Source organism: Stylophora pistillata, chromosome 4, assembly GCF_964205215.1.
Source record: "Stylophora pistillata chromosome 4, jaStyPist1.2, whole genome shotgun sequence".
NCBI lineage: Eukaryota > Metazoa > Cnidaria > Anthozoa > Scleractinia > Pocilloporidae > Stylophora > Stylophora pistillata.
In genome coordinates, this window is record NC_142522.1 from 28,706,670 (window position 1) to 28,847,315 (window position 140,646).

General features: G+C 39.1%; 10 protein-coding genes, 2 long non-coding RNA genes, 1 other non-coding gene and 3 pseudogenes across 18 annotated transcripts; 9 read left to right on the top strand and 7 right to left on the bottom strand.

Moving 5' to 3' along the window:
- The first annotated feature begins 2,113 nt into the window (after positions 1–2,113).
- On the top strand, positions 2,114–11,261 carry LOC148733217 (short transient receptor potential channel 6-like). The gene is made up of 8 exons (XM_088759156.1): positions 2,114–3,218; positions 4,580–4,877; positions 5,113–5,617; positions 6,703–6,898; positions 7,162–7,320; positions 7,476–7,541; positions 8,135–8,344; positions 8,862–11,261. The coding sequence occupies exons 1-8, from the start codon at positions 2,217–2,219 to the stop codon at positions 8,910–8,912; spliced, it is 2,487 nt and encodes an 828-aa protein (XP_088615282.1). The 5' UTR covers positions 2,114–2,216; the 3' UTR covers positions 8,913–11,261.
- A 6-nt stretch (positions 11,262–11,267) lies between these two features.
- Positions 11,268–15,064, bottom strand: LOC148733218 (uncharacterized; annotated as a pseudogene).
- On the bottom strand, positions 11,268–16,722 carry LOC148733219 (uncharacterized). The gene is made up of 2 exons (XR_016000834.1): positions 16,606–16,722; positions 11,268–11,591 (listed from the first exon to the last, which is right to left on the bottom strand). It is a non-coding gene; the product is annotated as an uncharacterized LOC148733219 (long non-coding RNA).
- Positions 16,670–26,928, top strand: LOC148733220 (short transient receptor potential channel 6-like; annotated as a pseudogene). Its single transcript, XR_016000832.1, has 8 exons — positions 16,670–17,629; positions 19,694–19,991; positions 20,561–21,065; positions 22,371–22,566; positions 22,817–22,975; positions 23,132–23,203; positions 23,782–23,991; positions 24,513–26,928. The product of XR_016000832.1 is annotated as a short transient receptor potential channel 6-like (transcript).
- Positions 26,929–27,056: 128 nt separating this feature from the next.
- LOC111328867 (short transient receptor potential channel 6) lies at positions 27,057–35,980 on the top strand. The gene is made up of 8 exons (XM_022933402.2): positions 27,057–28,284; positions 30,455–30,752; positions 31,038–31,542; positions 32,106–32,301; positions 32,549–32,707; positions 33,209–33,274; positions 33,813–34,022; positions 34,513–35,980. Exons 1-8 carry the CDS (start codon positions 27,325–27,327, stop codon positions 34,591–34,593), a joined length of 2,475 nt encoding a protein of 824 aa, XP_022789137.2. The 5' UTR covers positions 27,057–27,324; the 3' UTR covers positions 34,594–35,980.
- A 1,405-nt stretch (positions 35,981–37,385) lies between these two features.
- LOC148733221 (short transient receptor potential channel 6-like) lies at positions 37,386–38,516 on the top strand. Its single transcript, XM_088758864.1, has one exon. The coding sequence runs from the start codon at positions 37,436–37,438 to the stop codon at positions 38,360–38,362; it is 927 nt and encodes a 308-aa protein (XP_088614990.1). The 5' UTR covers positions 37,386–37,435; the 3' UTR covers positions 38,363–38,516.
- Positions 38,517–51,052: 12,536 nt separating this feature from the next.
- Positions 51,053–66,048, top strand: LOC111328870 (short transient receptor potential channel 6). Of its 2 annotated transcripts, none has more exons than XM_088758060.1 (9): positions 51,053–52,000; positions 58,638–58,941; positions 59,434–59,692; positions 60,863–61,111; positions 62,257–62,455; positions 63,385–63,543; positions 64,342–64,407; positions 64,830–64,940; positions 65,898–66,036. In XM_088758060.1, exons 1-9 carry the CDS (start codon positions 51,260–51,262, stop codon positions 66,006–66,008), a joined length of 2,199 nt encoding a protein of 732 aa, XP_088614186.1. In that variant the 5' UTR covers positions 51,053–51,259; the 3' UTR covers positions 66,009–66,036. The 2 variants fall into 2 exon arrangements, with proteins under 2 accessions (XP_088614186.1, XP_022789141.2); XM_022933406.2 differs by having other exon boundaries at positions 51,054–52,000; positions 65,913–66,048.
- LOC111328890 (adhesion G protein-coupled receptor G2-like) lies at positions 52,754–54,814 on the bottom strand (annotated as a pseudogene).
- On the bottom strand, positions 65,152–67,336 carry LOC148733222 (uncharacterized). Of its 2 annotated transcripts, none has more exons than XR_016000400.1 (2): positions 67,197–67,336; positions 65,152–65,467 (listed from the first exon to the last, which is right to left on the bottom strand). It is a non-coding gene; the product is annotated as an uncharacterized LOC148733222 (long non-coding RNA). The 2 variants fall into 2 exon arrangements; XR_016000401.1 differs by having other exon boundaries at positions 65,152–65,464; positions 67,197–67,332.
- Positions 66,543–74,980, top strand: LOC111328868 (short transient receptor potential channel 6). The gene is made up of 8 exons (XM_022933405.2): positions 66,543–67,553; positions 68,773–69,070; positions 69,965–70,478; positions 71,753–71,948; positions 72,722–72,880; positions 73,248–73,307; positions 73,965–74,147; positions 74,390–74,980. Exons 1-8 carry the CDS (start codon positions 66,543–66,545, stop codon positions 74,426–74,428), a joined length of 2,460 nt encoding a protein of 819 aa, XP_022789140.2. The 3' UTR covers positions 74,429–74,980.
- Positions 74,981–84,843: 9,863 nt separating this feature from the next.
- LOC111328888 (nucleolar GTP-binding protein 2) lies at positions 84,844–101,466 on the top strand. 2 transcript variants are annotated; one of them, XM_088758223.1, is made up of 21 exons: positions 84,844–85,055; positions 85,626–85,716; positions 86,298–86,392; positions 86,835–86,914; positions 88,240–88,392; positions 89,519–89,549; positions 89,823–89,877; positions 90,905–90,971; positions 91,271–91,300; positions 91,675–91,803; positions 92,942–93,055; positions 93,521–93,546; positions 93,763–93,865; positions 94,085–94,189; positions 95,743–95,901; positions 97,594–97,686; positions 98,126–98,718; positions 99,119–99,411; positions 99,760–99,993; positions 100,615–100,694; positions 101,156–101,466. In XM_088758223.1, exons 1-21 carry the CDS (start codon positions 84,986–84,988, stop codon positions 101,291–101,293), a joined length of 2,739 nt encoding a protein of 912 aa, XP_088614349.1. In that variant the 5' UTR covers positions 84,844–84,985; the 3' UTR covers positions 101,294–101,466. The 2 variants fall into 2 exon arrangements, with proteins under 2 accessions (XP_088614349.1, XP_088614350.1); XM_088758224.1 differs by lacking the exons at positions 84,844–85,055; positions 85,626–85,716; positions 86,298–86,392; positions 86,835–86,914 and having other exon boundaries at positions 88,256–88,392; positions 89,414–89,549.
- Positions 101,467–103,150: 1,684 nt separating this feature from the next.
- On the top strand, positions 103,151–107,453 carry LOC111328896 (solute carrier family 49 member 4 homolog). Its single transcript, XM_022933429.2, has 3 exons — positions 103,151–103,762; positions 105,098–105,800; positions 106,248–107,453. The coding sequence occupies exons 1-3, from the start codon at positions 103,456–103,458 to the stop codon at positions 106,681–106,683; spliced, it is 1,446 nt and encodes a 481-aa protein (XP_022789164.2). The 5' UTR covers positions 103,151–103,455; the 3' UTR covers positions 106,684–107,453.
- Positions 107,090–109,666, bottom strand: LOC111328897 (thioredoxin-like protein 4B). Of its 2 annotated transcripts, none has more exons than XM_022933430.2 (3): positions 109,503–109,666; positions 108,555–108,706; positions 107,090–107,422 (listed from the first exon to the last, which is right to left on the bottom strand). In XM_022933430.2, exons 1-3 carry the CDS (start codon positions 109,632–109,634, stop codon positions 107,257–107,259), a joined length of 450 nt encoding a protein of 149 aa, XP_022789165.1. In that variant the 5' UTR covers positions 109,635–109,666; the 3' UTR covers positions 107,090–107,256. The 2 variants fall into 2 exon arrangements, with proteins under 2 accessions (XP_022789165.1, XP_088614483.1); XM_088758357.1 differs by having other exon boundaries at positions 107,090–107,449.
- Positions 109,667–109,732: 66 nt separating this feature from the next.
- Positions 109,733–124,887, top strand: LOC111328860 (exonuclease mut-7 homolog). Its single transcript, XM_022933395.2, has 20 exons — positions 109,733–109,977; positions 110,733–111,556; positions 111,862–111,915; positions 112,476–112,522; positions 112,889–112,984; positions 113,512–113,609; positions 114,003–114,076; positions 114,258–114,296; positions 114,993–115,144; positions 116,938–117,133; positions 117,707–117,774; positions 118,783–118,919; positions 119,371–119,480; positions 120,174–120,372; positions 121,180–121,309; positions 122,152–122,194; positions 122,624–122,782; positions 123,282–123,335; positions 123,883–124,011; positions 124,350–124,887. Exons 1-20 carry the CDS (start codon positions 109,839–109,841, stop codon positions 124,650–124,652), a joined length of 3,051 nt encoding a protein of 1,016 aa, XP_022789130.2. The 5' UTR covers positions 109,733–109,838; the 3' UTR covers positions 124,653–124,887.
- Positions 124,888–126,077: 1,190 nt separating this feature from the next.
- On the bottom strand, positions 126,078–133,875 carry LOC111328858 (alkylglycerol monooxygenase). The gene is made up of 16 exons (XM_022933394.2): positions 133,734–133,875; positions 133,301–133,414; positions 132,579–132,706; positions 132,137–132,288; positions 130,293–130,396; positions 130,008–130,103; positions 129,594–129,660; positions 129,403–129,435; positions 128,948–128,980; positions 128,637–128,719; positions 128,460–128,519; positions 127,677–127,751; positions 127,421–127,537; positions 127,148–127,230; positions 126,750–126,838; positions 126,078–126,392 (listed from the first exon to the last, which is right to left on the bottom strand). Exons 1-16 carry the CDS (start codon positions 133,740–133,742, stop codon positions 126,286–126,288), a joined length of 1,350 nt encoding a protein of 449 aa, XP_022789129.2. The 5' UTR covers positions 133,743–133,875; the 3' UTR covers positions 126,078–126,285.
- Positions 133,876–137,522: 3,647 nt separating this feature from the next.
- On the bottom strand, positions 137,523–137,639 carry LOC148733223 (U5 spliceosomal RNA). The gene has a single exon (XR_016000885.1). It is a non-coding gene; the product is annotated as a U5 spliceosomal RNA (small nuclear RNA).
- Positions 137,640–140,646: the final 3,007 nt, after the last annotated feature.

Genomic DNA, 140,646 nt, shown 5'->3' on the forward strand with positions numbered 1-140,646 from the left:
AGTTGTCGTAACAAACTTTAACTTAAAATTTCACGGCTCGCTTTGGGTACTGAAAAAGTGCTTCGCAGGCAGGATTTAACTTCTGGATAGGTCAAGCTCTTTGTTGTTCATTTCGTGGAGGTTCTTGGCAACTTTTCTTTCACTACACCAAGCTATTAAAAAATGGCAACGAAAAAAAAAAGATTTTTACTTGTACTTTGGTGTTCATTTTCTAGAGAAAGTTATAGTTGTTGATTGGAAACATGTGTGTGCTACCTAGTTTTAAAATCGTCCACTTTCCTTTATTGTTTTTTTTTTTTGGCAAGAAAGTTTAGCAAATGTGCGTCCACTCTATTCGAGGTTTTCATATGGTATTTATTATATTTTTGCAACGAAAAAACTCACTTTCAAAAACTCGGATAGCCCATTTGGTGGATTGTTTGGTTTTCAATTCTTTGTTTCTGCTCTCACAGTTATCTCGTCTATTGCGGCACTTGACATGTTTTCAAATCTTTGCCTGTTTAAATTGCCGCCGCGCTCATTGTTTTCGTAATTAACTTGATAGCGTGCACTATCGAGTTATGGAAACCTCACTTTTCAGTTAAAAGGTAGGTCGCACTGTCATTGATAGTATCCTCTAAATCGATCGACGCTAACAGCTCGTTTTCTCTTTCGTCTTTAGGTCGTAGAAGACTTCTGGGTCGAATAAAAACCCAAGGGAAAAATTCGGCATTTGGTCCGCCATGTTACAAATTGGCAGATGACGTCACAGCTTCAACTCCATGTTCTACACTCTGATAGAGCACGCCCTTTCAACCAATGACAGCACGCGTTATATCTGAACTTTATTCTAATTAACAATTCGTTCATGCTTTAGCGTGCACTATCGAGTTATGGAGCACGCGGGAAGTTTGGAGAGCACGAAAGAAGCGTAAGAGTTGCCCGAGGCGATAGCAGAGGGCAATTCTAGCTTCTTTCTATTTGTATCCATTATTGTCGCGAAATGTATTTTTCCCCCCGCTAACAGTGGCCGCTCGCGCGAAAAAAACATTCTGGCGAAGCGATTTGCTGACGCTGTCAGCGTGCACTATCGGGATTTTGAGCATGCTTACGAATATTGAATTTGATTGCGCGGTTCTGCTAGCTATGTTCTAATTCATTGTAATTGACGTTCCAGTTTTAAAAAAATTAATGTAAGTTAAGAAGCTGGCTTCAATTTTAGAGCTATGGGACTTACGTCATTTAGCGTATAGCTTCAACGGCTGTTCCAGAAAATGGTGATATACTGTGCTAAAATAGCACCGATCTTTTGACTCAGTTCAGTGGAGTTGTCTAAAATGGTGCTTCTTTGAATAAAGTAACCGACGTCAGAATGATCGTTTGCAGTAGAATAAAAATATTTTAAGAATGTCTTTCGAGAAAGAACCAGGGTTTGACCAATAACCTAAGCTTTTTTACTCTTCTGCTGACGATGCATATATTTTTTATGGCTCATTTCATTTATCCTTTTGATTGAACAGTACTTCGTATCTTGCCATTAAAGTGCGATAAATGAAAATAATCGTCTTCACCGCTTCAAAACTCCTCCCTAATACAATTTAAATACACTTAATAATATGCTGCGAGCGTCGACTTATTTTAAAACCAACAACATCTTAATTAACCACGGACTTGGCCAACTGCGACTGTCTCAATAGCCCATTGCAGAAACGTGAGAGGACTGGGAAAGAGTGTGGTTGTTTTCCGTTTGTTTGAAAAACTAAGATATTCAAATGAAAGATCAACTAGATTTGAGAGTCTTAAGCAAGAATAGAAGTATTTAGAGGAGGGAAATGGCTAACTGAGAGCTCTTCAAATATCACCTAAATTAGAGAGTTTGTATGGATTGGGTAGACAGGCCAAAAAGATTTTAAGGGTTTGTATAGAATTTTTGCAACTTTTGCAAGGCTCCGATTTGGACACTTTTCCACTGAAAACTCTCCAACTTGACTGGATAGCTTTTCATTCAGTAACATTTCAGTTGAAATGTTTAGATTTTCAATGAAATCAATATAAGAAACTCGTCCCAGTCCTCTCACGTTTCTGCAATGGGCCGTTGGCTGGTTCGTCACGCACGACACGCACGAGTGAAAAGTGCATAAATCATTAGTAACCAAAGCCGCCGACCAGATTGGAATTTGGTCACCCTGTCGGTCAGGTCGGTCACACAGCGAACGGTTTAGGTACATGACTGATAGATGCTCGCACAAGTTGAAGCAATTATCCAAAGTCAACTTATAATGAAGGCAATTTCTGAACCGTATCTCACAGCAGTTAACCTCGAAGACCTGACTGATGGACATCTTGAAGACATAACACTCAGCGACGAGCAGAGTAAATTTCTTGATGCAGTTCGTGACGGCGACGCACATGGCGTTCGCTTACACGTGTTGGAGAAACATGTCGATGTGAATTGTGCGAATTTGTCCGGAGAAACCGCCCTGCAGCTAGCTGTAACAAACGACCGTCACGATATCGCCAAGTTTCTTCTTGAGAATGGAGCTGAAGTGGGTAATGCACTGCTACAAGCTGTTGCCAAAGATTCTATCGAGTGGGTGAGAGCGTTGCTCGATTTCTTAGAGGACTCGGAGAATAGACCGGCTAGTCCTAGCGATGCGTCTTCGGAACAGCAGACGAACCGAATTAAGCGTAATAAATTCGTTTCCTCTTTAATGTTGTCTGCCCACAATGACAACCAAGAGATGGTGAAGCTTTTCTTGGCGAAAGGTTTCGCGATTGAAGAACCGCCATTCCACGACAGATCCTGTGAGTGCTACGAATGCATGCGCTTGGGAAAGCGAATGGGGACTTCTATTTACCGTTTGCAGAGTTATCGAGCGCTGGCCAGCCCTGTATACTTGTGTATGTCGTATTTACTCGACAAGTCCAGCGATTACTCGTTCGAAGAACAAGACATAGCCTCGTCCAAAGATCCGATCGTTCGAGCTTTCCTTTTAAACCGGAAGTTGGAGAGTCTCGTCGATACAGAGTACGAATTCAAAGCAGATTACAAACAGTTGTCTAACAACTGCGAAGAATTTGCAGTAGCACTTCTCTCAGAGTGTCGTACGATGGAAGAAATAAGTTGTGTAATGGAGGTACCTGGTATTGATCAAGTACAACATGTAGAAGTCAGAGGGGGACCAGAAGCCCAAAAGCTCAGCGTGCTGAATTTTGCCATTGCTAATGGTAATGAAAAGGTACGATTATCATTATGTTAGCATGCGTAAGAAGCAGTTGTTCTGGTGACTAGGAGGGAGAATTTGAAAGTTTTTCCCACCAGGTGTAAAGCAGTTTGCAATTTCCATGTCATGCCTCCTTTAATTGAGAGAATTTGGAAGAAAATAGAATGTTCAATGCCAAGTGAAGACATGTCTAACGTAACTAATGGTTACTTTCAGAATGGGCGAGACGCATCCGCACTTCCGCGGAGGATTACATATAGACTGAACATCGAAACCTTATTGTTTAACTCGGTATGCTAGGCGGTCATGTCATATATGTAGGCGCGCGCAAGTCACATGGAAAAGTATCGGATGATCGAATGGCCACACTGAATTATATTTGTGTTTGATTGTCGAGATTCTGTGCCTTGTCTGTTCGTTTATCTTCGTTTCACCGATCCCCTTAATTATAAGACTGTTCTCTAAAGACCCACACGACAGTTGCGCATATCTTGGACAACGTCTTCATTCAATATTAGGGGCCTTAAGTAGTAAGGACGGCAGTGCTAAGGAAGACGTGGATTTTGAAATGAATTTCTACTTTTAATTAGAATTTCAAAAATGGCTGCTTGTGTTTACCTTCTCATAAGGCGCCACAACTCAACCTCAAACGTGAGTATAAAAATAGCGTTGAGTTCCAAATGGAAATGAAGATAATTTTCCATCCCGGTTTTTGTTCGCAAACGACGCACATTTCGGTGATACCGCGTTGTTGTTTTGAAAAGAACAGCGAAGAAATGTACTAAGTTTGAAAATGCACGTGCTAAGCATTTTATTCTGCCGATTAGATCTTTTGTTTTTCCACGTCCTCGTTGCCGTCGCCGTCGTGGTTTGCTTAATGAGGTCTTTACTAACGTCAGTGGACTGTATTTTGAGGAGGGAGGAGGAGGAAGAATGCTCTCCGTCCACAGTTTTTACAGTGCTTCTTGTGAGAATTAGTTTTGGTATGGTTGCATCTACGGGCAAGTTTGTTTATTTTTCTATAACACCAGTAGAATACTCATGAATTGTGTTTATTTTATATTTATTTATTTATTCATTTAACAATTTGACAACGGCAAGTGAATTTACAATAAGACAAGGTTGTCCCTTACTAGGTAAATTACCTTACCCTATCCCCTAAAGGTAGACAAAATTGAAACTCAATTTTGAATTAAATTTTAAATTTTCCTTAAAAGGAAACATCCTCGTAGCATAGGAACTCGGGTTTCAAAATTGTTTTCATTGGGACACCGTGACATGATGGATTTGAACCTGTTGGGTGCAAGCTCAAGTATTCTTTCTATGGGCGTTATTTTTTTTTTTTTTGAGAAATCATAACATCTTGTTTTCTCCAGTTTGTCGCTCACCCTTACAGCCAACTCATGCTCAACTCCGTGCTGTACAACAGATTAGGAGGATGGGAAGATTTTGGCTCCCTAAAGAAAATGGTGTACGGTGTATTATATACATTACTGCTGCCAATACTGGCTCTGCTTTACTTCTTGGCACCTAACTCTCACGTCGGCAAAATACTGAGGAAACCGTTCTTCAAGTTTGTGAGTCACGTGGGTTCGTTTTGCGGCTTTCTTATCCTGCTCGTATTTTCATCGATTCAAGACAACTTGTTTGATGTGCTTCAGTTTTCATTCTTTGGTAGGTACTTTTCTAAACTTTTTTTTAACGTTTGTCAATTATTTGCTCTTATAAATTTTTACCAAACCAATTGATGGGTATTTAAATAGTAATTGAATAGTAATGTGTATATATTAGTAATCTCTTGTTGAGTGTCGGAAGTTATGTTTCGGTTTTGAATCACGGCTTCACAACGTGTGCTTGTCAGCGCCAAAGACAGTTTACTTAATAGTTCTTACTTTGACACCTTGAACAGATAGTTTTATAGCACTGTGGATCGCCGGCAAGTTGCTCCAAGAGGCAAAGAAAGCATTTCGTCAGGGAAAAGAGCGTTATATCTCACAATACTGGAACCTTGTCACGCTGTTCATGTTGGGGCTCTTCGTGATCTCGGGATTACTTTGGCTCGCCGGGTTTTTCATGACAAAGCATGAATTTGGAGGCTCGACAATACCTATTGAAGAGGTATTTGGTGACAAAGCCAAAAAGTACGCATGTGACCTTCTTCTTTTGGCTAATGCCACATTTTCTATCGGTCTGGTGTTAAGCTTCGTTCATGCCTCCAATTTTTTTCAAGTCAACTCCTTTCTCGGGCCTCTGCAGCTGTCCTTGGTGAAAATGATGCGAGACATCGTCAAGTTTCTGTTCCTGTTTTTGTTATTGTACCTTGCATTTGGTTGGGCTGAGCGGAAGGTTTACTCCCAGTACGTACAAGCCAGGAAAAGGTTTGATGGGGTTAAAACTGAACACAAATTCTCCAAGTAAGTACCAGATATTCGTGGGTATAAAATATAATGTTTGCCTAGGTGATAAGAGATACCCGTGCCTTGAGTTTTACCCCAATTGGTAGAGGATAGCAACATGTACACGTCATGCTTCATTCACCCTACCCAAGGCAACTGATTTTAAGAATTGCTGCAGTCAAATAAAAACCAGACCCTCCAAACTCAATTCCCAAAATTCGACTCTCGATTCTCGAAAATCGAACCTGAAACTCGAGCCTCGAAACTCGAGCCTCGATCCATAAGATACATTTGATTATTGGAAATGTACATTCGAGTTGAGACTGTTAACATACAATTGATCGATTCTGATCGATATGACGGCTGAGAAATGGAGCTCGTCTATCGCACTTTATTTTCATAACGGACCGTTGTTACTGCAACTCTTTGGGCTGAAACGTGTAACCCTAATTCTAAGCCTTAGGTACACTGCCAGGTTTTCCTCGCAAATGCTGAGCTAAAATGATAACTAACAGCTTTGCTTCAACAATTTTTTTTTTTTTTGCACGAGTCGTTGGCATGTTGCCTCAAAGGATGTATATGTGGGCTTCCAAGGGGGCCGGTCATTATTTATCCCCCGGGTAAGAGGGGAGGGAGGCGTCGTAGGATTTTGTCTGTGTCACGATAAAAATTCTACCTGATCCCCACCCAAGGGTCTGTGATATTCTGATGATGCCCTACTCTTTTTGCGATAGATTGCAGTCAATTTTTTGAGTGCCCCCCTTCATACTCTGTTGGCGACGATTGATCCAACTCTGTCCCTCCTAAAAACTATGTGATCCCTCCTAAAATCTTCGGCCGGTCATTATTTACGATATTCAACAGTTATTAAAGAGGCAACCAGAAATGGCTCAGTATTAGTTTCCTATGTATTTCTTGCCTTATTTCGTGTAGAAATGTGACGAAAACAGCGTGGCACAAAAAGGATGAGGTGGGGGGGGGGATATGTCATGCTGACGTCCGATCTCAACTTTAAAATACATTGTAAACCTTAGCAATTCTGCCCATGCTGCTATTAAGGTATTGAATACACCATAAACCATATGACGGTTCAATTTTGGCAGGATCGGAGGAACTTTAAGTTTCTTATTCTGGGAGTTGTTTGGAAAGGGAAGTCTCTCGGACCTGAGCACAAACAAGAGATTCATCATCACTAAGTACACAGGAGAGGTACTTCTGGGATTATATAGTATCATCTCCAGTTTAGTCGCCTTAAACATGCTGATTGCCATGATGTCGAACTCCTTTCAGAGGGTCGCGGTAAGTTAAATCAATGAAAGCCTGTTTACTTAAGCGAGTTTCCTCAAGTTGCATATGGTAATTATTGTTGCGCTGAAGGTGTATCTCCCAAAAGGTAACGATCAAAGTAGGGTGATTTTTCGCTGCTACAAGCCGCGACTCACCGCCCTTTGATGCATATCTGGCGGAATATGATAACTTTCAACTGCGGTTTTGCAATACCTTTTCGCAGACCTCTTGAAAACAAATAACAACTGGTTCTTTTTTTTTTTTTTTTTTTAAAGGATGATGAGGATGTTCAGTGGAAGTTCTCGAGAACTCGAATGTGGATGTCTTATCTAGACGAAGGCAACGTTATGCCGCCGCCGTTCAACCTCATTCCTCCTCCTCATTCGGTAATCCGTCTCTGTAGGAGGTTTTGTGCCGATCCGTCCTCCTTCATGGTAGGTGGAGAGGCTTGAAGATTTTATATCGTCGTTTTCCAGTGAATCGTAACAATGAATTCGTGTCCAGCACGTTTGATCATTGTTGCATACACTTAGCAGGTTGGTAGAGATTTTTAGTTCGTCTTCTGCTTACCTTTTTCTTCTTTGTTTAGCGTGGATGCTGCACAAGGCGAGAAACATCAGCGTCGCAATTGAGAAATATGGTGGATATACAGAGGGTAGGTGTACATGATGCAACCGTTGATACACCCTAAACGTGTTAACGTTCGCAGAACCAAATTAAACGCTAAGGCTCGATGTGACGGCAATAAAATTTTAATGAAAAGGCATTCCCCAAAGCCCTGTGGAAAAAAAAACACGAAGAAAACATAAGAAAGTATTAGAGATTACTCTCGTACCCAGACCTTCCACGGCTAAGCAGTCCCACATTCCAGTCACAGTAACACGTTAGGATCCGGTAGGATCTGCTTGAGTACGTTGTTTTGTTAACCACGCTTGGGATGAATTTTTATCTTATGGGATGATCTCGCTTATCGTTGGTGAAACGACCCGAGAGGTTCTTAAACTGGTCGTTAATGGGACGACTCTGGCGTAGGTCGGTGAAACGACTGGTAATCCTTTTCCATGGTGTACGGTCTTAGAGAAAAAGGCGTCCTGATCCAAGACTTTCCACACCTCGATAATTTGTTCAAATGAATCGTACATCATATAAATCAGCTATAAAGGCTTTCATGAACAAACATAGACCAACAACTTTTTTTCTGGTTTTTTATTTATTTATTTATTTATTTATTTATTTTTTTTAATCAAGCGTCGCGTGATAATGAGGCGTTTGATCCAGCGGTATCTTCTCGCTTTTGAGAATTCGAAGAAACCCTGCCAATCCGATGCTCCTCAGCTTACAGCGGAGAGATTGGGGGACAGCAGCGAACTGAAGGACGTGATCACACAGTTGCAATGCATATTGAGAAGGAGTGAAGAAAGCAAACGTCCAACTGATGCAGCTCAACCACAGCCTGAGGTAACTGTTAATCGGAAGACAAACATTTTCTTATGTACAATAAGGACGACTTTACACTCTACAACAGGACAACAACGGGAACAAGCGTGGTGAAACATGAGACATATTGAATAGAAAACTGAGGTGCTCAGGACGATGCAGACGATTACACAAAATACAGAGGCCCAAGGGGCGTGTATTGAAACAGTTTAGAGAGCTGCCCATTTTATCGAGGGTGTCAATGTGAATCGATAATTATCTTCTGTTTGGAGGTGGTAGCCTTGGCTGGGGAACTGTCAGCTTCAAATTTATCAGATAACGATAGGGCAACAAACGCCTCTACCATTCGTTTCGCGTAATTGCAATTACACATGTTGCGAGGTCGGAAGTTAAATAGAAAGGTTTTCTGTTAATTACTTCGCTGATACCTCTTATATAGACGACCATTTTGTTATTTTGAGATGTTACGTATGTAATAGGTGAGTATATTTACAGGAGGGCTTTTCAACGCGTCTTTTCTTTTTTTGATTTTCTTTAGGGAAAAACTAAGGTGGAAATTCATCACAGAGGCAATGGGACTCCTAATTAACCATAAAGGACATGGACACTATACTGTCAGCTATATATTGACAGTCTAAGAATATTCTTTTTTTTAATAGGCTTTTAGCCAGTCAGAGATGCGTATAGCCTGAAAAATAGGTTATTGCTAGGTCTTTATAGGCAAACATGGCGCTCCCTCACTCCAGTATGAACGACGACTTCGCATCAAACTTCGCACTTTAAAGTCAGGGCCGTCGGTAGTCTTGCACTGAAGGTGACATACTTTGCACATTTTCTTCCGACTCCGAGAAGTCGATTAACTTCCAAAAGATATTCAGGATTATAAACGAGCAGATCGACTGGGGAGTCTAAGAGAAAATGAGTTTCGTCTTTAAAATTGAAGAATAGGCCTCAGCCTTTATGGACACTCGTACCCAGTTTTGGTAGGAGATCTTAATTTTCTTAAGCTTTGTGTCCAACGATTTGCTCATCGTGAGGTTTTGATAGTTTTTGCATCTTTCTATTAGTTCCGATGTTAACTGTGTCGCCAACTGAGAAATCCTGTGGATTTCTTACAAGAAATTAAATGAGATCTTTTAACAGAGAGATACGAAAGCTTCAGGTTTCTGTCCTGAATCACAGACCGCATCGTCTGAAGACGCAAATGGAATGAAAAGCGTTTAGGTCCGCCTACGGGCCTGTAACTCTTTTCAGTAAACATAGTAAACAGACAGAACGAAATGCTTTTTGATATCCATGTTTGTTTTAATTACCCAAATTAAAGATCTCATACACAGCTAGTAATAGCCCTTATTCTAGTTCCGCGCGCGCAGTTTAGTTGGACAGCAGTATCCTATGGTTGCGTACGCGAAAGCGAGGCCATCAGGTCAAGCTTCCCTGAAGATTTCTAGCAGGAGTGTAGAAAATATTAAATCGCTGTTAAATTTTAGGTGAAACATAATGGTTAGACACTATAGCCTTTGGCTGTACGAGCCGCAGTTCAAAAGAAGATTGTCGCGGCCTCGCATGGAATTCCTTGCCGCTATCAAACAAAGATCTTCTTCAGAAATGGCTGGTAAAAATCCGAAGGGAGAACACTTCTTTAAACACAAATTCCTATCTATGTAGCAAGCATTTCGAGCCTGAGTGCTTTGTAAAGTCCCTAGGAGGACAGCAAATGCGACTCAAACCGGACGCTATACCAACGAAGTTTATTTTCTCCGCTGAAAAGCCACGGAGGAAAATACCTTATGATCGACAAGCAACAACAACAACAACAAAGAAGAGTAGTGGGACTGCGAGATGTCTCAATGTGAGTATGGATACGACTGTCGACATTAATGTCATTGATAAGCAACTGAAGAGCATTGAAAACACAGATCCAATTGTGTCCAAAGATTCACTCGAATCCACAGAATCGGGAAGACCACTGCTTGTAACAGCTGCGGTGGTACTAGTAGTTTTGCTCACTTCGCTCACTTGTTTACATGCCAAGTGCTGCCACTTTTTAAGAAAATCGTCATCCCATCCGTTCTTGATGTAGCATATAACCCTATTTTAAAGAAAAGGTACACAGACATTACGATTCTGTAACGATTTAAAATCAGGGTAAAAATACCAAGATTTAAATAAATATTATGAACTCAACTTTGAACTAGCACGGGTCTCGAAGCTGTCGATCCAGCACTTCCATCTTCGGCAGTTCCTTCACGATACGAAAGCTATTCCTTCAGCCTTTCCTATGTAACATCACGAGGACACTTGCTGCTTAATATTTTCACTTTCTCTACGGCAGATAAAAATGCTGATTTTGAAGATAATTCGACGCTCGTGCTAAATTCGACTTCACAACTTCTGTAATCTTCGAGAAAGCTTGACCCAAGAGCCTCGCTTTTGTGTGCACTAATACAGGAAGCCGCTGTCCAAATACACCGCACACGCGGAACTGGATCATGGGCTATTAAAACTGATGACTTTGCTAATTTGGCGCGATTTCGAGACACTGTTTTTCATCGGTCCTTAATTCGTATGGGATGTCTTTGTACACGCTTTAGTTTTGGATAGTAATCAGTGTTTTCCGTACATTATTCCTGTACTAGTGAGTGTGCTGAAACCATAACAAAGCCTGTTGTATTTTCTGAAGTAGAAACCAGTCAAACTAGACATCCTGAGCGGATATTATTTCGTTGTAATTCGCGTTACAGTTTTAAAAAAAAAATTAATGTAAAGTAAGCTGTTTCAATTTTAGAGCTATAGGGCGTATTTCATTTGGAGTATAGCTTCCACGGCTGTTCTAGACTGAAATAGTGAGATACTGTGGTAAAATGGCACCGATCTTTTGACTCAGTTGGAGTTGTCTAAAATGGTGCTTTTTGGAATAAAGTGACCTACGTCAGAATGATCGTTTGCAGTATAATAAAAATATTTTAAGAATTCCTTTCGAGAAAGAACCAGGGTTTGACCAAGAGCCTAATCTTTTTTACTTTTCTGCTGATGATACATATATTTTTTACGGTTCATTTTACTTATCGTTTTGCTTGGACAGTACTCCTTATCTTTCCATTACATGTAAAGTGAGGTAAATGAAAATATTGTTCTAATACAAAATTCCCAAATACGATTTAACTACTCCTGGTTCGTCGCGCACGAGTAACCAAAGCCGCTGACCAGGTTCGAATTTGGTCACCCTGTCAGTCAAGCCGGTCACGCAACGAAAGGTCGAAGATCGCTTAAGGTGGCTCACAATAGTTTTTAGGTTTTCTAGCACTTTTACATTTGAGGGATTCAATAAAACAAAATAATAATTTTTCTTACACTTTCTTGGTTATAGTTACTAGCTCAATCATCAGTGAACCAAAACATAATCACGTGGTGTCATCAGCTGTTACCATAGCAACAGCATATGGTTGTAAATAAGAGCCATCATGGAGCTTCTAACGCTAATAGCACAAAAATTAACTCGGTGACCCCTATTTTTCTTAATTTTATCCAATTTTACATGGAAGTGGAAGCAATTATAGAGAGTTTAAAAAAATCTCTGGCGCAGATTTTATGTAATTGCTAAAAACCGTAATTATTGAGTGGCTATAAATCCGGTCCAGAGAATTTTTTTAAATTTTACCAGTACTTTTCTCTTAGTCCACACTACCCAATTTTAAAATAAAATAGTGGGGTCACCGGACTTGTTTTTTAAATAATTCACTTCGCGTCTAAAGAAATTCCACGCGCGTCTCGCGCGTTTCCAAAATCTGGCCTTTACAAGATCCCGCTTTTCGCATGCGCATACGTTGTCCGCTGGTCAAAACCTTGTTTTGTTTCGAAGAGTCACTCGCTCGATTTTCGGTCGATTTCATCAGCTTAATTAGTCGTTCAAGTGGACCTGTAAATTATTTTTCAAGTGCCGTTAACAACCTTGCTTCGTTGCTACGTTTTGGAGAATTTCGGTCATTTAAATCTGGCTAATGTTACGCGAGGTACGTACATTGTCATCAAGCACCTCCAGAGGCACAACACGTGCTGGCCAGTTTCTGCAGTTTAAATGTGGTTAAATGGAAACACATGAAGTTACGATTTACCAACAATGGAACCAAAGGAACTATTTTTCTTTCGGAAATGTTTCCTGAAAGTGGTTTGCAATGGCATCGAGAATACGCTTTGTTCGAGTGACACGAGGTTTCCTCGCTGTGTTTTGGGAAGGAGGCATGCTGAGGATCGCAAGCAGCCCCTTTGTTCCGAACTTTAAATATAACTCTTTGAGATGTGAATAGGAAAGCCCACTTCCTGCAATCTTCTGAGCCATTGATTGTTTTATTGCACCACTGTCGTTCCTGGGGTCGAAAAGTCTTCCGCTGAATGTCTGAAGAATTTCATGGCGTCGATCCAAATACGTCATGCTGGCAATTCCTTGTTCAACTTCAATAACTCCAGAACAATTCACGAGTTTTTCCTTGTTCAGTTGAAGTGTAGAATGAAACAGAATTTTTTCAAGTGCCTTAACGTCCTCCAAGGCATCGTGGGCTTCAAATTCTTCATAAAGAGATGTGAGTAAAGTGCTGATTGGTTTGATTTGCAAGATGCCGATTCACTGAGTTGGAATGCCGGGTGTTTATCTTTCAAAAGATGTTTGACAAGGATTTGACTGTCGCCAAAATAAACATTCAGGTTGCTTAGTTTGCTGCGAAAATTTTCGTCGCTTCTCCGGAGAAGTATTGGAATGTCAAATGTTGATGAATTCTGACCTATTAGAACTATACAAGTTTCCTTCTGGGATGAACATTTTACTTGACTAAGAAAGGTGTGAAACTCCTGAAGCGCTTTATCAAGAGAGACCGTTTCCACTGGTTGGTTTTCTTTCAATAGTTTTCTGATTCCATTGATATTTTGAACAGATAGTTTGTTCACTCGTGAAGCTCCAGTACTCACATTTCCTATTGGTAGAATGTACTTTGAAAACACTTGATTTTCATGAATGGCGGACAGCTGACAGAGTTCTGCATTTTTCCCGGTGCAGGTAGTCTCAGTGTCAAAAACAACAAAAGTGTAAGTTTGTTTTGGATCATAAGTCAGTTTTGGCATATCAGGTTGAGCATAGTAGGATGGTACTAGTTTTTCATACTCGTGAAGCTCATTATTAGAAATGTTTTCCAAAAGATGTTCAATGTGAGTGTGAGTTCTTGGTGAAGGCTGATTGACACTTGTATCCAGATTCAAAGCAACTGCAGTTTCATAAGTTTTCCCCTTCTTAGCTTCTTTTTGACTATTTTGACTAGATTTCTGACCCCGTAATTGATTTCTCCTATACTTGAAATTTTTTGTAGCCTTCCGGTTTTTGTCACTTAACACTTTTTTGTCCATCAGATCTTCATGTGATGTACAAAAATAGCTGGGTTCGATATTCAGTATCTCTAATGCTACACTTACATAGCCATAGCCAAGATTTCTTTGGGCCACACACAGGCTACTCTAAAGTCATTGCTGGCACTTCCTCCATAATACCGGGTTTTGGGGTTTTTTGTTGCTATGGTATTATTTAGACTTTCATTCCATTGAGAGTTGGCACATGGGGAAAGCTTCTTGACAACAGTATCGGTGGCATATTCTGAAAAGATGTTGGTTAGGGCATTTTTCAGGGGCTCACCATGTAAATTCTTGCCATTAGGTAGTTCTGTGTGCTTGTATCCCTCAGGACATTTTTTGAAACCACACCAGGATATATTGCATGAACTCTGTTCCCCAAATGAATGTGGTACTATGGAGTTGATACTTGATTTTAAAAATTCTGGATTTCCTGCATTCTGAGTTACAGCATAACTGAAGCATTTTGCATAGTAACTTATTACTTTGTTACTTAGTGTTGAACAGTGCGGATTTTTGAAGCAATCTTTCAGATTGTAAAGACGAGTAGTGAGAGAACGTTTGGTATGTATTGTCTGACCACTTTTCAACCTTGTATGGCACTTTGTTTAAAATATCAGCAATAGTGGTACTGTCATCATCCCCAACATATGTACTGAATTGGGTTCCACTGTTAAGGGCATTAGTCCAGAGCTCAACTGCTACATCACTCTCCATGGACTTCGAGGACCCTACATGGTTTTTTCTACAGTCGTGTGTTTTGGCCACTTTTCCTGATTTTTTGCTGGATTCACATACGCTGCAGGCTTTACATCTCGTTGCATAAGACAGAACCTTTCCCGTTTTTAAACCCATTGATGCTCCGTGACCAGTGTGTGAGTTGTGCCCTTTGCCTCTTTTCGTCCAACCCATGTCGTACGAGACTGCAATTGCCGGCATACTATCTACTTCCCCCTGATTGTTAGATTTTTCTGCATTTTCCTTTTCCTGTTGTAAATACACATCACAACTTCCTTTTGCTACCTTTCCAATGCTGTTACCTATTTCCCTTTCTCGCATTTTGAACAGTTGGCTATTCATTGTTGGAATGTTTAAAGTAGCCAGAAAATTGTTCAGTTGTGTTTGTCCAACTCCAATATGAAGAGAGCCAAGAACTGCTCTAGAATTAATGTCACTGGCTTTTGGCCCTCTGCTACCTGTTCTGTGATGATTAGATGTATGAACATTGTTTATTTTTCCACACTTGGAACATTGAATGTTGAAGACACTACTTAGCCCACTTCTTGTTTCACCAACCATGTTGTCCAAAGACAGTGGACCTGGAAACCAAATTTGTTTGTTTGTCATTTCACTTTCATTTGGTTTAATTAGTTTTACTGGAGGCAGAATAAAACAGTAGACTGGTTCAGATTGGTTAATAAGTCTGATTTGAATAACAAATCTTAACTAAATTAGGAGGAGAGAGATCATGAGAAATGTCTAATCCCACACCTAAAAAAGACCATTCAATATAGAGTGTAAAAAGGTTCATATACTTAACGAGTTTTGCCACACATTTGTCAAAAATTTGAAATGAGTAGCAAACAAATTTCGAAGTATTTCTTTTGCACCTTGACAATAAGGCATATGATTACATTTTTAAAATGACTATGCTGTACAATATTTTCTTACAATAATTTGATAAGTTAATTTTTAGTTTTCTATTGTTTGAAATCATTCTTTTGAATCTAAGAAAAGGTAAATACAACTTTAAAGCCAAAGAAAAATAGTATTTCTCTGACTTCAGTGGTCATTTGTTTACATATAGTTATTCTTGTTCTTGATGAAATACAAAAGAGGGGACTTGTTTATTGTGCTCTGATGAAAGAAATATTGAATGTGTACTCTGGTAAGGAAGCTGACTGTATAACAGTTTTTCTCCAAGCAGTAAATATTTAATACAGTAATTGTTCATAAAGCCTCATAATGGTTGCAGAAGGAAAACTTTTACAACAACTTCTGTACATGCAGAACTCAATATTTATGCTAACAGTTTATTCCTTGGCCTATTTTTACAATTGAAAAAGTCCACAAAGTCTTCCTCACCTGCTTGACAATGTAAACAAGACTTGAGGTCATTTTTTAGCACTTCCATGCTGACGATTCGTGTGCCTGGTAACATTTGAGCGTCCTCTTCCTCTATGTTTTGCTATGAATAGAGAATGATTACTTTTGAAGTCCTCGAAAGAAACGGCGATATCTTCAATTTTATTTGTTACAATTTACTGGTCCAAAAAAGAACTTACCTGTTTTGACCTAGTCACTGTTTTCCTGGGGGGCTCAATGTCCTCTTCCTCCATATCATTTTATTTTTCCTGAGATTTTTTTTCTTACTTACCCTTGCAAGGTTTTTCAACACGCTCAAGCGTCTTTTCGTCGCAAAACGACCTTTATGGCGACCAGAATTGGCACAGACAGAGTTTTCGTCATTTTCTACAGCATAGACCACCGATGGATTAAGTAAATTAAAGCCACATACAAAGCCGCCCCAGGAAAGATAAAGGAGTAAAAGTGTGCTTGGTTTGGTCTCGGGAATTTCGGAGTCCACTCCAGAGTCTTCACGATCGATCGCAGCGCGTACATAAAAACTATAAAATTTTCTTCTCGGCACAACATATGCCGATCGGCCAGCAATATTTTCTTTAGCTAATACTAAAAATAAAGACTTTTGGCGGCTAAAATTTTCGTAAAAATGCGATTTACCCTGAATACTAGACGTGAATAGAGTTCGGCAAAAAAAATTACGCGCCGCCATGTTTGTTTACCTCCTCCATGGCTTTTAAAAATCCCGCGAGTGACGCGCGTGATTCGCACAGCTAGAACGCAGTCCTAAAACTATTGTGAGCCACCTTAATTGAGCTTGATCGATAGACGCTCGCACAAGTTGAAGTAATTATCGAAAGTCAACTTAGAATGAAGGCAATTTCTGAACCGTATCTCACAGCAGTTAACCTCGAAGACCTGACTGATGGACATCTTGAAGACATAACACTCAGCGACGAGCAGAGTAAATTTCTTGATGCAGTTCGTGACGGCGACGCACATGGCGTTCGTTTGTACGTGTGGGAGAAACATGTCGATGTGAATTGTGCGAATTTGTCCGGAGAAACCGCCCTGCAGCTAGCTGTAAACAACGACCGTCACGTTATCGCCAAGTTTCTTCTTGAGAATGGAGCTGAAGTGGGTAATGCACTGCTACAAGCTGTTGCCAAAGATTCTATCGAGTGGGTGAGAGCGTTACTCGATTTCGTGAAGGACTCGGAGAATAGACCGGCTAGTCCTAGCAGTGTGTCTTCAGAACAGCAGACGAGCCGAGTTAAGTATAACAGATTCGTTTCCCCTTTGATGTTGGCTGCCCACAATGACAACCAAGAGATGGTGAAGGTGTTCTTGGCGAAAGGTTTCACGATTGAAGAACCGCCATTCCATAACAGATCCTGTGAGTGTGACGAATGCATGCGCTTGGGAAAGCGATTGGGGACTTCTATTTACCGTTTGCAGAGTTATCGAGCGATGGCTAGCCCTGTGTACTTGTGCATGTCGTATTTACTCGACAAATCCAGCGACCATTTGGACGAAGAGCAAGACATAGCCTCGTCCAAAGATCCGATCGTTCGAGCTTTCCTTTTAAACCGGAAGCTAGAGAGTCTCGTTGATACAGAGTACGAATTCAAAGCAGATTACAAACAGTTGTCTGACAACTGCGAAGAATTTGCAGTAGCACTTCTCACAGAGTGTCGTACGATGGAAGAAATAAGTTGTGTAATGGAGGTACCTGGTATTGATCAAGTACAACATGTAGAAGTCAGAGGGGGGCCAGAAGCCCAAAAGCTGAGCGTGCTGAATTTTGCCATTGCGAATGGTAATGAAAAGGTACGATAATGGGTTCCTGTGGCATTTACATAGCCGTTACGAATTTTGCCATTGCTAATGGTAATGAAAAGGTACCGTAATGGGTTCCTGTGGCATTTACATAACCGTTACGAATGCAGTTCAAATATATTGCCTCTAGAATCTGTCCCTAGTGGTCAGTCTTCGAAAAAAATCAGCTCCGAATAAAGATTAATAGTTCATTACTTGTTTGGAAGTGTTTTTTCTGCCAGGAAGCCTCAAAATCGCTCCTTTGGGGCTTTCAAAGTTCGGCGGTTAATTTGCCTCGCTCTCTATCATGAAGAAATGCGACAAGGCAGGCTGCTTACACCACCAGATCCCACACCACCTCAGTATTCGAGACAAACATATTTTACCTTCTAGGTCTTATTTTCCCACCAAAATTCAACAGGCCACAGAAGGATTAACCAGCTGTTGCGGTGACTCGGTTTTGAATCGTACCATTCAACGGTTTACGAGAAAATGGAACGCAAAGTTGTAGATTTGGAGCTGGAGCTCCTCTAGGGATCCGGACATGAGGGGTTATCAAAGGAATTCCAAACATGCGTTTCGGTTATCGTATCTAACACTCAAGTAAGCTGCCTGCCTTGTCGCATTTCTTCATCATAGAGAGCGAGCCAAATTAACCGCCGAACTTTAAGAGCCCCAAACGAGCGATTTTGAGACTTCCTGGCAGAAAAAACACTTCCAAACAAGTAATGAACTATTAATCTTTATTCGGAGCTGATTTTTTTTTTGAACACTGACCACTTGAGACAGATTCTAGAGGCAATATATCATTCTTGTGCTTTGAGCAAATGAGTCTTTTAATGTACGATGTCCGCAATAATCTCGTTCCTGATAACATTAAGAACATGTTCACGAAGCTGGCTTCTGTCCACAGTTACCAGACTAGATCTGTTACCAATGTAAATTATTATGTTGAACAAGTTAGAACTAAAAATATGAAGAGCTGAGAGCCATCTCTATTTCTGGCACCTTGATCTGGAACAGTATTCCACTTCTTATCAAAACACTTTAAAAAAATCAATTTAAAAGCACAATAAAGGAAAAACTCTTTCAAATTCTGAAAAAAGAGGATGATTATATAAGAATTGCTGATATTAGAGTACAATTCTCAAAATTATACCTGTGTGTACTTCCAGTATATACTACGGTCTGCCCTCCTGTTTCATTCTGTCTATAAGCCACACGGCAAACTAGATTGTTCGTCTATATATTATAATTCTACATATAAATATTCATTTTCTATAGAATTCTTTTTTTTTTTTTTTTTTTTTTTCCTCTCTTGTGCCCGCCTCGAATAGCCCTAGCTACTTGCGGGTGTAATTTTCCGTATTAAGCTTAAATAAAATTAGTTGTTGTTGTCGTAGTTGTTGTTTAATATATTTGAACTACATTCATAACGGCTATGTAAATGCCACAGAAACCCATTACCATAGAAACCCGAAACCACAGATATTTAAGATGGTAAGCCTGTGGTACGATTAATAGTATGTTAGCATGCGTAAGAAGCAGTTATTCTGGTGACTTAGGAGGGAAAATTTGAAAGTCTTTCCCACCAGGTGTAAAGCAGTTTTCAATTTCCATGTCATGCCTCCTTTAATTGAGAGAATTTGGAAGAATATAGAATATTCAATGCAAAGTCAATACATGTCTAACGTAACTAATGGTTGCGCATATCCTGGACAACGTCGTCATTTAATATTAACCTCAGTGGTCTGTATTTCGAGAAGGGAGTAGAAGGAATATTCTCTCCGTCCAGTGCTTCTTGAGAGAATTAGTTTTGGTATGATTACATCTATGAGCAAGTTTGTTGATTTTTCGGTAACGCCCGCAGAATACTCATGAATAGTAAATCAAAATTTAAAATTTCCCTTAAAAGGAAACACCCTCGTAGCATAGGAACTCGGGTTTCAAAATTGTTTTCATTGGAACACAGTTACATGATGGATTAAAACCTGCTGGGTGCAAGCTCAAGTCTTTTTTAATTGGGCGTTATTATTTTATTTTTTTTGAGAAATCATAACATCTTGTTCTCTCCAGTTTGTCGCTCACCCTTACAGCCAGCTTATGCTCAACTCGGTGCTGTACAACCGATTAGGAGGATGGGAAGACTTTGGCTTCCTAAAGAAAATGGTGTGGAGTGTGTTATATACATTACTGCTGCCAGTACTGGCTCTGTTTTACTTCTTGGCGCCTAACTCTGAAGTCAGCAAAATGCTGAGGAAACCGTTCTTCAAGTTTGTGAGTCACGCGGGTTCGTTTTGCAGCTTTCTTATCCTGCTCATATTTTCATCGATTCAAGACTACTTGTTTGATGTGCTTCAGTTTTCAGTCTTTGGTAGGTACTTTTCTGATTTTTTTTTTTTTGACGTTTGTTAGTCATTTGCTCTCATAAATTTTTACCTAACCAATTGATGAGTATTTAAGTAGTAGTTGAGTAATGGGATATATTGGTAATCTCTAGTTGAGTGTCAGAAGTTATTTGGAAATGTTTCGGTTTTGAATCACGGCTTCAGTTCACAACGTGTGCTTTGCCGCGCCAAAGACGGTTTACTTAATAGTTCTTACTATATATATCTCATTAACCAAGCGCGAGGGCCGTACTGGGAGAATATCGGCCCGAGGTCTTGACAGTACGGACCGAGCGCAGCGAGGTCCGTACAATAAAGACCGAGGGTCGATATTCTTCCAGTACGGTCTCGAGCAAGCTTTATTATACGACTGAAGTTCAAAGGGACACAAATTTGGTATCATTCGGGACCATTCGGGACAGTGCCCGGTCCAATACTTAGAGAATATTGGACAGGCAATAGAGCATTTTGATTGGTTGATTTTAGTTATTGGCCCTCTGACTGCCCGAGTCGTGTAATAAATATGGATAAGAGTATTTATTGACCCCTTGAACAGATAGTTTTATAGTACTGTGGATCACCGGCAAGCTGTTACAAGAGGCAAAGAAAGCATTTCGTCAGGGAAAAGAGCGTTATATCTCACAATACTGGAACCTTGTCACGCTGTTCATGTTGGGGCTCTTCGTTATCTCGGGATTCCTTTGGCTCGCCGGGTTTTTCATGACAAAGCATGGATTTGGAGGCTCGGCGGTATCCATTCAAGAGCTATTTGGTGACAAAGCCCAAGTGTACGCCTACGACCTTCTTCTTTTGGCTAATGCCACATTTTCTATAGGTCTGGTATTGAGCTTCGTTCATGCCTCCAATTTTTTTCAAGTTAACTCCATTCTCGGGCCTCTGCAGTTGTCCTTGGTGAAAATGATACGAGACATCGTCAAGTTTCTGTTCCTGTTTTTGTTATTGTACCTTGCATTTGGTTGGGCTGAGCGGAAGGTTTACTCCCGGTACATACAAGCCAGGGAAAAGTTTGTTGGGAATGAAACCGAACACGAATTCTCCAAGTAAGTACTAGATATTCATGTGTATAAAATATGTTTGCCTAGATGATAATGGAGATACTCGTGCCTTGAGCTTTACCCGGATTGGTAGAGGATAGCACATGTACAAGTCATGCTACATTCACCCCACCCAAGGCAACTGATTTTAAGAATTGCCGCAGTAAAATAAAAACTAGACCCTAGAAACTCGATTCTCAATATTCGACTTTCGAATCTCAAAAATCGAACCTTGAAACTCGAGCCTCGAAACTCGAGCCTCAATCCACAAGATACATTTGATTATTGGAAATCTACATTCGAGTTGAGACGGTTAACGTACAATTGATCGATTCTGATCGATATGACGGCTGAGAGATGGAGCTCGTCTATCGCACTTTATTTTCATAACGGACCGTTCAGTTACCGCAACTCTTTGGGCTAAAACGTCTAACCCTAACTCTAAGCCTTATGTAAATTTCCATGGTTTTCCTGGCCAATGCGTAGCTAAAATGATAACTAAAAGCTTTACTTCAACAACATTTTTTTTTTTTGCACAAGTCGTTGGCATGTTTCCTCAAAGGATGTATATCTGAGCTTCCAAGGGGGTAGTCATTATTTATCCCCCGGGTAAGAGGGGAGGGGGTCGTCGTAGGATTTTGTCTATGCCACGATAAAAAAATCTACCTGATCCCCACTGAAGGGTCTGTGATATTCTGATGATGCCTTCCCCCCTTAGGCAATAGATTGGAAGTCAATATTTGAGTCCCTCCTTCATGCTCTGTTGGCAACGATTGATCCAACTCTGTCCCTCCTGAGAACCATGTGATCCCCCCCTAAAATCTTCCGCCCTCTCCCACCTTCTTCCTCTTAGACGATATATAATGACTGGTTCCTGAGAAGACTTGTTTGTGGAGAGCCAGCTTTGAGCCTTGGTTTCGCGTTATGCCGAATGTCTCGTTACTATACTACGCCAGAAAAAAATATCTAGGGCTTTCATTTTGTTATAAAACTTTTTAGACTCGTTGGCGCGACGGCGCGCGAATGTCTTTCCAAACTTCCTTCGGTTACAAAACAGCCCTGAGTCGCATTAGGTATTAGCTCATTAGAGACAATAAAAATTGTCAATGAAATGAAGATTCTTTTTATGATATACAACAGTTATTAAAGAGGCAACCAGAAATGGCTCAGTGGTAGTGTCTATATATTTCTTGGCATATTTCGTGTAGAAATCTGACTAAAACAGCGTGGCACAAAAAGGATGGGTGTGTGTCTGTGTGGGGGGGGGGGGGGATGTGTCATGCCTGTTGCCTTACGGTTCAATTTTGACAGGATCGGAGGAACTTTAAGATTCCTATTCTGGGACTTGTTTGGAAAGGGAAATCTCTCGGACCTGAGAACAGACAAGAGCTTCATCATCAGTCAATACACAGGAGAGGTACTTCTGGGATTATATAGTATCATCTCCATTTTGGTCGCCCTAAACATGCTGATTGCCATGATGTCGAACTCCTTTCAGAGGGTCGCGGTAAGTTAAATCAATGAAAGCCTGTTTACTTGAGCGCGTTTCCTCATGTTGCATATGGTAATAATTATAGTTGTGCTGAAGGTGTATCTCCCAAAAGGTATTGATCAAAATAGAGTGATTTTTTGCTGCAACAAGCCGCGACTCCCCACCCTTTCATGCATATCTCACGGAATATGATAACTTTCAACTGCGGTTTTCCAATAACTTTTCGCAGACCACTTGATAACAAATTACGACTGTTTTTTTTAAGGATGATGAAGATATTCAGTGGAAGTTCTCGAGAACTCGAATGTGGATGTCTTATGTAGACGAAGGCAACGTTATGCCGCCGCCGTTCAACCTCGTTCCTCCTCCTCATTCGGTAATCCGTCTCTGCAGAAGGTTTTGTGCCGATCCGTCCTCCTTTATGGTAGGTGGAGAGGCTTGAAGATTTTATATCGTCGTTTTCCAGTGAGTCGTAACAATGAATTCGTGTGCAGTGCGTTTGATCATTGTTGCATACACTTAGCAGAGTGGTAAAGATTTTTATTTTGTCTTCTGCTTACCCTTTTTATTCTTTGTTTAGCGTGGATGCTGCACTAGGCGAGAAGCATCGGCGTCGCCATTGGAAACTATGGTGGATATAGATATACAGAGGGTGGGTGTACATGATGCAACCGTTGATACACCCTAAACGTGTTAACGTTCGCAGAACCAGTTTAAATGCTAAACCTCGATGTGACGGCAATAAAATTTTAATGAAAAGGCATTCTCCAAAGCCATGTAGAAAAAAACACGAAAAAATCATAAGAAAGTATTGGAGGTTACTCTCGTACCCAGACCTTCCACGGCTAAGCAGTCCTACATTCCAGTCACAGTTACACGGTAGAATCTGGTAGGATCAGCTTGAGTACGTTGTTTTGTTAACCACGCCTGGGATGAATCTTTATCTTATGGAATGATCTCGTTTATCGTTGGCGAAACGATCCGAAAGGTTCGTGAACTTGTCGTTAATGAAACGACTCCGGCGTAGGTCAGTGAAACGACTGGTAATCCTTTTCCATCTGGTCTTAGAGGAAAAGGCGTCCTGATCCAAGACTTTCCACACATTGATAATTTGTTCAAATGAATCGTACATCATTTACATATCAGCTATAAAGGCTTTCATGAACAAACATAGACCAACAACTTTTTTTCTGTTTTTTTTTTTTTTTTTTTTTTTTTTTTATAATCAAGCGTCGCGTGGTAATGGGGCGTTTGATCCAGCGGTATCTACTCGCTTTTGAGAATTCGAAGAAACCTTGCAAATCCGATGCTCTTCAGCTTACAGTGGAGAGATTAGGGGACAGCAGCGAACTGAAGGACGTGATCACACAGTTGCAAGGTATATTGAGAAGGAGTGAAGAAAGCAAATGTCCAGCTGATGCAGCTAAACCACAGCCTGAGGTAAATGTTAATCGGGAGACAAAAATTTTCTTATGTACAATAAGGAGGACTTTACACTCTACAACAGGACAACAACGGGAACAAGCGTAGTGAAACATGAGACATATTGAATAGAAAACTGAGGTGCTCAGGACGATGTAGACGATTGCACAAAATACAGAGGCCCGAGGGGTGTGTCTTGAAACAGTTAAGAGAGCTGCCCGTTTTATTGAGGAAGGCTGTCAATGTGAATCGATAATTATCTACTGTGTGGAGGTGGTAGCTTTGGCTGGGGAACTGTCAGCTTCAAATTGATCAGATAACGATAGGGCAACAAAAGCCTCTACCATTCGTTTCACGTAATTGCAATTACACATGTTGCGAGGTCGGAAGTTAAATAGAAAGGTTTTCTGTTAATTACTTCACCGATACCTCTTATATAGACGACCATTTTGTTATTTTGAGATGTTACGTATGTAATAGGTGAGTATATTTACAGGAGGGCTTTTTAACGCGTCTTTTCTTTGTTTGATTTCCTTTAGGGAAAAACTAAGGTGGAAATTTATCACAGAGGCAATGGGACTCCTACTAAACCATGAAGGACATGGACACTATACTGTGAGCTATATATTGACAGTCTAAGAACATTCTTTTTTTTAATAGGCTTTTAGCCAGTTAGAGATGCGTATAGCCTGAAAAATAGGTTATTGCTAGGTCTTTATAGGCAAACATGTCGCTCCCTCACTCCAGTATGAACGACGACTTCGCATCAAACTTCGCACTTTAAAGTCAGGGCCGTCGGTAGTCTTGCACTGAAGGTGACATACTTTGTACATTTTCTTCCGACTCCGAGAAGTCGATTAACTTCCAAAAGATATTCAGGATTATAAACGAGCAGATCGACAGGGGAGTCTAAGAGAAAATGAGTTTCGTCATTAAAATTAAAGAATAGGCCTCAGCTTTTATGGACACTCGTACCCAGTTTTGGTGGGAGATCTTAATTTTCTTAAGCTTTGTGTCCAACGATTTGCTTATCGTGAGGTTTTGATAGTTTTTGCATCTTTCTATTAGTTCCGATGTTAACTGTGTCGCCAACTGAGAAATCCTGTGGATTTCTTACAAGAAATTAAATGAGATCTTTTAACAGAGAGATACGAAAGCTTCAGGTTTCTGTCCTGAATCACAGACCGCATCGTCTGAAGACGCAAATGGAATGAAAAGCGTTTAGGTCCGTCTACGGGCCTCTAACTCTTTTCAGTAAACATAGTAAACAGACAGAACGAAATGCTTTTTGATATCCATGTTTGTTTTAATTACCCAAATTAAAGATCTCATACACAGCTAGTAATAGCCCTTATTCTAGTTCCGCGCGCGCAGTTTAGTTGGACAGCAGTATCCTATGGTTGCGTACGCGAAAGCGAGGCCATCGGGTCAAGCTTCCCTGAAGATTTCTAGCAGGAGTGTAGAAAATATTAAATCGCTGTTAAATTTTAGGTGAAACATAATGGTTAGACAGCCTTTGGCTGTACGAGCCGCAGTTCAAAAGAAGATTGTCGCGGCCTCGCATGGAATTCCTTGCCGCTATCAAACAAAGATCTTCTCCAGAAATGGCTGGTAAAAATCCGAAGGGAGAACACTTCTTTAAACAAAAATTCCTATCTATGTAGCAAGCATTTCGAGCCTGAGTGCTTTGTAAAGTCCCTAGGAGGACAGCAAATGCGACTCAAACCGGACGCTATACCTACGAAGTTTATTTTCTCCGCTGAAAAGCCACGGAGGAAAATACCTTATGATCGACAAGCAACAACAACAACAACAACAACAACAACAAAGAAGAGTAGTCTCAAAAGAGATGTCTCAATGTGAGTATGGATACGACTGTCGACATTAATGTCATTGATAAGCAACTGAAGAGCATTGAAAACACAGATCCAATTGTGTCCAAAGATTCACTCGAATCCACAGAATCGGGAAGACCACTGCTTGTAACAGCTGCGGTGGTACTAGTAGTTTTGCTCACTTCGCTCACTTGTTTACATGCCAAGTGCTGCCACTTTTTAAGAAAATCGTCATCCCATCCGTTCTTGATGTAGCATATAACCCTATTTTAAAGAAAAGGTACACAGACATTACGATTCTGTAACGATTTAAAATCAGGGTAAAAATACCAAGATTTAAATAAATATTATGAACTCAACTTTGAACTAGCACGGGTCTCGAAGCTGTCGATCCAGCACTTCCATCTTCGGCAGTTCCTTCACGATACGAAAGCTATTCCTTCAGCCTTTCCTATGTAACATCACGAAGACACTTGCTGCTCAATATTTTCACTTTCTCTACGGCAGATAAAAATGCTGATTTTGAAGATAATTCAACATTTTCGACGCTCATGCTAAATTCGACTTCACAACTTCTGTAATCTTCGAGAAAGCTTGACCCAAGAGCCTCGCTTTTGTGTGCACTAATACAGGAAGCCGCTGTCCAACTACACCGCACACGCGGAACTGGATCATGGACTATTAAAACTGATGACTTTGCTAATTTGGCGCGATTTCGAGACACTGTTTTTCATCGGTCCTTAATTTGTATGGGATGTCTTTGTACACGCTTTAGTTTTGGATAGTAATCAGTGTTTTCCGTACATTATTCCTGTACTAGTGAGTGTGCTGAAACCATAACAAAGCCTGTTGTATTTTCTGAAGTAGAAACCAGTCAAACTAGACATCCTGAGCGGATATTATTTCGTTGTAACTCGCGTTACAGTTTTAAAAAAAAAATTAATGTAAAGTAAGCTAGTTTCAATTTGAGAGCTATAGGGCTTATTTCATTTGGAGTATAGCTTCCACGGCTGTTCTAGACTGAAATAGTGAGATACTGTGGTAAAATGGCACCGATCTTTTGACTCAGTTGGAGTTGTCTAAAATGGTGCTTTTTGGAATAAAGTGACCTACGTCAGAATGATCGTTTGCAGTATAATAAAAATATTTTAAGAATTCCTTTCGAGAAAGAACCAGGGTTTGACCAAGAGCCTAATCTTTTTTACTTTTCTGCTGATGATACATATATTTTTTATGGTTCATTTTACTTATCGTTTTGCTTGGACAGTACTCCTTATCTTGCCATTACATGTAAAGTGAGGTAATGAAAATATTGTTCTTCTAATACAAAATTACCAAATACGATTTAACTACTCCTGGTTCGTCGCGCACGAGTAACCAAAGCCGCTGACCAGGTTCGAATTTGGTCACCCTGTCAGTCAAGCCGGTCACGCAATGAAAGGTTGAAGATCGCTTAATTGAGCTTGATCGATAGACGCTCGCACAAGTTGAAGTAATTATCTAAAGTCAACTTAGAATGAAGGCAATTTCTGAACCGTATCTCACAGCAGTTAACCTCGAAGACCTGACTGATGGACATCTTGAAGACATAACACTCAGCGACGAGCAGAGTAAATTTCTTGATGCAGTTCGTGACGGCGACGCACATGGCGTTCGTTTGTACGTGTTGGAGAAACATGTCGATGTGAATTGTGCGAATTTGTCCGGAGAAACCGCCCTGCAGCTAGCTGTAAACAACGACCGTCACGTTATCGCCAAGTTTCTTCTTGAGAATGGAGCTGAAGTGGGTAATGCACTGCTACAAGCTGTTGCCAAAGATTCTATCGAGTGGGTGAGAGCGTTACTCGATTTCGTGAAGGACTCGGAGAATAGACCGGCTAGTCCTAGCATTGTGTCTTCAGAACAGCAGACGAGCCGAGTTAAGTATAACAGATTCGTTTCCCCTTTGATGTTGGCTGCCCACAATGACAACCAAGAGATGGTGAAGGTGTTCTTGGCGAAAGGTTTCACGATTGAAGAACCGCCATTCCATAACAGATCCTGTGAGTGCGACGAATGCATGCGCTTGGGAAAGCGATTGGGGACTTCTATTTACCGTTTGCAGAGTTATCGAGCGATGGCTAGCCCTGTATACTTGAGCATGTCGTATTTACTCGACAAATCCAGCGACCATTTGGTCGAAGAACAAGACATAGCCTCGTCGAAAGATCCGATCGTTCGAGCTTTCCTTTTAAACCGGAAGCTAGAGAGTTTCGTGAATACAGAGTACGAATTCAAAGCAGATTACAAACAGTTGTCAGACAATTGCGAAGAATTTGCAGTGGCACTTCTCGCAAAGTGTCGTACGATGGAAGAAATAAGTTGTGTCATGAGGGTACCTGGTATTGATCAAGTACAACATGTAGAAGTCAGGGGGGGACCAGAAGCCCAAAAGCTCAGCGTGCTGAATTTTGCCATTGCTAATGGTAACGAGAAGGTATGTGTAACAACATGTTAGCTTACGCATGTACGCAAGAAGTGGTTGCTGTGGTGATTAAGAAGGACGTAAATCACGATGTTTGGATTTTTAACAAAAAAGTCAACGCTAAAATACCCAACTTTGGTCATTTTCAAGTGGATAGTAAAAATGACACAATGAATATATAGGAATATTTAAGAAGTATAAATTTTTTTTTTGTAGATGTAAACGCACAATAAGAACAAAGAGGAAAAATAGTTAATTAAAAACCTTTGCACGAATTGAGTCCGATTGTACATCGAGAGAATGTCTCAGTTCTTGAATAACAAACACTTCGTAGAGTAGCGGTGGTCAAATTTGTTCTTAAACTTCTTTAACTTAAAGAGCGTGTGACACGCTAAAATTCTTCTTTTTTGGCCCCAAAGGATCCTACGAAGAATTTTAGCGTTTTTAAGAATGCGCGAATAAGTTTGACTGCTTACTCCAAAAAATGTTTGTTATTCAAGAAATGAAACCCGCTTTGTATGTGTTGTTATTGTCCGTTTACACCTGCAATTTTTCTTTACTTCTTACACGCATATATGTATTCATTTTTTTAGCGTTCTTACCATGCACTTGCAAAAGACCAAAACGTCGTATTTTTTTATCGTTATACTTTTTTTTGCGACTAGTGGAAAAGAGAATTTCTCGACGATATAGTTTGTTGAAACACAGGCGGCCCAAGCGTACTATTCATGATTTCTGGGTTTCAAAAATCGTAAACAGGGAGACAATCGAACTTGTATTAAGCGACACCTTGTTAAGCGGTCACACTGTATTAAGCGGTCAGTTGTCCAAGTTCAGGATTTGTTTTCCCAAAATTACTGTAATTTTTACCACCATATGCGGTCACCTCTATTTTAATGATATTTTAAAAGCAGTCGTGGTCACCCCGTAAATCACGAAAAGTACGCTTGACCGCCCCTGTTGAAACTGAAAGTCACAAGCTGAGATTAAAGTAAACGGACAGGAATTGGAAAGGGAAAACTTTACAAGAGTTCTCCCTTCAGAGAACGAAAAGCTGTCAAGGAAAACTTATCATGGACGAAAATGCTAATGTTGATTACTTAATGAGGGCAATGAAGTTTATCGATAAAATGCCAAAGATTCAAATTAGAATTCTCAACAAGTTTTTCTTGCCATGTGCGCAGCACTCGTCAGTTAATTTGTCGACTGTAAGTAACGCATATTATTAAAATGTCGGCAATTTTTTTTCGAGGCATAATTGGAGACATTGCTCCTATAATAAAGTGAATTAGGAACGATGTAAGTATTGGATAACGTCAATGTAAGTGGTTACGCATATTTGTGGGAATAGAGTCACTCCATAGTAACGTCAGTGGACAGTAATTTAAGTGAGGGAGGGGAGGGAAAGGAGCTACGCATGCCCCTTCTTGGCGTTTGCCTCCGAAGAAAAAAAGAACTGCTGTCGTAGATAGTTGCTGACAACATTCGACAGAACGCCAGAAAAGGAAGTGAGACGAAATGTCTGTCTGTCAAAGTGATGGGTTTTTGCGTGACGTTTGAGTTACATTAATCGCGTACATGTAGAGTTCGTTACGGGTGATTTGTCAGTTTAAATCTGTCGCAAAAGTGGGGCGAGCCTTTCTTCCCAATTATCTTCATGTCGTTTAAATGGGTCTCGGGTAAGGTACTGGTGACTAACGGAGTGTTCTCAGTTTTTACAGAGGCAAAAATATTTTTGGCAAGGGGGATGCTTTAGTATTGTAATCATGTGCATATAAGAGCTGTATAGAGACAGTGAAGTACGTGATAGGGAGCATTTTGCGTGACGAGACCAAACCTGGCTGCGGAAGGGAGCTCTGATGTTATTACGGCGCTCGAGATAAAGCGTTTAGGAGCAGCTTAGTGTGGAAAAAGACATGAATGCTCAGTATTTTCGGACTACTTAAAGTATTCTTTGGTGTGGCTTTGTCAACAACAAACAAGGTTATTTAATATTCTGTAGCACTAGCAGAACACTGCCAAATCTTGCATTGAATTTTAAACAACACCATCGTACATCGGACTTCAGGTTTCGTGACGGGTTTGAATCTAACACGTGCGAGCTTAAGAGTTCACTGGGCAATAAGCCTTCTTTATGTGGATCTTAAAGTTTGGGAACTCAAGTGATCTTTTTTTTCTCTAGTTTGTCGCTCACCCTTACAGCCAGCTTATGCTCAACTCGGTGCTGTACAACCGATTAGGAGGATGGGAAGATTTTGGTTTTCTAAAGAAAGTGATATGCAGTATGTTTTTAACATTATTGTTGCCAGTATTGGCCTTATTTTATTTCCTGGCCCCTAACTCTCAAGTCAGCAAAATGCTGAGGAAACCGTTCTTCAAGTTTGTGAGTCACGCGGGTTCGTTTTGCTGCTTTCTTATCCTGCTTATATTATCGTCGATTCAGGACAAGTTGTTTGATGTGCTTCAGTTTACAGTCTTTGGTAAGTACTTTTCAAGGTCTTTTTAATCGTTTGACATTTAATCACTCCGATCAACTGTCATTTAATTATTTGATGAGTATTTAATCAGTAGTCGAGTCCTAAATGATTAGATTTGCGACTCACGATGGCATGGTGTACCAATTATTCATTTCACTCCTTACATTTGAAATAAGCGAACGATGTTTACAAGAAGTCGTTGTGGAAGAGTTTGTTTGAGTGACATGTCGTTAAAGCGAAAAAAGAACTTCCACGTTGACTAGTAATTTTTTTTTTCCTCTTGAGCAGATGTTTTCTTATCGCTGTGGATCGCCGGTCAGTTGCTCCAAGAGGCAAAGGAAGCGTTACGTCAAGGCAAAGAGCGTTACATTTCACAATACTGGAACCTTGTCTCGCTGTTCATGTTAGGGCTCTTCGTGATCTCGGGAGCCCTGTGGCTTACCGGGTTTATCATGACCGCGCAAGGATTTGGAGACTGGACAATACCCATTGGCCAAGTATTTGGTGACAAAGCCCAGGTGTACGCGTACCGCCTTCTTCTTTTGTCCAACGCCACATTTTCTATCGGTCTGGTCTTGAGTTTCATTAATGCTTCCAATTTTTTTCAAGTTAACTCCATTCTCGGGCCTCTTCAGCTGTCCTTGGTGAAAATGATGAGAGACATCGCCAAGTTTCTGTTCCTGTTTTTGTTGTTGTTCCTTGCGTTCGGTTGGGCTGAGCGGAAGGTTTACTCCACGTACGTACAAGCCAGGGAAGAATTTCAGGGAAATGAAACTGAACATAAATTTGCCAGGTGAATACTAGTAGAGTCTTTGACATGTTACCCTACTGGGCCTAGTTGTATAAAAGGCAGATAACGCCATACAACGGATAAATCCCTGTCTAGCGGATAAATGATAAGAAAACCTCATGCAATATCCGCCGGATAGGGTTGTCCAACCTTCTAACAACCGGGGCCAGAGGTATACAAAAGAACAATTTTGCCCCAATAAGGAAAATTTAGGTGCGGCTTTTGAATCATGATATGAATGGAAGATCATGTAGTCGCTTAATCAACCCCATTGAAAAGTCAAAGATGACAGATTTCGTAGAGTATTAGCTAATTCCAGACGCCGAAAATTAATAAACAAACAGATGTATTGCAGCTTAATAACAAAGAATGATTGATAAAATGTTAACAATAGACAAATATTTATAAAAGGAACAGCCCAGTTTTGTTCCTATAATTTTACCAACCATTGTATAGCGATCGTGTAGAAACTTGGCTTACTGTTCAGCGGAGAAACAAAAGCAAAGCGAAGAAAGGAAAGGAAATGCGTCGAGTTGAATTGTTGTCTAACGGTTGAATTTTTGCAGGATCGGTGGAACTCTGAGGTTCTTGTTCTGGGACTTGTTTGGAATGTCGGATCTTTCGGACCTGAGAACAGATAAGAACTTCATTATCACTCAATATACAGGGGAAGTACTCCTGGGATTATACACTATTTTCTCCATTGTGGTCGCCATAAACATGCTGATTGCCATGATGTCGAACTCCTATCAGAGGGTAGCGGTAAGTTAAATCAATGAAAGCGCGTTTACTCCGCTATTTTTGTCACTTGATATCATGTAATTTTTATTGCACCGAAGGTGTATCTCCGGAAAAGCAGCAATCAAAATCGCGCGAATTATCGCTACGATCAAGCTGCGATTCCCTGCGCTTTGATGTGCAGTACCCGGAATGTGTAAAGTTTAACTGTAATTCCGCAGGTACCACAGGCACTGACCCTTTATTGAAAATGTGTTGCTGTTTTTTTAAGGACGATGCTGATATCCAGTGGAAGTTCTCGAGAACTCGAATGTGGATGCCATATCTGGATGAAGGCAACGTTATGCCGCCGCCGTTCAACCTCATTCCTCCTCCTCATTCGGTAATCCGTCTCTGTAGGAGGTTTTGTGCCGATCCGGCCTCCTTCATGGTAGGTGGAGAGGCTTAAAGATTTATACTCATATAGTGCGCTCTCGATGGTTACTTTGGGGGTCACCTGACGTCAAACTATGAAACTGTTTCCGGTCAAAAGTCTCTATGCAAGCAACATCGTAAAATGTATGACGTCAGAGGTTAACAGTGCTCTGCTACCCGCGAATGTTGACCGACATTGCGTCAATGAAGTTAGTGTGACGTTTTAGCCCTGTAGTATTTTGTGCTCAAGTGCGCTCGCATATCTTCATAAATTTAGTTGGTTTTCACATTGTCATCTAATGTCCTCGTTGTGCTACAGAACAAATCGCTCAATGAACGTTTCCATTGTAAAGTGGCCATTTTATTTCCCTTGGGAGCAGTCGTAAAGATTTGTCCTTTCCAGATTGTCTTGAAAATGAATCCGTATAAACTCCGTCAGTTCATGTTTGCATTTAGTTAGCGTAGTGATGAAGATGCTTTCATTGCCTTCCACGTACTTTTTTTCTTCTTTGTTTAGCGCGGCTGCTGTACCAGGCAAGATAGACCAGCGTCATTATTGAAAGATAAGGTGGACATAAAGAGGGTATGTGTACATTATGCAACTTGATACACCCAAAAGCGTTTATGATAGAGAAGTAAGTTAAACCGTTCAATTTAAAGCAGTGCTCTGTGAAGTAAAAAAGGTGGTAAGCAAGGCTAGGGGTGAATTTTCATCCAATGATGTAATCTTGCTCAAAAGTCTCTTGAAGCTCGGAAACGATTGGATTCTTGAATTTCTTGTGGCCACAATATCCCACCAGCCACTCGTTCCGTCGCCATTAAAATGTTCATGTGCATTGCCCTCCTCTAGCTCATCTTGAATTTGCCTTTGTCTTGTTTGGACTTTGCGATTTCTAAGGTTTGGTTCACGAAACTCTATCGACAACTAAATTTCTGTTTCTGTTAATTGGTCATTTCTTGAAGCGTATACCTTCGTTTCACGATAAAGCCATTTGGATCCAAGACTTTCCACATCTCGATAGTGTGTTAAAGCGAATCGCACATCATTTACAACGAGGGAATAGAAGCTTTAGACGAATACGAACCGGTTAATTAACTTTTCTTTGGGTTTGTTAATTTAGCGGCGCGTGGTAATGAGGCGTTTGATCCAGCGGTATCTTCTCACTTTTGAGAATTCGAAGAAACCCTGCCAGTCTGATGCTCCTCAGCTTACAGCGGAGAGACCGGGGGACAGCATCGAACTGAAGGATCTGATTACACAGTTGCAAGGCATATTGAGAAGGAGAGAAGAAAACAAATGTCCTGTTAATGCAGCTAAATCACAGCCTGAGGTAAATGGTAATCTGAAGACAGAACTATTCTTTGGGTGCGATAGTAGGTACCTCACACAAACAAGGACGGCAACAGGGACAAGCGCATGTGGAAACAAAACATGGAATGAGTAGAAAAACAGCTGAGCCCGTTAATTTTTAAACTGCATATTGTGTAACCGCCCTCTGGAAAACAAAAACGTAAATTACACACTCCAAGTATGGTAACCCTAACAGCAATGAATTTACGTTTCTTCGTGAAACTCTGGGACGAATATAGACAGACCCCATTAAGATGGTAAACACATCGAAAATGTTTAAAGTGACTTTACAAGTAGTATGTTACATCCCTCGTAAAGTACTCTTACGTCATTGAATAGCTTACTTGCCATATCAACTGCTCTTGAATGGGCGACCTCTTTGTGATTTTCGGATAGTTACGCATGTAATAAGTTTCTTTGTTGACAAGAAGGTTTTGACGCTTTTATTTTTCATTTGTGACTTCCTTTAGGAAAAAACCAAAGTAGAAATTCATCACAGAGGCTACGGAACTCATCGAAAAGCGGAGAAAGACACAGACGCTACGCTGTGAGCTAGATTTGCCACGGGAATGGCAGGAGAAAGGAAAAGGACTTTCGCCCCAATTTACACCTAACCCCTTTGTAAACCCACCCATCTTATTTTAAGACCTTGAGTGTTGGTCCGGCCGGGACTCGAGCACTCGTGCTCCCGCACAACAGTCCAGCGCTCTATCCATTGGGCTAACTGGGCGGCGGTTTAGATATTAACAGTCTTAGAACTTTAACATTTCTTTTTATTGTCTTGTTTGTTGCTCAGCCAAGGAAAAAAGTTATCATTGTGTCTCTACGTGCGAACATGTCACGCAATCACTCCAGTGTGAACGATGACGATTATTTTAACTGTCTTATTCCGACGTTTATCGAGTTCCCTGCCAAAATAACTTTCTGCTTTTTATAGAAGAAATAGAGATTAGTCAGCAGAGAGGTACGAGAGTATCCGTTTTTCCGTCAATCGCAAAACTCATTGCCCCGAAGACGCAGATAGAAAAACAAGTGTTTGCAGTCCTGCGACAATCAAACATAATTTTTTCAGTAAAAAGAGAGAACGACTGGCTTTCTAATATCCATCCTACGTTTTCCCAAAGATCTCTTGTGTAGCTGCGGAGTCACTCATAATGAATTTGCTTTCTTTCAAAGATTTCGAGGCACTCGTTCAATTGACGACCGGTCATTTTAAATTGTAAGGTTTTCATAAGCTCGTATGGGATAAACGTTCCACAGCCTTTTTTTTTTTCGGAAAACGACCGATGTTTTCAGGATGATTTTCTCTGTAGTAGTAGGCGCGATGAAACCAGAGTGTAAGCCGTTGTAGCTCCAGAAGAAGAAAGTAACCCCCCCCCAGAAGGTATTTTGTCGTCGAGTTGGACTACAATAAAAAGAAAAAAGTTAAAGTAAGGAAGCTCGTTTCAATTTTAGGGCCAAAGCGATAATTTTAATTGGCCAATAGCTAGAAAATAGTGAAAAAGTGTGCTAAAATGCAACGGTATCTTAACGTTTGAGCTTCCAAAAATGTTTCTTCTTTAAATAAAAGGTGAAGTGCACTGTTTACAAAACGCTAACGTTCTTCAATTCACACTTCACTTTTTACGAGGTGAGGGAGGAAGAGGGGGGCTAGTGGGACTTTTGAACCGCTATTACAAGTAACGATGACCCCCCCCCAACCCTCCAAATCCTGCCAGTCCTCCTACCCCGTAAAAATGAACAGTTCCTAAACAACAAAGGTCCACGCGCGCTAAGTTGACAATTTATTCTACTTGTGTGACCTATGGTTAGGGTTAGTGACGAATGATCGTGCATTATCAAATCCCCCTATCACCTATGTGATAGAATAATTATAACTGTATACATATGTTGATGATGTTGGCATTAAATGAGTTCTTTGGTTTCTGCTTGATCAAATGTAGTTGTCCGCTGTTATAGCGCTCGTTACACGCCCCTTTTTTTAAAACACCTCCCAAATGCAATTTGGATACTCTTGGTGATGCTGAAAAGCTTTTAATGCTGCTGTCAACAAAATCTAGTTACTGCTTTAAAATTTTCGTTTGTTTGCTATTCAGTTAGAGAAAGCATTTAACATTAATTTGTCGAAGTCAAGTTGTTCTTTTTGCCTAGCTTTCTTTTCACACTACTGTTTTCCCCGCTGAATTTTTGGCTTACGTTTGATCCATTGTAACTTCGTTTCCTCGTTTCGCAAAATTACTTTTTCCGCGAAATTTCAGAGGAGTTCTTTGTCACGAGACGTGCAAGAGGTTTGACGTTGCGTTTCATTGGTCGGTGGCGTGAAAGCATTGACACGAAGGTGCGAAGACTTTGAATCTGTTCGGAGGCCGAAAACTCGAAGTTTGTTCTCGCGCAAGGTAGCTCTACTTAAAGGAATTAATAGGGTATGTAGATTTATTGGACTTTCGTGAAAATTGGCCAAAATGTTTGAGGCTTTTACGAAATTCATCATATTCCTCTTGTGATATTCCGCAGCGTACAACAATCGAAATATTTCCCTTCAAAAAAGATTTTCTCAAGAACCAAAAGGAGTATCGAAAGAGCCTCACAGACTTTGTTAGCCTAGTATCTGCTGAGTGATTTTGGAGGTCCGCAGAAACACGGAAGCTGAAAATTCAGTGAAGCAATCAGGTTTGTGTCAAAAGGCTCGCAGGCGCCTACCAAAACCAAAACTGTGGGAACTTCTGTTATTTTCCTAATCTATTCTTTATAAGCGTTACAGTGATATAAAGTATTTTTTCATTGTTCCTTCAAAAGTAGCGCGCGTTGGACGATTTTTCCGGAAGGCGCCCTATTTTGATGATAAGTCTTGACAGTAATCTCAAAGAGAGTGGAAACTCTTTTTAAAAGCAATATCATCACAAACAACCACAGATGTCTCCTTACTGCATTACGGCTAAATAGCACTTAGCACAAAACAAGACATACCGGTATTCGCAATAAGTTAAATGTCAACACAGAAGGAGTTCAGGAGAGCGCAATTGTGGAAGGCATTGAAGTAAAGCTAGTAAAATAATGAAGTTAAGCATGTTACCTGTAGGTGGATGACAACAGACCTAGAGAGGCATTTTTATTGAGTGAGCTTTATGTGAACTAGACACCGATTGGTAACAGGCCCTGTGGTCTTAACGACTAAAATCAAAATTGTGGGAACCATGAGCTATGACCTTCTAAGAGGTAAGTCATCCTTGAGGGGTTCGTCACGCACCGTGCGGGGGACAAAAACTGACGCACACGGACATAGCAACCATAACCGCAAATTTGAATGATATTACAAGCTTTGGTGAGGTTAAAAAAAGTTCTCTTCCGTATATCGACATATTTGTTTCGGTATACATTGTTGGAAAGCTGAGTATGTCGACACTGCCTAGATCCTCGACAACTGTCCAACAGTTATCTAATTCGGGAGATAAAGTCAAAGAAAAAGAACAGAGAAAATTTCTCAATGCAGTTCGTAATGGAGATATAGAAGGCGTTTCGACGCCAGATTCCAGCATAAACTGTGTAAATGTGTCCGGAGAAACAGCTTTGCAGTTAGCAGTAAAGAACGATCTCCACGATATCGGCGAGAATCGAGCTGAAGTGGCGAGTGCCTTGCAACAAGCTGTTGACAAAGATTCGGTCGAATTGGTGAGAAAGTTACTCGATTTCGTAAAGGACACAGAGAATAGATCAGCTGGTCCGAGCAATGTGCCTTCAGAACAGCAGACGAGCCAGGTTCGGTTTGATAGCATTGATGTCCCTTTGATGATGGCTACCCACAATGACAACCAAGAGATCATGAAGCTTTTCTTGGAGAAAGGTTTCACGATTGAAGAACCACCATTCCACGATAGATCCTGTGAGTGCGAAGAATGGAAGTGCCTGGGTAAACGAGTGAAGGCCTCTCTTTACCGTTTGCAGATATATCGAGCGCTGGCGAGCCCTGTATACTTGTTCATGTCGTATCTATTGGACAAATCTAGCAACCAGTTGGTCGAAAAACAAGGCATGGCTTCGTCCAAAGATCCGATCGTTCGAGCTCTCAGTTTAAACCGGAGGTTGAATAGTCTGGTAGATACAGAGTACGAATTCAAGGCGGATTACAAGCAGTTGTCTAACAACTGCGAAGAATTTGCAGTGGCGCTTCTCGCAAAGTGTCGTACGGAGGAAGAAATAAGTTCTGTAATGAAGGCACCTGTTGATGATCAAGGACAACACGAGGAAGTCAGGAGGAGACCAGAAGCTCAAAAGCTAAGCGTGCTGGATTTTGCTATTGATAATGGTAATGAAAAGGTATGAATAACAACTTGCTCGCTTGTTTAACTGGCACAAGGAGTAATTACGTTGGTGATTAGGCGGAGTAAAATTACGATTTTTTCATATTGTTTTTTTTTTTTCTGATTTGCATCTATGTTATTACAGATTCACTCCACCAGATTACAAATAAACAATTAATTGAATTAAATTTATCACTTCAAGGAAGAAACGTTTTGGATAGGGCCTCTTATCTACCTCCTATTGGATATTGGCAACAATTTTAACCGAGTTTCTCTTCGATCTGAGCGGCAATTATGCGCCTCCATTGATCTCGAATGACAGCGAAACCTCTGTACGCTTCACTTGTCACCACTGTAGTGCATTGATTAAGGTTTCGATAACTGGCCTCCACTGACCTTGAATAGCCGCTAAACCCCGGTATACTCCACTTGTCACTACTGTATCGGATCGATTAGGGTTCTGATAACTGGGATGTGAAAATGTATCAGTTTTGTCGATTTTACATACATTTTTCGGTTTTGATCGACTTTTTTGTGGTTTTGCGATTTTGGTTGATTATTTTTCTACGGCTTTGCGGTTCCTAAAAGCCCTCATCCTTGAGCCAATCATGAGGTACCAAGAATAATATATAGATTTAGACAAGCCTAAAGCGGAGCTCCAGTTACCGGCACTTTATTTTCTTCTCTTTATTCCATTAAAAATCTTTGGCACTGCTAGTCGAAGAAGTTACCCAAGGGGATTTACGGATTTAGTCCGGTTGGTAATGGGGATGGGGGGAAATTGACGGCGTCGGGAACCGAAAAACGATGTGGACGATGTTGCCACAACTTGCAACAGGTATGCTATTCGGCGGCTATCAAGCAGCTTGAGAGCTTCGTCGATGCTCCTGATTGTTTTAAACGGATTTTTTCGAGGATAGGGAGTGCTTTCTTCACCAGTTATACGGTATGGTTTCAGTATGAATTCAAGTGATTTCCTATTGGGCATGAGAAAATGAGCCAAATTTGAAAGGAGCGACGGTTAAACGACTTCGAGTTAAGATATCACCGGTCGATCGAGGGGTACACGTGAGAACAGTGAGTCAGTGAAATAATACACCGGAATCGGATGGGTTTCTTTTGATTCTCCTGATGTCCCACTTTGGCATGACTGCTTGCTCCACCAATTTTTTTCTTAAGTGTCAACTTCCTCCAGTAAGCGTAGAAAATTAAAAAGAAAGTCACTTTCAACTCGACGTTAAACCTTCTAATTTTGTAATTCCTCTTTCGACTATTCGCGTTTTATGGTCCTCTTGCTGGAAATACACGGCGTCTTTTTGAGATTTTCTGTTATTTAATTCGGTAACCTCTACTCATAGAATGTCTACATAGAATTTCAGTGTCTTTCAAAGAGCCGTCCAAGATCTTGGTCACTCTAGCTACTGAAATACTTAAGTTATCCAGCATCTGTTTCTTTCGCTGCGAAAGTTTGATTTAACGAATACAAAATTGACCGGTTGTTAACTGATACCAGGAGACCTATAAACTTTTGAAAGAATGTGAAATTAGGTTAAAAAATTAGAATTCAGTAAAGGCCTGATAAGCAAGATCCTTTGAAAAAGATATTTTGTACTATCAAAAGGCCAAGCCAATTTTTTTCTCCAACCCTTGCATAGACCTGTATGGCATGTGGTAAAGTCATTTAAAAAAGTCACAATCCTGGTTTTCATGTTGAAACACATATATGCTTGCACATTTGTTATAAAGCTGTATCTTTCCATTAGCTCAGGGGACAGTGAGAGTGAATGAGAGTGATAATGACTGTTGTTTGTGCAAATATCCAGAGAGAGATAAAAAGTTGTATATGGTCTGCACAACTCTCTCATTCTAACTTTTTTTTAAATTTTGACTTTTAAAGCTGAGGCACGTATATTTTCGCATTGTGCATCTCAATTAATTTAAACTTTATGCACCAAAATACAGAAAAGCTACTCGTTATCTATGTAACCCTGGACTTTAAAGAAAGGAGGCAGGTCAAAGAAAAAACAGAGATTAAAAGAGCCCCACGGTTGCCCATTAACTTCAGACCCATTTGTTGGAGGTTCCCTTCTTTTCCAGGTTCCCACCCTTCAAAAGTCAAATATCTTGTGACAAAATCCTCATATCAAGGCTTAGTTTGAGTATCGGCACCATGCACTATGATTTAAATATTGAGACTGAGTATTTGATACGCCCAATTATTACACGCCTCGGGCAGTCAGAGGGCTAATAACTAAAAATCAAAATGCAGTCGTCAATATTATCTAAGTATTGGACCGGGCACTGTCCCGAATGGTCCTAAATGACACCGTACTTGTGTCCCTTTGAACTTCAGTCGTATAATAAATCTCTTATTAACCAAGCCGCTTGCTCGGGACCGTACTGGAAGAATATCGGCCCTCGGTCTTTTTTGTACGGACCTCGCTGCGCTTGGTCCGTACTGTCAAGACCTCGGGTCGATATTCTCCCAGTACGGCCCTCGCGCTTGGTTAATAAGATATATTTATTATATGGCTGTATCTTATTTGTCAATTTTTTATATTCTTTGTACCTTCTTTTTCTAGACCGGTCTAGATGGGAAAATCTAGACCGCTTTCAGTATTGATTTCAGCCAATCAAATTCGAGAATTCGGTAGTTTCCAGTCCTTGTGAGACACAGCCATATGATAAATATTTGTAAGATGGGCAATCTTGCCCGTTCAGGATTGCGCGCTTTGAGCCCGCGTAAAAAAAAATGCGTAGCGCGGACTTACAAAGTTTTTAAAGTAACTTTTAGACAGAGACGGCGATGAAATCGCAAAAAACCGGCAGAAGACAGTCGAAACAAAGAAAACATAAACGACCCTCGTGGATTTATTTTGCTACAAACATAGTTGGATTCCTTTCCCAGCTCGCAAAATGAACAAGTTATTCTTAATTCGTGAAACTGCACTCGTCATGCACACCGCTGTGGGTACTTCAAGATTTTTACCATAGTAGCCCCATAAGAATTAGCGGACCTGCGCCCGAAAGATGTTATAAATAGCATTGTGCGCTTTCTCTCCTAGCATTTCTCAGCGATTAAGAATATACTTTAATAGTTCAGTCGCCTCAGTAAACCTGACTTTTGCCTTAAAGATGTAGAGTTTCCTTGGGACAGACTTATGATAGTAACCAGATAAAAATTTAATATTGACACTAACAGAAAAATGATCAAAGTTAAACTGAAACGGTCAGAACGTCAATATTACTATCCAGATCACGATTGTTAGTCAGAATTAAATCAGTCAAGTTTATTGCCATCAGTTTCTTTTAGCATTTTTGTTGAATTAAAATTACATTGAACCAGAAAATGGTCATTGAGTATGTCCCAATAATCAGCAGTGCATGCATCACTTGGGGTCGGAGTTAAGCTATACGGTAATACCAGTCTATGCTTGAAAATTAAAATCGCTCAAGGGATTACAAAATATTGTCTTTTGATTTAGGACAAATTTATACGCCAGTAATGCACCCAATTCCATGAAATTAGAGTCAAACCATGTTTCTGTGATAACTACGACCGGAAAATAATCTTCTAACAGAAGTGCATGCAAGTTAAGAACCTTGTTTCTTACAAATTCTAGCTTTGAGTCATGAGAAAGCATGGTAAGACAAAAGGCTAGAAATATCAAGAAAAAAATTTCATGGAAGAAATTGGGTGAGGGGGATGGCGTAACGAGCGCACTGAAGTTTGAAAAGGGAATATTTAAGATTCAAACTGGAACTGAGCTCCGTTATCTGATGTGCATTGCACTTGACAGTTCTGCTTAGTAGGGTACTTCTCTTTGGATGCAAGCGACTCTCTGCTCGTTCAGCTTAATGTTACGCTCATGGCATCGCCGCAGTAGCTTTTTAATTTTGTAGTCACGTTATTATCTCCTTGTGCACCCTTTCCAAAATTGCATCAAAAACAAATCTAATGGAGCATCTGTGTTCCAGGAAAATCTTTTTTTGCTACATCGCTGGAATCGTTAACTCGAACTTGTCATTTTTACTGTAATTAGATGAGACAAAATTGCGCGTCAAGGGTTTAATTTCCGACCATTTTTCGGTATATTGAAAGAAATAAACTAATGTTTTATATATCTGTGTGGTAAATGTTAAGACAATTATTCACCTCTGTCATTGAAATTAGTGGATATTTTCTTAGCCGCTTCGCGGCTCGGCAAATAACCACTACCTGTCACCTTATTGATAACTGTTATTCATAGCCGGTTTTGTAACAGGGAACACTCTCAACTCTCGAATTATTTTTAGACATGCACCATCGCCACACTGGACTTGGATTTTAAAATTGTTTTCACCGATGCACATACACTCAATTGCATCACGAGTTGAAAGCTATCGCAAGCAATCTTGCGCTAGTATTCGACGGGCATAAGCCTTCCTTCTACATGTGTATGCTTCGATCTTTCTTAGGAAATCACATCATCTTTTTCCTCCAGTTTGTCGCTCACCCTTAAATCCAGCTCATGCTCAACTCGGTGCTGTACGACGGAGTATGGGGACTGGAAGACCTTGGCCTTCCAAAGAAGGTGGTTTGCAGTATGATTTTCACATTACTGCTGCCAGTATTAGCCCTGATTTATTCCCTGGTGCCTAACTGTCAAGTCAGCACAATGCTAAAAAAACCGTTCGTCAAGTTTGTGAGCCACGTGGGCTCGTTTTGCTGCTTCCTTTTACTACTCGTACTTTCGTCTGTTCAGGACAAGTTTTACAATGTGCTTCAGTATTCAGTCATTGGCAAGTGCTTTTCTGGATCTTTTCCAGCGTGCTTTGCCGGCATCTGTTTGTTAACCCTAATGAAACGTTAGTGATCAGTAGTTCAGTAGTGATGAGGTATAGTCAATTTTTCATTTCATGGGCAATTTTTTCCTCAAGTGAAATAAGGTGATTGTGCAATAAGATATAAAACCATAAAGTTAATCGCGGCTTGATGACCCCTCTTTTTCCACTTTGTTGACTCTTTCATAGAACACTGACTTTGTTAGGCTTTTCGACTCTTAACGGTATGTGCCTCTTATTTATTTAGCTCAGTACAGTCGAACTAACAGTAGCTGAGAAAAAGAGTCGCTTAGGAGTGAGGTGCCGGGGGTAGGGGGGGGGGGGGACGCGAAAAAGATAAGTTAACTTCCAGGTTGACCGGTGACTTGTTGTTCGTCTTGACCAGCTATATTCATATCGCTGTGGATCGCCGGTCAGTTGCTCCAACAGGCAAAAAAAGTGCATCGTCAGAGAAAAGAGCGTTATATCTCACAATACTGGAACCTTGTTACGCTGTTGAGGTTAGGGCTATTTTTAGTCTCGGGAATACTGTGGCTTACCGGGTTTATCATGACCGCGCAAAGATTTGGAGGCACGCCAATACCCGTTGGCAAAGTATTTGGTGACAGAGCCCAAGTGTACGCATATCGCCTTATTCTCTCGTTTAATGCCACATTTTCCATTGGTCTGTTGTTGAGCTTCGTTGATGCTTCAAATGCTTTTCAAGTCAACTCAATTCTCGGGCCTCTGCAGCTATCCTTAGTGAAAATGATGCGAAACATTGTCAAGTTTCTGTTCCTGTTTTTGTTGTTGTTCCTTGCATTCGGTTGGGCTGAGCGGAAAGTTTACTCCCAGTACGAACAAGCAAGAAAAACTTTCGAGGGGAACGAAACCGCACATGAATTTGTCAAGTAGGCATTAGATATCCAAAGAAATAAAGCATGTTTGGCCAGGTGATTATGGTGTGATCGGTAGGGGGTGGCAAAACAGCTTGTTACTTAATTACATCCGACGCGAGGTGACCCACGGAGAAGGAAAAGAAAAGAAAAAATTTGACCAAAAAATGTTGGCAGAGGCGATGTGCGCTATGAGAGACACTGAATATTTATCCATAGATTAATAATTTTTGGTTAATAACAAACATTACATCGCTCGCAGTGCCTGTGAGCAAGATGAAGCGAATTCTGTGTTCTGATTGGCTAGCCGAGCGGGCAAGATAGGCCCATCTTGCCCGCTCGGGGTTGCCCGCATTGATCCAGCGCATGAAAAAAAATTAAATAAGAGCTACGGTGGTAATTCTTGGACAATTTCGGCGCTAGAAACGCAAAAAGCGGCAGAAGATAGTAAAAAAAAAAAGAAAACAGAGACAAAACTCGTGAGTTTGTTGTGCTACAGACATGTTGGCTTTCTTTCCTGGCTCTCGAAGTAAACAAGTCATATTAATTCTTGAAATAGCGAAGTATTTTTGCAATATAGATATCAGCTTCGTTCTTCGCGTTTTTATGGACCTCCACTCACACTTGGTTAATAACGCATATATAATTGATAAAAAGTTTATGGCCTAAACAAAACAAGTTAAAAAGAAAAAAAATAGTTTTAGATTCTATTATATTTCTAAACGTTGCAGCGATCGAAAAAAGGAGAAAATGAAAGAAAACTGTTACTAAATTTTTGCAGGATCGGAGGAAGTCTGAGGTTCTTGTTCTGGGACTTGCTTGGAATGTCGGATCTTTCGGTCCTGAGAACAGATAAGAACTTCATTATCACTCAATATACAGGGGAAGTACTCTTGGGGATCTACAGCTTTCTTTTCATTGTGGTTGCCATAAACATGCTGATTGCCATGATGTCGAACTCCTATATCAGAGGGTCGCGGTAAGTGAAACAAAGGAAGGTCTGTTTAATGAGAGCGTATTTATCATATACTTTGGTGTAATTTTTTTTTGCACTGAAGGTGTATCTCCAAAAAACAACCGTCAAACTAACTGCGATTTGTCGCTACGATTAAGATGCAATTCACCGCACTTTGACGTGCAACGCACGAAATGTTAACTTTCAATAGCAGTTTCGCCGTTAGCATAGGCGCTGACCATATGTTGAAAATTTGTTGCTCTTTCTCAAGGACGATGCTGACATCCAGTGGAAGTTCTCGAGAACTCGAATGTGGATGTCGTACATGGATGAAGGCAGCGTTATGCCACCGCCTGTCAACCTTATATCCCGTCGTCATTTGGTATTCCTTTACTGTAAGAAGTTTATGGTAGGTGGAAAAAGTTTCTAGAGAGGTTTTGTACAGCAGCCATGTTGGATGGCAGGAACAATAAAAATATTTTGCATAAGAAAGAATTTATTTTCCCATGGGTAAATAATCTATTGTTCATGCCATCCAACATGGCTGTTGTGCAATGACTATTATCCTCATTCCGGGTTGTCATGGTGGTTAATTCGTACACTGCCCTTTCGTTAACGTTGCATTAGTTACCAGAGTGATGACGATACTTACTGTGTCTGCTGTCTACTTCTTTTTCGTTGGTTTAGACTCGTAATAAAACAGCGCCAGAATTTACTGATAAAACGGACATACAGAAGGTAGGTGAACAATATGCAACTTGATAGACCTTAGGGGACTGCTAGTTAAACCGTTAAACCTTTAGAAATATCAGAAATCATACTAGTTAATTCGCAAACTGTCCTTTCGTTAACGTTGCATTAGTTACCAGAGTGATGACGATACTTACTGTGTCTGCTGTCGACTTCTTTTTCGTTGGTTTAGACTCGTAATAAAACAGCGTCAGAATTTACTAACAAAACGGACATACAGAAGGTAGGTGAACAATATGCAACTTGATAGACCTTAGGAGATAGCTAATTAAACCGTTAAGCCTTGATTTCAATATGGAGAAATGTCAGAAATCAGATAATAGTTAGCAGAAATCATGATAGTTAATTCGTACACTGCCCTTTCGTTAACGTTGCATTAGCTACCAGAGTGATGGAAAGATTTCCGTCTAACCCTATACCAATCAAAAACAAAGCCGTAATCCCAAAGGTAATCTGTTGTTTTGCCTCTACTTTCTTTTGTCTAAGAATTGTATGCAGGCATAATGAAGCATGAGGTTATACGGAAATCTTTCCGAGTGGAGAAGATACTTACTGTGTCTGCTGTTTACCTCTTTTTCGTTGGTTTAGACTCTTAATAGAACAGCGTCAGAATTGACGAATGAAACGGACATAGAGAAGGTAGGTGAACAATGTGCAACTTGACAGACCTTAGGGGACTGCTAGTTAAACCGTTAAACCTTTAGAAATATCAGAAATCATACTAGTTAATTCGCAAACTGTCCTTTCGTTAACGTTGCATTAGTTACCAGAGTGATGAAGATATTTTCTTTGTCTGCTGTTTACTTCTTTCTCTTTGGTTTAAGTTCGTAATAAAACAGCGTCAGAATTGACGAATGAAACGGACATACAAAAGAAGGTGAACAACATGTAACTTGATAAACCTGAGGGAATAGCTAATTAAACCGTTAAGCCTTGATTTTAATATGCAGAAATAACTTTAATGAAAAAATTCACACACGTTCAAAAAAAAGAACTTTAATAACAAAAATTCACACACGTTCAAAAATAATTAGAGGCTTGAGAACCAGGTAAAACTACTGAATACAGGGCCACTTATTTACATCTCAAATAATCACAATGCATCGTTTTGTTTAAATGCCTCGTTCTTCAAAGCATGCCTACAAGGTGGACCCCGATGGCCCTGTATTCTGTAGTTGGAGAACCATTTTGTGTAATCAAGTCTTGGGTGAATTTTCAGCCAATAAGGTAATCTTTGACGCTTGGAAAAGACTGGGCTTTTTAATCTTTAGCTTGTAGGAGGGGCCCATTCTCTATTGGTCATAGAGACTGCCCCTTTTTATCACTTGATCAGATGCAACACTAAAACCAGTCACAACATGGTGATTCGTTTCCTTGCCTTTCTTTGGGTTATCTTGATATTTGCCTTGTATGTCCTTCGCGATTTTCTAGGTTTTGGTTTACGATAGTCAATAATTGATTTGTGTCTTTAGATGCTCTTCATTGGTATATTTCCGTAAACTTTCTTATTCGTGTACTCGTGTTTTAAAAAAAAAAAACACACACTTTCTCATTGTTTACAGTCGTTTTTATTTATTTATAACAACTTTATTTGCATACAGACTTTTCACACACCTCGAATCGCACATCATCTATACTGCAGCTATAAAGGCTTTAAACAAACACGAACCGAATAACATTCATTTTGGATTTGTTTATTCAGCGTCGAGAGGTGATGGGACGTTTGATTGAGCGGTATCTTAGCACTTTTGAAAAGAAACCCTGCCAGTCGGATGATTCTCAGCTTACAGCAGAGCAAGGCACAGGTGCAGCACAGTCTCTGTCACAGCCTGAGGTTGGTCGTAACCAGGAGACAAACTTTGGGTTTTGGTTTAAGATAGTCAATAATTGTTTTGTGTCTTTAGATGCTCTTTATTGATATCTTTCCGTAAGCTTTCTTATTCGTGTACTCGTGCTTTAAGAAAAAACAGTTACTCGTGGTTTACGTACAATCGTTTTACTACAAAGCTGTTTCGATCCAAGACTTTTCACACCTCGAATCGCACATCATCTATACTGCAGGTATAATGACTTTAAACGAACACGAACCAAATAACATTCCTTTTGGATTTGTTAATTTAGCGTCGCAAAGTGATGAGAAGTTTGATTGAGCGGTATCTCGGCACTTTTGAAAAGAAACCCTGCCCGCCTGATGATTCTCAGCTTACAGCGGGGCAAGGCACGGCTCCTGCCACACTTCCTACACAGTCCATGTCACAGCCTGAGGTAAGTGGTAACCAGGGGACAAACCTTTTCCGCAAGTAATCAGCCTATCGAGAAACGTGGGGATATTAAGCTTTAACACTGTCGTAGAGAGGGTTCAGAAGCACTTTAAATTTTAAAAGAAACTTGTTGCTCTGGCGACGTCCCATAAAGATTTTAGACTTTTAACGGATGTTAGCTGAAGGGAATTGTTTTCTCAGACTTGCTTTTCACAAGATGTTTCGGACTACCCTGATCGTCCTTAATAATACTTTGGTGATAGGAGCGACTTTATGGAAACTAGTCTAAACGATCTCTTACCGACCGAGAAGACGTCGTTTGTCCGTAGAGAACTGAAAACTTAGGCGATCAGGATGGTAGTAAAGATTATATGGAATGCAGGGAGTCAAGAGGCATGCACTAAATCAGCGCAACCACTTTTTTTAGGAAGGGCGTCATTGTATAATATAAACTGTTTACCTCTTGGAGGTGTTCGCTCTGGGAAAGCTTCAGCTATAACGATATGGAAAAACTTGACTACGTAGATTCGTTTCACGTAATTGCATTTACACTTAGTGTGCTAGAGGGATACTTTTACTATCGGTGATCTCTGTGAGATTTATGAGATGATTGCGTATTTAGTAAGTTAGCCTTCACAACTAGAAGATTTTCAGAACGCAACTGTTCATTTCCGATTTTTCTTCAGGGAGAAACTAGGGTTGAAATTCATCACCAAGGCAATGACATTCCCCAAAGACCCGAGAAAGACGTGGATGCTGCGGTGTGAGCTATATAGTGATACCCTACGAACTTAAACACTACTTTTTTTATTCTTTTAACTCTTTGTTGTGGTGTCTCGGTATGTGAATGTCACTCGCAAACTCCCGTGACATCACAGCGAACTTCGTACACTTGTGTAAGGATTCGTTGGTTCAATATCATGATTGAAGGTGACATACTTCAAAAATTATTCGTCCAACATCGAAAAGGTTTATTTATTTCCAAATAAATTGGAGATAAAGTGACAACATTGACTGGAAAGTCGTAGGGGAAAAGAGTTACATCATCAATTAAGGCCAAGCCTCGGCCTGCCCACGTATTCACACCCTGTTGCTAGGAATGGTTTTTGGCAGGAGGTCGATAATTTCAGCGGCATGTATATGTTCCGTCTCAAGTATACCCAACTTTCCTAAGTTTTGTGTCCAACGAGTTACACACGAGGAGGCTTTGATGTTTTAATATTTTTTTTATAGTTTTAACTGTCTTATTCCGAAGTTTTCTGAAATTACCGGTAAGTCTGTAACAGTAGGTGTGGTGAAACCAGAACAAAAGCCGTTGTAACGTCACGTGCAGAGACTGAACACACCAAAAAAATATTTTTTGTTTGAGTTGGATTTCATTGTAAAGAAAGGAGTTAAGGTAAGGAAGCTCGTTTCAATTTTAGGGTCTAAGGATTATTTGATTTACTTTATCTTTCGTTGCAACAGCTATGGAAAAAATAGTGATTGAATGTGCCAAGACAAAATGATATAACAACAAACATATGAAACATATGTATGAACTGCGGTTATGAAACGTATATGTGCACGATCCTTCGCAGTAAAGCACTATTTGAGCAATAGTGAAAATCAGACCTGAAAAAAATTTTAGGCCTGTACGGGATTCGAACCACTGACCTCTGCGATACTAGTGCAGCGCTCTACCAATTGAGCTAACAAGCCAACTGGGAGCAGGCCATCAAATTAATTCGACAAAAACCCGTAGAAGATAAATCAAACAACAACAAACATATGAAACATATGTATGAACTGCGGTTATGAAACGTATATGTGCACGATCCTCCGCAGTAAAGCACATATACGTTTCATAACCGCAGTTCATACATATGTTTCATATGTTTGTTGTTGTTTGATGTAATTTGATGGCCTGCTCCCAGTTGGCTTGTTAGCTCAATTGGTAGAGCGCTGCACTAGTATCGCAGAGGTCAGTGGTTCGAATCCCGTACAGGCCTGAAATTTTTTTCAGGTCTGATTTTCACTATTGCTCAAATAGTGCTTTACTGCGAAGGATCGTGCACATATACAAAATGATATCTTGACTTTGTTGTCTATAGAGTTTCCTCTAGTGTTGCTCATTTGAATAAAGTGTCAAGCGTATTGTTTATCTTGGTACGGAACAATTACTCCTATCTGACACGGAAAAGGATCTAGGTATAATGCTACATCACACACTAGCATGGCATGACCACATCTTTACAAAAGTAAATTCTGCTAATAAGATCCTGCGGCTAATTAAACGGACATGTGGAAATCAGACACAGTTTGCAGTGATCCGCAAGCGTTACCCCTTGTACGGCCTCACCTTGAATACGCCTGCGAAATCTGGTCCCCTCACCAAGCCTTTTTGCAGGACATGATTGAAAGCGTTCAGAGACGAGCCACGCGACTCATGATCAAAGGAAAATCTTACATGGAGCGGTTGAAATCTCTCCATCTTCTAACCCTTAAGTCTAGAAGGACTCTACTTGACTTGATCTTCTTTTACAAATTTTTAAAGGGAATCTTAAATATTAACTTATCTAGTTTTATTATTTCCAGAAAAAAATGCAGCATATGAACTAAGAAATGCTGATCTGTCATTTAAAACTCAATATGCGAGAACAAACATGCTAAAATATTCCTATTTCCAAAGAACAGTTAAAGCCTGGAATTGTTTACCTATGCATGTCAGAAAGTTCGAGTCTCTTTCTGATTTTAAAAGTCTTTGTAAGGCTTATTTATACCAGTTAGACGCTGAATTAACCTAATTTATTATTATCATATTATTATTGTATATATATTCAGGTATGTGTAGTGTTTTTCTTTTTTGGGTGGCCTTTTGTAAAGAAACCTGTTCCTGTTTCTTGGCCTTCCCCTCAGCTTTGTATATGTGTTAAGTTTGTTGAGAAAATGATTAAAGTTATAAAACAATATCACTCTTATATTCGCCGCTTAACTTTGAACAACGCATTCCAAGCACTTGTCCATCACTTCCCAGCAACGGTAACGGAATTTTTTTGCACAATTTACATCTCTTAACTTATCAATCGTGTCACTGTGATCGATTTAAGGATAAAATCTTGAAGAGCTTGAGCAGTTACAGTTTCCCAATACCATTTATAATACTGAAAGATGATAGTGGTAAAGAACATCTTTATGCACTGGCTTTCAGGAGGAGTTCATGCATCCTACTATGTAGAGGAAGTTCACAACATTAGAAATAATTTCTTGTAAACATGGCGGCTCATGCACTAAGACGCGGAAGGCTGGCTTCGACGTCTTTGTTAGACGTTTTAGAGGCTACTATGCCGGAGATGAATCTTTCCGAAGAGGAGCAATTCTTTTTTGAAGCCGTCCGCAGAGGGGACTTACTTCAAGTGAGAGAATTTTTCACAAAAAAATCTACCTCGCTCGAGTCTGAGGAAGCAACGAGAGAGGCTGAAGTGGGAAATTTCGCTCTCACCCTCGCTGCACAACAGGATAACTACGATTTGGTAAAGTTTTTTCTCTCCATGGGATATAGAATCGAGGAACCGCATCCCCGCTCCTGTGCGTGCGAAGGTTGTAATGGAATGGGAAGCTTGGAGAAAGCTCTATATCGACTTAATGGGTATCGAGCCTTAGCCAGCCCGGTTTATCTCTCGTTGTCGTATCTCGCCGACTGCGAGAAGCTGGAAGTATCGGCTGAATACGCGAGTACCAAAGACCCTGTTTATCAAGCATTTGTTCTAAACGGAAAGCTTGAGCTTCTCGCCCGGGAGGAATACGAGTTCAAGAAAGATTATTCAAATCTGTCGACTCGCTGTGAAGAATACGCTGTGGCACTGCTGAATCTCTGCAGGAACATGACAGAGATTGCTTGCGTGATGACCATGCCATCTATCGAGGGGTTGGCTCATGTTCGAGTCAGGACAGCGAATGAGGCTGCGAAGAAGCTGAGTGTTCTCAATTTCGCCATTAAGAACAAAAATGAGAGGGTAAGTAGATTGTTTTCATTAGTAAATTGACTATCAAGGACGAAAATTTCTGTGAGGAATTTTTTCCTTTCGACACAAAGTTGTCCCAACAGGTCTCACAGACTCAAGCTGATTCGAGTTTGAGTGATAATCGGCAATAAAATTAGTCACAGCGACTTGTTTTTTACTGACCAATACACTCAGAACGACTTGTCCCGTCATGTGTGTCCCATCCTTATGACACGTTTTAATCACCGTACCATTCCCCTGTCATTACCAGTGTATGACAGTACTGGGTCTACTTATGTACGCAAACCGGTCAAGTCTTGTGTTTGAATCGATTTTTTGAAGGTTTTAGTACCAATAATAGCCTTAAAAGAAATTGCGACCACTGCATGTGTTACTATAGTGTGTTTTCATTAGACCTGAGCATAGACGTTCATGACTGCATTAAATTTTTTTGGGGAAAATTAATGTTTGTTAGATATTAGTATCTAAATAGTCAGAATTAATATAAAATCAATTTTAAAATACATGCCAAATAACATTTTCAGTTTGGAGAGTTAATGCTCGCAGCGCTAAATCGTAATTTAGAAATTAGACATCAACTTCTTCAATGAGAGGGCTGCCACGTTTTGTTTTTCTCATTGAATTGCCAATATCCCCTCACACAATTATTCCTCAGTTGTAGTTTAACGTTTGTAAATTTTGTAATTACCTACTGTTTCAGCTACGAAAAAAACAAAATTCCCGTCAGTCTCTCAAAACGTTTACTTGTTTCATTTTATTTTTCCCTTTTTACAGTGTGATTTAAGGCGGTCTTACGCGTAATGTGCGAAAATATTGAATAATGATGTACATTCATACAAGAAATTTGAATAGAGTATTGACAAAATCGTCTATGGAATATTCTCCCCTAATAAGTAATATGTCTTTTTGAGTAACATTATTTGTTGAAATGCTGCGTTTTAACATCAAAATCAGCCAAGTAGCTTCTTCTTCTACATTTGAATCGAGTTTGTTTTCTACTGATGTTGATAATGATGATTATCATTACAAAGTAAACATCGATTATTTGTATTACACATCTGTCACAGTACCCACACATAAAAAAGTACTATTTTCAGAGGCACCCTAGGTCACTGCAGTAAGGACAACATGAACGTTACTCGCAAGGCATATGTCACTATTCCCAACCTTTTTAGGCGGACTTAACATCCCTTTAAATTACCAAAAAGTGATTTCAGTTGCTTTCCTTAAAAATTGATTTAAGAATACCACTTTACGTTGTGCTACATGCATTAACATACGTAATTATCGTAACAAAAGTATACTTTTCAAAGCGTGAATGAATGTGAATCTTGTATAAAACACTATTACCCGACTTGCAGCTCTTATTCTTATGATGTAAGTAAATGGCAGCAGACAAATCTTGCGTCTTTTCCTTTGTTATTTCTCGGTGTGTAGGTCAAGTAGATATAGAGAAATATCTTCTGTGACAAACTCGTCTCTTCGTTTGCTAAAAACGTTCCGGGGCAATCGAAAATGATATTCACTGGAGCTACTATCTGGGTCAAGTATTTACCGCAAATACTATACCAAATAATTCATATTTTCCGTCTGAATGATCATTGAGAAATTGCTACTCGCTGGTTCCATACAGTTCAATCCCTCTTTACGTCTGAACGCTTTCTAGGCTTTACCTTTCTGTAATTCTGTGGCTGTTTACCCAGTTCTTAACTTACAGTGATGGGTTACAAGCGAGTTTCTGATGAAGGTCTCACCTCTGGAAAGTGTAATTCTAAACCTTTGCTAGCAGCACTCGTTGTTAGAAGATGAATAGATAGTTTCTTCATTTCTCCTACCGAAGCTGAATGTATGGAGTTCCCTCCTCGCTTTTTTGATAATAAGTCTAGATAAAGGTTTCTCACTCGAGATACAGAGAACACAAATGCGATAGAAATTAAATATAAACACCCTGTAACGTTGTTAGCATAACAAATGAGTACCAAAGGTATTTTGTTACGAGCATAGCTAGAAAGCCAAAAGCCAAGAGAATCCCATTAGAGCTGCAATTTTTGCAAATATTGAAAAGTCATTTTTGAACGATTGCTCGCTAAGATTCCAAGTCTGACGTTTTGTAATACGGATGGCCTTTATCGTTCTGATGAAAAAAGTAATTTTAAAAGTCCTTGAAAGAGCAAGGGACATGGTAAATAGACAAATATTGGCGATTCTGTTGCTTATCAAACAGCTGATGTTTCCACTGTATCCCATGTTTATGACATTTGATTGGTCGAGAGCTAGGCTGAGCGCGGGAATCCAACCTGCTATCATGTGACGTATGACCTTGGTGCGTATTTGGCGCCGCATGTCCAGTGGTTGATGCCAGTGCTTACAGGAAAACGTGCGCCAAGTATCATATGCTATGATCGACATCCAGGCAAAAGAAACTAGAAAAAAATAATGAAGGAAGACTGCAATGGCTGTACATGAAGTCGTAGAAGTCTCAAGAACAGTTATTAACAGCCACAGAGAATGAGAGAGCAGCAGAGAAAAAAATGAATCCACTAAATGTAACCCAGGTAATGTTCTAAGCTCACTAAATGTCAAGTAGGTCAACAACACTATTATAAAAAACAAGATCGATGTGGATAACCCAGCCACGGAGAACAACGCTAGTGAAGACAGATCTTCTCTTCCCGTCACCTTCAAATAAGTTCTCTCGTAAGAGGCGCAAATCCACACAGAATCATAAACTCCAATGTAATAGTCCTTAGTTGAGTAAAGTCGCTTCGACGCGTTTCGATACAGACTTCGATTGGGGAGTGCAGTTTATTCATTTTTATGCAAAGAGATGTACATTCCCCGACAGTTCCTAACTATCCTTTGACCACAGACAGTGATATTACCCCAAGGAATGGTGATGCCACTTCTTACAGTGGTGGTTTCCGAGTAGTAGTCCTTTGGTCGAAGCATCTCTTTATTCTCTTTCAAAACAACCACGGGCTCGTTGTCGTGCAAAACTACGTCGTACAGTGAAGGTGGAAATTGCTGTAATTTATCGCAGTTCATCAAACGGGAAGTTACCTTAGAAATGACAAAGGAGATGTTGTGAATCTGTGTTTGTACCTCGTGGGGAAATGGAAGAATGTTCCTGATGTCAGTCTTATAAGTTCGGTTTTGTTTGACTTCATCGGCCAATTGAACGGTGTATATCTTACCAGCTCTCCTCATGTAGAGTAACGAAACTTTTTTGATTTTCAGCTTAAATTCTGAAGCGAGGGAAGTCAGAATTTCTTTCCTAGAAGCTCGATAGGTTTGAGCCGAAGTTAGCCAGAGCATCACGTGATACTTACCGAAATTGGCGATTTTTGGCACTTCTATTGCCCCTTTACGACAAATTTCAAGGTATACGTCATACACCTCATCCAAAGGACTAGAAATAACCACAGCACCATTCGTCGTATCCAAAACATCAAGTAAAACATTGAATCTGTGAAGGTTCAGGCGACGCTTGGTGGAGCGAGTTTTTGGCCCACAGACAAATTTTCAGCCCTTGTTTTCATGACATTTGGCACAAAAGAGGTTTTTATAATTCCTTTTCATAACAGCATCGTATATGACTCGGTAGCTACCATTTTTGCAGTGGTGAAAATGGGACGAAGATGTCTGGTTAGAATCGTTAATTAGAATCGATCGCTGTACAGTATCGTGCACGTTTCCCATTTGGGGCTTTCCACTGTATCTTTGAACAATATTTGAATAGGAATTTTAAAGCATTAGAACGGGAGTAGTGGTTTGGTGGAGTCACAGTGCAAGTTATATCAAGTTCTAGGGGCACAAGTTCTCTCGCATCTCGCGCAATGGTGACCTGATCGCATCTCGCATCACCTGATCGCATCTCGCGCAATGGTGGTTTCTGTATCTGTTTTCCTTCTGATCGTAAACGGGAATCATGTCGTTCAAGTTCTCCGCAGAGAGGTTAAAAGGTTGTTCGCACTTTTTCTTTGTCAGGTCAGCGGGCCACTGTTTAGGACAAGCTGCTATCATCCAAAGCCCAATAGTTTCATTCGTATGACCGTCTTGTACGCATTTCCATCGCTCATCCGGGGCAGATGGCGGTTCTTCTCTCGGAAAACTGGATAGAGTGGTTGCCTTGATGGTGGAATGGCTTCTGATTTGTTTGTAAGGTGGTGACTAAGTAATATGTAAACTGTTCATGATTAGCGACGAGGTCAGCACCTGAATTGTCACATTGTGTGATGTAAATAAATCCGTCCCTTTCATTAGCGATAACGTTGCCCGTGGTTTAAACATAGAAGAGCTGGGAGTTGTGCTTTCTACCGTCAATGAGTCCGATGGCGAGCAATACTTGTCATAATCTTCACAACAGTCCCTAGACATTTCACAGAAAGAGCCGCAGAAACACTGAAGTCTTGCTTCTGTTGGTCCAAGGTCCCATTCTTTTGTACACCTTCTAGAGCATGAATACCACGAAGACCCCCTACATAACACCTTAATTTCATCAATTGATGAGGAATTTGGAATATCTGCCTGGGTTGAGCGTTTTTATTACACGGGAAGGACGAGATTTTTCAAAGCGCTCTCTGGTCGTATAATTCTGGCGATCTTCCTGCGCCTTTCCAAGCATAACATCCCTGTAATATCGGGTTATTGGCTTCGATTCTTCTGTTTGATGTACGTTGGTCTCTTCCAGTGTGGTTTTCAAAATAATCAAAATGGACCAGGAAAGAAGAATTTTCATCTTAGATGTTGGCGCACGTAAGATTCGTAAAATAATACGGAAACGACCGGGCACAAGAAATATTGCACACTGGTTTCGAATTCGAACCAATTATTTGAATAGTGCTCGACCGAGTATATCGACCCATCGACTGACAATTAGTCTACCCGGAACGTAATAAACGACCTGGCACAAGAAATATTGCACACTGGTTTCGAATTCGAACCAATTATTTGAATAGTGCTCGACCGAGTATATCGACCCATCGACTGACAATTAGTCTACCCGGAACCTAATTGCTTTTCTGAGTTTTGTTGCTAAAATATGGCAGCCAATGACATAAAGCTCTTATGTCTTGTTTGCGCTTTTAGTTTCCAGCCCATCTGGTCTCAATTTCTTTTGATCGAAATCGCGTGGTAAATTGGAAGGGGACTATAAATGGATTACATTCAAGAAAAGACTGACTTTAATCTGCCAAAGATACCCTGTTTCCTTTCGAATATTCATTTTATGGAATGAATTTAGACTCGAGTCTTTAGTTCGAAATACTTGAGTTTGGAGCAGGTGTTTCGGCTTCGTACAAAGAAAAAATTCATTTCCTTTCATCACTGCTGCCAGGTGTTTCTGTCGAATGCAGATTTGTATCTTATTTGTATATGAAAGTCTAGCATTTCGGTCCTTTATTTATTCTAATTCTTGTCTACGTTTTTTTCGAAACGAGCTTAAACTGACTATAATATAAATCCTGGAATATTTCCAAAGAAAAAACGACTTCTTAAGAGATAATAAATGACAAATCATTGATTTTGGTTTCTTATAATCAACTCTCAAAGTTTGCGCTTTTTCACGCTCACCTATTTTCATTCCTTCGGCTTCTTCTGTCACGAAAATTCTAAAGGAATTATATCTGGATGAGAAAATAAATGAATAAAAAAGAAAGCTGATAGCAGATCTCGGCAAAGATTTATCCTTAAAATTTTTGGCTGTCATAGCAGGTTAATTGCTTTACAGCTTATTAGATCTTATTAGGAAATACTGTTCAAACATCAACTCGCACTAATGTGGATGAATCAAATAAATTTGAAATTTCAGTGGTTCGAAGAACCGAAAAGGTACTTCTGTGGTATTCGGGACGGTGTTTCCTTTTCTAATTCTTAAAAGAAAAAAATGTAGGAAGAAAGACAATTTGTAGTTCCAAAGTAGTATTTTCTATTTTCTCTATTGACAAGTGTAGGATCATTGCTTTAATCTAGTTGCAGGTTTAAAGGTTACATGCTAATAGTATTAGTATATTTAAAACTATTTTTAATTTTTTTTTTGTGACCATTTTCACTTCTTTTTGTGCTGGAGCACTGAGACAACTGAGTTTCATCTCGATCGAAAATGAATTTCGGTACAAACAAAATTACATTTTGCTTTCGCTGAGGCTGAGAAAATTCAATCTTTCTCTGTGGCAGGGTTAATTTTACTCAGGGAAAGCGAAAATTGCGAAGAACTCAACGTTATAGCCTGGCTGTTAGAACAATAGCCTTGGGATAATTCGCCGTGTACAGGTCGCAACTATATTGGTAGTCTACAATTATTGCTTGCATTACTTTTGCACAATGCTGTAAGCATTGTTCCAAGGCTTTTATACACAGTGGAGACAGTGTGACAAGGGAGGGGTTTTTGGAGAATCCTTTACTTTCATTTATTGCTTTTTGAGATTTCGTAGTGGAAAAGTTTCACAAAAATTTCACCGAATTACACGAGCAAATTTATAAATTTTAAAACAATTTTATAAATATTTATCAAAACAATAATGGTAGGGCAAAGAGCAAATACTTTTAATCAACCTTTCCTCATATTGCTGGGGGGTGGTTCAAGTTTTCGCATGTCAAAAACACATCATCTTTTAAATTTTCTCCATAGTTTGTGGCTCATCCGTACTCTCAACTAATGTTAAATGCAGTGCTGTATCTCGACTTCGACAAAAATTGGATGTACCGAAGAAATATCACGAAAGCCACCTTTTTTGTGCTTCACACGCTGTTATTACCACTGTGGTCCATTTTTTACCTTGTCACACCCGACAATAAACTGTCTCAGAAACTGGCTACTCCGCTGGCCAAATTCATCAGCCACACAGGCTCTTTCTGCTGGTTCTTGTTCATTCTAGTTCTTTCCTCAGTTCAAGACAGGCTTGGAATTTCACTCTTGGAAATTTCTTGGATAGGTAAGTAATAATGGAAATTGGTTTAGTGCTCATGGAATCCTCAATTTACTAACAAGGATAGCACTCACTTCCTGCCTCCTATCCTACTAGCAAGACAAGAAATGAATATTACCTTGGTGATGCAGTAAAAATTGTGGGTTAGCTGTTATACTGCGGTTTAGAAATTTTTCCGTCCGGTGACACACTCGGCGCGCTTCTTGTGCCACTGTTTTGTTCTGATTACATTTTTATGTCATCTGTGATCTTTTACTAAAGTGCAGATGCACGGTAACATGGAATCTATTTTTTTAAATTCAATAAATTAGGAATAGTCTTCTCCTGCTATTCATATCTTATCTCCAGACACCATGTGTGTCCCTCGCGCGTAGTACTTCTTCAGTACTCGCGAGTTTCGCGCGAAAACAAATAAAACAAAAAAACAGTAAGTTAGCAACTGAACGTTTGAATAAAACTCGTATAGCCTATTTGTATTTAGTTTTACTTTCTTCTTAGATATCTTGACCGCTATGTGGGTTTTGGGTCTCACCTTTGAAGAAATGAAAGAGTTCTACAGACAAGGAAGAGAGCGCTACTTTGCCCAGTGGTGGAATATTGTTACCATTTTAATGTTGCTCTTCTTCTTGCTGGCGGGCACATTCTGGTTGTTGGGCTCCTCGGCCTTGTTGGTTAAAGATGGAAATTTTTCATTTAGGTACCTCGTCAGAAGCATCTCGACGGATTCAGCCTTTCGATTCATGCTTATTTCAAACAGGTGGGTAAAGAGTTGCGAAGAATTATGGAAGGAGCGCAATGCTTGCAAATTTACTCTTAGAAGACATAAGGTTTAGCATTGAAGACACCCGGTTATCGCAGTCTTTTCAAATGTTCTATTTAAGGGTATGCAAACCCGCAATAGTCAGATTTAAAAACTTTTTGAAATTGGACTTTTTAAATTAATTAATTGATTAACTTACCTTCACTTGTTTACTTTGATGACTTGTTTCCTTCAAGAGACGGAAAGAAAGCCATCTATATTTGTAGCACAATAAACTCCCGAGAGCCGTTTATGTTTCTTTGTTTCGACTATCTCCTGTCGCTTTTTGCATCTCCATCGCCAACATTGTCCAAAAAATTTCAAACTTAGTGCAAATTCAATTTTTGCACGGGATTAAAGTGGGCAATCCTGAGTGTGTAATCCTGAGCGGGCAAGATAGGGCCATCTTGCCCGCCCAGGAAGCCAATCAGAAGACAGGATTCGTTTCATTTTGTCCACAGGCGCTGCTTGCGATATCCTAACAATTATTACATGCATGAATGTTATACGGACAGAATTTCCAAAAACCACTCTATCGTATCAGGGCGTCTTCTAAAGTTTAATCGAGAGGAGTCGTGGGAAAGATGCAGAAATAGATAACCATCAGGACCGAAATAGATAACCATCGGACCGAAAGATTTAAAAAATCTTTCTTTCCAACAATGGCGTCTAACGCCCAGTTCTTGTAGTCAAGCAAACCTAAGCGTTTTTCATTGGTATGTAACTGCCGATTCTTGTAATTCCCAGTCCCTTTAGATTTTTAATTTTAAAGTCAAATGTAAGATTTTCGTACCTTTTAAATATTTAAAGCATATTTGTAAATTCACATGTATTTCACCACTTGGGTGCCATTTTTGAATACTTTTAATAAACCTTCTATCATCATCATCATCATTATTTTATATCACCTAGACCCTTTCATTACTTTATTTGGAAGCTGATATGTTCTTCTTACGTTTGGGTCGGTTTGTGGGCTAAAAATCCTATTGTGAAATCATTCGTGTAAACTCTCTTTCCAAATACTTTTGAAGCTTGGTATTTCAAGAATTAAAGTTTAAGTTTGACTAAGAATTTTAAATGAGGAATGAAAGAATTTAATGACAGAATTGCTTTTTGATTTTTTCACAGCATTTTTTCGTTGGCTTTCTTGGTAAGTTTTTTTCACTTGTCGAACTCGCTGCAAGTGAACAGTGGCATTGGTCCGCTGCAGTTATCTTTGATGAAGATGTGCCAAGATGTAGGCAAGTTCCTGGTGTTGTTCCTTCTGGTTTTCTTGTCTTTTTCTATCGCTATCCGCAAAGTGTATTCACAATTTGAGCAAATTATGAATTTGTATCCGGCTAACAAAAACTCTCAAGTTTTCCATGAGTTCTCAGGGTAAGTCACTTGAATTTTTATCTTTGAGATTCAGTAGCTTAGATTTTTTTAACAATAGATTCAATTACCCTATCATGTTCCTTACTTGGGGCTCCCGATGGCCAGCAACGACACATGCCCTCAGCTCGGACGGTTCGATTTCATTCCATGTCTCATTTGAGCATGTCTCACCATTTGAGCATGTCTCTCATTTGAGCATGTCTCACCATGCGCATTTGAGCATATCCACATGGAATTTGCGCACTACGAATGCTGTATTATTATTATTATTATTATTATTATTAATATTATGTCTCCCAACTAAACCTCCGCTAATAGTTTGTAACTTTTATTAAAGTTACTGTACAATAACTATAAATGTGTAGCAACTTAAACTATGTAACTACGTCACTCTTTTTGCTGACAATTTTATCTTCTTTGGTAAACTATCTATTAAGCAACTTTAGAAACAAATCGTGGAAAACAAGTGAAGGCTTAGACATCGTTTTTTGCTCTCGCCCCCAATTTTGAAATCTCCCCGGAACCCGCGGTTCTGATCATGAAAATTGCGGCATTGCTTTCTAGTTGAAGTGTGAATATTTGGTTGTCAGATATCATCCACAGATCAAATGTGAATGAATTCAAATGTTGTTTTTATCATCTTTAGTTAGTTTGTCGTGCCACCTTTGTAGATCGTTTTCACTCGGGTAAAAAACAGTTATGCAAATGTATTGGAACAAGAAGGAAAATTATAATATGAGGAAGGAATTTACCCCTTAACTCCCAAAATTTGACTGTTAATTTTTACATCAATATATATGTGCCGCATATTTACCAGTAAATAAGTTACGAGAATTTGGTGTTAGATCAAGACAACAACTGTTACCTGATAAGTTTGAGTATTCTCATTACCTTTTTTCTGGATAATGGTTGCATATTATGGGGAGAAGTTACATTTTAATCACGACTGGGGATGAAAGGGTTAAGATTCCTAAGAAATGACTCGATCGGTCCACTCACATGGCCGACATTTTAATGTTTTGTTAAACAATATGATCTTTGAAACGTCCCGTAAAAACAGTTTATTCTTTTTTTATACTTGCGCAATTTTTTCCCTCTCATTTTTACGTTAATTTCTAGCAATTTAGCCTTTTTCTTCATTTTAGTTTCTCTGCTGGATTGAGGAAGCTTTTTTGGGCTCTGTTTGATAAAACAGATCTTGAAGCATTTGAATTTGAATCAAGCACGTTCTACATAACGCAGACGACTGGCGAGACTTTGTTTGCTATTTTCAATATCGTCGCCATTTTGATCTCGCTCAACATGCTCATTGCGATGATGTCGAACTCATTTCAGCAAATAGCGGTGAGCATCACTTCTCCAAAACCGAGGGAAATCTTACTCATTTAACCATTTACACGCTAGTATCAGTATACATGTTTTTTTTACACTATTCTCTATAGAGGTGGCGGAGCGTTTTGAAAAGTGGGGGATAGGGAGGGGGTGGTTTATCTTTTACCCAGCCATGTGTATACCCCCACTCAAATTTTCCAGAATGCCGTTTGCGTTGTTCATTAGCACAAGCAAACCTATTTGCGATCTTTACGGTGCGTCCGTAATCAATTCGTGACCTACTTTCATTTTTTTCCGGCACAGTCTAAATTTTTTAGCTTAGCTTTCGATTGGGTTCCCACAGACAAAATAAACTCGTCCAATTTCCTACAGTCGATACGCTTTCCGCAGGCCGTAGCTGTGCAAAAGAGGTTTCACAGCATAATATTTCACCAAGCGCGATGCTGATAAAAAGATATGTGAAAAGAGCACAAGATTGAATAACTCGCCAGTTTTTTTGCTTCGCTAACGATATTTCCGGTACCAAAGCGATGTTGTTGGGAAAAATGAGATGCAAGCTATTCTTTGCGATTAAAACCACGAAAAAAGCCTTAGCGACCGTTTCGTGACTTTGCACAAGTCACCATTAATACACGACACGATCATCAAGCTGTGAAAGTCGAAACGTATGTAAGGCAACATCTCATGAAAATGATACCAAACGCCTCGAACACGGACTCACCTAACCTGAGGATCAGGCTCTCTAGGGGAGGGGAGAAGGAAAAAGAGAGCTCTCCTTTTCCTTCTCCCCTCCCCTCCCCTCCCTTCCCCTAGAGAGCCTGATCCTCAGGCTAAGACTCACCGCACTTTGTCATTTTACCACTTGAAACGGAGGACCATTTGTTGGTCTGGCGCTAACCGGCTTCTATTTATTAATTCATTTATTGTTTTTACCAATCTAGGACGATGCCGACATCCAATGGAAGTTTTCTAGAACAGGTATGTGGATGCAATACGTTGACAAAGGAAGTGTCCTTCCTCCGCCATTCAACCTTCTGCCCAACCGGAAGCATTTTGTTGAATTATGTCGTCGTATTAAAAACTGGATCAAGCCTCAAAAGGTATGCAGAACTTTGACGTTTTTTTTTTGTTTTTGCTTTCACTCGGGAGAAACCGCCCCGACCACGATACTTGAAGAACCAGAAGTTTTTACGCGATCGCTTTACCCAATATCAAGGTATTAGTATGACTGGTTACAAAAAATTGTTTGATTACAAATCAGAGACTAGTCAGTCGCGGAAAGCTTATTGAAAATAACGAGCAGGATTGCCGTGGAAAGTCGTATTCCTTTTTTATCCTCTCAAGAAAAATGTGTAATAAAACGCCCCATTAGAGATATTTCCCGTCATGATGAAGTTATGAAATCATCTGTAAAACTAAACTGAAACGCTTCCATACGATCTCCTAATTCGGTAATTTCATTCAACTAAAGGTAGGGGACCAGTAAACTCATTATAATAGTTAATTCTGGTTAGCCGGAGATATTTGTAACATGATTGGTATTGGCTGTTTAACTGTCTGATTTGACCCGTTCAATATAACAATATAACAAACAGTTTTATAACAGCCCACAGCTCGAGAATTCAGTATGCACATTACTGATCTAACATCCTTCTAATACAGAAGCTTGGACTACTGTAATTTTATAGGCTACAAAATTTTCTTTATTGGGTAAACTTTTCACGTATATACTTATCATATATATAACTCATATTTCCAAAACATACGTTTCCCAGCCACCTTATACGGAGCCCCTTCGAAGTCATCTATGTTCTTAGCAAGGACACTGAAATTTTTATTGATCGAGTTCATTATACATTATGCGCAGCACTGATGAATTAACGTTTGATAATAACTAGAAAGAGCGTTATGACAATTTGGATTCAAGTGAAGGAGATGAAGAACGTGACGAAGATATGATTGAGGTAATTGCGGTTACGGTTTGGCATTTCCTTGTGGTCTAGTTAACTCATACATGCAGTTCCTTATTTGGCAGCCATTTCCTTCAGGTGTTAGCAAAATATTTATATAGGCAGGAACGCTTTACCCGCAAATAGAAAAAATGTATTCATTTTTCACGACCGTGAGAAAAAGGACTACTCTGAATGAGACATCAGAGAGTGGCAACACTTCGGGGAATGGCAATACTCCCAGTCACTTCAGGCTCTTGGGATAATCTACACTAGCAAAATTAATCAGTCTCGTAATAAAACTTTCTTTTGCTTCCCTAAAAGTCCGTTTTGTTTAATGGCTAAAACAAATCAGTTTGAAAGTGTTTACTCTAAATGTTGTTGTTTTTTATCCCGAATTTCGTGTCATCTCATAGTTTGATATTTACGTTTTACAGCGTGAGAAAATTCTCAAGCTCCTCATCGACCGTTACTTCTGTAACTCGCGTCAAGCCAGGGATCGACTCATACTCACCACTGCACCGAAAGCTTTTGGTAGTGGCGTTCAGGTAGGTGACCCTTTAAATCGAGCACCTTCCACTTCACTTCAGTTTGAATCATTTTATTTTATTTATTTAATCCCATTTCTTTAACACTGCCCTCACATCTCTAGTCTATCGTTTTGGCTGCTGTGGTTTGCAAATACCAACAGATTTCAGTTTGTTGTAACATGCACACTTAATGGTAAAAAAGATTGTGTTTTATCTCTTCCTTTCGTGGTTTTATTGTCTAAAAACATCTTCTACCCCAACCAACTTCTCGTTCAACTCTGCACACAAGTGTGACGCATACGCTAATCAGAACACGAACAACGAATCGGTTAACAACGAAACACGTTGAAAGCCAAGCAAAGTAATTTCTGGCAGTTTACATGTATTTGGGGTTTAAAGTGGTAACCTCTTTTGGCTTCATACGTGATGGAATTTCCCTCCTGTTACAATTGTAAATTTCTTGCCAATAAGCGACAATTTCTCTTCTATAAGCCGCTTTCTTCACTTCTCGTGCCAGTACTGTTCTGGTCGGTATTGCTCATCTGCTGAAAACGACAAGAAGATCAGTGTTATGGCGACCAAAAAAACGCTAGGCTACCTTGTCTTAATGCATACAGATGCGTTTAATGTATAAGCAGTCGACAGGATAAAGAGATAGTCTAATTGACTTGCTATTTATCCCATTTAGCCGGCTCTTCAGTTCATCACACAAGAGTGGTTGCCTCACGACCCCTTCATAACATGATCATCGCGGTTGCAACAGTTTAAGAGAGATAAGAAATATGTTCAGCACTTCCTTGTAGAGGAATGTCTTCCCATGACTGTTTTCTCTGTCTCAAACAAATTCTCTTCCTTAACATCTAATTATTTTCGACTAGACCTTTGTCCAATTTAGTCCCTAATTCCCCTGGAGTAGCATTATTTTACAAGTCTTCAAAACACGTTATTGTTGGTAATTTTTTTCTGTCATTCTATATTTCTCCATTGCAGAATAAATCAATAGCGGCTACAGACCCATTTCCAAATCCCGGAGAAGAGCGAAAGCCTAAAATGCTTGGATGGTTAAGTCGCTTTCAACAAAAATAAACTGATTTTACCCATATAGTACACGAACATTAAATTTAGGATAATTTTAGAAGGTTTTTAACTAGCTAGTCGCTAAGAATGCAAGGCCTGGCTTCAGTTTATACGTAAAAAACAAAATGTGATTATAGGTTTCTTGACTCTTTGACATCGTTGAGTGCAGAGGGTCAACCTTACCTCAAATCACTATTTTAGTGCTCTCGTGTTTTAACTATTGGTCACGGGCCGATATGCTTAGAGACAGAAATGTTTTTTTTTTCTTAACCTAATATGCATTAAAATGCACTGAACATCCTAAACAGATAAAGATTTTTGTGATAAGCAACAAATTAGTGATATAAATAGCTGCTACTTGAGATGTGACTAATTGCAATAGTTGCATTTTGTGACGCACAAATGTCAGGGAGGTGAACCATTGACGGCGTTATCAGGATAGGCAGGAACACGCTGTGTTCATAAATTTGCGGAAATCATTTGTGATACACATTCTCCCAACTCCTTCCGTAAGTAAACATACGTACGATATAGTATTTTGATATGAACGGCAGGCTGTCGACCGCGTTAAACGTTGAGGAAATTACAAACGGTGGAGAGGTTGTATTTTCGCCACAACTGTGCTCTTCGCCGTCAATAGAAGAAGAAGAAATGGATGTCCTTGCTACTTCAATGAGCGCCGACGAGGAGTCACTGTTTGTTGCAGTTCGTAGTGGTAACAAGAAAGCAGTTCAAGATTTGCTCAGCACCAAACGTGTTGACGTCAATCGCCGAAATGCTAACGGTGAAACTGTTCTACAAATAGCAGTCGAAGAAGAAGCTCTCGACATCATGCAAACACTTCTCAAAAACAATGCTGAGATCGGTTCGGCGTTGTTTCAAGCCGTCAGGAACAATTCTTTGCAGTGTGTGAGAATTTTGGTGGCTTACGACAAAAGTCGTAAAAGCTTCGGTGCAAAATCGCTCGAAAACTTCTCCACCAAAGGAGGGGGGAAATGTTTAGGAAAGTTTGACGAATTTTTGACTCCACTCGGCTTGGCTGTGTTAAATGGAAACTACGAAATTGTCGAATTCCTTGTCAGTAAAGGTTACAAAGTTGAGGATCCATCTACGCAGAAAAGTCAAGACTTTTCCGAACAATACGAGAGGGAATCGATGATCAGGCTTAAAAATTCTGTCGTGAAATTAAATACTTACCGCGCATTGGCGAGCCCTCTGTATATATCACAACTGTTCCTACACGAAAGCAAAAGTTTGAGTTCAAGGAAAGCGGAACATTCAGCCAGCGACCCATTGTTTCGGTCTATCGTTTTAAAAAGGAAATTAAAAAAACTTTCCTTTAGTGAAGGCGAGTTTCGAGATGATTATCGAGCTCTGTCCGCTCAGTGTGAAAATTTTGCGATTCGCTTGTTGGACGAATGCAGAAATCTCGAAGAAATCGCCGCTGTCATGGACATGCCGGAACTGGACAAGATGGAGGAAGACTTGTATCTGAGGAATAAGGAACAACAATTGCGCGTGCTCAACCTCGCTATAAAGTATCAGAATATAAAGGTATGCAAGAGTAAAATAATAATGTCGTAATTCGGGCAAATAATATCATTGTAGCAATATATTCTCCAATTGGAGTTGTATCTTTCTTTGATGCTAAAAGGTCAGCGAGAAAATCAGACTACGTGGGTTGTCGGTGTTTCTAACAGATAAACAAGGTTATTGGTCTTTAAAGAAACTTGTCATTGCGCATGTTTATAAGCCAGCTATTGTAGACGAGGTTATTAGTTACTAAAGAAACCATTGCGCTGCGTCAGCGAACGAGTGAGTTAATCAGTTTGTTATCAAATGTAAGTCGATAGAGGGAAATAATCGTCCTTCGAAAATTTTGAAAAGCAGTTTATCCACCTTAATCAACTTATAGTCGATCGGAAACTAAATTACTCCGATAGATAACTTGAGGCCTCATAATTATCTTTAATAAGCATAGAAATAGTCTTCTAAAGGCTCAAGCTCGCTGTCTGGTCATTGTTTATCATGGACCGTTGACTAAATTCATTGCCTTGAGAACAAGAAGTAGAAATTAAAAAACGCAATTGTTCAATCATGTAAATACTGAACGCAAGTCTGAGAAGAATGCAAACAAAAGTTTTTTCTCATTAAGTCTTGGCAACCCCCTATTGACGTTTTGTTGCTTGAAATACTTGAAATCAAAGACCATTACGCTTAATAGCCTCTTGACAAAGCATTAAGGTTTTGTGGTTTTGAAAAATGTTGAAGGGAGTATTTAACGCTTCGACGCCTCACAGACTTTAGAGGTATTATTACATGGCAGGGTATTCCTGAGATAACTTCGAGCGTTCTTATTGATTCTTAATCGGGCGGGATTTTGCCAAACGTACCGTTTTCACGGAAATGATCGTGAGCCGTGTATCGTTGTTCTCGAAAGCCAGCAAATTCGAAATGGTAAAAGTTTAGTTCGCGTGCCATATAATAGACTTCTGAAATAAGAAAGATGGCCCTTAGGCCTATATTCCCTAGTGTGGCTCTCCTGCTCCGTTAATTACTTGTTTATTAAACCGCCAGATGCTCGTAGCTCGTGCATCTGTCTGTACGCTGTTGTATCGCGCGTTTTCACAAAGTATAATTTCCTTTCTTAAATACAAACTCATTTTCTCGAGGAGCACATGGTAAATTTTCTGATGCATTCATAGCTGCAAATGTCATAACCATAGAAATTAACCTCTGACTTTCAGAAATATGTTTTCTTCTTTGTTTTCAGTTCATAGCTCACCCTTACAGCCAGGTAATGCTCAACTCAGTGGTATATAAGGGTACATCTGGTTGGCAGCAAATGCGTTTTCCTCTCAAGCTCTTCCTAGTGATTTTGTACGCTCTTTTCATGCCGCTGTGCATGCTGGTGTATCTGCTCACTCCAACCAACTCTCTTACTAAGAAGTTAGAGATACCCTTGATGAAGCTGATGAGCCAGGTCTCCTCTGTTATGTGGTTCCTGGTTCTGATAACACTGTCTGCTTTCCAGGATTATTATGAGTCGTCCTTGCGATTGTCGGCAATGAGTAAGTAGACATGCCATCGTTAAGAGAGAAGAATAAACTACGGAACCCGCATTATTTTTATCCTCACGTTTAAAAATTTGTTTAAAATCAGGAATCGTTCAGTCGGTTGGTCAGTCAGTCAGTCAGTCAGTCAGTCATTAATATAAGTTAATTATGGCTTCTTACCCCATTATGACATTTCAAACTGTGTAGATATTGACTGAGTGGGAGGGCCGAACGGAAAAATATTTAGCTAGAGATCATGACGCACGGACCGAGCACACAAGTGTCCGTGCGTCATGAACGAGAACCAAATATATTCCCGTTCAGCCCGACCAAACTCGGGAAAAAAGCATTTCATCACATGAAAATTAAGTGTTGAAAATTTTTTATTCAACTTGAATGGAATGCGATAGACGGACACACGCAGGACGACCAAAGAAAAGATTCTGCAATGAAAACTATTTTTTCTCATGATTCATCTAAAAACGCGACCTCATTTCTCATTTATAATTTCTTTCAAGTGCAAATCCACAAAAAGAATTCACTAATTTTTGAGAACTTACACATTTTCTTTTTTCAAAGACGTGGAACGAGTGCAACCAGTTCGGCCTTACACACATCAGCTTTCATTGAAGTTTTCTATAGGATTGCGCGTACAAAGCCGAACGGTCATGTGGTTAAATAATCATATAAAGAACATAACTATTATTTGCTTTTTAGAGCATAGTACGTCCCCTTCAAGTGTAATAAAGGGATCATTCTGAAGCTTCTTCAATAGTAGAGGAGAAACCGAAATAGTGAGACAAGCGATAAACTGATATTTTTTTAAGTCTGAATCACTGTTACTAGCAATCATTTTCCTCTCATTTAACCCCATCATCATTCTAAAACTCTCGTTTCTTGTCCACATAGATGTAATCATTGGCATCTGGGTGATTGGAATGACAGTTCAAGAAGTCAAACAAGCACTTCATCAAGGAAAAGAGCGATACTTTTCAGAATGGTGGCACCTTGCTGTAATACCCATGATCATCTCCTATATCATAGCCGCTGTTCTATGGATCGTGGGCTACGCATACATAGCCTCGGATTCGGGTGAATGGACCGTGCACGTCCGAGAGCTACTGGGTTCCACATCCCTCACACCGTACCACCTGTTGCTGTTATCCAACAGTTTTTACTCCTTTGCAGTTGTACTTACTTTCTTCGAAGCCTCTCATACTCTACAAGTGAACTCTACCTTGGGGCCGCTACATTTGTCTCTTATGAATATGGGCAAAGATATCTTGAAGTTTTTTCTTCTTTTTGCTCTCAACGTTTGTGCGTTTGCCCTTGCCATGAGAAAACTGTACTCACAGTACGTGCAGTCGACCACAGCACATGTTGATATGGAAAACAACAGCACCACAACCCATGCTTTTGAAAGGTAACAAATATAATGATGGTGACAAAGTTAATCTATTTAATACTTCCCAGAGATTTAGAGAGTGTTAGGGCAAAGAAAAGGGGTCACAAACAAATGGACTGCATCATTCTCGATTAGCCTCCATGGAAATGAAAATTATTAGTTACAGTTCGTCAAAAATTTCCACCGGCGCCTCTGTCATTGATAAAACAATCATGGGGCAGACCAGTGGTTTTAAAGCAAGTTTCTCTAAAGTTAGTTAAATTGTTAAAGAACTTTTGGTTCGCTCATAATAAGATTAATTTTCAGTTAAAAGTTTTCCATGATGACAAATGGCCTTTTACATACTTTCCCTTGAGCCCCATGTTATTTTGGCCAACTACCCAGCGTGCACAATTTACCGTTCGAACCGTTCGAATCGTCCGATGGAAAGGTTATATTACACTCGACTATTAGCAAGAGGACTTAAACACGAAGGCACGCTATATAAGGAAGTTTTCACTGGGAAGACCTAGGCTCATTTGTCACTCACGGTTGACGTGTGCGGGTCAAATTCAAATGCTGGTAGACGAACAAAAGGAGCTAATGAGATATCTATTGTTTACTTCCACCAGCGTGGTGGCATGAAATAACGTGTGAACCACCTACTTCGATCTCAAATTTACCGCCACAAATAGAGACAGTTTCCATTGGAGAAAGGAAATACAAATCTCAAAAATTCTTGTATTGTGATAAAAACATAAAACAATTTTGAGGAATGCGCCCGCTGTTCACTGCTTTGGAGTAGCTGTAACTCAAGCTGACTTGACGCTAAGAGTTCTACATCACACGAAAGTTGATTGACAAATGGTTCAGTGGAATCTAAGGTTCCTTTTATAGCGCTCCTTCGTGTTTAACTAGGCGAGCGTCAAAAGAGAACTGTAGTAGCAAGTTATATTATTTCCTCTCTTATTTTTGAAACTGAGGCGCAAAAATGTGCAATGAGGATCCAGGCTAAACATGACATCGAAATCGAGACACAACGAGTTCAAAAATTTTCATTGTAGAAAAGAACTTCACAAACTCACTATTTGTAAATCTTATAAATCTTCTCTATCCTTAGTAATCTAGGTCCTGTTTTTATTTTGTTTTAATTTTTTTTTTCTCTATTTCGGTTTTTGTTTACTTCAGCCAAGTATTCTCATTTGAAACCACTTCTCCATGACGCGAAAAAATGAATCGCATGTACTCACAATATATTGCCTGGCGAGCCTGGTAGGGTATTTTCATGAGAATTTGTCTACTTTCTCTCATAGTATCGATGGCGTTGTAAGTACTTTATTCTGGGCCCTGTTCGGGCATGTGGAAATATCGACCTTTGACACGAATGAAAACGCTATGATAACCCAAGTCACTGGAAATCTGCTCTTCGCCACTTACAGCCTCGCTTCCGTGTTAGTTGCCATGAACCTCCTGATTGCGATGCTTAGTAATACTTTCAAGAAAGTTTCTGTAAGTAGGGGTAATGTACAAATGCTGCTATAGTATTAACCTAAAGCAAACTCATTCCAATTTTTCATCGGAGTGGAAACGTAAGCCAAGGGGGGTTTGTTTTGGAAGTTTCTTCTTGGATGCCTGGGGCATCAGTTCGATGGTTACATTAATTATCAGACTTCATTTATGAGGGATGCATGACATCAGCTGCGTTTAGGATGCGGTGGTCTTACGATAAACGCTTAAGGATGTAGTTCGAAGTGTCTGGTTTTAGCACAAGACAGGGGCCATTCTATTGTGTTCCTTCCAGACGCCTATTTGTTGAGGTCCCTCTCCCTACTTTAGGGGTTGTTGAAATGCTGGGGAAACCTGAATAAGTAATGGATGGGGGCGCAGGGGGGGGGGGGGAGGAATGTGAGTAAATTGCAATTGGCCAGCATCCAAACCATAGGAATTGGTAGAAATTTAGTCACTTTAACAATCACTGGTTTTCTATGAGGAATAAAGTTTAGATAATCTCACAAATATTCTCAATACGTAATTCCCAACTGAACATAACTTAGAGTTCCTTACCTACAGTTGACAGTATGAACAATGAAGGGTTTCGGAAAGCTGAATAAGATCAGGAAATCGATCGACCAAATTATCTATCATTAAATCGTTACTATTTCCGAGTATTTCTCTCCATTCCCTTGTGCAACATCATCTTCAGGAGTTATAAATGGAATTTCCGCTTTCGTTCATTCCTTTCTCTGTGCGCCATTAAAGTGCATCCAACTGTAATCTCGTAGGAGGAGAAGGACATCAAATTCAAGTTTGCCCGGACCCGTGTTTGGATGTATTACGTCAGTAGGATCAGTCCTCTACCTCCTCCGTTTAACTTGTTTCCGGTCGAAAAGATCGCTTTGGGAATCCGCCGGCTCGTGACACGATGCACCTCAATGGGGGAGGTAAGTAATAGAGAACATTAACGATAACTGCAAAAAATGTGGATGTTACTCTCTCGTCTTGTAAACCAAATAAGTTAGGAGTGATCAACGTGAAACTTCTCCTCGTTATTTTACTTCATTATTTAGAAAAGTATAAATCAGAATATTCAAAGTGATCAGCCGGAAAGAGTTGTCTTGATGTAACGCTTAATTCTCTTAACTCCTATGTCAAGGAAATGTTTGGCAAATAGAAGGAGGAAATGATGATTACTTAGTCGGATCTTTAAACTTAAGGTACTCCTTCTCTCCTCCTCTCCCAATCAATAAAAAAGAGTTATGAGCTTTATCAACCCTATCAACGAGTTTTATTTAATCTTATCTTCTCAAGTGTCTCGTCTGCAATGAGAAGCAAGAATCGTCTCCAAAAACCAAGACAAGTGAGAAGAGAGTAAGTTTAATTCATAGACTTTATTAGGATCAGCCCATAGGGCCGGTATACTTTCGTGGAATGACACAGTTATGAACAACTGTACGGTAGATAGAGGTAACGACGCGCAATAATGTACTTCGAAAGACACACAACAATTGATTACTGAGCTTTTCTTTTGAAAGCTGATAGGTAAATCTGGCCTACCTCGGCAAAAGTAAACTTTTTCCCAGATAAAACACAGGCCCCAAGATGGATGGATGATAGATTTTATCTCTGGCCGTGCCCTTTTCAATGAAAAAAAACAAAACCTGAGTAATTTCAATAGGAGATAAAGGAAACGAACCAATAGGAGAACTCGTAAATAGCCGCAATCGTGGGAAAACACCAGTCATCTGGTTGCGATTGGTTTTTAGGCATGCATCTGATTGGTTAGAACTGAGGCACTACGAATTGTTTCCTAAACCAATCAGAAGGCACTGTAAAGCGAAAAAGAAAAGATCATCCAAGATTATTAAAAATTGTCAAAAAACTGGCACTAATCATTACCAGAAAGAATATCCGTAACAGTGGTTCAAAACTGATCATGCCAACATCTGGCGAAATTAGTGTTCATATTTGTCGTTAGGCCTTTGCACTGCCTTTAGTCGAAAACTCATTGTTTTGTGTGTTTCATAGCGTCGAATGGTCATCAAAAACCTAATCCACCGCTATTTTGCTGTGAACGGAAAAACACAAAAAGAGGATGCGGTTGAAGATTATCCACCTCCAGAAGAGTTACAATGCAAACTGATGGAGGTCACTAATACATTACAGAATATACAAACCGCGATAAAGCGGTTCCGTCAACAAACACCAACGGTGAGTCACTTACACTGTTTCTGCCACTGAGTTTCTACCACTTTGGGACGCAACTGGTATTCTTAAACAAAGTGCACTAGTAATATGCTCGATGTCCGCTGCTTGGTTTTCTAACCAAAGAGAAAGGCCCCAAAAGTGTTACTGTGGTGGAAAGAGTATTCAGACTAATTCAGAATCGAACTGTTTGCGCTTTACATTAACTTTCCTTCTTTTTTTTTTTTTTTCTTTAATTATTATTCCAGGAAAACAACAAGAATGAGAAAACAGAATCAATCGAATGATGCAGCCTGTTTTAAAAAATTCATTGCCAAGACAATAATTTACTCGCCTTACCAGCGAGACGGATTTTGAAATGAAAAATAAGTTGTCAGTGTAAAGTGGAAGATTTTGTTATATAATAACAGTTAATCACTTGGCCACTCTTGTACATACGACTAAATATATCTTATTGTGTATGCTCGATGATCAAAGAATTAAGTGTTTTCAAGAATGCTGAAATAGCTTTGTGCCAGTCGATTTAAGACACAAATGGATCGCTTGTAATGTGAAGGAGCCTTAACACCAATACTGAGCTGTCCTCCTGTGTCTCCTATGTGGTCGATACAGTTTAAAACAGTTGTTAACTGTCTCTCATCCACGATAATTAATTTTAACGTCTTGTTATGAGTATAACATTGCTCACAATTACTAAAGAATTGTCGAAGTTTTAATGGACAAAGATTACAAAATCAAGAATCCATTAGCGTGACATTTCATATCATCATGAATGTCACCGGAGAACCGGAGCGTAAAAAGTGAAACAATTAAACCGATCTCTCTTTTATCAATGCTCACTGCCTTGTTCTGTATTTTTATCATCGTGTCGGTCTATAAGACATCGTCTACGAGCTAACTTTCCCTTATTGTTCATGTTCTTCTCTCCTCTCCGAACCCACAACTCCGACGGGTTTCGTTTTATCCGTTGCGCACCATGTCTACTTCGCCCCCCCCCCCCCTGAAAAGTACTTGACATATTAGCGATGGGTTAATTTTTGATAAGTAACACCTGAAAGGTTTTGATGAATCCCTGATAATGAAGAAATATACATGTGAACGCATACTAAATACACCCTTATCACGTAGCGCCATCTTGGATTGCGTGGCGCACCAAACCGAGGTTGAGTGGGCATAAAGTTTGAGGGTGCATAACTTGCAGTTATTGCAAAAAGATATACATCGACGAAACAGGCAGAAGACTAGGTGACCGATCCCGAGAACACCTTCGAGACGTGGAAAAGAATGACAAGGACACATCGAAACCAGTCGCTAGGCATTTTAATTTACCTAATCATTCTAAGCATCATATGGCAATCTGCGGTCTTTCCTTACACTTGGGTAGCACGGGAAGTCGTAAAAATCTTGAACAAAAGTTCATCTTTCAAACCGGCAGTCTAAATCCCACAGGGATCAACGAACGCTTTTCATTCCACTAATTTATTCTTGTTTTCCTCGTTGCCGTGTTCCCACTAATAACGTAGCTCCATTTTCTGCCTTTAAAAGCACACACACAACCCACAATTCCTCTATATTCGCTCCGACAAAGGGCTAACGCTCGAAACGTCAGCTTTTGTAATCGTTACGGTGGCCAATTTACCATTTCAACTTTGTTGATATATCCCAATTATTGTGTTACACTTAGTCTATTGTTTAAAGTAGAGATATGGCAAAAGTAAGCATGGCCCAGGATCATTGCTCTGTTAACTTCTTTGCAAACGTCAAGAGAAATCAGAGTGGCGAGAATTTATCGTTTTTCAACTTTCCTTCAAATTCTTTATTGAGATCGACATGGATTGCCGCCATAAAGGGAGATGAAGGGCTAGATTTTGAGGTAAGAATCGAGCCGTGACCGACGAGTTGTCAGACGCGTGTTATATTATTAGCGACCGACCTTTTCCTTTTTTTACAATCGAACTTAATGTTTCTGAAGCAACAACTTAAAAATGCTTAGTTGAAGTCTCGAAATGTGGTGGTGAAGCAAATGCTGTAATACCTATCAGATATATCGTAATGAGATCATTGGTGTATTTGTAGATCTGCTGGGGAACAATGAACTCAAATTCTCGATACTTGATTCTCAATCTCGGGTGGACAAAGTTCGTAGTTATTGATGTTGCGAGAGAAATGATACTTTACTTTTGGTCTATTAATTGTATATCACTCGGGCCACACGTGAAATTAATGAAAACGTTAGATGAAGACAGCGAGCCAAAGGTTGGACCCTCGAATTCCCTTGTTTCGTTTATTTTTTCTTTTTAACGTCTATTCGCGATGAAAATTTTCATTCATCAAAGTTCCAGGAGATAAACTTATTCGTCCACAGAATATTAAAAATATGCCGGGTACATTGGATTCATTATCTAATCAGTTCTAGCTGTAAAATTTTCATCTTTGGCCTGATTGTTGAGAACATTCTTAAAATAATTTGTGCATTTTTTATACACTCTAAAAAAGTCTCAAAATAAAATGGATTGTGTCGTCAATATTCTGTTGCTATAATTGTTTTCACCTTTAGTATTTTGGTGATATTATCGTCACGAGGCAGGGAATTACAAGCTTAAGTGTTTTTTAACATTACAACAGCAGTTGGTCTAATAACGTGTACACGGCCAGCAAGTAAGAAGAATTATCTGGGTGAGTTACAATGAACAAAAGAAATGATAAAAAAATGTGAATTATACCTAAGTAACTGATAAACATTGCCACCAGTTAAGTTGTCACCGAAAGGATTTGACTTTAACGACATAACGAGAAATGATCTTCTGAAAACAAGGTTAAGGGTTTTATTCTATTTCAGACTGTTTCTTGATTTGCTTTGCTCTGTCTTGTTTCGATTTTTTTTCTCGGGTAAATAACTACTCCACCAAAAATTCCAGCTTACGACCCTGTGATTAAATACGAGGGCCTAAAAATGCGCACGTAACTTAAACGCAACTTCTACAGGTGTTATACAAATAAAGAACACAGGTTCTTTAATCATTCATACATACATACATACATACATACATACATATACTTTATTTAATCTCGAATTTGGAGTAGCTAAAGAATAAGCTAGTATCTTCGAGTTACAAGTATAATTCTAAATACTACTAAAATGTAAAATGTAAAATTGTAACATTCTAAAATTTAACTATGAGAAAGAGTCATACTGTAGAATCTTGCGCTTGAAATCAGAAAAGTCAGACGTTCTAAAAGAGTCCGGAAGAGAGTTCCATAGTTTTGAAGCCATATATGAAAAGGAGTGAAGACCATAAGTAGTAGTTTTTGTAGACGGTAGAGACAAAATATAATTTCCGCGTAGATTATAGGATACAGACCGGAAACTAAACATATTCTTTAGATAGCCTAGATAGCAGTTAAAAAACAAGCTCTTGTACAATATAATTAGGAAAGTCTGAAGGCGTCTTTTATACAGAGATTTGGAGTTAACTTTGCTAAGTAGAGAGTCATAGGGAGAATTATAATCCTGCAAGATAACTCTAAGAATTCGCTTGTTTAAAGTATCTATCTTCTCAGTACTACGCGCACCACAAAAGTGCCATACAGACGAACAATAGTTAAAATGTGGCATAATAAAAGCCTTATACAATCTTAGTAGAGTATCTTTAGAGATAAGTTTACGAAATCTTAGCATTACATTGAACTGGCCATTTATCTTCTTACAAATAGTTGATATATAATTATCAAAACGCAACCTATTGTCAATATTTATTCCAAATATATCCAAAGAATCTTTTAATGGAAAAGAGAAGGAGTGGCCTGTTTTTCCCAAGACTATAGCCTGGTGTTTTGTCTCATTTACAATCATTCCATTGCTGCGATACCACTTAATTGCAACTCTCACTTCCCGACAAATACAGTTCTCTAGAGCTACTGGGTCGACATCAGAAGAGTATAACTGATGATCGTCCGCATATGCGTGAAATTTACCTTGCGTAACCGAGTAAAACAAGTCGTTGATGAATATATTAAAAAACACAGGCCCCAAAACACTTCCTTGCGGAACTCCTCTTTTAACACCTTTCCAACTGAAAAAGGTGTCCCCAATCTTGACTCTCTGCTGTCTCCTCGAAAAATAATCCTTGAAGAGTGCTAAACTTCTCTCTCCCACACCATAAGCTTTGAGTTTTGCTAAAAGTAGATTGTGTTGAATAACATCGAAAGCCTTAGAAAGATCCATTGAGACTACCGCAACTAATTCCCCTTTATCGAGCGTAGCCCTCCAGTCCTAAATTAACTTTAGCAGCGCCGTCTCGCAACTGTAGAACCTTCTGTAAGAGCTGATTCATTTCTACAGTACATTCAGTACCATGCATTTATTGAAAAAAACTAGAAACACTATTTGATAACCACTTACAAAATAGGTGCAGTTTTGATAAGTATTTCCACAAGTTGTAGATCGCTAAACTAGAGTAAGAAGATCTCTAAAAGGCCCCAATAAATTCTAGTCAGACAATCACAATATGAGCAGACTAACATTTTTTTTTTCACTTCTTGTTTTTTGATCGGAACTTGTTTCACTTGGGTTTTCTGTTTCTCCTCTAGATTTTAATTGTATATCAATATTTGGCAAAAGTAAATGTTTTGTCAGACATTTAACAGTAAAATACCAGCCTGCTCGTGTTTTTGAAATTTTAATACCGTATTATTTCAATATCTCAACAGTGACATTTCGTCCTTCCTTTAACGCTGGAATTTTCAACAACTAACATTTTCTTTTCAGTTTCTTAAAACTGTTTGAATACCGGCAAGACAAAGTAATGAATTTAATTGTTTTGTCTTGATACTGACTCGCAAAAAAGGTAGCAAAGATGAATTGTTTGTAATCAGTAACTTACTCTTGATCTACTCGATAACTACTAAAATAATTTCTTTTTAACATTTAGCCCTCTTTTTGTAATTTTTTGATTTGCGCGACTAAGATTTGCATGATTGCTTTGTACACTTACTCACTTACTTACTAGTCTGGTTGGAACAAGCCCTGAAAGTGTTAATTTAATTGTTATCTCATGGTGAGCATACAGAGGCGGATCCAGGAATTTTTGATTGGGGGGGTCCAAACTTTGGTTCAGAAAGGACAGAAGGGACTGTTGGACTCTTTGAGGCAAATTACTTCTCCCCCACACCCCCTCCCACCAGTCGCGGTTGCACGTTATAATTCCTTGGCCGCTTACCGTTTATTTGGATTCATTAAAAAAAATCAGCCAGAAGTGAATTACGATCCTGTCTCAAAGTTGTGAGCGTCAGGTTTGATAGGGGGGGGGGTCCGGACCCCCGGACCCTCCCCCTGGATCCGCCACTGAGCATACTTTACCGTCCTTGAAATTGATTCGCTCAGTTTTATTTTGTTTTATAAAAGCTACTGTTGTTTTACTTCAAATGTTTTGTTTTTCTTTTGGGTTTTGTTTCGTTTTCCTATTTTTGTGATTTTTTTTGTCTTTTTGTTTGTTTCCTTTTTTCCTATTCAAACTAAGCGATACAATTCATAATGCAACAGTGCTAAAAGTCCTAAGCAGTTTAATGAAATAAATGTTTATCAATCGGGGATCATATTTTAAAAGTATCTAAAAGCTACATTCTACACACTGGTTGAACAAAATATGGGCAGACTTATTATGTCTTATATAAATTCGTAATTTTCTCTCGCTTAATTTACAATCCTTTCCGAATCGTTTTATGTGATTATATTAATAGAAGTATTTATTACATCGCTCGCAGCGCCCGTGGGCAAGATGAAGCGAATCCTGTGTTCTGATTGGCTACCCGAGCGGGCAAGATGGGCCCATCTTGTCCACTCGGGATTGCCCGCATTGATCTCGCGCATGAAATTAATAGAATTAGAACTACATCCGTAATTCTTGGACAATTTCAAAATTGATATCTGCCACACGATACAATTTTTTTTTCTATTTTGGTAATTTTGAAATTTATTCCAAAATGATATGGACTCATTACCACAACCTAATTGCGACAACATCAGTCAAAATATGTTTGTAGCTCTGTCTCAGTGAAACGAACTTGTGTACTGCCCTGGCTATTCACTTCCCCTTCCCACTAAGAAATTTGCAAGGGGAAGCACATTTTGGGAACAAACATCTGGAGGATTAGGGAACGGAAATCAATTCAGTCTGACTAAAGTACTTTCGGGTTACTCTGTATTTCTATGTAACAAGGTAACATTAAATTGCCTTACACTCGACTTTGCACTGACAAACTTACGCTATAAGTAAGAAGAAGAGTCGATATACGTTATTAATAATATTCAGTCACTTTTCTTTTCTTTCATACTAGCTACCTTCAAGCAATTTGTTAGATGATTCCAAGAGATGCTCCGTTTTGGGAGAGAGAGCGTTGCGTGACGAGACCAAATTAAGGCTGTAGGCGGAGGAGACTTTAAGAAGCCTGGTACCAGATTATTATTGCCAACAATTATTCACACACCATGACAATAGACCACAAAATTCTTTTGTCTGAGTTTATTTCAGATAAATTGGATGGACTTTTTTTTGCTCTCCATTCAATATTTTCAGTGGAATCTTTTGAAAGTAAACTGCTCTTTTTCATTTTCAAAAATGCAAACGTCAGTTACTTAGTGTCCCATTCAATCTACATATCCAAAAACTAACTCCTGCGTGCGTAGCACGCCTATGTTTTAAATTTTGAAGCTCTGAGTTGTATCTGAGTGGTTTGTTCAAAAACCATTAGTCCCGTGTCCAGAGCAGGCTGGTGTGATTAAAGTGCAGCGTTGTAGTAGCTCAAACCTATATCTGGATGGTGTTCCCGATACATCTTCAGTCTTGTGTCGAGTGCACGTTGGAATAATTCAAGGGCGTACGTAAACTTTGTCATTTCAAATTGAACGTTTCCTACACTGCTGTAGCTATTAGGCAATGTCTGCGTGGTGCACTGCCCAAGAAATTCTTGCAGCGGGTTCGAATGGCCGTTCATTTAATATTCTCGCTGGATTGATTCCGCGACAGGAGAACTTTTTTGAAATACATTTGAATAAACTTGAAGGAAAACTATCTAGCTTTCATGCAGAGTCTCGAAACAAGGGCACGTAGTTTAGTTTGAGAATCGAGCGATATTTCAAGAGTGGATCAGTCTGTTGGTCTGACGAGGCCTTCCTCCCTTTCCTTCTCCTTTCACAGGCAACAGTGGGATGAGATCTCAGCCAAATCTCAACGGAATGGCCTGAAATCGTTACCAGAGAACAAAACTAAAACAAACAACACTATCTCAAAGTTGGAGTTTATTTGCTTCATTATCTACGCAGTGCCAGAGTGGAGTCTAAACTCATACAAAGCTTCATAAAATTATCATCTCGTGGAGAGCTTGGCCCCTCCCTGTTTTAACTTGGATCTCAATTATATCTGGGATTTCATGTCATTTCTGTGTTCTACAGCTCTGGAGAGATATATTTCTCGTCAATCTCAAAGTCTGCATGAAGTAGTCGAGCATCAAGCGCCTCCATTAAGGTCTCCAAGTTGAACTCTGATGTTCAGTGCACGCTGGTGTGATTCGAGCGCAGATGTGAAGTCTTGTAAACCTTGTTGTGCAATTCCAATGTTGTTGTAGATATTGGCTGTATCTGGGTGGTTTTCTCCATCTACTCTTAATTGTATATCCAGTGCACGTTGTAAGGATTCAAGCGCGGACGTAAATTTATTCATTTCAAGTTGTATGGTTCCCATGTTCATGTAGCTGGCAGCTGCACGATGATTGTTTTCTCAATCTAACGTCTTTATGATGTCCAGTGCACGGTGGTATGATTCAAGAGCAGATGTGAAGTCCTGTACACCTTGTTGCGCGTTTCTATTGTTGTTGTAGATACTGGCTGTATCTAGGTGATTTTTCCCATATACTCTTAGTTGTATATCCAGGGCACGTTGCAATATTGAAAGCGCGGGTTTGAAGTTTTCATTTCAAGCAGAATGGCTCCCATGTTGGTATAGGTTCCTGCTGTATCTGGGTGATTTTCTCCATGTACTTTTAGTTGTATATTCAGCGCCCGAAGGAATAATACAAGCGCGGATTTTAAGTTTTTCACTTCAAGTAGAATGAATCCCAAGTTAGTGTAGTTTATTGCTGTTTTGGGTGATTTTCTTCATATACCTTCACTGTGATGTGAAGTGCACGCTGGTATGATTCTAGCGCAGATGGGAAGTCGTGTAGACCTTTCTGCGCGTTTGCAGATAAAATCATGGCCCCTGCTTCTTAAAAAATGTGATCTTTGTGGAGGAAGAAGGTCATAAAGAGGATGAGCTGCACGGTTATGATGTTGTTCCATAACTGCGTATCTCTTGAAACGATGTAGCTGGTCATTGGGGTGTACTTGGAGGTAAATCCAAATCGCAAAGCGCGCCTACAAAACTTATCAATCTGTGCAATGTATTTACCCTGGTGGGCACAGGCCCATACTTCTGATGCATATAAAAATAATGACATTATGAGGCTATCAAATAGCACAGTCAACTCCAGTAAGGAGTAGCAAAAGTACTTGCAGACCCTCAAGATGTAAAGTCTAGAATTGGCCTTGCCAAGCATATGCTCAAATTGAGTATCCCAATGGGTCTTCATGAAATGTTACTCCCAATAATTTGAGCTCCTTCATCCTAACTATCTCGTCAATATCACCTGGAGGAGTGATATTGATACAATCATTCAGCAAGACAACATTATGGCTTCGCCTTCATAGGAGGCAGCTGCCATAATAACTAAAGCCAGCACAGCCAAGTTTACGGACAACTTTATCACGCAGCCGTCCAAAGTGTAAAAAGCATATTTTTTGGACATGTGGGTTGAAAGGGTGCACTAAGTAACTAATGGTTGTTTTTTTCAAAAAGAACAAGAGCAACCATTTTCAAAAGATTCCACTGAAAATATAGTTCAATGGAGAGCAAAAGAGACATTCCAACTTACCTGAAATAAACTCAGACACACATATTTTATAGCATTGCTACTAGTGTCCGAATAATTGTTGTCAAAAGTAAACTGCAGTGGTTTCAAAGCCCTAATTTGGTTTTGTCACGCAACGCTCTCTCTCCTACGTCGCGTGACGAGACCAAACAACGACCAGCTCGTAGGCTGTTCAGCCGGATTGCAATTTGAAAAACATTTGATCCTTTATTTTAAGGATAAACCGACGGTAAAAGTTCACAACAAACATGGAGGAAAAGCCAGTCGAAAAAACTCGTGGTAACTAACTGAACGGCGCATGCGTGTACGCGATTACATCATAATACGTCGGAACATAGGCTATGACTGCCGTTCCTTCGTCAGTGACGAAGTCTTGACAGCTAGTTGCCTCAAAAATATTCTTTCATATAATTTTGCAGTGGAAAGCAAATTAAAACTCTTTTTCATCTCTTTCATTGTACTCCAAAGCAACTTGTGCTTTGGAGTACAATGAACAAACTTTGTATTCATCCTGTAAAGTCTGAAGTTATGATCCTTAGCAAATCGGGCTTCATTGGTCCTGCTCCTCCAATATGTTTTGGAAATAATTTCATTAATGTTGTTAATAACACTACTTGTTTGGGATTAATTATTGACAATAGGCTTACATGGGCATTGCATGTGGACCATTTAAAAAAATCTTTTGCACAGAAAGTGGGCGCATTAAAAAGAATGAAGAAGCTTCCTGTGAAAGCGCTGGAGGAAATTTACTTTAAGTCTATTGTACCTGCGGTATCGTATGGTATTGTGGTGTGGGGAAACTGCAATTATTCTATTATGGAATCCTTAAACCCTATTCATGTAAGAGCTGCACGAGTTATCCACCAGGATAAAAGTCTTGAAGAGTTAAATTGGTTGCCAATTTCTTACATATATAAAAGAAGACTCCTTCTTCTGATGCACGATGTTTGAAATGATAAAATCTTATTTAAGTTTAAGTTTTAAATGATAAAGTTTTAAATGATAAAATCTTATTTATTTTTAAGTTTTATTACATTGCATGTAAATTTTTGAATTAATTCGTGACTTGTTTGCTAATGAACTTTATTACAATGATTCATATTGAATATTTAAATACCATAGGGTGATTTTATGAATTATTTTAGTTTTACATTTTATTAGTTCGTTGTAGGTCCACATCAGCCTTATGGCTGCCCCCTTCCTTACAACCTGCATTACTAAATAAAATGATTGATTGATTGATTGATTGATACAGCCTAGCCCCTGAATAGGGATATTTTTGCGGTCTCCGTTCTTCGAACAAGTGAAAGTAGAATGAACGAGCATAATCTCCACAGTCATCGTAATTGTTCTGACGTTGTACATTTGTTACAATGACCTTAAAACTGGTACCTTACTCATACATAATTGATGCAATATGTTCATGAAGGTGGGCTGGAATTCTTCCCGAAAACAGGTTGTCGTTCAGATTAACTTCCGAAAGAATTGAGTATCCTACAATGGAGATCAGCACCCAATATTATGACTGCCAGTATTCAAGATTCGCGAAAATCGGCCTCTTTGAACAGAATTATCCAAAAGGATAGGGGGCAAGTGGTTGTATACAGGCTACGGCAAATCGCAGACGCCCCTTCCCCATTTTCATTTTGGAGGGTTGGGCGCTACTGCACACAGGCTATCACGGACAGACGAAACGTCCCATAGTTACCCCTCTCCGGACAGTACATTGCTTCTTAGTTTCCAGTTCGCACGTGGTCAATATGGCGGATGAGATGAGCCCTCTGTTATAAGGGGAAAAGATCTGAACATGTAATTACGCGGTGTCTTGACTCTTGCGTGGAAATTATCGGTGAAGAGGTTAAGGCGTATTCCTTTTCAACATGGCGAAGACCAGAAAAAAGTCGGGGCCAGAGAAAACGGCCAAGAAATCCAACAGCAGCATGAACCCAGGTGATCTAAACCTTTCGATTCAAAAACAAAAATTGCTGCTTACCAAACTGTGTTTACTCTCGAGTTGCTACCACTTCAATGAAGGCATACCAATTCTAAATTCAGCTGTCTAAATCTCACAGGCAAGATTTTATTCTAGCATATTCTAACGCGGAACCAACGAGTCTGCAATGAAGTTCTGAAATAAATTTTGCATTCGCTTTAATCAAAGTAATCGTGGATCTTTAAACTTGTGTGCTTTAATGACTGCTTTTCTTTCGAGTGCCTTATTGAATCAGTCTTAAGGCGGTAAAGAATTGATAGTATGATGGTGTGTAGCTCCTTTATGGTCAAGCAACAGTTCTTTAATGCTGTACGTCTCAAACGTATTATAAAAGCTTTGTATGTAATTTTCAGAATATATTTTCTAAAATACAAACATTTTTTTCTAGTAATTATGACTTGTAGTTTCTCCTTGGTTTTGAAATAATGTCAGATTGACGCGAAAGAATTTAAACTGAGCAAAAAATCATTTGAGTACAGTACATACACAGTACTTGTCACCTTTTTTTAACGAAGACAATTTTGTAGATCGTCCAAAACCACCAGCAGGCTCTAACATGAGAGACAAAGCAACAGTTAACAGGCTTAAGATGTATAAATCAGGCGGGAAGGCTGTAAGGTGAGTTACATTTTAATAAAAATAAGCACCATCTGCAATTATGCTTAATTCCTTTATTGAATATTTAAAATCCATTTTTATAATAATTATTTTTGCATCAGGTTAACTTTATTAAATTGGACTCTCCTTGGGGGCACAAAGTGTTTGCCTTTGAAAGGCACTTTTCTGAACAAGTTAGACACCAATTTTTCGTTGATATAGTCAGATAAAGCAATAAAAAGTTTAAACCCAGGAATAAAAGTTCATCTTTTGGGCTGATTATTGTGGTTAAGTGGTATGGGCTTAATTGGGTTCAAGTCAAGTTTAAGGCTGAATGTCCTATAATTTCCAAACAATTATCAGTTTTCAGTTTTTTTAATTTGAATGTGATGGTTCTTACAGAGTCTAAGATCAAACTTTAATTTGTTCAAAATGGCCATAATAAGAGAACTATACTTAAATTGCACAAATTTTTTTCATGTCCATTTAGCTTAAGACCCTTATCCACGTAAAAGTTTTAACATTATTTTTGAAACAATTTGCAAGTTGTTTTTATATTTTGATACAATGTCCCTTCATCTTCTGATTTTTTTTCCCTTTAGGAATAGAAAAGGAAAGATAGTGAAGCCAGCTCCCTTTCAAAGCTCTGTTGCATCAGGAGAAGTAGCAAGAGTGGCTCCAAACAGAAAATGGTTTGGTTAGTAGATTAGTACTGGGAGTGCTTTGTTGCTCTGCATTATTTGGTTTGCTTTACCCATCACCTCATTTCAAGCCACACTATTTTATTCCTCTTTTTTACTCTAATGATGATAACTGTTAAAATGAAGGTCGTCTTTTCTTCTGGAGGGCAAATAATTATTCATCCCTACAACTTAAAAGTCGCCAGTTTACTTTCCCAGCAAGTGATGTAACAAAACCACAAATCATTTTGTAGGTTAGCAGTTTACACAAGGCATGTCATATTAAAATTAGTTTGTGCAGAAATTGTGCCTGGTCCTAATTCTTTCCTTAGGTGAATTGGTTTTAAGTTCTTTGATGATCAAAAAATTAAAGTTACTGTAATTAATTTTTAGGGACAAAAGTCAGATATAGCTAAAACTATTCTAAATGATCTTTCCACCTCAAATTTATTCCAACAGGAAACACAAGGGTGATATCGCAAAATGCTTTGCAATCATTCCAAGATGAAATGGGAAAAGTTCTCAACGATCCATACAAGGCATGTTGTACATGGCTTAGGTTTCTTATACAAGTGTTGATATGATACACAATGTATGATAGATGTTGAGCACTTGTGTTGGACAGATATTTTATTAATGATTTTCCTTTGAAGACTTGATATCCAAGTCAGTTCCAGTGTTACAGTGACATGTAGATGTTGTCACCAGTTGTGCTTCCAGTGCAGTACTAGTATGGCAGCTCTTGTGCATTTTAGGGTGATATACGAGAAACCATCGTCCCACATTTAGTTAAGGTGGCTGAACACAGTTTTCGCGTGTGCTTCTGCTGATACAATTCAGCGCACGCACAAGGATTGCAAAAAACAAACATGCCATTAACAGAGCGGTCATTTCATGTACTCAACACTGTACCCACACTATCTGTGCTATTTTTCTCTATAGTTGGCGCAGTGTATAGAGGGCTTTAATCTTTTATTACAAAGATATGTTAGAAAAGTTAAGAGTGTAAAGAACCCAGCAATTCTCAGCTTTTTCATCGTTACCGAAAGAAACCAGTTAAATGCAGCGCATGCGCAGTAAGTCAAAAAATTGCGATTTTAAGAATTGAAAATTGCTTTCTCGGATATATGCCTATTTCTTGAGAACCACTCATTAGAATTTCACGAAATTTTGCACAAAAATACTTTAGGAAATAAGTAACTGGAGTATTGAAAAAAATTGATATTTAACAAAGGAAATTTTATAAAATTGAGTGAACCTTCAACAAGGGATAATCAAAGATCTCTCTGTAAAATTGTTTACTTCGCAAAATGGTGTTAACTTTAGAGTATCGTTACATGCTCGCTGCATGCAAATTATAAAGAAAATCTAATGACTAGATTTTGTACAAAGAAACAAAACCGATTTTAATTGCCTATTTATATCTATTTGTGTCGCCATGGCAATGACACATACGTCAGCTTAACTATCGAAAAAACAAAGTTTGTGTTGTTAACTTGCTTGCTGCCAATTTTGGTGACTGAGAGATCAAGGGTTTTTTAGAGAAAATGGTGAAAGAAACAAAGGTATCATAAACTGTGTTCAGCCACCTTAAACTGGGTTAGATGGAAAGCATGTTATGTGAAGAGGAGAGCAGATTGTAAATTTCCAATTCGTCAGTGAATTAGGTCATATGCACGACTCATAGAGGGATACATGGTGTGTTTATGTGTGACAAGCATCCAACACACTGCAGAGAAAAGTAGTTGTAGTGTTCAAATCCCCTGTATTGTTTGTAGTTAATTATATGTGTTTTAATAAGGCCAAAGCACATACACTTTCCCTAGTTGATCAAAATAATATTACATGCTTTGACTGCCAACAGGTTGTGATGCGGCAGAGTAAACTTCCATTGTCTCTGTTGAATGACAAGGTACAGTCAGCTAGGGTGCACATCTTGGATACAGAAAGTTTTGGGACAACCTTTGGACCCAAAGCACAACGCAAAAGACCAAACCTTAAGGCAGCTGATATGAAGGTTGGTAACTTTGGTCTTTTCATCAGTAAGATCCTGAAGGAGGCATTTTGATCATGATCAATACCACCTCAGCGACATAAGGAGTTAGGCACATTTGGGTTTTTTTCAATTTGACCAGCATCATAGGAATTTATTTCAAGGAACTTATGAGAACTCATAGTAAAGATGAGAGCATATGAACAGTCAAATGCAAAATATTGGTGTGATGTACTCAAAATTGTTTTAAGTTTTCCATCTATGTTTGGTTGAGAGGGAGGCAATTAGTATTGCAATGAGTATTCCAGAAGAATCCCAGTTAAGTCATTGATTTGCACTAAGAATTTCAACTTGTACTTCAAGTAAATAACTTTTTGTATGGCTGTTCCGTGTTGGTGCCAAAATGCAGTCGCTATGAATCTGGGGACGAATTAGCCTTTTTATATTGAAATAGGCGCAGTGAATTAAAATACTTGTCTGACAATCAACCGAACACATCCGCTAAAAGAACATGTAAAGAGCTGTGTAAAGATGTATAAATTACCCAATAGAATTGTAAGTAACCTTTTGCTGAAAATTTTTTGGCCCTTCAAATGTAATTTCATATTTAAAAGGCAATTCATTCATTTGCTTTGCAGTTTGACTGTTGTCAATGTACCATTGGCAACCAGTCCAGAAATCAAACAGTTATCTGTACATTTGTAGCCTTCACGTTTAAGTAATGGTTCGATACATAAGCGCAAATCAGTCATTTTTAATAAAACCATTGAAGTGATACTGAATAACATTTCACACTTAAGTGGAAACTGCCATATGGCAATGGCTATTAATGAAGCAACAGTTTTCATCTCAGTGTATATCACTGTTAGTGCACCGTCTCCCAGAAATGAAAAGTCGTGGCGTTAATTTTTCTTCAGGGTTTTATGGAAGGTGCACAGCACTTACATTTTCTGTTAAATGTAGTGAAGAGAGGTTTGCTACTAACAGTAACTCCTTCTTGATTGGGGTTTTGTCATTTTCAGCTGTTCCCAATTTTTCTCCTCAGATTCCTGCTACCTTTCTCTTATTGAGCCTTTTCAACTTTTTTAATGTTATCTGTCATTGCACTGTCTCCCACAAGTGAAAAGTTTTGGTGTCCATTTTTCATCAGGGTCTTATGGAAGCTGCACAGGTGTCCTCAGGTAATTTTTATGTACTACTGTCAGTGTCATATTTTATCTCCTACTTGTAGTTGTTGATCCTTGAAAGGCCCCTCATTGGAGTTTTTAATAGATATCGTCACAGTTAACTATTGTGCATGTACTAGCCTTACACATTGACAGTTTTGAAGGAAACATGTGGTAGCAAAATTTTATGGGATCAGACAATTTTTTTTGATTTTTAGAAGAGTATAGTTCTTTTAAACATTGAATTTTTTAAATCTAAGTGGAAGGCATCCTTTGTGAACTTTACAGAAACGTACAATGAAGAGAAAGATATGAACCTTGTCAGGGAAGATGATGGTGAGAGGTGAGATTTGTATGTTTACAAGATAATTAACAACAACAACTGCCCTAAGCAGTTGACAGGGTACTTAGTGAAACGATCACAGAGACACTGTCGAGCCTTTAGAGATCCAACATTATTAGATCTACCACAAGTTAAGACCAAATGTGGACAGACCTCGTTTAAGTTTTCGGCTGCGAGTGCCTGGAACAAACTGCCGAGAGAGATTTGGGAGCTCAAAACATTCGCACAATTTAAAGGCAGAACTTTCACTTACCTCGTAAACACGGACAGTGTAAATCATATTTGTACAAGTTAAATGCAATTTTTATATATCATTTATACATTTTAGATTTGTAATTGTAATTCTTATTGCTTGTAATTCTTTTTAACTGGTCACCGATTAATACCAGTGAATCTATATCTTGATCGACTGACCGGTTTCTTACCAGGATAAATAAAGTTATTATTATTATTATTGTTATTATTATTATTATTAGATTTACTGTCCAAGGTTCTCTTCTCGAACACATTTTGAAGTGCCAATTAAACTGAGATATGGCCATCAGAATCATGTGTTAATGATAATTATGTGAGGATAGAAATGAAAAATGAAAATATCTATAGGCATCATTTATCTCATGGTGAGAGAAGGAAAAAATGCGTGATATATTCACTGGTCAGAAACAGGGTTGAATATTTGTAAAACACTGTCTTCTGTATGATATACATGTACAGTTGTACATGCACCTCTCATCAGTGAATTTTCTTCAGCACGCAGTGTTGGTAGACAAGTGGATGACTGACTTTTGGACCATTAAGAATTAACACTCTATAAATACTGTATATTATTATTATTATTATTATTATTATTATTATTATTATTATTATTATTATGACTTGTTAGCAATTATTTTCATTTACATTTTGTAATAACTAGTATACTGTAGCTATGCCTGTAAAATGGAAATGTTATTTATTTATTAGAGTGTGCCATGACATTAATCTGTCTTAGTTTGTGGAATCATAAATTTTCCTATCCTTCTTGAAGAGTTGAAGCTAAAGAAACACTGTTTACGAAAGGACAATCTAAAAGAATTTGGAATGAACTTTACAAGGTAAAAATGTACCCAGCATTTGCACTGAAATGCTTCTTGACATTGCATCCTCATAAAAAATTTAACTGTGTATTACATCAAATTGTATGCAATATGAATGGTCCTTTTTAACTGAAGCATTGGTTGCAGACCCAAAACGGATAATTCAAAATTTTATTCTTGTCCATGGCTGAATTCTCTTGCTTTGGACAATGGCTGTCAGAGCTTCATAATTGTAATTATTTTATACTCTTTCACGTACTTCAAAGCTAAGTACAAAGCAGTTCTAATCATTTCTATTTCATTTAAATGTTTTTCAGGTTATAGATTCTTCTGATGTTGTCATACAGGTATGGTTAAACCTAAACTCTTAAGAACTGCTGTACATTTTCCGCATAAAAGAGATGGCAGACTGATCACAATGATAGTCAAAACATGTGAATGTTCTAAGTTAGTGCTACATGCACTTTGTGTTTAAAACTCAGAAGACATACTGAAGAATTTTCCCAAATTTCTTTATTTACACAGACTATTTACAGTGGCGATATTTTTTTATTAAGTCGTAGTTTGTGACCTTATTCTCGCGGTTACTTTCTTAAGGGATATGCACGTTGATCCAGCTTTACCATTTTACTGAACGCTATCCTGCCCTATTTTTCCTTTTTGTTTCTGAAGAATTTCATGTAGAACACTTCAAAGCTGATTATTTGCGCTTTTATCTCAGGTTTTGGATGCCCGTGATCCCATTGGAACACGCTCAACCCATATTGAGTCCTTCATGAAGAAAGAAAAACAACATAAGCACCTTATTTTTGTTTTGAACAAGTGTGATCTTGTGCCAACTTGGGTAACGGTAAGTAAAAAGCTGTATGGTCTGCGTGCACATGTAGGTGCAGTTTGCGCTTCGTGTCCATATGTGTCCATATTACTCAGGACCGTTTAGCCGTCCATGTTTCTCTGTGTTATATACCATCCTCCTGAACTGATATCCTGCTGTCCACTTTAAGTTGGAGTTAGACGGTTGGTCGTTACAGAAAATTGTTCTGGTTTTACTGTATCATGACAACATTGGATCAAAACTGAATGGGAGAAAAATTTGAATTGTTTTATGTAACCGTTTACCTGCTTTTCTTCAGTCCACTTGTGATCGAATATGCCGTGAGAAAACTGGGAAATTTCCGTTGATATTTATCGAGAGATATTACCAAAAGTTTAAAACCTTGCGTCCCAAAAGCTTCCCTAAGACTTGAATTCAAGATGGGGGAGTTTTCATCTGTTTTTACACAAAAATAAATATACTGAAAACTCAACATTCCATGTCGTAAGTATTGCTAACGGTAAGCCTTTTATAAGCGTTTTGTCTCCCACGTTGAAAAACCATCGTGGGATGATAATCTCCGTGGCCCTCATCTGGTGAGAAAGTGTGGTCGATAATTGTCCGAGGAAATTATTTTTTCCCTAGAAAACTGCTCGCATCACGGAACAAATTACTTCTGCACAGAAATACCCTTGCATAATTCTTCCTCAAAAGGAAGGCTAGAGTTAACAAATGGTAAACACCACAGCGTACACTATTGAGTTATGGATGCACGCGGGAGGTTGCTAAGCACGAAAGAAGCGTAAGAGTCGCTCGAGGCGATAGCCGAGAGCGACTCTAGCTTCTTGAGTGCTTAGCAAACCTCCCAAGTGCATCCATAACTCAATAGTGTACGCTGTGGTGTTTACCATTTGTTTTATAACATTGCATTGATACATTGTAGCTAAAGAGTTCCCTTTTATTTAACAAATCTTACGCGACCAGAAAAAGCAAGCGCGCGCGGAAAAATAGTCTTTGCATTTGCTCACGTCAGCAGCGTACACCCATGGGCAAATGGGGGACGCTAAATTGACCAATCAGAGCGCGCGCTTTACTTTGGTTATGTTATAATTATCAATGTGGTGTTCATGCAGCAGTTGTTTTATGTTATCATCTTCTTTACGTCTCTCTACAGCAAAGGTGGGTGACAGTCCTGTCTGCAGATCATCCTACTCTTGCTTTCCATGCAAGTGTAACAAACCCATTTGGTAAAGGGGCTTTGATCAACTTACTCAGACAGTTTGCAAAGGTAAAGAGAAAGTTTTGATAAGATTTATATGGGATTTATGATAGTATTATTTCATTGATTAAGAAATATGGTTAATTTAGAACTCAATTGTTGAATGAAGAAAGGTGTTAATGTCAAATTCCAGCTCAAGAAAATGAAACTTTCTCACCCGCATCATCTTCACTTTGTTATACTAACTGATGTTAGATTTTTTAAGACCTTCTCTTAATCTCATTGCCCATAAAGGTGAGGACTTCCTTCAAGCCTAAGCAGTTACCGGGACTCAACAAAGAGAAAATGATTGAATTAGTAGCATAAATAGGACTTGCATATAACTGTGCTTCAATTCCGGGGTTAAAGACTCTAATGCAGGGCGAGACATCCCTTGGCAGAAAGGTTACATAACAAAACGAGTGATAATCGTGGTGTTATGTATGTTTTCCTGGTTTGTTTTTCGAATTTTTACTCTTTCCTTTCCTTTGACAGCTTCACACTGACAAGAAGCAAATAAGGTTAGTTGTAACGTCCAGCGCTTGTAAAATTTTTCAGTTAATAGCAGATAGACGTAAACCAAGAGAGCATATCTTAAAACCAAGGCACTGAGCTTTTCTTGTGTCTGTTCAATACCTGGAATAGTTGACTTCCCCAGAGATGTATCTGAGCATATTTTCGCTCTAAATTAGAACTGCAATGTTTAATGTGAAGTATTATATTTTTCTCTTTTGAAGTGTTGGCGTTATTGGTTACCCTAATGTCGGAAAGAGTTCCATCATTAACACACTGAGAGCCAAGAAAGTCTGTAACGTGGCACCAATTGCTGGGGAAACCAAGGTACAAAATTGATTTCCATTTTTCTCCTTTACTTTTCATTTTTTTCCTTCTTTTCATTTATCATAATGCTGGTATGAATGCATCAGATGTTTAGTTTTATGAATTACAGTTCTGCTAAGTTTAAAGTGAAAATGGGTTTCCGGTGATATATGACAATCCCCGCCTTGTTACAAAGCATCCTGTTATCTCTCTGACCCAACCTGATCACCTTCGTTCCAGGTGTGGCAATACGTGACACTGATGAGACGAATTTACTTAATTGACTGCCCAGGGGTCGTGTATCCAAGTGGTGACTCGGAAACTGAGATCATACTTAAAGGCGTGGTAAGGAACCTCTCTATAGAGCCATTAGTTTGCTATGTGGTACGTGTTCCTGTGTGCCCAAGTGCGTAGGGTGCTCTTAGAATTACCAGCACTGAAAACAATTCTGATCCTGGCAGTGTGTAAGACGCTTGTCACCTATATGAGTCTTCAGCAAGTTCTCTGTAGTTTAAGGTGGCTAGTACTAGTTTCCTCGCGCGGGGAACAGGTCACTCTTGCGTCATGCGCGTGAGAAACGTGCGAAAGAAGCGCGAGATTAAAAGACGAAAATTCAAAACAAAGATGGCGGCGCGAGGCTTTATTTCTACTTTTGTAAGAAGTTTACCTAACAGCGTGTATTTGATGTGTTGAACGGTCACTGCGTATGCAGGAGACAGAAACGAAGATAAAGAAGACGATTCTCGGAGACAAAAAGGTTGCTGCACATCTAAAGGAAATATCCTTGGAACCAATATGAAATCTTGCGACGGTGAAAAAAGGAGAACTCAAGTGAAGGATAATCTGCCTGAAGTGGAAGAAGACTGAAACTTCAAGGAAAATAATATAATATAGCCAGAAGTTGTGAGTAGGTCCTTTAAAATGAGCCCGGGAGGCTGTCTTTGACGGCTATTGAATGATTTTCTAGGCAGTAAACGTACATAAACAGCAGATTGTAGGTGCACGCGCGAACATACGCGATAGTCAGCGGTAGCTATAACAGATTATGAGCAAATTTCGATCTTATAGAATCCAGATTGTTAAATGCGCGAGAACGCGCTTGGGAATTGCTAAATTCACGAAAGCTATTGCATGAAAACAAGTCCGGTGACCCCTTCTTTTTATTGTTCCGATATGATAATAACGTTGAAAGCAATCGTCAGAAAAACAATAGAAAATTCTACGTAAGGACATTTGCGATGCGTGAAAATTGGCCTTTCTAGATTTTCTGAAATTCCACTCCGTAGAATTTTTTTTAAAATCTTTGTGCATTTTACTTTTCAAGTGCCGAAAGCAATCACTAAGAAACATCATGGGGTCACCGAGTTAGTTTTCAAATTATTTGAGCCATAAGTTAAAAAATACGTCTAAATAATCCTTTGAAAGCGTTGCCATGGAAACTTCTAGTGACGAAATGACACCTATTTTTGGATAGCCAATTATTCTATAATTCAACCCTGTAAAAGTGTTCAACTGGCCTTGGTCAGTCTTTTTGTTGTATTCTTTCAAAGTTACAAACCATCTAAAAGATGAAAACTGGTACCAGCCACCTTAATACACAGAACATCTGTTCGAAAGTCTGAGGTTCAAGGGTCGAATCCTCAAGTCTAATGCCCCACGCTCGTGTTAGATTTTTAATATCTCTTACTGTCTTTTCTTTTTTGTACAAAAACTGTTGCCCCTTAGCTAGCCTTGGAAACCTGAGTGTTGTGATAATTTTCAAACTTGGTCCTCCAATATTTCGCGGCGGGCAGTTTGTAAACTAACCGTCATAGCGTTACTCAAACTATTTGCTGGCTGTAAAGGCCATCCTTCACGCTGCTCCACTGTTATTGTTTTACCTTGTTCTTGATCGCTAGGTTCGTGTGGAGAACGTGAAAGACGCAGCCTGCCACATCCCCGTAGTACTGGAACGAGTCAAGCAAGAGTACATTGCAAAGACTTATAAAGTATCATCGTGGAACGATCCAACAGACTTTCTGGAACAAGTCGCGCAAAGAACTGGCAAGCTTCTTAAGGCGAGAAACATTTTTTACACTGACATCGAAGATAAGCTATAACTATATGGCTTTTGCGCTGAAAATCAGATCGAAAATTTCAGGTTTGAGACTTCAGTAGGGTCATTGTGTTGTTTTCTTGGGCAAGACATTAGGGAGCTTAAGCAACCACGACGAAGGGGACGACGACGACGTCAAGTAATCGCGGAAGGTCTGGAACGAGGACGTCGTCTTTAGCGGGAAAATGAAACTTAAGCAGTGAAGTTGCTCAAGGACGACGACGTCTGAAATTTTTGTTTATTCTCGCTTCGTCAGTTTAAGAAGTGACATCGTTCAGAGACCTCCAAAACCTTCTTCTCGGTCATGGATCAAAATTTTCACCTTTATCGAAAGTTCGAGAGTACGTTATTCAATTCTTGAACATCATAAGTCCAAGGAATTATTAAGCTTTAGCTTTATTTACAATAATTTACGCATGATAAAAGTTTAAAATATGAATTTTACGGAAGTTATTCGAGATTAAAATTCAGTTCTAAGTGTTGCTGGTATAAACAAACCTATTTTGCCCAAGGCTTGCCTGATTTTCAACGTGCGTTAGCCTGATATGTTCTACCTTTGATGCTCCTTCCTTTGGCGAGCAAACGACTCAAGTCTGTCAATTTTAATCAATGCTAGCTAGCGATCGGCACAGATCAGTCGTCGCGCTTCAAACAAGAATACTATTTTTTCCCGTGTGATTTTGTCGGAATAATTTTTATCGCTGTAAATCTAGATCTTTATCAAACATTTCGAAAATATATTCGCAAAACCTGAGAGGTATTCACGCACGCTCATGTTGACACACCGATCTGAAGAATTCTTTGCTGTTTAAAGCGTCTCGACGGAAGAACAGCAACACGCAAAATGTTTTAGTAGCAATAAACCGACAGTTCCATACACACAGCTTTTGACCGAAAGCAGTGGTGTATTGCACTGCCATTTAAACCTTTTCATTCAATAAAAATGATAAACAGCACTCTTTCATAAAATATACTCAAATAAATTTAAACCTAACGTGGTCGCTTTCACCGCTTGACTTGACATCTGTTGTTCGGAGGAAGGAAAATGAGTTAGTGGGTTTTCGAATTTTATTTGTTTAGAAAACTGAACAGGGAGGTTTAAATCAACCGAAGAAGCGAATACAAACTCCAACCGGCCATAGACTGTCAAAAAAACGACAATAAAGGCGCACCTTTTGATGAGAAAAACTGCTTTGAAGTTCGGAAGTTCACGACGACTTGAAACTGGTCCATCTCAAGTCGTCGACGATAAGACGACGACGGAATTCTTGGTTCGCGCTTGCGCAGTAACGTTCTCGCTACTTCCGGTCGTCGTCCTCCGTTCGTCGTCGTGGTTGCTTAAGCTCCCTATTGTGCTCTTATAATGCCTCTCTCCGTCGAGGAGTACAAATGGATACCCTGCTGGGGAAACCTGACAAAATAACCTAACATGAACAAGCTTGGTATCTTGAGGAAGAAGCAATACTACTAGTCGCTGAATATCACATAAAGGCAATTTTCTGCCGCTGTGAAATTCAGACTGGTATGCAGACGTTGCCCCTTGCTACACGAGAGAGATTTCTCTTCTCATTTCTTTGTTTCTTTCTTTCTTCCTTCATTTCCCATCTCATTTATTTGCCTTTGGTCGGTCAATTTTCCTTTCCTTTCTCCTCAGGGCGGCGAAGCTGACGTCAATACAGTGGCCAAAATGATTTTGAATGATTTCCAACGAGGCAAGCTGCCATACTTTGTTGCACCACCGAGCAAGGTAGGGTAAGAGATTTTTCGTGTCTGTTCGGCTTTTGAGTAGGTATTTGCTGTACCAATGTCGAAGGCACGGCGTGAAAAAATTCTTGTTGCATTCTAAAGTAACTGGGTTCGTTCATTAAAAACTTAAAATCGTCGATTTTGAGATTTTAATCGCCATTTTCTCCGTCGTTCCAGCTGTCTCTATACAATGGTGGACAGGTTAAACGAAAAAAATGCATATATATGTCAGGCTAATTTAATTTTAAAGTAAATATTTGCCCCCCCCCCCCCCGCGAAGTCCAGTGGTAACACAGGGCTTTATCTCAGCTAGAATGCCTTTTAAAAACCTTTGTTCCGTATAAAAAACAAAGACTGTGAACATTCTGTCTTCTGCCTTAACACGCTATTGTAGCTTTTAGCTTGTTAAAGATCCCTCGTTCATTGTTTCCTTTTGACAGGAAGGAGAATCTAATTCTGAAGAAACAAAGGATGAAAAGAAAGCAGCGTCCAAATTTCCGCCTCTTAAAGAAAGTTTTGTGAAAGGAGTAGACTCTGAGGTTAATGACGAGAAATTAGATGTAGCCGAGAAGGAAACTAGAACAGAAAACGCTAAGCAAGGAAACGAAAGAAGTGTTCAAAACGGTAGCCGTTTAGTCGGCAAAGAACCTAGCTCCCCAACGGACTCGGAGCCAGAGGCTCAAACAGCTCTAGAGACAAATGATACAAGTAAAACTCAGGAAAAGTGTTCGTCAGAGACCGCAAGAATGAAGCCTGGAGAGAATACAACGATTAACGACGACTGTGTTCAGAAGTCAAAGAATGTAAACTTACATGTTAAACAGGATTTCAGTGCCATTAATGTTGGACTTGAATATACTGGTGACGATGTGCAGCCTTTGGAAGAAATAATTAAAGGTGACGAAGGTAAAGAAACTGATGGAAACACTGATTCTGAGGATGACAGTGATGAGGAAGAGGAAGAAGAAGGAGAGGATGAAATGAGGGATGATGAACAACAAGATGACATTAGAGCAGCGTACGGGAAGTACGAGTAAGTATTCATGATCGTGAATACGTCGATGATGGTGAATACGTCGCTTGGGGGGGGGGGTAATACAAGATAATTTGGTTTTGTCGACTGGGTTTATGATGTAAATTGGCCACAAAAAAGAGTTTTCTGACGTTTCAAGTGCTAGCCCCTCATCGTTCGGTGTGAAGAAAGGCTAACGCTCAGAGCGTGAGCTTTGGGGATGGCAATCACTTTGAAACTCAGCTGTGTAAACGTAAGCGTCTCAAGACTGTGATTATGCTTTGTTGTCTCTTGGATTTGGGAGTGTACCTATGGTTGTTTACGCTTTGCTTCTAAATCGAATTCGCTATCGAACCGACAGATGAAAAACGACAACTTTGATTGTGCAATTCTTCACTCTTTTCTGTTGTCTTTTTTTAAGAGAAGAGGAGTTAGGAAGCGAAGAGGATGATGACACGGAAGAAGAGCAAGAGGACGAACAAGAACAAGAAAAAGATCAAATTCAACAACCACTTGAGATTGATGAGAGTGCAAACCAGGACGAGTGTAGCGAGGATAGTGACAATGACAGAGTAGAAAGTGACGATGAATCGTCAGATAGTAAAGAAGAAGCAAAAGAAAAACCTGGTCCTTTGAAAGAGTCATTAATCAAGATAGATAGGGAGACTGAAAAAAAGAAGCAAAAACTGCTCGAAAAATACAAAAAGTTACAAGGTAAGTCTGTATGACAAGTTAATAGTGAGGTTTGATTTGCAGATGGTCAAAAAATCGAGTGGACAATCGGTTTTGCCGAAAGTGGTGTTATCTACGAGGGCACAGGAGATAAACTAGGGATCAGATTATTTGTTCGCTTATATTATAATTCGAAAAGAATATTTTGAGGTCAACGAGAAATAGAGTTAGCGACAGAGATATAGTGAGCAACGCCTAGAAGGTAAAGTGTTTGTAAATTATCAACTAGAACTTGATAAACCTCAGTTCCTCTGCTGGAAAGTCACGCCTTTATGCTTGGATAAAGAACTAAGTTTTTTTTGTTTTTAAATACTTTGTTCTGTTTGCCAGGAGTTGAAAAACTACCTTCTCACCGAGCACAGGAGTGGACTACACCCACTGAACAGCGATTTTCTGTTAGCGTGAGCCCCTACATCGCTTGCGTTGAAGCGGAAGGAAGTGAAAAAGGCACTAGCAAAGAACTTGACAAGGAACTGAATGTAAATAACACTCCACGAGCTCGTCCGGACAGATTAATGAAAGCAGCAAGAGAAACAAAAGGCGTCAGAAAGAATATGAAAATAGGTAATCAAATAAAGAAATCAAACGGTGCATGTCCAAAGTTATCGAAAAGGCCAATCAGAGCGAAGGATTGAACAAAAGGAGCCAATGAGAATCGAGATAAGAATAAGTGTACGGCCTGAAGCGCGGGAAAACTTGAGAGAAGCGGACACAACAAGTTTTGACTTTGCATCTGATTGCTTGAGACGGTGGCGTGGGTTCTCTAGAACACACAAAGGGCACAGTAAAGCAAAACCAATGTACACCCAAACTATTTTCGACCCTCACTTGAAAAGAGATCTTGAAACTTCGTGTGTATTCCGTTTCAACGGTATGCTTATCGTCAGTAGTAACCCTCCCAGCTGTGACAGTAGCCTTACGTACGGAGCAAGCCTCTCAAGATCTACACATCAGTAAAAATCCTTTTCCCGTAACTTTCTAACATGAAGTTTCTATTCATGCTATTAAACTGGAAGAGTCTGCATCTTTGTAATACGAACACGCAGCTGAACCCGCACAAGAAACACGCTCGGAGAAATCCGAGTGAAATTTGCGTCCGTTGATGCCAAACGGGTGCTAGCACTGTACTTCTCTTCGTTATTTTCTCGCTGTCGTATTCTTATTTATTTCCTACGTCTTCAACAGATTCTAGAGGCACTGATAGAAGACGCGGTAAACGCAAAAGTGACGACGACAGCGAAGATGATGACTCGCCCAAACCAAAGGTAAAATAGAAATTGTTTTTTTTTTCCCTGTTGGACGGGTTATTTCGAAGACGTTGGGCGATCGTAAATTTTCAGCTTGTTCGTTGAATAAAGGGAAGTTAGAGTGACTTTACCGAGCGCCTTTAAGGATAATGTAACTAGGCAGTGTCATAGTTAACGGAAGATCCTCACTTTGTGCTGTAATTGAGTCTTTAATGCGCTGACTCTAAGACTGTAAGAGTGACTGGCTTCCAATTTCTCCTTGCTGTATTACCCTTGAATCAAATGTAAAGGTCATGAGAATAAAGAAAATGATCACCAGTTCAAGTATTTCCTGATTATCAAGCAAATTCTCTCTGTCAGTGTCAAAGGAAATGTAAAGAGAACAGTGTGGAGATTATGAATGCTGATCAGTTATTAACTCTGTACTGATGGTAAGGGTGTGGAGGGTTGACAACCTTTGTTCTTTCGTTTCCGTTCAGGCACCGCGTCTGAAGACGAACAAACAGAAGATTGGTGTCCGTTACTACGAGAAGGTTAATGTTAAAAACAAGAACCGTGACAAGAATACGAAACATCGGGAGGAACAAACAAGAAAGAAAGGAAAGAAAAGAAAATGACCTGATTAACTCTGAAGACAATTGAATACAATGTAGTGGCGTGGTTGCCAAGGATCGGAATAGTAATAAAAAAAGATTACCTTTCAAAGTCTGGCAAAGTGTAGGGAAGTTATAGAAATGTGAATGTAAAGTCGAGGAAAGTTAAAAATAAAAGTAATTCGCACATCCATTTATCCCTGTTGCTGACTTTTTGTTGAAGCCGTTGGTACAAGTATTTGGATTTCTGAAGAATGTATTGATGCATGGAAAAACGTCTACAAGGGAAGGCTGGATGGGCCAGGACGTTTATGCTGTATGGTACACTTAGAGCCTTTTAGGTGAGGAAATTTTGTATCGCCTGAAACTTAGGAAAGATGGAAATCAATAGTCGTGAATGAAAATGCAAAGTGAATTCCAGCCTGCTTGCAGGCTTAAGTTCGTATTTTCAAGCGCGAGATACAGCGTGGCGAATATTCGGTCGCCCCATTGGACGGGTGGAAGATTTGGGAGGAGGAGGGGGGAAGGGAAGAAACCCTCCCTCTCGATTTGTTACTTATCCCTAATCTTTTACCCGTCCAATATGGCGACTGAATATTCGCCGCGCGGAATCTCGTGCATAAAAACACAAACTTCCGCCTGCAAGCAGGCTATGTGACTTCGTGATGTTATTTCAATTTTGAGACCGCTACCGTATCAAAAATGTCTTCCAGCTAATTGGTTTCGATACCTTTTCTCCTTAACCCGGTTCCCCTTGTCAATGAAAACTTTATCTTATAAACTAGTAAGAATTTTGTAACTGTGGATAGTGGACAGGATTTTTAACCTGCTGCATAACTATCAATTAGAATATGAGCTCGAGATTTCAATGGCGTGATAGTTGATGGGGATTAAGTCCGAACCAACAATTACGGCATAGAAATTAAATTGTTTAAGTATAAAATAACCAGTCTTCGAGCCATAACTACAAGACAGGCTCTTTTTAAAGTTCACAAAGCAACCAGGTGGACAATCAGACATTGTTTTTTATGCTACCCTGGTTTAAAGATTTAATGAATGTAACTGGGGAGTTGCAATTCGTCGACCTAACTTACGTTTCGACACTCCTGTCTAGTGCCTTCATCAAGGGTGATCTAATTGTTGCAACAAGAGGTCCCTTTATATGCTCACTTTTATAAGTTGCCCTTTTTTTTCTGAGGTTGTGCAAATTGGCGTCAGGTTGCAAGCCGCCATCATCACGCTTCAACCCTCTAGCCCCCCCAAGGGTGACTAGCATCTAATTTCTCCTTACAATATCACCCCTGAATCACACATTAAGGTCATGAGAATTAAGGAAATTACCACCATCTAAAGAAGCTCTTGATTGTTAATCAAATTCTCCTCATCAGTACCTCAGGAAATGTATAGAGAACATTACAGAGAATATGCACACTGATGTTAGTGTGAAAAGGGTTAAAGGCCCGTGCTTTTATCCTGGTTTATTGTCAGGCCACTCACTAGCTATTAGGGAGTAGAGGGCGAGTGGTGCAACCAATCAGAATTCAGTATTTGTGATGAAACGCTTGGAGATAATATACCGATTCCTCAGCACTAACCTGACAGTGTGCAGTTTCAAAACATTAGCCTCTCGCTTTAAGACTGGTAGATTCAAACTGAAACGTTCAAATATTTATTCCTCTCTAAATTTGGAAGACACAAGCTATTGCTGTTTAGTAGGAGTTGTGTGACAAAACTTCAACGTTTATTTGGCTCTTTAGAGTCCGGTTCCGTATCAGGTAGTTCCGTACAACAAAGTGTTTAGTTTCACTTCCACACACATTTTTTTTTTTTCAAAATGGTAGGACGGTAGAGCCTCGACTTTTTTTTTTCTTTATTTGGTGGTGGGGATAATGTCTTCCTTTTAGAGGTTCTGTCCAGTGGAAGCTTTTAAAGCCATGCCTTGGCACGAGATGTTAAGTGTAAGAATGGTCACCCTTACAGCTGTTGTTTTTATATTGTTTACGTCACGCAACGCTTGTTTCGGATCCACTTAAATAGTCATTACATTTTGTTTACTCGTGATTCGCCGGTAAACATCATTGGTTCAACACAAGTGCTTAAAGGGTTTCCTTATTTATCTTTCACTTTTGAGCGATTGAGGAGAATATTTAAAAGTTAATCTGCGGAAGAAGGCTCAGAGAATCAAAATGGATCTGTGGGATGAATCGACGAATGTACTGATCAATTCCTCACGGATCGATCTTCGACATGACTCGATAGATTCAGTGAATCGACAGAACTTTAAAGTGTACAAGAAGAGATGGTATATACTTTTCTTGTTTTTTCTGTGTTCTGCGCTGAATGGTGCAAAATGGAACACGTGGAGCCCAATTCAAGGTACCTCGCAAGTTGTCTTCGGCTGGAGCAGTACGACCATCACTTTACTAGTTGCATGGGGTCCGATCGTCTTCATCGTTATGTTTTTACCATTGTCGTGGCTCATGGATGTGAAAGGTAGAAAAAAATTTGTGTTTTATTATGCTCTACGCTTCAATTTATAATCAATACTCTCTTAACCGACACCCCAATAAGACTGCCATCTCTTTGACTACGCGTGATTATTACCTAATTACTGTCAGCTGTTAACCAGCCATTGCGCTCTTAACTTATAGTCTTTAGATGAGAATCTTTTCGGGCGGACTACAATGACACTTACGAATCACGAACCACCATTTGTGAAGTCCTCTTCTTATATATCAGAAACCTCTCAAAATGAAACTGACAACGCTGAAAGTAGCAAAAAAAAAAACCTATTTCGTCGGGAGGCAAATTTCAATTACATAATATAATAAGTAACGCAACTCTGTCTTCAAAATTAGATGTTGGTAGCTCGTAACGCATGAAGAAGTTCATAAACATAATTCTGCTCTTCTAAATTAATGTTGTATTTTGTTCAGGTTTGTTGTTATCCTTTGGCAAAAGACTTCAGCAGTCTTAAATCTGATATTTTGGCACCTTGGAGGCCCAGGTTTAGCTTTATCAGATAACTACTGGGTCCAATTCTATAAAGGGCCTAGTGTCATGTTGACTCGACTACCCACAAGGCGGACATCTTTTCTTAGAAAACATATGGGTTTGGTATTGGGGTGTTCGTGCTAGAGAGAGTTGACTGTTTACATTATTTGAGGATGCTATTTGGCATAATTTATAGTCAGTTGCTTTAATAATAAAAGAAGCTAAATCAGATGGCAAGACAAGTCACATGGGCTTCACATGACCAGTCACAAACATGTAACATATCTGTAATTAGAATAAGAAGCAGGTTACGAAACATTTCCCATCTTTGTTCGTCTATTCACACATGCCATGTGCATGTCATGTGCATATCAGATGAATGTCACTTATGACCCAGCTCTGAAGTCTCTGTGGCTCAATGACAGAGTGTCAGTGGATAGGATCCAAAGTCAGAGGTTGGATACCTCTTTCAAAATTTTTTTCCTTTGTTCTACATTCATCAAAGACAATAAAGACATCTTTGTTTATGTATCATACCTGTTCAAACTTTTTTTCCTCACTTGTGCATTTGATTTTGAGTATAAAATTATTTTTGTCTTGTTTATTCCCAAGCCTAGAACATTTCATTCTCAGCTTGAATGCGGGGCTGTTTACAAGGAATCTTCAATTGTCATTCTCTAAGCTTTTCAGGACCCTTTTTGCACCCTATCTCACATTCTTGATGATACTTGGCCCTTATCCTGATTAATGGTATTGTGATCAAGGGCAAGTTTTGCTAAAATCTTTATGTTGAAAAAATACACTAAAATACTCGTTATTGCCCCTGACCTTCAGGTCTGAGAGCATCAACCCTCCTCTTGGCACTTGTTAACGTCACAGGAGCAGCATGTCAAGCTATTCCACTGGATAATCTGGAAATTCAGACATGGTTAACCCACACTGGGGTTGTCTTAAACAGCATTGGAGGACCAATTGCTATGGCATCAGGTCCCATCATATCTGCTGCCTGGTTTCCTCCGTACCAGCGCATAACGTCAACTGCATTAGCATCCCTAGCTCCCTATATTGGCTCTGGGCTTTCTTTTATCATTGGGCCCCTGTTAGTTCCAGACATAGGGAATCAAAGCAGCAAAATTGGTAAAAGCATTGACTATATCAAACTTCGAAACAACATGACTCATGAACAGATCATGTATCTCAAGGGGAAAATCATGCAACTGATGTATATTGAATTGGTGGCAGCAGCATTGACTTTGCTTCTAATTGTGGTGTATTTTCCAAGCAAACCAAAACTGCCCCCCAGCTTCACAGCAGCAGTCAATCGTCTGGATTTTAAAGATGGTTTCAGACAACTAATGCAAAATAAACAGTTTTGGCTTTTGCTGTTTGTAAATGGGGCAACTATTGGTGTTTATGTTGGCTGGGTGTCTATATTAGACTTGAATCTATCACAGTTTGGTATTGGAGAAAAATCTGCTGGCTGGCTAGGATTTGGTGCTTCAATGGCTGGAATAGCTTCAGGAATTTCTTTGTCCATGTGAGTGAGTATGTTATTATAACAATAACATTCTCTGTACCAATAATAACAATAATAACAATTATAATAAGAGTAATTTTAAGAGTAATGAAAATAATGCTGTTCACATTGTAAAATAGAGATTTGCTTTTCTCTAGCTCTGACTCAATTAATGTAATATATCCATTTGACAGTGAAACCATGTCTCAAATAACCTTCTTAGTAAGTCTTATTATACAGCTAAACAGGTCTTAAAATTATGTAGAAACATCAAAAACTTTCAAAACCTCTGTAAATAAGTTCAAGTGACCAAAGTTATGTTTTATAGAAGGATATGAAATGACATAATTAATGAGCAATTTTAGAATGAGCCAAAACTTACACTGAGCCTAAAGACTTCCAATTGACAAGGCAGTCATGTGGAGATAGCTGGTTAAAAACTAAAATAATATCCTTTTTTTCCCACAGCCTTGCAGACCATGTATCCAGGCACATGAAAGTGATACAGTTTGTCCTCTTGTTTGGTTGTGCAGTATCATTTGCAATATTTACATTAATATGTGCAAGAATCATCCCTTACAACAAGATTTTACTTTATGCAACCTTTATTATTGGTGGATTCTTTGCAAATGGCACTGTGCCCTTGTTTTTTGAGATGGCAGTGGAGACTGCATACCCTGTTGCTGAAGGAATCACATCTGGCTTCTTAACAGTGTCTTGCAATCTTCTCCAGTTAATATTTTACATATTTCCCTTGCTGTCCAATTTTGGATTAAGGTGGATTAATTGGTGCACATTTGTGACTTATAGTGTTTGTATTCCATTGCTTGCTCTGTGGAGAGAGAGATACTATCGATCTGATGTAGATGATCAAGGGAAAAAAGAGGAAAATGATTCTCACTAAAACTAGATCAAGAGTAGTTCCTCCTTTTTGGTACAAATAAAAAAAAATAAGTTAAAAAAATATGATCATGTTAAAAGGCAGCTTGGAGCTCTGGGAGTAAGGCAATGTATGTTATTATCATTTTTTGTTTTGTTCACTGATTTTTTTGAGTAGCGCAATGGACCTCACCAAAAAGGAGGGACTGCTCATAGTTTAAACAAAGACAGTATATTGCAATTAGCTAGTGTCATCAAACAGAAAGGTGGTGGCTGGTCACTTCTGATTCTAGCTTTTATTTTAATTGTAGAGGCAAGGGTGTTTTTTATAGATAACTTATTGTTCGAAAACTATCTATTTCTTGATTAGCTCATGGGCAAAAAGGACAAAGTAGGAAAATGGCACAAAATGCTTACATAATACAAACATAAAAGGTTAAATAATAATATATTTTCAATGGCAAAGGTTACACTGATCCTGCATTTCAGAGCTACTAACAATTTTCTTGATAGGGCTGGTTAAGGTTGGTAAACCACTGCAAAAAAGTTAAGCTGGAATAGGTACAGACAGGAAATTCATAAAAATTTACAATCATTTTTAAATGTCTTTGTATAGAAGATTGTACTTAGGAACATTTTGGGGATCTATGGGGCTGTTCACAATCAGTTTTCCTCTTAAAGCTCCTCTCAAGATCACCTCTACCAGGTCTATAAAATCCTGCTTGGTTTTGAAGCTGCCAATAAACTTGGTGTGGTCTGGAGTTCTAGAGAAATATAAAATAACAGGGTGACTAATCTTTTGTCTTGTGTGTTGTTGGAAAAAAAATTAAAAAAAACAAAGAATTGTGAGAACAATGTCCCAGGGGACCTATATTGTCCAGACAATACAGCCCTTTGAAGCTGAAGCCCTCAGTAGGTCTAAGGGCACACCTTATGTTCCAAAAAATCTTTTTGAAATAGAGGCTTCTTTTTTCTCATTTCCTGCATTTTAAGATCAGGGTATGTGCAATAAATGGATGTAAACCTTGCACAAATTCAAGGCAACAAGTGCATTACCACACCCAAAAAACCATGGCCTCGCATTAAAATGCCCTAAAGTAACAAAAGGCAAGAGATGCCAAATAGAAATTAGAATGGATTCCACTGAAAAAACTAATGAAGCTGAGAAGATCTTATCTTTAGAAGGAAGCTTGTAATACCTAACAATCACATTATTACCAGTATTCAAACACTGGCATTTTCTGTCACAACAATGCAAGCCATTGGTAACGTGAAAAGACTTGAATGAAATGAGGTGCTTCTTGAGAGAAACAAGACCTGTTTCAAGAGAATTTGGTTTTATCAACTAAGTTGAAATTGTAAATTGGCCACCATAAAGAATTAAAAAGCTGACATTTCAAGCATTAGCCCTTCGTCAGAGCGAATGACGAAGGGCTAATCTCGTTACCCCCACTCACGCAGCACCACAGTTGCTTTAGAAACTTACCCCCTGTTTCAAGGGAAACGAGATGCCTTTCAAGAGAAACAAGATGTGTCTCTCCAGACAGTTGTAACTTACTTTTGAACAGTGCTGTATTGAGGGAACACAGATGGCTAGAAATGACCGCCTAAAATGGAAGGTTTCCTTCTAAAATATGTGGAATGGACTCTAAGTCTATGAATAACTGAGCCTTCAAAGCTCCCAGTTTTAAACTTGTTTATATCAGATTTACAGTCCACTGTAAGTGACATTTGAGTAACAAAAGATCGTTTTACAGAAATACACTCTTATTTAATCACTTGTCCCAGTACATCAAATCATGTCCTATCATCATGTTACCACCTTCTTCTTTCCTGTTTAAAATTAAGAATAATAAGTCTCTTGAATTGGATATCATTCTCGAGCCTCCAACTTACCCATAATCAACTTTCATATGTTGGCCATTGAAGAAAAACACAGTTGCTGGAATCAGAGAGATGTCAAAGTATCTTGTGTAGACTGGCACTGTATCTACATCCACAATGTATATGTCAGCCATACGAGACAAATCATGAGAGGTCTTGGCCAGCTATTGTGTCAAGGTACAATGATTTGTCATTTTAATTATTCATAATTTTAAGTTAACATACACAAGATCTCATTCAATCAACTGTTTTGATCACCTACAACTCCCTCAAGTTTAAGCCATTGAAATCACCCAACAGAATACTTAACCAACTCTTTCAGAATGAAACATGGTATTCCTGGAAATACTCAGAATACACAGCATCCACATGTTGAGGGAAGACAACATGGCAGCCTTTTTCTTATTATCTCTGGCTGTCAAATGAACTGTCACAGCCACAACTCTGCCAAATTTACCCTTATGAATTCTTCTACTTATTTACATCTAGCAGATCAAACAAGTATTTATGATATCTCACCCCTTTGTTCAGTTGCCTTAAGAAAAACATTTATCTTAAAAGATAGCAACAACCATACGTACACTGTGACAGCATCCACTCTCAGAACCGTAATAGCGGTTTAGAACTGGCCGATCACAACTGGCCAGCACTACTTCAGATTTACAACCAACAAAATTATTGCTACACTGGCCATTAATTCTAGTATTACTAATGACCTCCTCGGCTGACAATTAGAATGACTTCAACCCTAGGATTGAAATATCAGTCACTGTTACTGAAAGGAGTCCTTTGAGGACTCTACCATAACAGTCTATGGTTCTTTGTTGTAGTTGTTACCCTTTTGTCAATCATTTGATATATTTCCATACATTGTATTTTTTTTACCACAGAATACGAAATGTAAAGATGGAGGTCAATGAAAAATTCAAGGATACTCAGATAGGCTCATTACGTCCTTACGATATCATCCAGTTGTTGACAAACTCCATCAGTCTCTCTTCCAAACCTCATCACCAGGACTTTGTCTTCGCATGTCTTGATTGCATTGTCGACGTCCTTCTTTTTATTCAAACTTTTGAGGACATAACTCATGGTGGAAGGAGAGGAAACGATGAGTTATGTTGTGTAAGCGAAAATGTACTGTCCTCACGGTCGAACAATTAGGACTGGATCAAGACAACATAGAACGCCTGTTGATAATGAACTTATGTATGCTCAGTGCGTCGCTGAAATTGTAATAATATTAAGAAAATTTTGTGTCCTCTTGCTGTTACTCTCCAAACGAATGTTGCAGTAATGATCGTAACCATTCAGGCGGCTTTCTGTGTTGTTAAAGAATTGCTTCAGTCGCTGCTTTCTTATTGCCACGAAAGTTATCATTCAGAAGATACCTGCAAAAGTAATGTTGATGCAATCGAAATTCCTAAAGAGAATTGTAAGTTAAATCTTGTAATCTATTCAATTAATTGAAACGAACATGGTTTTACGATTTTTGAAATATAAATAGGTATGAACTTCGAATTCGTTTTCTCCTCACGAGGGTACACGACACTGAATCTAATCATAAACTTAACTGATCTGCTGCACACGTGACTAGCAGATCAGAGTGAGACTCCTCCGGCGTGTTCATGTCCTCGTTCCTTATAAATTCAAATCAAATGACAATTCATTTGGAGTGCAACTAATTTGCTGTTCTTACATACCCCATGCACAATTGAACAAATTTGTCTATTTTGGACACTTGCAATATATAAATTATATATATATATAATATATATATATATATATATTATATATTTAACAATTATTCCACGAGCGCGCGTTGGATATGAGATGATAGATAGCCAACGAGGCGCGTAGTGCCAAGTTGGCTATAATCATCTCATATCCAACAAGCGCGAGTGGAATAATTGTTTTATTAAAAATGTTAAATTAAATTAAATTTTATTCAATTTTTAGCTCCCTTTTAATTTTAATCTGACACATTCGCTTGCCATATTTGTACATTATGGTATATTGGCTGATATACCATAATGGCTAAGCCAATAAAAAGTCTTGAATTGCATTATCCAATGATCTAGTTTTTAATAAATATATATATATATATATGTCTTTATTGTTGCACAGTATGCGTTACTTTGTAACTCTTTCTCACCTATAGCTCTGCACCTTTCATTTTTCATCTCACAGGGGAGCCTACAAGAAGAAGAGAACTTCAAACTAATAGTCATGTACAACTTTCCTCACAGAGTTCAAACGTAATGTCTGAAAATGCAGATAGTTTGAGAAAAGGTTTCAACCAATCAAATAACCAAGAGAATCTTGCACCACATTCTAACTATACTTTTTTGGAAGAAGATTGGGATAATGATATTGTAAGTAATGCACATCTTAGCAGAACTGAACCCGATCCTGAACCTTCAAACAATGAAACATTTATGATGGAGCATAACTCTTACCTTGCTGTTAATGGAAATAAAGATTTGCACTGGGATGAAACATCTTCAACACATTCCTCTGATTCAGAAGCTTGTTCAGCATCTGCCCAGCATTTTGAGACAGATTTAGCTACAAAATCACTTCACCTTGTTTCAGAAAGAGACTTACTGGATGAACTTGAGTCACTATATTTCTCAGATATGTTAACAGAACTGAAGTCACTTCTTCCAAGGGCTTTTGAAGCCAGCAGAAATTGCTTTGATTTTGTTTTGTATGTTATCAAATTTGCTGACTTTGATATTCAAGCTGGCAAAAAGTCACTGGCTTATATAACTCTTGTTGAGTTGGAGGCCTGGCTGAAGTTAAAGACTGAAGGAAAAGGTGTGCAAGAAGTCCAAAAGTTGGGTTATTGGCCGACTGACAATCAGAAAGACTTAGCTTTAGAAGTTGTGGCATCATCCACATTTCTGCTCTTTGAGCCAGTTAAAAGGACATTTCAACTTGATTCAGGAGACAACAGTTTCTTAACTAAGCATGTGAGGTTTTTAATGCACTCCAGGAAAAAGTACAAAGAGGTAAAGACAATATAAGTGACAATTATGTATTTTAGGAAATTTAGAATTCAGATCAGTACGAGGTGGAAGGTTGGGGTTTGAGTTTTTCCTCAGTGAACAATTTTTTTCTCTTACTTACAACTGAAGTACGTTCATGTAAAAGCCAAATCTAAATGATGTGTGTAAATTTTGGGCCTTTGAAACTCTCTGTCAAACATTAGTTGGATTTTGATGTCCAGTCTCTGAAATCTCTTTATTTAACAAGCTTGAAATAAGGGTTATTAAGGAATTTTTAAATCAATGTTGTTTTTTCATTCTTGCAACAGGCTGCTACCATTGCATACAAGTTAAAACTTCAGAGACATTTTGAAGTAACTGAGGTATGAACTGTACTTAGTACTTACATGTATTTATTATTAAAGCATATAACTAAACATTAACTGAATTTACTGTTCTCAATTTATCAATCCAACTGGAGGGTTAAAAGGCAATTTCTTCCACCACATAGTTGCTTGTTACTCGATAGGTCTGATATTTTGTTCCCAGTTGTTAAAACCACTTTTTGAGAAATTAGAGCACAAAACAAACTGCAGTGTATTTTGAGTATTTTTTTTGTTACTTCTTGTACAAATTATACCTAGCTAGTATATTTCTTGAGGTACCTTTAATGGAAAACCAAGTATTCTTGGAAATGTTTACAAGTCAAATACTCAGTGAACATTATCAGCCAAACATTTTGTTAAGAAGTTGTGTGCTTGATAAGCATAAAAAACTGCCAAGCAGATTTAAAAAAGCCTACATGTTTAAATTTCCAGGTGTTGTTCTCCCTAAAGCTTGTTGATTAGCAAGTTTTCAAGTTGAAGTGCATCTAACAGTATTTACTGTATGCAGCCACACCTACATGTTTTGACAAACAGCACAGTTTATTTACATTTTGTAGATTTTGTTACCTTTGATCATTGTGGACAAGTTGCAATTAGCAGAGAGGTATGTTTGTGAAATAATGATGACCCTTGTCCCTTCCACTCCCCCAGAAGTGATTTTAATTCTTGTTACATTTTTTTAATACATGTTCAAACAAACAAAAGTGAAACATAGCAAGTCTGCTAAAAAGATTCATTAATTGATACTTATTGTTGTGCAAACTTTGTCAATTGAGCAAAAAAAATTTTGAGTTACTTATCTGACACAATAATCTTTTGATTTATGGAATCGATACTATATGTTGCTTCTTGACCTGGACAAATTACTGCTAAGTTGGTATGAATTAATATAATGCTCAAAATTCACTGTAAATTTCAGTTCGTTTTACTTTATAAATTTAATAACACTATTACTTCTAACTGCATTTAGCTATGTGGCAGGCTGTCCCACATCATTACAACTTTTTATGAAGATGATTGATGAGTTGTGTGTAATGACAGATGATGAGTTGGAGCTGGTTGTTGAGTAAGTGAAAATGGTTGTCAAATATATGCCAAACTGATTTAATTTTATTCTTCCCATGCAGTTTACTGATTGCAGTTGGTTACAGAAACAACAGCCATCTTTAGAGCTCATTTTATAGTTACTGGCACATAATACCAAGTTAATCTCAAAGGGAATGTTTACTTAAACTGTTGCATTGATCAAAGTTGGGGAAAAGGGAAGGCCTTTTTATTGAGTTTATTGATGATGAGAAATTTATAAAAACAAATCCACTGATCAAGTTAGCCCTGGCAAACCAGTTTTTCTTAACATCTCATTGGCTTTTGTAACTGCAGAAAAAGAGGACAAAACTAAATGCAGATGTGGTTACTGCAAATCTGAAAAAAAAAACTAGTTTTGGCTAGAGTCGTTTATTTGTCAAGTTGCTCTAACTTCAGGATGACAGCTCTGGGGAGGAGATAAGATGTGGAAAAACCCTTTGTCACTATCTGCTAACACCAATTATAATTACAAATTGAGATAAACCTCTTAAATTTGTTTTTCATCAGGAAGACTGTTTCTCCAAAGCCAAAAGAGCACAGACTCAAGAACAAGATTCTTGTTAAGTTAGGAGAGAGGCTTGTGAAAATGTTTCATTTAAAAGCAGGTATAGAAATTATTTTAATATACCATCGTGCATATCTACTAATTTGTTAAAAGATTCTAATCGAGGTCGTAGCTGAGATTTTTCAAAGAGAGGGTCATAGTTATAAATTTCTGCGCATCATGTATGATGTGATGTATGTACACCATTGCTCTAACTTGTGTATCAGCGGGCTGTTAATTCCATGCTGCAGAAAAAAAATGTGAGTATAGTGGACTGGAAAAGATTTATTGTAAGTATGCAGATTCTTAAGATTTGGGTCTTTTTCCCACCCCATGTATTAAGTTTAGAGTGTTGTTGACCTTTTTAAATAATTATACCTTGAGGGGTTGTCTGCTGATATTGGTGTGTATAAAGGTAATGTTACAGTATGTGAGCTGCTTTCTGTTCTTCCAGAGAACTACCCTAACATATACAAAGAAAAGAACTTAAATGGATTGAAATATCTATTGTCAAAGAAATATTCAGAGGTAATAATCTTTTGTGAACTACAGAGGCTGTATTTGATTTTTTTTACCTGAACTGATGTTTTAGATTGTATGCAATGCATCATTGTCTCACAGAACTTGAATTGATTGCTAAGCATTTTTATCTTTGTTTTGTTTTTTTTTGGTTTTGTTTTTTTTTTTTTTGGTTTTGCTTTTTTTTCAGAAACAACCAGTAAGTCACAAGTGGGATGATCTCATTGAGGTACACTGCATTACAAATTAAGTTACTGGATCATCCAAACATTAGAAATTCTTGCAATCTTATTCCATCAAATATTTTTGGTTGTACATGATTGGATTTATCTCATCAAAAGGCTTAATATGCCTGAGCTAAAACTGGGGAATATCTGGTGATGTTCCTCAAGAGGCATTCCCATAATCTGATCAGGTGAAAGTCTTCCTTTAAAGTTTTCTCAAGGATGGAAAGTGTTTTGCTGCTGTAATGGTGGATCTAGGGAAGGGACCTGGAGGGCCCACCCAGCCTCACACCTTATTTTGGGTAAAAAATAAATGCAGATAGGTGTAAAAATGCACAAACCCCTCCCCCCCCCTCCTAGCTTAAATTCTGGATCTGCCACTGCACTTTTGCATATATATTAAAAGACAAATGGAATAACGAAAACGGAAAATTTCGAGCTCGTTTATGGAATAAAAAGGAAGGAGTGTTTTTGTCGTGTCATAGTGAGCACACTCCAGAAATCTCTGAATACCCTGAAGCTCAGTAGAGCAGAGTGTGGAGAGCAAAATCGAAAACTTTATGTTCGATTTCTCATAAGGAAGTTTTTTTATTTGTCGCGCGCTTGCAGGAAGATGATCAAGAGACAAGATTATTTGTTCACAAAGTCACTTACGGTTTGAAGACAATTTTTTGTTTAGTTATTTTGTGTTTGCCTTGCAGAGTGCCCTGGGGGATAATAAATGGCTGCAACACAAACTAATAGAAAGTTTGGTTGAGTTTGATGATATTGCAGAGGCTGCCAGATGGACCATGTATTATTGCCTACCTCTGGAGTCCGTTCATCCCTTGATTAAAGATCTTGTGGAATCCTGGTAGGTTTCTGAACCGGCCTTGAAGGTCAAGCAAGTCTTACTAATATTCGGGTAAAAAGTCATTTCGAAACTGAATGAACTGTTTTTTTGCCGAGACCAGCCCTATTTAATTCCTTAGCATTATTCCCTGATCGAAATGTTTGCACGTTTACGCAAACGGCCATTAAAGCCTATCAGCTGCTTGTACAGTACTATTAATTGTTAGGAGAGATACTTTTGTCTCATCCGGAGTATCTCAATTCCACTCAGGATTAAAGTGATTGTCAGTTAACTCATGCAAATCTAGAGAAGTGCTCAGTGGGGCTAGATTAATCTGCAAGGGAGTAGCATTCCATCATGGAAGATACTGCTTTCTGAATATAAAGGGACATGATCCACGTTCATTTCGTTGATAACGGGCTTGGATGCCAAAATTACCCTCAGAACACTAACAACAGTTAGGTTCCGCAAAGGTAGAAATATTTTTATTTGGGGTCTGTAAAGGCCCGGCCAGACGCACGCAACGTTTCAACGCAACAACTTGCAACATTGTTAAATCGTGTCGTGAGATGTTGTGTGGGAACTGGCCAAACACATCCTCCAACATCCAAAAATGTTGCAACAAAAATTTGATCATCTTCAAACTTAATCCAACACCATCACACATCTTGCAACATGATGTAACATATTGCTACAGGGCGGCCATACGTGTTGCGCGCGGCAGTGTTGCAAAATGTAGCCTTGAAATCATGCGTGCGTTTGAACGAGCCTTAATAGCAAGTTTCTTCATCAGCGAGGTGTAAGGAAAAGGAACCAATCTCTTGGTTTTTGACGCTGCCCAATGAATTATAGATCTTTTGGTGATTTAAAAGATTGTTGGTCTCTCTCTTCAAAGTACTTCGCTGAAAACAGCAGAAATGATAATCTCATTAAGCCCACGAGGTTTCCGTTATAGATGTTACCATTATAGTTCATTAGCTGGACCATTAGCTTAATAAGAGTTTGTCAATTTGTAGAGTTAATTTTATTATTCTGTACTGTAGCTATGGTAGCATGTAGTTTTTACTTTTGCATTTTGTAAGTGGTTGGTGTATTACAGAACCTGCCTTTACCGACCTAATTGAGATGATGATGATGATGATGATGATGATGATGATGATGATGATGATGATGATGTTGTCCAGAAGCTATTGTCCATATATCCTTTGAATTTTCAGCCTGAGCTCTAACTCCTTTTGTTAACGAACTAACCGTAACGAACGAACTAACTTAAAAGGAGTTAGTTCTTAAGGTTTGACTTGACTTCTCAGCCTCTAATCAGTTCATTTTCCACTTAAGAAATTATCAGTGCCAGGCAATGAGACATTTAACGAATCATGTGAGCCTTTTTTAAGATCTTATTTGATAGTACCACCTCCCGGTTAGCTCAATGGATAGAGCGCTGGACTGTTGAGCGGGAGGTCGAGGGTTCGAGCCCCGGCCGGACCAACACTCAAGGTCTTAGAATTACTGAGGAGAATGTGCTACCTGTCTATAATATCAGGAAATGGATAGACATTCTAGTCCTCTCGGATAAGGACGAATAAACCGTAGGTCCCGTCTCTTGCAGGGAGACGTTAATTTCCCACGCACGAGATCACTGTGTGATGGATGTCCTCCCCTGGGGTGGGATGGGCGAGTTGCAGTCCGTATTGCTCTGTCGAGAGTGAGGACTTAAACTGGTAAATAAATAAATAAATAAATAAATAAACAAATAAAATAAAATACCAATCAGAATATCAGCTTGGTTTTTTTCCAATTTTTACTTTTGTAAGGCAAGCCGCGAGTGAAGATTCTGAGGACTGGGAAGCTGAAATAGAAGGAAAGGCTGAACGTAGAGTGTACAACGATACATCCTCAACGTTTAAGTCCACATCTACAAATTGCTATAGGCTTCCATTATCTGCTGATAGGATATTCGTAGTTGATAACTCTCAGTCTTTAAGGGAATGTACGCAAGTCCTCTGTAAGGTACGTTACAGTTTTGTATATCGGAAACAAGTGTCTGTTGTTATCTTTTGGTGTAAAAATTCGCGTGGCCTCTTCTGTGAAAAAGATGCCAAGCTGATAATTGTTGACATATTTCTCAATCAATCAATTGTTTTCGTAATGAAATAATCTTGTCGACAAATTTATGTGTTTGAATCAAGTGGAAAGTTTGAAGTTAAATTTGACTTATAAAATTATATATTGCGTCTGAATTTGCCCTCACATGATGCTCGTTTTCAAAATTCAACAAGGGACGAAGAAAAAAATTGTTCAGACTGCCCGTGCGTCCGGAAGGCGAAGATTCAGTTTTTCGTTTTTATTGGGCGTGCTTCTTTGTACAGCTGTTGTCAAATATATATAGATATAGATATATATATATACATACATACATGCATGCATGCATGCATGCACACATACATGCATGCATGCACATATATATATATATATACTGCAGACAGAGTGCACACTGTTTCGACCTATGTGGTCTCGTCAGTGCAGTGCATATATATATATATATATAATCATGAATACTGAGCGTCGTTTTTTCTTGCTCAGCCCGGTAATGTAGTAGGATTTGACACTGAGTGGAGACCGACGATGTGTCGCGCGGGGACTGATGACAGGTTAGTGGAAATCGTCTGAGGACTTTTCTTTTTTCTGCTTGCGTCTTCATTAAACTAATCGAAAAAATTGGGGGAGCATAAAACATGATCAAAAAACTGCTTGAAGACTGAATTTGAAATGAGTTTCGAAAGGAATCCAGGATTGCACTGCTTTTACTCTGGTTCGCTTTGTGATAAGTCAACCAGTCTGATGTAAAGCTAAAACCCTGGTCGAGTGTGTGTGTGGGGGGGGGGGGGGGGCACTGGGCCTATGGGATCTGTAAGAAACCGTGAAACCGTAGAAAAAATCATCAAAAACCACAAAACTGCCTAAAAATTCGATCGAAAACCGCATGTAAAATCGATGTGGTACGGTGGTGGCAAGCTGAGTATACAGAGGTTTCGCGGCTATTCGAGATCAATGGAGACGCATAATTGCTGCTCAGATCGAATGCTCAGATCGAAGGGAAATCGGAACTCAAATAGGAAAAACTGAAATCCCCATCGGATACCAAATCCGAAAACCCGTTAGTTTTTTTGACGAAAACCGAAAACCAAAATATTAATGCAAAAACACGGAAAAACCGCAAACTGCAATGAACACCAAAAAACGAAAATCCGAAGTTTTCTGGCACAAAAACCAAAAAACTGATCTAAAAAATAGCCAAAACCGCCAAACTGAAAATCCCGATGCTCCCTCCTGGTAGCGACCGGGTCACCTGAGATTTTAACGCGGTTTATGCAGTTTCCTAGTTTTTCTTTAAATTCTTATTGACTCGTTCGTACCTTTTCCCTGGCTCTTGATTGGCCGTCGCGATGACTTTGGATTTGGAACGTAGCAAAAACGCGCAAGCAGTGCTGAGGACGGCAAGTTTTAACAGCTGAATGTGATTGATTCTCTACGCAGTTCATTGCGCCGATTGGTCGATCTGTCCTCAGGTTTAGTAGTAGACCTGAATCCGATTTATTTTCGTGATGTGTTGAAATCTTCTTTATTCTCATATCATTTGATGATTTTTTTGTACGCAGGCTTTCGATCATTCAACTTTCTACTTGGACTGAAGTGTTTATCTTGGACGTGATAGCAATGACCGACAACGTCAGAGACTCCGAGATTCAACAGTTTGCTGAAAGTTTCTTCGCTAATCCTCAAGTTCTTAAGCTTGGTAAAGAGTTAAGCTTAGTCAGCATTGCGGTAGAAAGCAAACAGAAGCTCCCATAGAATAAGTGTCCAATTTTTTTTTTAACAAGCAATAACCTCAATAACCTGAAACTAGCGTTATTTTGAAAGAAGTAGATTGATAAATGAAAAGCTCATCTCCAAGAGGCGTAGATTGGTGTAGATGGAGGTGCTATTAAAAAACTGCTTAAGTCAATTTACTCCAAAATGATCCTTTTATCTCTGCTCGCTTGTTCCTTTTATAGAATATTTAATAGTTGGTCGTTCTTCCGCTGGCTTACAAATGGCTGAAGAAAACTTATCGGTTGCTTGTTGGTAACGTTTCTGAAGGTTGTCTCATACAGAAGCATACACTTCTGTCAAATAACATGCAGTACAGCGAGAAAGATTACAATGTTATTAGTGTACTGTTATTTGCTTTTTTTGTTGTTTGACAGGTTATGGAGTTGACTCTGATTTTCGAAACTTGGTATCTTCATGTCCCTTGTACGAACATGCATTGAAACGTCTAGCTCGGTTTGTTGACCTATGTCCATTAAGTAAAGAGGTAAGAAAGTTTTAGTACTCCCTTAGAGAAACAATCTCTCCGAATGGTGAGCTCAGGGAATACTTGGCCCGTGTACGCAATTCGGGCTTTTGTCGGTTCCTGCGGTCTGAAAAGAGGTTACCTTGATAAACGGTTTAAAACCCAGTGAGATCCTTGATCACTGCTTTAGTTTGTTTGTAACACAGAGCTCCCCGTTCCCAACCTGTGCTACAGGTCGAGTGATCCAGACAAAACCACCTACTTTCGTATAAATGAATAAAGGCTGATAGTTTCGAAAGAAACTGTTTGGGGCTTCGTCGGTGAGAGTAACGAAATAACTTGGATATATCAACAAAGTCGAAGTGGAAAATTGGCCACCGTAACGATTACAAAAGCTGACGTTTCGAGCGTTAGCCCCTCGTCGGAGCGAATGGGAATTCGGAGTCGAATTCGCTCCGACGAAGGGCTAACGCTCGAAACGTCAGCTTTTGTAATCGTTACGGTGGCCAATTTACCACTTCAACTTTGCTACTTTCGTATAGTTTAGTTTTGTCAACTAACCACAGACGGTAATTAAGGCTTTTTTATTATTATTTGGTTGAGCGTGGCAAACGGAAGGAGTCAGTACGCTAATAAACACTTAAATACATTGCTGTGGTAATGACTTGAAACCTGCTCTACAAACAGGCTAAAGTCCTATATTGGTTTGCTTAGATACTCCGTATACCAAGTGTCCAACGAAAGGTCAACTCCCGCATGCACAGTGTATCTGTAAGAGAACGTGCTTGTATTGAAGAAGAGCGAGGCTTGAGTGAGTTGGTGTTCCTGTGCCTTGGCCAACCTTTGGATAAAACCTATCAGATCTCTGACTGGGAACGGCGTCCGTTAAGCGAGGATCAGCTGACTTATGCAGGTAACTCCCACTTTTGAAGGACCAGGAATGAGATATGGACGAGACTGGGAATTAATTTGAATTGTGATGGATGTTGAATTAAGTTCTTATAGTTTCGAGCGGGTTTATTATGGATTTTATCGTAAGCTTGAACTCAATAGTAAGGTGAAGTCGTAATTACAAACGTTCAACTCTTCTTTCCTTATTGAGAAAATTACTTCGTCAAGGGCGATCGTAGATAACTCCTACGGTACTTCCACTATGTTTACTGGATCTGAGCTGATAACTAAATCTGGTTGGATCCAATGAGCCGCTACCGATGAAATGTCTCTTCCAAGGCAAACCACGCGAAGCACAACTTTGTAGCCTTTATAACAGCCAGTTTTGCGGGCGATCAATAAAATAAACCACCAACCACGCATGTCAGGGGAAACCTGACCAAAAACTACATCGTAAAATTGAGATGGACAATCTGAGTTTCACGAATTTGTTTTTAATTGATGGAATTTTGTTTTTAGTTGTTGCCATCTTTTTTGTTACATGTGTTTATGTCATGTATGAATACTTTCATATCACAATAAATACATGAACACCATGCATTGTCCATATGTAATCGATTTTCGCCTCATAACCTTGTCCAGTACGATAATTTGTCCTCTTTAAGAAAGATGCCTAGTCACACGTATCATTTAAACCTGAGGTAGGTTGGCAAAGTCCATCCTAGACTCATCCTCTTTCCTCTTTAGATAGAATGGAAATAAACAACTATGTGGAAATAAACAAGACAACTCCGTTTGTCATAAGTAGCTTGTGTTTTTCTCTGTTTAGCATTAGATGCTTTCTGTTTGTTGGAGATATACGAGGTCCTTAAACGATGGGTCGTGGAGTCGAGGTTACGAGTCGACATGGAGCCTAGTCTTGTGCTTACATGGTTACAACCAAACAAGGAAAAACAGCGGTATGTTGGTGATGAAGCTGTTCTACTTTATATCACAAGAGTAACACGTATAGTTAGTCTACATGTCTAATAACAAGAGGCCCGTATGCACTTTGAGGTTAGATTATGAGCAGTCTCTCCTTCTCGGAAAAGTCCGTCGCACGAGTCAAAAAAATTCAGCGAAAAAGTTGTTGGTAGCTAGCTCACCGCGCGGAACTCTGGGAGTGAGTCGCAGTTACATTCTTTAATATATAGATTTAGCCAAGCCTAAAAGTAGAGCTCGCATTTTTTTTCCCGCACGTCTCAAGGGCACAACGCCTCGCCCCAGCCAGGAATTGAACCCGGGTCGACCGACTCGGAGCTCAGTGCACTGACCACCGGACTACTGGACAAACGCCGTGGCGTTGGCGTGCCCGCGGTTCAGCTGACCGCGTATGCTTAAAGTAGCACCTTGTACGGACGCCCGTACGGTCATAAGTCCAAATTTTTTCGGCTTGATGGGTTACTACTACCGTTTTGTATAATTATGGGGCTACGCTATGCGCGCTGCGAGCTCCGCTTATATCTAACTGGTACGCGAGCTCTGAAGACCAACCGCAGAGAACGAGCAATATGTTGTACTCAACTTGTCTTGCAAAAACTATTTGTTTGTTGAGTAAAAAAGAACATAGATCTGGTTAACACGTAAACGTAGTGTTTTCGAAACTTGTTACAATGACATTTGATGCATGGTACGCAATTTTTTCATCGTCAGCAACTCCTTTTAACCAATATTGTTTCCAGAATTACTCAGCTTCAGTGTTGTGTGACGATCAATATGCCGGTTTTTTTTGTTTTTGTTTTTTGTTTTTTGTGTATTTCAGTCGGAGCAGACGGAAGCAACCAAAGCCAGGCACGCGCTCTAGTGTAAGTACCTAGGATCTTACTTCACGTGGACAGGTTTTCCCATGAAAACCGGCAATTGTGCTTTGAAACGATGTCAACACATTTCCAAGAACATGAATTTTTTCCTCTTCAATCTGCAGTTGGTTTTTGTTTGTATGTGTGTTGTGTTTGGTTACGTGGTTGTTTCTGAAGCTTTTCCTTTCGTATGCGTTTGCAGTAAAGAAATGTTCCTGTTTCTAAAGAACATTTCTGAGAAGTTATTCTGAGTGTGATCGAAGGCACATCAAGAGAGTTTTGCGATGATTTCAAGACTTTTCGCGGCGTCTACGAAGCGCATCCAATGAATATATTGTTATGATTTAAAATTAGATAGCATATCAAATACGAGGGCTTTTGTGGTGAATGAAGGCGTTAGGCTTGGTCACATGACGTCCATTCTTTTTTCTTTAGGATCTGCTTCCTCCTGCGAAGAAAAGAGATCCCATTCCTCCTCAGTCACTGAGGGTCGTGGTTGATACAATGCTGCAGGGCCTGGGTCAACATTTGAGATGTTGCGGGATTGATGTGGTTATTCTGGATAACAAAGGCGACCACGAAAGAGTATTTGAGGTACAGCAGTATTCTAACGGTGGCCTGATGTTCGCTCCGAGCTTGACCCCCTTGGCGGGGCATTGTGTTGTGTTCTTGTTTGAATTACCGTCACCCTTCTCATTATATTGAACTCCATAAGTCAGTTCTACATAGAGCAGCGAAGGAATTTTGTCGTTTAAGATGAAGGAGTTTTAAGACAGTGTTTCCTTCCAATAAGCGAGAAGTGTTTCCTTGACTCATTAACGCGAGGGTTTAGCCGTCCGCATAAAAATACTTTTTTCCGTGACGAGAGTCGCAAAAGTGAAGAAAAATTGAAAGCGACAAGGAAAACGCGATGATCCTGTTGGTTAAGTTTTGAGGGCCTTCTTCATACTGTGGTGTTAGAGCTATCACATCAATGTAAGAAAATATGTCACCTTCTGTAACGTATATAACTCTTCTCCTTGAGGAGTTGTACCCATACTATGGAAGTCAGAGTGGACTTTAAAAATATAGATATTTTTGTTTCTTTTATCAGATTTCCCAAACCGAGAACAGAATCATTCTCACAACCGGTTTGCCATATGAACAGGTAAGATATATATAGGTTCTCAACATTTGCAAGCGCATTCTTTATTAACTAACATCACGGTTTAATGTTGGACGCTGTTGATCTCGAAAAAGAAAGATCATACACATAGATAACTCAGTGTGGGTAACTCATTCTCCCAAAGCATTTCGAGCAAAAACGCGACCCTCTCCTCCATTACGTGCCACCATGACTTGAACTAACGCTTCGTATGTTCGCATTAAGCTGGTTGCCGTCCAATATCTGATCTAGCCGTTAGAAGATTAAGAAGAATATTGCAATCGATTTATTGCGATCCAAAAAAAATCCAACACGAAGTGAAGGAAAAAGTGGAAACATATGACAGGAGTAAGGAGGGATGGGTAGGATTTTCAAAGAAGTGCACAGAGAAGAAACACTTAGATATGTGGGGGTGGGAAATAAGCAAATAATGGAAAGTAGTAAAAGTTTTTATGTAATTTTAGACACTCAATCATCCCATTTTGATAGAACTCTGATTCTATGTTTGTTTGTTTGTTTGTTTGTTTGTTTGATCATGCTTTGTGTCCAGTTGCGCACTCGGGTACCTGAAGGAATGTGCGTTTGTGTTCCAAGTGGAAAGATTCGACAACAAGTATCAACCCTGGTGAAATATTTTAACGTGCAAGTAAAGAAACAAGATATCTTTAGTCGCTGCCAGGTTCGTGTGTGGATTTGTCGTTACTACAAGCTTTTATTTAGAGGGTTTTCGTTTAGTTAAAATGAGGATAAATAAATGAAGGAAGTGCCAAACGAATTTGCGTTTCGGGTGCAACTCTTCTTCAAAGTGTCCAAGCCACGTTCGCTAGTCAGGAAACGTGTGAATTGTTTTGAAAATTTCTTTGGCGTGTAAAAGAACGACTTGGTCAGGTTCGTATCAGAAAGATTGGTAAATCTACTGATTTCATAGGTGATGAATGATCGAATTTTCAGCTTTCAAGCATCGAATTAAGCCAAATTCGTGTATTCAAACTTGTATCTTCAATTAATTTCTTGCAGGTCTGCAACGGGAACAATTTCGTACAACTTCATCAGGATGACATGCGATTGGTCATGGGTATCTTCCATGGTCGTTACAAAGCCCCATTGCCAGGCTTTGAGCCAAAAAACTGTCCAGTTAATCTGAAGGACTTGACTTTACCTGGCGGAGTGTCTCTGAAGCTTGGTACATTACCTGAAACTGTAGTGGACAGTGTTGATTTGTTCTTTTGCTGTTCTACTTGTGGTAAAGTTTTCTGGGAAGGAGGATATCACAAAAGAGTCAACGCACAATTTTCCTACGTTCTGGACAGTTCCCAGTAGCAAGACCCATCAAGGCTGTCCTCACCACGTGCAGTGCCTCCCAAGCTTGCCCAAAAACACATTTGACGTTACGTGAATTCATTCAGTTACTTTCAGTTGTCTAACAAGTGACTGATCTTCAACCTACTATCACGTAGTTGAAGAATTCCAAAAGTTGCTTCGTGGGTTATGAAGACACGGTGTAGACACCAAAACTTTGAAACTACGTTCCCGTTGATGAACTTAATAGTGAGATGCCTCAACTCTAAAAATGTCTCGCTGTTTGTGATGACAACACAACAAAATGAAAGAGGTGTACCAGATTTTTATTCAGTCTATTTTACGGTTGGAAGGTTCCCTTCCTAAGGGCTCCATCAGCCATAAAGCCAGTTGTAGTATCAAAAGAGATAGCCATCCCGAACAGAGGTGATCAGTTGTTAATAGGTGCTACAGTTACTATTCATCCTAACTAAACTAACCATTTTACAACGAATACCGGTATTGATCACGCTTTATCGTTTAACCTTTTCCTTTTTTTTTTATTTAGAGATTTACCGTAAGATAGGTGTAAAAACAATAGGACTCTAAGCCCCCTATTAGGTTTCTACATCCTAGAAACCCACCCATCCCACCCCAGGGGAGGACATCAACCACACAGTAATCTCGTGCGTGGGAAATTAACATCTCCTACCCCAACCCTGCAGGAGACGGGGCCTACGGTTTATTCGTCCTTATCCAAGAAGACTAGAATATCCATCCATTTCTTGATAGTATAGAAAGGTAGCAAATTCTCCTCAGTTATTTTAAGACCTTCAGTGACCAAAAATGAATTTTTCCTTACATTATCGATACATTTTTTAACGAAGGAAGGTGACAAGAAGAAAGAACAATATAACTTACATGATGTTACTTGATTTGGAACAAAATTAAAAAATCTGCGGGGGATTTCGCTTGATAAATAACACCTAATTCTCAGTACTAACATTTTACGTAATGCATTGTAGAGAATATGGAAAGTCATTGCCATTAAGATCGGAAATGGATAAAAAAACATACATTTGTCACTGGTGTTAATGTTAGTTCTTTTTATACCTCCAAGTGAGATATCAAACTACTTATTAAATATACTCATTTCTTATTCGTATTTGTTTTTTTGTTGTCGTTGTTGTTGTTTTTCTTTTGATTCATTGTAATTCTAATAGTCCAGCCTGTTAACTCCGTTTCTGAACAAAGGCAACTGGGTTCGATATTCACTGTAATACAATATATATCGTTACCTTGGTGGTCCACGGAACGACGAGGTTAAAATCGGTACTAAATTTCGTGGCAGACTGTCAAGATCATCAAACCACACACTCGGGTAGTTTGGAGAACAGTCTTGTTAAAATGTCTTTCCACTGATGCCCTGTTGTACCTCGATTGGACTTATCAAATTTTGGAAACGAATTTAAGGATAACTAAGCATGCTGTTCTATTATCTATTTAGGCCAAGGGTGTTCTGACAGCTTGCACGTCTGCTATGGTAACCTGTTATGCCGGCATAACAATAAAAAAATGTCCAACAACATTGGCATTGGTTTAGGTACTATAGTCAACCACTATTGACAGGTAATCGTGATCAGGACTGTGGTTAGTGTGCAAGTGCTATCCAGATTCACTGGATCTTTAACTTGCTCTTGGTCACCAACGAACCAATTATCCAGAGAAATGCAGACGCAATGAAAATTCCACGAATGACACCAATGTAAGCAGTAGGAAGTACTGAAAAAAAAGGAAAATAATGTAAAAAACAAAATAACCATTGTTTTCCCTCATGTAACACTAGACGACATAAAAATGGGTCTGCAGTGAGTAAATATGCAATGTAGTCGTGGGTTACGTACAAACCACTTGTGAACAAGGAACATTCTTTTGCTAAAAACAACACTTTACATGTAGGTGGTAAATCCCTTTAACTATCTAGTAGACGTGTAGTAGGAATGAGCAAATGGGAATTCAGAGGTAAAAGAAGCTTCCTACTTCTGTAATTTTTGTTGTTATTTAAATAGAATGAAATACATTGTGAACTTCATGGTATGATTGGCATATCAGTGCAAGAATTCATGCATTGCCATTTACCTCCAGTATCCAAGTTTTGTGAAGACAGCACAAGGTCTACAATGAGGAACAACAGACAACGGAATAACTCCATGTACGGGGCATACCACCTTTAATTTTAAATGAACATATAATAACAAATTAACAGATGTGTTTACAGTAAATGACCTTTGTGATCAGAAGGCAATTAACAAACATTTTTGGATGTACAAAAATGTTTCTCAAAGACACAGTTTATTGCTAAATTACCTACAACTAGAACCAACACTTGTACAACTTAACCTGATGATAAGTGAACCAAAATATATTTCACATATGATTACTCCTTTAAGCCATTCAGAGTCCTTGACTGCAATGTTCAAAGCTCAGCTTACATAAGCATTCTTGGTAGTTAATTATCACAAATGGCTACTACTAACTTGTTATCAAATAAAGCTCCAACACTTGAAATCGTGAAGAGGAAATAAGAGATAACTCCAAGCACATGAAGTTGGCTCATAGACTGCAGGCATAAAACAAACAAAAGTACCTTAAAAAAATAAATGTCCTGGGCTATTGAACAAACATTTGACCAAACCTAGCATCTCGTTGGAAACTGTCTCATTTCATAATAAACTGAATTTGATCTAACAAAAGATAAGAAATAATTTAAAGTAACTCAACAGGGAAGTAAACTTAAACATAAAACCTACCATCCTTCTGGCAATTAGTAGTTGATATGCCACAATGGTTACAGCAAAATGCACAAGTACATAAATATTTCCCGAGAATGACAACGAACTGTCATACTTCTGGATAGGATATTCAATCTGTGGAAGAAAAAACACATTTTGTTAAATACTTCTGTGAAATTTTACATAACACTCATTCCCAATTAAGCGCATAAAATAAACAAATAGGAAATTGCTAGAGGGAATTTATTCTCAAGATTCTACACAAACTGAATACCTCTGGTAGGTCTGCAGGATCACCCAAACGAGGCTTTCCTGGAGTCCATCCAGGTCCTTTGAACAGAACAGCCAACTATGGATGTAAAATAATTGATTATTTGATAGGAATTCACTAATTTGTTGTAACAGGTTTAGCCCTTTTTAACAAAGAACCAAGTTTTTTTGGAAAAATCCAGTTTTCAGCATTAAACAATCAAATGGGTCTATTTAATGTAAAATCAGGTGAAAAAGTTAGGGTTAGGGGTATTTTTTAGGGTTAGGGTTAACAAAGACTTGTATCCATGGGAGATTATTTCACCTAATGATTATTATGCATCAAAGTCCAAGAAGAGTCCTTGTTGGCAACACGGTGTTTGTTCTTAGAAGAGACAATTTGCTTTCACATTGCCACTCTCCACCTTGGAGAATCTTCAATTCAAACTGCAGGATAACTAGTGATGGAGTGGCATCCCATTATGGGTGAGAGGGAGGGAGGGGGGGGGGGGTGTCAGTACTCCCAGGCATGTTGTTCCTCAGATACTAGGATATCAAGTTCAGGTGATGTGAGCCATTTGACTTGCATGCAGAACCAACCTTTGTCTATCTAATCAAAGGGAAAAAGAGACTCTAGGAGCAATATTTAAAATAATGTGTCATTACTATAAATTATAATTACAAATGCCTGGCCATTTAAAGAATTATTTTTCATTAATTTCAAATCTAAACTGGAACAGTAAGTTCGTGGAATATCCACGAGGGCACAAGAAGTACTCTTCAGTAGTATTGTGTCTTTTGTGCTTACCTTGTCTTTAAGTCCTGGTGTTTCCCAAAATGTTTTCCAAATATGACAGAAGTGACAAAGCTAATGGGAAAGAGAACGTACAGCTGATGAATTTATTAGATGTGCCAATTGGCCCCACTGGTCAAATCATGTGCTGCTTGTTCTACTTAAATGTTTGGTACCAGTCAGAGTTCTAACCTGAGTCCAAATGGGATCCCAACTGGCCAATGGATGAACCAGACCATAGGCTATTTCTTCATCTGTTTCAGCTTGAAATGTTCCTAAGATTTCATTTCAAACCATAAATGACTTCAAAAAGATAGCAATGTATAAGTCCTAAACCAGACTAAAGTAAAACCCATCCATTGTGGAAGGCAACTGGCCCTTAATTAATAAAGATATTTTTTTCAAAGTAAAAAAATTAGTATCTTTCCGAGCACATTTTGATCTCAACCACATGACAGGTGCCATACACAGTATTAGACATCTAAACCATAAAAATTCCTCACCAAACATTCGATCCCAAATAATCAACGTGCCACCTGAAAAGAAATAATGTACAAAATAAGGCTGAAAATTATGTCAAGCACAAGTGTCAGAAGCCTGATCCTGTAGAGTATTTTTCTTGGTCTTCTTAACCAACTGCACTATTTCTCTCCAGTCAAAAATAACAGTTGAACTCAAATTTCAGCATTTAAAATCCTGGATGTTGGAAAGTTGAGCATCAAATAAAAAAAAGCATACATGAAAATCAATTTTATTGGCAATTCTCCACAGTGCAAGGCTACAGTGAGAAAATTTTATGAAAGTTTGCTCAGGTGAAGAAGTTTTTGTGTGGGGGAAGGGAGGTGTAGGGGAAAGCAACAAGTTCAATGAACAAAAAATACTTTACATTATTTGAACTAATTCCTTTATCCTAGCTGTCATTATTTAAAGCATGAACTTCAGGTCTAAACATACTTACCATAGTTTTTATCAATACAGTATGGATTTCTCCCTGAAAAAATGAAGGTTAAACACATCATGTAACAAAATAAATATTAATAATAAAATCATATTTGAGAGGTTTAGTTTTAGCAACTCAATCAAAAGAAAAAAAAGGCTTCAAAATTCAAACTGACAGTAATTAACCAAAACTATAACATTTATGTTTACCATGATGCACACGATGATGACTTGGAGTGTTCAGAATATACTCAAGAGGTCCAAGGGAGCGCACTATCTGTTTATAAAAGCAAGAAGCACATAACTTCCAGGGCTCAACACTAAAGGCAGCCCACTAGCCACAGACAAGTAGAAATTCAGTTTTGGCTAGTGGTTTTCAATTTCCACTAGCCAGTTTGGCTTGTAAACAAACTGAAATTGTCGTAACATCCAAGATGTCACTAGCCACTTGGCTAGTAAGTTGAAAAGTTAGTGTCGAGCCTTTGCTTCATTTTTCTTTTGTTAATTTGATTTTGCATTGTTAGAAATTTAAGAATAAAATGACTGATTTGACTGTTAGATTGATGGATATGAGCACCTCAGTGCACTGGTTTTTAACAGAGTCAATAACAAAATAACTCTTACCTCTGTGTGAATCCAGAATTGGTAAAGCATATTGAACTGACTATGCACAAAGAAAATCGAAGGAGGCACCACTAAGGCCAAAGGCATGTAAAAAATCTGCAATAATTACAGCTTTAAATTAACTTTCACTAGCAAAAACTAATTTTTGCTAACTAATGAATTATCTCATCTGAATAAAAGTGTAAGGTGTCTCATTCAGTCAGCAACTTTCAAACTGACCAAACTAATTTAAATATTGTTTCACTAAGGAGAGTTTATTGAATAACCACAAAATACTATACTTACAGCAGAAGTGTAATTTTGTACAACTGATTGCCTTAAAGCTGTTGTAAGGTTGTACTCCTCAGAACTGTGATGCACCTGATGTGCTGCCCACATGATGTTGATCTCTGCAACAGTTTACATGCTTAGGACTCAATCTAACATTTTACAAATTAATACTCCATAAAGTTACGTGAACACAAGTGGTGAATAAGGCCACATCCCACAATGACCTTGAACAGGATTTATTGGCCCTGAATTCCGGCCCTTACCCTTTTACAGACCACATCTGACAGAATGGTACCCCCCTGTAACATATCATCTACAAAAAAAATTGGTATCCCAACATGTATACGTTCGAGCAACCACACCTTCAAAAATTCCTTCGACTAAGGAAAGAAAAAATTAATTTTGCATTAAAAATTCTCCCACACAAAACCCTTAAATCATCTATTTTTATTTAATAGCATGCAACAGCTCTTTTCTATCCCTCTCTCATAGTCTCAACACCTCATAAATTCCTCATCCTCTCGTGGCTTTTATCTATCGAACCATGTAGAAGTCAACCTGGGGCGGATCCAGGATTTAGTCAAGGGGGTTCAGAGAATTGTCCCCCTCTGGAGGGGTCCAAGATGTTGAAAATTAGGTCTTCAGAAACATGATTTCCAGTGTTCTGAGGGAAAATTTAGGGAGTTTGACTGAACCCCCCCTGGATCCGTCCCAGATCAACCCCTTTAAATCTGGCTGAGTGTAAATGGTACAGAGAAATTTTGCAATAAATCTAAAATTCAGAGGAGAGGCCTTTTTCTACATTATATTTTTCGTATGATGCACGATCCTTCACAGTAGATAGCGCTATTTATGCAATAGTGAAAATCAGACCTGAAAAAAATCAGGCCTGTACGGGATTCGAACCACTGACCTCTGCAATACTAGTGCAGCTCTCTACCAATTGAGCTAACAAGCCAACTGGGAGCTGGCCGTTAAGTTAATTCTTCACAATTACAACAACAATTTATCACTTATAGAGCACTATTTACAATAACAGATCAACAGCGCTTTACAATCAATCCTAACCCGCCCATCCCACCCCAGGGGAGGACATCCATCACACAGTAATCTCATGCGTGGGAAATTAACGTCTCCTACCCCTAACCCTGTAGGAGACGGGACCTCCATTTATTCGTCCCTATCCGAGAAGACTAGAATATCTAAGCATTTCCTGATGTTATAGAAAGGTAGCATATTCTTCTCAATTATTTTAAGACCTTGAGTGTTGGTCCGACCGGGGCTCGAACCCTCAACCTCCCGCACAACAGTCCAGCGCTCTATCCATTGAGCTAACCGGGAGGCGGTTAGCTCAATTCATAATAAACCCGTGATGATAAATCAGATACAATGAATATATGAAGTTTTCATTGTATCTGATTTATCATCACGGGTTTATTACAAATCAACTTAACGGCCTGCTCCCAGTTGGCTTGTTAGCTCAATTGGTAGAGTGCTGCACTAGTATCGCAGAGGTCAGTGGTTCGAATCCCGTACAGGCCTGATTTTTTTCAGGTCTGATTTTCGCTATTGCATAAATAGCACTATCTACTGTGAAGGATCATGCATCATACGTATTTAATACCGCAGTTCAAAATATATGAACTTCATATATTTATTGTATCCTATTATTTCTTTCTGAAGTCACATTTTAAATTTACACTCAGTCTAACTTGAATTTTCAAAATAATAAGCTGGGGTTGAAGCATTACTGATGATTCTAAGATAACATTTTCTTACTATTCATAATGTGTAATACAAATATATCACAGAAGGACTTGATAAGAAAAAAAAAACTTTGCAAATAATACTTTTATTACCGTGAGCAGCTCTGTGGAACCAATAGTAGATAAAATCAACTCCAATAAAACAAAAGTACCATGTCCCAGGATAATCCCATGGCAAAGTAATCAGATTAAAGTTGTCAAAAATGAAAACGTAAAGGGCAAGTTCAGCACTCAATATGATTATTCTGTTGGAAGAGAAAAGATACAAATTGTCAAGAACAGATTAAGGGCCATACTTTTTACCCTGCCTTGTAGTGTACATTTACCACTGGAGGAAAGATTTAGCAACATTATAATCATAGGACATGTGGGTCAAATAGTTCACCCAATAGGAATTGAAATTTAAAAAAAAAAAAAAAAGATAAAGTATTCAAATAACACAAATGAAACAGAGTAGCAAAGTTGAAAGAGACAGCTAAGCATTATTTAGTACATGAGTTCCTATCATATCACAAACAAATAAACATCTTTTTACTTTGACAACTGTGACAAAGTTCCTGCTGCAATGGAACTGAATGCATCATTCAACCTTGCTGGTGGAAGTCTGGTGAGAAAAGCCAATATATACTCCAAAGCTATAGCTCCAAGGAAGAAAGGAACAGCCTAATATAAGACAAAGATAAAATAAATGCTAACTTTCCAGTTAAATATGACAGACAAAGGGATCGGCTAACAGTGCAAATGCCACGAGAGTGGCCTCAGCTGTCAATAACTCAATAATTTAATCTAGCTTTTCCTTAACCATTATATGATCTTTTCTAAGTTTTTTGGTGCATAAGACCCCTCCAAAGGTTACCATCACCCATAGTCTATTGTACCCTGTATAAAAAGCAGGTCCTCAATTTTCAAACAGGGGCCTTACTGCCTTAGTTTAGTCTTGGATTTTACCATTCATCTTAAAAGAATGGAAAACGTTAAATCTCTAATATGCCTTTGATTTGTGTTATTTGCAATTTTTAAGGTAAAATTCAGTTATGTGGGCTGTCATGGGTGACAGATTTCATGAGAGTCGTTCACATAAACTCAAGTTTGCATGCCAATAAAAGGAGGTTACACTATCTTGCAAAATATAACAATTATCATCCAATGAACTTTAAAAAGGCTCGTTACAAAAAATGAGGTAGCTCTGCTGGTGGCTTTGCGATAAAGTAAGTAGACTGCAGTCGACCAAAAAAACTAATTTATTCCAGTACTTACTTCATTCAGATAGTCTGGTACGTCATCAAGTTTGGCAAACGAAGCTTCTTCGGGTCTCACTGCATACAGAAAGCGGCGAACGCCTTGAGTGAAAGACAAATTCCCAAGGAGAGGCTGACGATCAAAAGGAATTAAACACAGAAATAAGTGATCCACTTTCACTATAAAGTTTGAATTGGCTAAATCTGGCAAGATTTCCGAATAACCCCATACTACGTTATGCAGACAGTGCTTGGATGAAAGAAAACAACAGAAAAACAATAGATTACCTTTAGAACTAGGCCAAGGATTTGTTTTAAAATAGAGAGGTAATAAACTGAAATCTTTCTATCCAGCGATCACAGCTGAGAAGTAAGAATTTGGACCTTTATTTACATTTACGTACATAAACAGAGGTTGCAAACGTGATTGACCAATATCTTCTGATACTTACCTTATTCATGGCTGACACAGACAAACTCTTATATTTTAAACTGTGTTCTCAACGGTGACGAAGATTGGAAACCACTAGAAATTGATGATCAGCCCAAAAAAGGAACATTTGGTTACTCAACATTGCTTAAGGTCACTCAAGGTCTCTCTTCTGTTTCCTGTATTAACGTTTGTTCGAATTACCGCTGTCCAAATGTTAGCTTTGAATTTCCTGTCGGAGGGTCTCATGCTATTGAAGTGTGATAAATGGCCATGCAAATACTGCGTCACCTATCAAGTATATGAACGCCAATCTATGTTCTCACAGATCTGTTTGATTGTCTTCTCCGTTCTCGTTATTCTGCGAGAAAGGTAGATCAAGGCTGTTGAGTACCAAGGATAACTCAGGTCTTTGTTATGAAAAAAAAAAAAAGAATAGGGAAAAAACACTCGAACTAGCAATTGAGAAGAGAAGGGTAAAATGAAAACTCCCATATCGTTGAAAGAAGGCGCATGGTCTTCGAATGTGATACAGCAAATTTCAATTGAGTGAGGAAAAAAAACCTTAAGGTTATCAAAGAACCAATTACGACGTGAAGTAAAAAAACTGGTAACCAGCCAGAGTTCAAGAGAATCGAAATTTGCTCTTACTTCTGATAAATCTGGTGGAAATGGAAAAGTAGGTCTACTGCGGCTACATAACTGATTCATGGTGCGTTTACTCGAATAAGCGCCGCGGCGCTTATTAATTTTCGCACCTCAACTGCGGTGCTTATTCTGAGAATCTAAAATTTCCAGCTTGGATGGGCGTGCCTCTTCATCGTAAATGACATGGTTATTCGAGCCCTCCCTGTGGAGGTCAAGCCGCAGCTTGTTGAAGAGATCTTCGAATCGGCAAGCACTGTATGGATACTGGGGCGCTTATTTGAAGGAAGTGCTTAACAATGTTTTGTCTCAAATGCGGTGCTTATTCGAGTAATGCGGTAATTGCATTTCAGATTGGTTCAAAATGACATTACTCTTTCCATGTTTTTATACGGCGGGTGTGGTGGGGGATGGTGGCGGCTTACGTTCATTCCCGCCGTCATTTCGACTGTCACTTGCTTGAGATGGTCATTTCACATGCCAACTATCAAGTAAGACGGAGCCTCAAATAAACTGTAGAAACCTTTCCTTGGTCTTTTGAAGTCAACATGTTTCATGTCATCTCGACCCCCGATATTACGTTCCTTCCAAGCTTGACATTTCGTCTTTGTCACTTGCTTTAAAAGGTCATTTCATATGACCAAAGTGAACAAAGTGTAAAGTTCTTCTTCTGATATAGGCTTAAGCTGTATTAGAGTTCAGTATGGGATCTCTTCATTTTCCACAGTCAGTTTAATTGCCAATCAATTTTCTATATCCCCCCCTTAACATTTTGTTTTTGATGACTGACCCCCCTCTCCGTTTTCCCAGAAAAATGTATTACCCCCTTCAAAATCTTCCACTACGTCGGGTGTTTTATCAAAGAGTTCCATTTTTTAAAATGTTTACTGAATACAAATGAATGCGCATTTCCACAAAGTTCCGTTTTCGGCGGAATCCATCCCGATCGTAGTCGTATAAAAGTGGTTTAAATTTCCAATTTTATCCGGTGCAACTTGGAAGGAGCGTGAGATTTAAATTGCCTTAAATAACTGAGATATTAAGAGTTTCCCAATTGTTCAAAACCCATAAAAATGGAAGTGTACTGGTACTTCAAAAAAATCAATAGGCCGCACTTTCTGTAAAAGACTTGTTGTCAGGGACACAGAGTTGAGTCTTGGCATCCTTTAATTAAATGGCTTCTCAGTTCGCACGCGCTTCTCTAATCTTGCATGCGTCATTACACAAAACTAACCGTTAATCTCTGTTTCAAGGTAGTTGATCTTCTCCTTTAGTTGTTCCTCTTCTCTCACATACTGAAATCAATTATGTAAGCACATTAATTTTAGAATTAAGTGAATAAAAAAAATTGAAGACACAATGTGCCAACTTACGGCGGATAGATAGTGGAATGTCACGGAGTGACATCATAATCTAATGATTTTAGCGGCGCGCAGTTTTTCCGACATCTCTTCATGAAGGAACCTTTTCAAACTCACCTGAACATCTTTGATTCAAAAAATTCCCTTTTGCTTTTAAAGTTTCTCCGATGTTGAACGGACTTAAGTTTGAGCTTAGTTTGGGCGTTGGGAGGAAACTCAAATACGATTCGAATTGAACCAATTACGAACTATTTTCGCAGCTCATCTATCGAATAAAGTCAACTTAAGCGTCCGACGAAAAAAAAACCTAAGATTTTTCTTCGTGCTCCTCCCTATAACAAGTTCTGACTTAATTGCACTAAACGTTTAATTTAAGCGAAAAACAAACAGCCGTAATGATTGGGAAACACCCACCTCATTAACCATGATCCTTTGCCCCATGAGAGGCCTCCAGAGGCTCATGATAACTCTCAGCGGAACGATTAGTGACATTGACTTCTTCATCAACTATTCTCGCAGAACTGGATTTCTTCACGGACTCTTGCTGACCTGTGATGTTTTGTTCATTTTGCAACTATTATCTTCACTCGAAGTATTTGATAAACACGAAAAATTCACTCTCTTTCACTTTGCTTCAGTAAGAACCGAGCTCTTCATGCGAAAAAAGTTTCGATTGTTTATGACTGGTTGCATGGTAACGCGTTTGTGCCGTCACCTCTTGACATCACGCCGGAGTTGAAGCGTTAAGCCTGGGCACTGAAGTTTTATTAAAGCGCCGAAACCAGATTAAAAATTAGAACTCTTTTACAAGTGTTAAATCGTCCAAAAGGCTGAAAATATTGTTTACAGCTCATCAATTACCCATGCGTCACCGAGTCATCATTGACATGCCTCTGGTCCATCTTCTTACCCATTAGTTCTGATTCTCCTTTTCACGCACAAATCTTTTAAGACAGTTCAGTGCGCTCGGGAGCGCTTAGCAGACTTGGCACCACGATCTCCTACCAAACGGCGTGTCGGCAGTTAACACAAAATCTATTTAAGAGGAACTTATATCATGGATTTTGAGTACACGCATAGCATGCGTGCTGGCATTTGGTGCAAAGATCGATCTTAGGCAAGCCTTTCTGCCACGTCTTTTTTACAGGGACTTCGAGCGTGCTGTTCGAGCGTGAAAATCCGGAGGATGCAAAAAATCACATTACTGAAGGAGCTTTCGCCTTCGAGAAATTGGTCTCCCATTCCTGGCTAAAGGCCATCTTGCACAACAATCGACTCTGCTTTTTTCGTCTTAACGAATCTCGCATTTGACTGATCTCGCTGCAGATTTTAGCTCCCCCTAGCGCTGTAAAAGAGGGTTCACCGTTCTTTCAACCGTTAATGGATAGAAAAGTAACGTCAAACAATTTACCGAATCCTCAAAGCGCTCCCGCTGGCTGAAGGGTTTTAAAAGAAGAAGGCTTTCTCCCATTACAAAGAAGAAGCAAGCCATCTAAGGAGAAAATGAGGGGTAAAGCTAAAAAAGTAATGAAACAATCACCCCTATCTTCATTTCTCAGAGGTTGGATAATCATTGTTCATTTAGATAACCGATAAAGGCGTGTTCATTCCAATAGGAAAAAATGTAGGTATCATTGGCACCAAATTGTACTTATTTGATTTTCCTTCGATTCTACTTTCTTATTTTTCTAGAAAATTTCACATGTGAATGAACCTGGCGCAGATTTTAATTTCCGTAAGCGCCCCCAGAGAGGATTTACTGGCTCATCAATTACCTTTTACAACTCTTCTACTTCATTTAGAGAGCCCCGCTTCAAGGCAGGGCGACTCAAAAATTGATTAGAAACTCAACTTACTGTTCTCCCCCACGGAAATCTTTAGTAAAAGGCGAAAGATTTGTGCGTGAAGGAAAACCAGAGTGAAGGACGAGAAAGATGTAGAGTGGTATGTAGAGGATAACTCCCTGGCTCAAGTGGGGTCTATATTTATCAGTTATGCGGCTGCGCACCAAATGCTAAGAAAAGTAAAAGTCTTAAATATACTGTTATACGAAACATAAAATTTGCGTACAATCACAGGTGGTGATGTTTTCCAGGAAAAGGATGAGAACGACCCCGACTTAAGTAATGTTTAAGCATCAATATGCAAGGCGACGAAAAAGAAACTGAAGCACTCATTCATGCCTAGGCACTAGAAACCAGATTAGAAATTAAAACTCTTTTACAAGTGTAAAATCATACGAAAAGCTGAAAATATTGTTTACAGTTCATTAATTGCTGTCTACGATGTTAAAAAAAGAAGGCTTTTCTTAAATACAGATCATAGATTTTATGTTACGAAGACTTTCTCCCAACTACCTTCGAAGTTCTTCATTGTGCTGTGAGTCCGCTTTTAGATTTTTCAGTTCGTTCGTAATGTTTGAACCATCTCTCTCCGTCGCATTTCTATACTGGAGCTTCAAATGTTTGTAAGTCGGACACTTATTCCAATTGAAATATTTCCTGTCGGGCCTTTAAAGCGGCAGGGTGATGGGCCAATTGAGAATCTCCGAGAAGTTTTTCAATAGCATCAAAGACAGCCTGTTTGTCTTCCTCTGTTATTTCTAGCTTCGGCACGCGAGCCCACTTTGTATTACATGCTTTTCGAACGTCGTCGATTAGAGGCTGTGGAATGGTAAATTGTTTGCACCAGTACATGAGGTTCAGGATACCAGTAATATCCATGTCGTCCGCACCATTTATAATGGAGCCTGGACCCAAATCAGGTATGTACAGCTTAGCAATTTCCCAAGGACCAAGATTCGGATCCGTCCACTTGCTGGGGTCACTTTGTTTCCAGTGTGGTTTTGATCCACGGTGATAAGCAATTAGTTCACATGCCCATGCACATTTTCTCAAATCATGACCCAGCTTTTTACATTGGCAGGGCCCCGCATTAGGAAGAGCCGTAACTGTTTAATTTCTGTATGTGCTCATACAGAGAATCCATCTCTCGTTTGAGATAAGGCCTCAGACCCTTGGAAAGTACTCTTACTAAGGCATGACTCACAGCGAGCCAGTTCTTGTACTTTGGTATGGTTAGTTCGCTTGCAAGACCAGCTGGTACAAAGGAATGTGACGTAGACTCCATGCCAGGGGAATTTAGTTTCGCCTGTATGAAAATAACAAAAAAAGACCTTTTTGAGACATTAACCGATTCCAATGCTTTGGCCTTTTTTTCTTCTTCTCTCCGGCCTCCCGCATATTCCGTCTTCTCTCCGACTTAGTGTGAAAACATTCATAGAGCGTGATGTCACGTTTCCTTACATCGACGGCTCCATCTCTTTTTCAGTATCAAAGACAACGACCTCTCAGAACTGCCAAAAGTGTTTGCAATCGCTTAGCTATCAGACTCTTAACTTTTGGTGGAAATTCGTTCTGAACGATATGCAACAAAATTCCCAGGCTTGGAGAACAGAACCACTCAGTAAAGAGAAAAATAAAAGTTACAGAAGTTTTTCCTCTTGATTTTTTTAAATGTGAGGTGAGAGAATTCCCTTTCGCCATTTTTTCAAATTCGAAGAAATTTAAAGCAATCTTGTTTATGACGGGACCGTGTTCTTGTGACTTGTATTTCAAGCTTTACGTTTCCCCTCTTCTAAAGGCTAAGTCAAATAACCGATGCCCTCTTGTTCCGTTCTGAAACACACCAAGAGCTTTCTTCATTTCAATTTCAGATACAACATGAATATTAATTTATTCTTTATTTTTCATCACCTCACAAGGGTTTGAAATTACATTCAAATTAACAAGATGGCGGAATGTCGTTCTACATCAGATGTGTGGTGATCGAAACCTCGCCAAATGCACAATGTAGATGTTTTGTATCCCTCCTATATGTTTGTAGTAGATAATTAGTAGCATGCTAGTGGACAAGATTTGGTACTGTTTTGCTTTAGTTAAATTTAACGTTGCTTTCCTGGCTAAGAACACGTGGGTTTTCTACGACGAAGAAGTAAACAAACGATCTCGTTATGGCCCTTGCCAAAAGGTATTTAACGACTTATTCTGTTTCTATTCTGTAGTATATTTAATTTACGCCTTAAAATGTCTGTAAAAATGATATTCTTCGTGAGACATTTTGTCCGTCTCATTAAGTATGATTTAATCAGTATGGATACCGCTCGCACGTTCGACTAATTTGAATAAAACGGCGGTATTTTACGTGTTGCAACTTTTAGCAGAGGGTTATTAAGCAAGGAAACAATTTCAGTTTGTCCAGTGTAGGTGTGATTGTCGTAGATAACACAGCCAATAGTATTATAAACTTTTCTGCCTCAAATTTGAAAACCAAGGAAGTTGTCAGAGTAAATTTACCCTTCATAGTCTGACGTCCAGGACGGATGTTTGTAGATTGGAGTATTCTGGATTTTGCTCATTTTTTTCTGAAATAATGACAATCAAACCGAAGTTTGAACATATGTGTTAAAATCCATGCAGAAATTGTTGCCTGTGAAATATTTCTTATAGACAATTAACCGTATAGATTACATCGAATACACTTGAGTAGATTTACAAAACAGCAGTTTTCCTTACCTTGTGCCCCAACACATCCAGGAATGCAACTTTCATGGAGGTTTAAAATCTGGTTTAAAACACCCTACATAATACAAAATCACAAATCCATGAAGCAGCAGACCACACTTTCTATCAGCTTATTGGCCAAATGACTTCTTTGGATGCTAGGAGAGTACGGCAACCGTGAGTTCATAGAAAGTGTCGCCTTTTATCTTAACAAACATGGCTTTATATACTTCATATATTCATTGTATATGATTTATCATCACTGGTTTATTACGAATCAACTTAACAGCCTGCTCTCCCAGTTGGCTTGTTAGTTCAATTGGTAGAGCGCTGCACTAGTATCGCAGAGGTCAGTGGTTCGAATCCC

Excerpts from the sequence above, each read along its gene's own strand:
- LOC148733217 (XM_088759156.1), top strand. The coding sequence starts at position 2,217 with ATGCTCGCACAAGTTGAAGCAATTATCCAAAGTCAACTTATAATGAAG. Across the intron at positions 5,618-6,702 it reads ACTGAACACAAATTCTCCAA|GATCGGAGGAACTTTAAGTT; the intron begins GTAAGTACCAGA and ends CAATTTTGGCAG. Across the intron at positions 7,321-7,475 it reads CCGATCCGTCCTCCTTCATG|CGTGGATGCTGCACAAGGCG; the intron begins GTAGGTGGAGAG and ends TTCTTTGTTTAG.
- LOC111328867 (XM_022933402.2), top strand. The coding sequence starts at position 27,325 with ATGAAGGCAATTTCTGAACCGTATCTCACAGCAGTTAACCTCGAAGAC. Across the intron at positions 28,285-30,454 it reads TTGCTAATGGTAACGAGAAG|TTTGTCGCTCACCCTTACAG; the intron begins GTATGTGTAACA and ends TTTTTTCTCTAG. Across the intron at positions 32,708-33,208 it reads CCGATCCGGCCTCCTTCATG|CGCGGCTGCTGTACCAGGCA; the intron begins GTAGGTGGAGAG and ends TTCTTTGTTTAG.
- LOC148733221 (XM_088758864.1), top strand. The coding sequence starts at position 37,436 with ATGTCGACACTGCCTAGATCCTCGACAACTGTCCAACAGTTATCTAAT.
- LOC111328870 (XM_088758060.1), top strand. The coding sequence starts at position 51,260 with ATGGCGGCTCATGCACTAAGACGCGGAAGGCTGGCTTCGACGTCTTTG. Across the intron at positions 58,942-59,433 it reads CTTGGAAATTTCTTGGATAG|ATATCTTGACCGCTATGTGG; the intron begins GTAAGTAATAAT and ends CTTTCTTCTTAG. Across the intron at positions 61,112-62,256 it reads GTTTTCCATGAGTTCTCAGG|TTTCTCTGCTGGATTGAGGA; the intron begins GTAAGTCACTTG and ends TCTTCATTTTAG.
- LOC111328868 (XM_022933405.2), top strand. The coding sequence starts at position 66,543 with ATGAACGGCAGGCTGTCGACCGCGTTAAACGTTGAGGAAATTACAAAC. Across the intron at positions 72,881-73,247 it reads GATGCACCTCAATGGGGGAG|TGTCTCGTCTGCAATGAGAA; the intron begins GTAAGTAATAGA and ends TATCTTCTCAAG. Across the intron at positions 74,148-74,389 it reads TCCGTCAACAAACACCAACG|GAAAACAACAAGAATGAGAA; the intron begins GTGAGTCACTTA and ends TTATTATTCCAG.
- LOC111328888 (XM_088758223.1), top strand. The coding sequence starts at position 84,986 with ATGGCGAAGACCAGAAAAAAGTCGGGGCCAGAGAAAACGGCCAAGAAA. Across the intron at positions 90,972-91,270 it reads TTTGGAATGAACTTTACAAG|GTTATAGATTCTTCTGATGT; the intron begins GTAAAAATGTAC and ends AATGTTTTTCAG. Across the intron at positions 100,695-101,155 it reads ATGACTCGCCCAAACCAAAG|GCACCGCGTCTGAAGACGAA; the intron begins GTAAAATAGAAA and ends GTTTCCGTTCAG.
- LOC111328896 (XM_022933429.2), top strand. The coding sequence starts at position 103,456 with ATGGATCTGTGGGATGAATCGACGAATGTACTGATCAATTCCTCACGG. Across the intron at positions 103,763-105,097 it reads GTGGCTCATGGATGTGAAAG|GTCTGAGAGCATCAACCCTC; the intron begins GTAGAAAAAAAT and ends CCTGACCTTCAG. Across the intron at positions 105,801-106,247 it reads TCAGGAATTTCTTTGTCCAT|CCTTGCAGACCATGTATCCA; the intron begins GTGAGTGAGTAT and ends TTTTTCCCACAG.
- LOC111328897 (XM_088758357.1), bottom strand. The coding sequence starts at position 109,634 with ATGAGTTATGTCCTCAAAAGTTTGAATAAAAAGAAGGACGTCGACAAT. Across the intron at positions 108,707-109,502 it reads GTCAACAACTGGATGATATC|CTGGCCAAGACCTCTCATGA; the intron begins GTAAGGACGTAA and ends TTGACACAATAG. Across the intron at positions 107,450-108,554 it reads CATATGAAAGTTGATTATGG|TCACCCTGTTATTTTATATT; the intron begins GTAAGTTGGAGG and ends ACAAAAGATTAG.
- LOC111328860 (XM_022933395.2), top strand. The coding sequence starts at position 109,839 with ATGATCGTAACCATTCAGGCGGCTTTCTGTGTTGTTAAAGAATTGCTT. Across the intron at positions 121,310-122,151 it reads CCAAACAAGGAAAAACAGCG|TCGGAGCAGACGGAAGCAAC; the intron begins GTATGTTGGTGA and ends TGTGTATTTCAG. Across the intron at positions 122,195-122,623 it reads AGCCAGGCACGCGCTCTAGT|GATCTGCTTCCTCCTGCGAA; the intron begins GTAAGTACCTAG and ends TTTTTTCTTTAG.
- LOC111328858 (XM_022933394.2), bottom strand. Across the intron at positions 132,707-133,300 it reads TACCAGACTATCTGAATGAA|GCTGTTCCTTTCTTCCTTGG; the intron begins GTAAGTACTGGA and ends GTCTTATATTAG. Across the intron at positions 130,104-130,292 it reads TACAAAATTACACTTCTGCT|ATTTTTTACATGCCTTTGGC; the intron begins GTAAGTATAGTA and ends TAATTATTGCAG.